At 36.8% G+C, this 144179-nt stretch overlaps 9 protein-coding genes and 1 long non-coding RNA gene across 11 annotated transcripts in view; 6 read left to right on the top strand and 4 right to left on the bottom strand.

Annotated features, from left to right (window-relative positions):
* The window catches only part of LOC141339291 (uncharacterized), a 2203-nt gene extending 323 nt beyond the window's left edge, over positions 1-1880 (bottom strand). Inside the window, exons 1-5 of the mRNA XM_073844913.1 lie at positions 1745-1880; positions 1262-1597; positions 772-1059; positions 580-675; positions 1-394 (exon numbers count right to left, since the gene is read on the bottom strand). The exon at positions 1-394 is cut by the window's left edge and continues 323 nt beyond it. Coding sequence (XP_073701014.1) covers positions 321-394; positions 580-675; positions 772-1059; positions 1262-1597; positions 1745-1793 — 843 coding nt within the window. The 5' untranslated portion in view covers positions 1794-1880 and the 3' untranslated portion in view covers positions 1-320. The remainder of the gene's footprint in view (positions 395-579; positions 676-771; positions 1060-1261; positions 1598-1744) is intronic.
* A 12848-nt stretch (positions 1881-14728) lies between these two features.
* LOC141338031 (CD48 antigen-like) lies at positions 14729-15970 on the bottom strand. Its single transcript, XM_073843603.1, has 4 exons — positions 15655-15970; positions 15129-15428; positions 14938-15042; positions 14729-14829 (listed from the first exon to the last, which is right to left on the bottom strand). The coding sequence occupies exons 1-4, from the start codon at positions 15953-15955 to the stop codon at positions 14729-14731; spliced, it is 807 nt and encodes a 268-aa protein (XP_073699704.1). The 5' UTR covers positions 15956-15970.
* Positions 15971-22917: 6947 nt separating this feature from the next.
* Positions 22918-27572, bottom strand: LOC141339205 (uncharacterized). Its single transcript, XM_073844831.1, has 6 exons — positions 27388-27572; positions 24900-25232; positions 24414-24716; positions 24214-24336; positions 24042-24106; positions 22918-23940 (listed from the first exon to the last, which is right to left on the bottom strand). Exons 1-6 carry the CDS (start codon positions 27437-27439, stop codon positions 23911-23913), a joined length of 906 nt encoding a protein of 301 aa, XP_073700932.1. The 5' UTR covers positions 27440-27572; the 3' UTR covers positions 22918-23910.
* Positions 27573-29025: 1453 nt separating this feature from the next.
* Positions 29026-42064, top strand: LOC141339270 (uncharacterized). Of its 2 annotated transcripts, none has more exons than XM_073844897.1 (3): positions 29026-29074; positions 29555-29730; positions 30426-32325. In XM_073844897.1, exons 2-3 carry the CDS (start codon positions 29676-29678, stop codon positions 31991-31993), a joined length of 1623 nt encoding a protein of 540 aa, XP_073700998.1. In that variant the 5' UTR covers positions 29026-29074; positions 29555-29675; the 3' UTR covers positions 31994-32325. The 2 variants fall into 2 exon arrangements, with proteins under 2 accessions (XP_073700998.1, XP_073700999.1); XM_073844898.1 differs by lacking the exon at positions 29026-29074 and adding an exon at positions 40592-42064 and having other exon boundaries at positions 29106-29730; positions 30426-31833.
* Positions 42065-69415: 27351 nt separating this feature from the next.
* On the bottom strand, positions 69416-70245 carry LOC141339271 (uncharacterized). Its single transcript, XR_012355917.1, has 2 exons — positions 70181-70245; positions 69416-69693 (listed from the first exon to the last, which is right to left on the bottom strand). It is a non-coding gene; the product is annotated as an uncharacterized lncRNA (long non-coding RNA).
* Positions 70246-71049: 804 nt separating this feature from the next.
* Positions 71050-85823, top strand: LOC141338030 (uncharacterized). Its single transcript, XM_073843602.1, has 7 exons — positions 71050-71197; positions 71655-71768; positions 72432-73155; positions 73660-73827; positions 77399-77978; positions 81381-82090; positions 85145-85823. The coding sequence occupies exons 2-7, from the start codon at positions 71714-71716 to the stop codon at positions 85821-85823; spliced, it is 2916 nt and encodes a 971-aa protein (XP_073699703.1). The 5' UTR covers positions 71050-71197; positions 71655-71713.
* Positions 85824-95678: 9855 nt separating this feature from the next.
* Positions 95679-96596, top strand: LOC141338028 (uncharacterized). The gene is made up of 2 exons (XM_073843601.1): positions 95679-95978; positions 96063-96596. The coding sequence occupies exons 1-2, from the start codon at positions 95679-95681 to the stop codon at positions 96594-96596; spliced, it is 834 nt and encodes a 277-aa protein (XP_073699702.1).
* A 12531-nt stretch (positions 96597-109127) lies between these two features.
* Positions 109128-117093, top strand: LOC141338027 (uncharacterized). Its single transcript, XM_073843600.1, has 4 exons — positions 109128-109576; positions 110244-110397; positions 111571-113274; positions 116366-117093. Exons 2-4 carry the CDS (start codon positions 110310-110312, stop codon positions 117091-117093), a joined length of 2520 nt encoding a protein of 839 aa, XP_073699701.1. The 5' UTR covers positions 109128-109576; positions 110244-110309.
* Positions 117094-121718: 4625 nt separating this feature from the next.
* LOC141338765 (uncharacterized) lies at positions 121719-123611 on the top strand. Its single transcript, XM_073844383.1, has 2 exons — positions 121719-121886; positions 122549-123611. Exons 1-2 carry the CDS (start codon positions 121832-121834, stop codon positions 123277-123279), a joined length of 786 nt encoding a protein of 261 aa, XP_073700484.1. The 5' UTR covers positions 121719-121831; the 3' UTR covers positions 123280-123611.
* Positions 123612-127536: 3925 nt separating this feature from the next.
* Positions 127537-133153, top strand: LOC141338026 (uncharacterized). The gene is made up of 5 exons (XM_073843599.1): positions 127537-127642; positions 127827-128582; positions 131303-131871; positions 132124-132319; positions 132969-133153. Exons 1-5 carry the CDS (start codon positions 127588-127590, stop codon positions 133151-133153), a joined length of 1761 nt encoding a protein of 586 aa, XP_073699700.1. The 5' UTR covers positions 127537-127587.
* The last annotated feature ends 11026 nt before the right edge of the window (positions 133154-144179 follow it).

Genomic DNA, 144179 nt, shown 5'->3' with positions numbered 1-144179 from the left:
AATTTAAATTTGTATTTACACATTACACATATTAGGCATCAGGTGACCCTAATACTGGTTTCCGAATAGTATTTGATCACAATGAAGGGAATACAAGTTTAGACAACACATCAGATTGGCATTTCAGGAAGTTATAATGATGATGATCCTGTTGAGCTGGATCAAAACTTTATCTAATCTGGACAGGTACTGTCAGGTATAAAAAGTTAAGCAGAACTCGCACAAGTGCAGTGAAGGTTGTTTCATGTTCCCAATCAAAAATAAAATTGACAATTAAAAACACAAAAAGTTGTGGCTGTGCAACCATACAGACAGTATACTCAGAATGGAACTAGTGGATTTCGGGATCCCTGCATTATGTTACAACACTTGGGTTTACTACTACAACAACCTCCTGCAATAAAACAGAATCAACAAAAGAAAGTAAATAGCTTGACAAATAATACAAACACAGCAGCTACACAAATTCAAAACTGCAGACGGAATATTCTAGATTTTTTGTAGTCGCATCAAACTATTTATATTATATCTATAGAGTCTGCTGTTTTTATAAATAGAATAGTAGTAATTACTTCTTACCCCCTTGTTTTTGTTTCTTATAAATCCAGTAGATAATTATTGCAACTACCAGAAAAACTGGAATCAGTGCTAGAAGATAGTAGGGTGGTGTAGATCCTAAAAGAAAGAAAGAAACATAGCAACTTTGATGCATGACTAAATGTTTCAGGTGTGCAAAAATCAACAGAGCTGTTAACATCTTCAGTCTCATACCTGGACGTATCTCAGTGTTGCTCAGATGTGTAGTCTGGTTGCTGAAGCGACTGTTGAGCACACAGCGATAGGTGTTTTTATCCTGATATTCCACTTCCAGGGGTATAGAGAGACTGGCACTGAAATCAAAAGCACTGATGCTGGATAATAAACGCTTTCCTTTGTACCAGGAGAGACTCACATCACTCACATTCTCCACTGAACACAGCAGCACACATTTAGACGTGAAAGTACCTTCTGATGATATAGAACAGTTTGTGTTTCTTATTATAGGGATGGGCAGGCCAGCTGTAAAATATAAAAGTATTAAAATATAATGTGAATGAAATGTGAGTGCATAACACGCAGGCAGGGTCGCTTAGAAAAGAATAAGAAATAAAACAGAAATTACATAAATTTAACCTAGCTAATTCAAAGCAAGTAAACACACTAAAATAATAATAATAATACACTTACATCATTTATTAGAACACACATCCAGAATACTCACCATAAACAATTACGGTAAATGTAGTCTGTGTCACTCTGCTGGTGGGACCGGAAGTGTCATTGGGATCAACGATATCTAAATTATACTTTCCGGAGTCTGTGGTTCTGATGTTTCTGATGGTCAGGGATCCAGTTGTGAAGTCCACTTTTAGTCTGTCTCGGAATATTTCAGTATTCACATAATTAGGTATAGAATTTACGCTAGAATAAATGTCAGCAATGCGGATGTTTTGTGTTTCAAACATCCATATTATGTGAACATCTCTCTCTATTGTTTTAAGACCGGTGCGTAGAGTAACAGATTCTCCCTCCATCACTGATAGTTCTCTATCATCACCTGAAACACAGGCAAGAAGCTTAGAGACAAACTGTTGCTAACAAACTATAAGTGTTATTTCATACAGTGTGATCTAAAAACATTACAAACTAACTAAAAAAAACTGTGAAACATGAGCATGAAGCATGAACAACATAAATAGTTTACCATGGACGATCCGCAAGAACATACACAGCAGCAGAAATGCGACATCCATATTGTTCGCCTAAACGCCAGGAATAATTCAACTGTACATTGGGTGTACTCTCCTTACATCGGGGCCAACACGGAAATAAAATTAAACAATAAACCGAAAGGAACTATGAAGGGCGAAAAAAGGTTTAGTGAAGCGCTCCCTTTTGCGCGTGTCCGTGCGCGCGTGCGTCTGGGTGACAACAAGTTACCGGTACTACAATTCATCAAATCACACAATCATATGTGTGTATGTTTTTAATAAAGGTTAAATTGCCTGTAAAAGCAGAATTAACATAATTGTGCATATACATTTCTCCACGCTCTGAAGCAGAGACAGTAGGCTATGTGTAAAAATACTGCTGGAAGGTAGGGGGCAGAATAATCATGTCAATGTCAAACATTGTTTTATTGGTCGTTCGCAGCTTACTCATGTTAATTAGAAGAGACTCATTGCAGAACTAATATGAGTAATGTGTAAAAATTCCTTTAATATCCATATAGCCTACTCACGTAATATTAATCTCATAATTCTTCTGCCATCGTGTGCCAAATAAAATAACATGGTTAGCTAATGGGTTTGTGTCACCATTCTAATTTATTTCAGTCGATCTTGTGGAGCAGGAAAAAAGAAAACATGAATCAGAATAATCTCAGCCCTTGTTTAGTGATGGAAAATTCCTATCACTACTTACCTACAACACACAAAGCTAGAAACTATTAGTCAAACTCACAATCATTGTAACTTTAGGTTAAACAACATGGTAAAGTATTAATGCTGTGTATTAGCATGGTTGTGGTTATTTTATGTGTGCTCGCCACTCCAAAGAAGAGAAACAACAGCGATAAATGTGAATTATTAAACTGAGAAACACTGATTTTCAAAGTGTGGTACGCATACCCTCTAGTGGTACGCAGAGGACATACTGAATTAAATAGGGGTGAGCGGGGCAAGTGCACCTGTCTGCAGCCTGCAGATCGAGGCGGGGCTGAATCTGGGGTGGGGCTGCACGTGTCGCCCCGCCCACATGCCTTCTCATTGGTAGTAGGTAAAGTAATGACGTCGACGCAACATCCCTCCCACAACTCATCTCATTGGTTAGTGAAATGGATTGACGTCAAATGCAGTTGGAAACTTTACTTATGAATTATACGTTTTATATAAACGCTGAATCCTTTGCTTATTTATTCAGCTTTCAGATGTGTACAAATCTCAATTAAAACGTACGCTTATGACTGGTTTGTGGTCCAAGGTTACATACATTTACAAGCATGTTATGCAATGTTAACCGGTGGTGTTTATTTACAGCTTTTTTTTTTTTTATTATTGTCTTAATTGTTAAGATACATAAATGTGGAAAATTATCAGCAAGAGTGTCCACTATCCTTATGTTATTAAATTAATTAATAGAAAAGTGTTGTTAAACATCAGAGTTGTTTATAAATACAAACATTTATGACACATGAATGAATTATGACGACACATAAATTAATTTCACTGTTATTTATTTAAGATAATAATGTTCACATTTATTTCTGATTCTCACTCCCGATCTTAGTGACACGCGAAACAGCAGTCTGGGTCCTCTGTGCTCAAATACATTAATTTCTCTAAGAAATTAACCATCTGTTGACCCTTCCCAAAGTATATCTACTAAATTGAAACATATTTTAATTTCTTCTAATTTCGCTATTAATTTACCATATCGGATTACTTCCTTGTTTAGTCAAGCCAGCTAAGGCATTAGTGTACTATTAGTGTACTTTGTTCGTTTTCTCTACATAATCCATTCACAATTGAAGAAAAGTGTTGTTTGTCTATGAGGACCAAACGTCCATGTATACCATTTCAAGAATGACAGATGCCAGTTTAAAAAAATAGAGTAATTCGGCTAAATATGCGCGATTCATTGCTATGATTGACAGTAAAAACTGGACCAAACATCTGACAAGCTGATGGCAAAAAAGAGCTTAAATGATTCAGACTAAATTTAGAGTAACAAAACTACAGCGGGAACAACTATGGTTAAAAGATCAATAGATTTTAGAGTTCAAGATAAAATTTAAAAGATGTTATTAAATTTTATAAAATATTTAATATTTCTATCTATTCACATTGACTTCATTATATAATTATTATACCATAATTGTTTAATGTATTTGTAGTGAACTATATATTAGTATTTAAATAATTTACCCTTATAGGCTGTTTGTGTGTGAGCTTAATGATTTTCTGCACTTCCTATACTATATACTTAAGGACAGTAAATCCAATTTATTATACATAAAATTACTAGTATAATTTATACTAGTAATTTTATAATAAATCGAAAAGCAAGACGTCTTGAAAAATTCAGGGAGTTTAAAAGGCAGCTGCATAATAAATAATCCTGTGCTGCCATCTTTTGGTTATATTGGGTAATTCAATATTACGCTCCAAAGTCAATTGTCTTCTTTCAGTTTCATATTTCCTGCACTCTAACATGAGGTGTGCTTTTTTCATGCCGGCAATATTCACATTGCCCTGTGCCATGTTTACCTATTTTCAGTAATGTTTCATTTAATCCCGTGTGTCCAAACCGAAGCCTTGATATTATTGTCTCTTCTCGCCTATTCCTCCCTGTACACCTTATTTCTCCCACTCTCCTTTGAATCTTATGAAACCATCGTCCTTTCCTATTTTCTTCCCATTGTTGTTGCCATGGTTTCTTTAATTTATTTTTAATAATAATTTTTGTTCCTCTAATAATAACTGTAAAATCAATTTCATTATTTTTAGTAACTTCCTTTCCTATTTTATCTGCTATTTCATTTCCCTTAACTTCATAATGTATTCAACATCATTACTTGCCACCAATGAGATGAGTTGTGGGAATAGGGGTTATGCCCAACAGGCTTCCGTTTTCTGCTAAACAGGTCTCGTTGCTTCCGGTTCACGCGTTTTGCATATCCCTCTTTAAATATGAACACGATTTACTCAAGATTCATTCAAAGTAGACACTAAAAATGATCATAACCAATGTCCATCACATATATGGATTGATATATAAAAGTTTTAAGTTTTTATTCTTTTCACTAACATTTATATATAAATATCAAATGAAACGTCCACAATAAACAGCTGGCTTGTTTAACTGATTACCTTAAAAGTCCGTCGATATCGCCATTATTTATTACGGCTATTAACACGTTCTCCGACAAGCGGAAGCAATGAGACCTGTTTTCCGGGGTTGGTCAGGTGACGTTCGACATATAGCCTATTACGTTATTTCGACATTATTCATTTACCTACAACCAATGAGAAGGCATGTGGGCGGGGCGACACGTGCAGCCCCGCCCCAGATTCAGCCCCGCCTCGATCTGCAGGCTGCAGACAGGGGCTTCTCGAGCGGGGCACAAACTAACGCGGGGTTAATTGTAACACGCGTGGTTTAAATATTTCCACACACTCTAGCATAACCAAATTTATGGTGTTTACTAGTTGCCATAGCAACACTATGCAGAGAAAAAAGAGCGCCAGAATTCAAAAGCCTTTTGAAGATATCGCTGAATATTTATTTTACCATAGTAAAAGTACATTTCTGGCTGAAGTAAACTTTTCATTTCAGTTTTAAATATTCATTTAAAATTAGACAAATCTGCTATTATTTTCATCTCCAATTTGTTATTTATCAGTTTAGATAGTTTATTAATGCTTGACAAACCAGCAGAAGACACTAACCTGTTTTAAACTCCAGTGGCGCAGATGGGGAAAGATGTAACACTGTGTTACAATATTCCCCGCTGTTATTAAACTATGCTATTCTGTGACATTAGCGGTGCAGTTTACACGATTTACTTCTAAGGATTTTGATAAGATACCTCAAGAAACAGGTGAATAAAGGCTGACAATCAATGTTTAATGTTCAGAAGTTATTATTTCAAGTAATGTAAAGCATTTTGGCTCGTTTATGTGTGTCGTGTTCTATGAGAGCTGTGTGTGGAGGAGTGGAGTGTTCTTCTGAATGTCTAAATGTGTTTCATCTATCTGTCCACATTGTTTTGAACTACTGTACAGCTGTGTGTTGCGATCAGGGCCGTTCAAAGCATTGTTGCAATGTGTTCATTTTCAAACTCCAAAATTAGATCATTTTTATTTTTTAAAAAAACGTCATTACTTCATTTGAAAAAGTTAACACATGTATTTTACTGACAAAATATTTTAGTTTGTTGTGTATATTTTTTTCATTCGATCAGATAACATTTTAAGCTGTCATATGGTCGTGTTACAACGTGCCCCTCAGATGTTACAATGTACCCCACCTACGGGGCATGTTGTCACGTTTCACTTCCTTTCTTTTGAGGCAAATAACGAAAAACATACACTGTAAATATGAAACAAAGCGATATATTTGTACTAGACAAGTGTGAAAATAACGTGGATAAAAAATTGTACTCTGAACCCCACGTGGATTTACATAAACCGCGAAATTCAAAAAGTGTTAGGTTGTGCCCCGCTCTCCCCTACAACAAAACACTTAAAAAATGTGCAGGTGCCATTGGGTAGCCGTGGTAAGTTTGAAACTGCTGACATTGACTGTTAGACACAGTAGCTGCTACAGACTGTGCTGGCAGGAAGTGGAGGTGGCTAAATGATGAAAAGTAAAACGAAACTGCTATAGTGGCTTTAATCTGACAAGTTTTAAATAAAAACTGTTATCAAATGTTAAAAGATTTACTTAAAAAATACATTTTGGTATTAATATTGGTCAGTATGGTGATATTTTCATATTTTCTGAGGTGGTACTTGGTGTAAAAAGTTCGAGAACCACTGCACTAGAGAGTAGGAAATTACCGGTTTCCAAATAGTCATTGATCAAATAAAGAGAATACAAGTTCAGACAAGATCAGCTTGGAGTTGCTGGAAGTTCTAATGTTATTAAAATCCTCATGCATCCTCCTCAAGCGTCTGCATGCTGTCACATGTCCTCAGTTGTGAGAAAAATCAAGAAATAAAATAATAGAAAAAAATAAATGCAAAAAAATACAGATGATCTTTCTGATGATGAAGGATAGTTCTTTTTTGACTCTCTTACAATAGGCGTGAACGAGGAATCTGTAAAAAAAAAAAAAAAAAATTTATATATATATATATATATATATATATATAAATATGACCAAGGCAAGCAGAGAAAGCTTAAATTCTGTAAACATAATGGAAATCATGTTCAAAACCCCTCACATTAGGCTATTTCATTTTAGAATACACATCAAAAATACTCACCATAAACAGAGACATTAAATGTCTTTGAGTCTGTTCTTCTAGTTAAAAAGACAACATTTAGATAATAAAGCCCAGAGTCTGTGGTGCTGATATTGCTGATAGTCAGAGATCCAGTTTTACGGTCCAGCTTTAGCCTGTCTCCGAATCTTTCAGAATTAACAAAATAAGAGTTATCATTATTTGTAGGACGAAAGTCAGCACTGCGGGTGTGTTTTGATCCAAATGTCCACTTTATGTGATTTAGTCTGTTTATTGTAGTAACATCAGTGTCTACAGTCGTGGCCAAAAGTTTTGAGAATGACACAAATATTAGTTTTCACAAAGTTTGCTGCTAAATTGCTTTTAGATCTTTGTTTCAGTTGTTTCTGTGATGTACTGAAATATAATTACAAGGACTTCATACGTTTCAAAGGCTTTTATCGACAATTACATGACATTTATGCAAAGAGTCAGTATTTGCAGTGTTGGCCCTTCTTTTTCAGGACCTCTGCAATTCGACTGGGCATGCTCTCAATCAACTTCTGGGCCAAATCCTGACTGATAGCAACCCATTCTTTCATAATCCCTTCTTGGAGTTTGTCAGAATTAGTGGGTTTTTGTTTGTCCACCCGCCTCTTGAGGATTGACCACAAATTCTCAATGGGATTAAGATCTGGGGAGTTTCCAGGCCATGGACCCAAAATTTCAACGTTTTGGTCCCGAGCCACTTAGTTATCACTTTTGCTTTATGGCACGGTGCTCCATCGTGCTGGAAAATGCATTGTTCTTCACCAAACTGTTGTTGGAAGAAGTTGCTGTTGGAGGATGTTTTGGTACCATTCTTTATTCATGGCTGTGTTTTTGGGCAAAATTGTGAGTGAGCCCACTCTCTTGGATGAGAAGCAACCCCACACATGAATGGTATCAGGATGCTTTACTGTTGGCATGACACAGGACTGATGGTAGCGCTCACCTTTTCTTCTCCGGACAAGCATTTTTCCAGAAGCCCCAAACAATTGGAAAGAGGCTTCATTGGAGAATATGACTTTGACCCAGTCCTCAGCAGTCCATTCGCCATACTTTTTGCAGAAGATCAATCTGTCCCTGATGTTCTTTGCCGCCCTTCTTGACACCAGGCCATCTTCCAAAAGTCTTGGCCTCACTGTGCGTGCAGATACGCTCACACCTGCCTGCTGCCATTCCTGAGCAATCTCTGCACTGGTGGCACTCCGATCCCGCAGCTGAATCCTCTTTAGGAGACGATCCTGGCGCTTGCTGAACTTTCTTGGACGCCCTGAAGCCTTCTTAACAAGAATTGAACCTCTTTCCTTGAAGTTCTTGATGATCCTATAAATTGTTGATTTAGGTGCAATCTTAGTAGCCACAATATCCTTGCCTGTGAAGCCATTTTTATGCAACGCAATGATGGCTGCACGCGTTTCTTTGCAGGTCACCATGGTTAACAATGGAAGAACAATGATTTCAAGCATCACCCTCCTTTTAACATGTCAAGTCTGCCATTCTAACCCAATCAGCCTGACATAATGATCTCCAGCCTTGTGCTCGTCAACATTCTCACCTGAGTTAACAAGTCGATTACTGAAATGATCTCAGTAGGTCCTTTAATGACAGCAGTGAAATGCAGTGGAAAGTTTTTTTCGGGATTAAGTTAATTTTCATGGCAAAGGACTATGCAATTCATCTGATCACTCTTCATAACATTCTGGAGTATATGCAAATTGCTATTATAAAAACTTAAGCAGCAACTTTTCCAATTTCCAATATTTATGTAATTCTCAAAACTTTTGGCCATGACTGTAGAGTAACAGAATCTCCCTCCATCAAAGATAGTGACTTCACTACATCTGTATTGACACCAACCACACATGAAACACAGACAGGACTTATCGATTAGCAGAGACAAACTGCTGCTAACTAGCTATCTTACAAACTAAGTGTTTTTTAAATCAACACTGTGGTTTGATTAAAACATTACAAACAAACAAAAAAACTAGAATGAATCATAGGTAATTTAATTTTGTATCAACATCTTAAAAATTCAAATTAAAAAAGATTCTTGTTCATGCACAAAGGCTGAAATCATAATCGTAAATATAATTTACCATCAAACTGGCTTGAGAACAGACGGAGCAGCAGAAAAAAGGGATCCATAATTCTTCAGGAATTTGCTCCAAAGTCTGCAATGATTAAACTCCACTAATCATTGAAACATTCATTTATAAATTACATAAAAAACCTCAGCTCTTAAACAAGTCCAATTTTTATGTGGCCTGCTGATTTTTGTTTATGGTATTATGGTATAGAGACACTTTGATCAGTGTCTCTTGACAATGCTGGAGTATATTATTTCCTCTGTCCCGTTAGCTTTCTGAAAGACAACACAAAATGGCGGTAAGAAACGAGGCTCACAAACGAACCTCTCATTAATGTAAAGACATTCATTTCACCATGACAGTAAATGCAAGTTGTGTGCAGGAATTTCCATTAAGTATTGATCAAAAGTACAAGATGTTAGATTTTAAAACAGACCTTAAAGGATAACTATTGCCAAAATGCAACCTGGGCTGTTTTTTCTACTGTAAACGAGACAAACTTATATCTAAAAGCATAATTACGACAAACGAGCCGTTTTTGAGATTGACCGTGATTTCGTTTTGTGGTCAATGGCCGGTGAATGGGAGTACTAGGGGCATAACTTTGAGCGCATCAAAATTTTTAATCGAAATTTTTACAAAACTAAGAAGGCTCGACACACCATGAAACTTTGCTCGAAGTATCGCCTGTGTCTCTACACATGAACTGGAGCATTGAGAACATTGTGTACACAGAGTTACTAAAAAGAAAGGTTTTGAACAACTCACTTACACTGTTTGGATTTCCGCTCGCGGCCGTCTTGCCAGTCAAGAAGTGTCGATCTCCGAATGCGAGGAGAGTAAAGATGGATAGCTCCTAAAGCACATTTCCATATTAATGCACGGCTAATTCATTGTTTTGTCCCAAGTGAAAAACAATATTAACCTTCTAGTTGTAAAAAATAGCCTCATATAAGCCTAATATTTCGTCCTATGGAGTCCATTCATTCGCATTCACATTCCCAAACAGTCTAAGTGAGTTGTTCAAAACCTTTCTTTTTAGTAAACTCTGTTTACACAAACAATGTTCTCAATTCTCGAGTTCATGTGTAGAGACCCAGGCGGTATTGGCCCGTTGTGCCGAACAAAACCAGCCCGAGTCCGTTGCACGGATCTGGCCCAGAACTTGCGATAGGTCTGGGCCAGATGATTTTTGCTGTCTGGGTCGGTACTAGCTGCTCACCTACAAGAGCTCAACAGTCTCACTTCCCTCACGGATGGAGCTTGTAAAGACGCTAAAAAGCACTTTGTCTGTTGGTGAAGAGCTTGTTGTCGCTCAGCCCAATCTGCCGCCCCCCATCATGGCATCTGTCTCTACCACTACCAGCTGACATATCCGGAAAAATTCGACGGAACGCCGTCTACGTGTAAGGGCTTTTTATTACAATGCTCTATGTTTTTTAACCAGCACACTGCACTTTATCCCACCGATAACAGCCGCATCGCATTTGTTTGCTCATTATTGTCTGGTGGAGCGCTCAACAGACCTTTCTCACAACTTCCGTATTTTGCGCCGGAAATACGTAATTGCTGTGTAAACCTATTTCCGCCCCGGTATGCCGGTAACCAGTTAAACAACGTGAAAAACGCTTAACGTGGCTTAATGTATGTAAAAAAACGACCAGGAAACCCCAAGTTTCTGTCAAACCTTACGTGGAACAAACATTAAGTACTATCAAAAGAACGAGCCCTTATTCCACAGATAAAGTGAATAATATCACGTTAAGCGTTTTCTCCCCCATAGAAGCCCATTATAAGGAAACAGCTTAACGTGGTTTACGTACCTCAGCAGCGACCAGGGAAAGCCAAACTTATGTTAAATTTCACTTATAATAAATACTTGCTGCGGTCAAAAGAACGAGCTCTCATTCAGCATATAAAGTGATCGCCCCCCATAGAAGTCCATTATAACAAACCATGTTAAGCTTTTTCCTTAATGGAGTTCTATAGGGAGAAAAGCGTGATATTATTCACTTTATATGCGCAATAAGAGCTCATTCTTTTGACAGCAGAAAGTGTTTATTATAAGTAAAATTTTAAGCTACGTTAAGCTTTTTTTTGTATAATGGACTTCTATGGGGGGCGATCACTTTATATGCTGAATGAGAGCTCGTTCTTTTGAGAACAGAAAGTGTTTATTATAAGTGAAATTTAACAGAAGTTTGGTCTTCCCTGGTCGCTGTTAAGGTAAGTTAAACCAAGCTGTTTCCTTATAATGGGCTTCTATGGGGGAGAAAATGCGTAACGTGATATTATGCACTTTATCTGTGGAATAAGGGCTCGTTCTTTTGATAGTAGTTAGTGTTTGTTCCAAGTAAGGTATGACAGAAATTTGGGGTTTCCTGGTCGTTTTTTTACATACGTTAAGCCACGTTAAGCGTGTATAAACGCGGATAAACTCTTAGTGGAAAAATGTATATCCTTTATCCAATTTGTTCCTCTTTGTGACGGAGTTTTTGTACATGACTCTTATGAGGTCGGCAAAAAGCTTTCTTTGGCAAACCAGCGAGGGAAGTTGTGTAGACGCTCTCCATTTCAATTTTAAATTACCCGGCTTTCTGCTGTGTTGACATTACACAGGAAGTCTGCATACCCTGCGATTGCGTATTTCCGGTTTCTGTGAAAAAGGTCTATTGGGCCACAGCGGCGTGGCACTGTTTTTCCCTCATTTGCCAACTTTCTGCAGAGCTTCAAGGAGGTCTTCGAACAGTCAGCGGTTGGCAAAGAGGTCGGTGAGAAACTAATTCAATTACATTAGGGCATAAACTCAGCAGCGTTTCTGTTCCGGCGGGACCACCTCAACCTGAGAATGAACCAGATAGATCTGCTTCCCCGGGTCTCATCCTCCCAAGGGTCATGTATTTCCCCTTTCCCAGCCTGAGTCAGAATCTTTGAAGGTTTATATCAAAGAGGAGTTAAAGAAGGGTTTCATTCATCCATCCACATCTCCAGCCTCGGCAGGGTTCTTCTTCGTCAAAAAGAAGGATAGAGGTCTTCGTCCCTGTATTGATTACCGAGGCTTAAATGAGATGACCGTCAAGTTTCGCTGCCCTCTTCCTCTCATTCCTGCAGCACTAGAAACAACTATTCATCGCCAAATTCTTCACCAAACTGGATCTTTGCAGCACCTATAACCTCATTCGAATCAAGGAGGGTGATGAGTGGAAGACGGGCTTCTCGACAACTACTGGCCACTACGAATATCTAGTTAAGCCCTTCAGCCTGGTCAACAGTTCATCCGAGTTCCAAGCCTTCATTAATGACGTCTTCCGGGACATGCTCAACCGCTGGGTCATTGTCTATATTGACAATATTCTCATTTATTCTGACTCCCATCAAGATCACGTCAATCATGTACGGTCAGTCATTCAACATCTAATCCAACACCAGCTGTATGCAAAACTGGAGAAGTGCGACTTCCATCAAACCAAGATCTCATTCCTGGGCTACATCATCAGCTCTGAAGGAGTCGCCATGGATGATACGAAGGTGCGTGCTGTTGTTAACTGGCCTCAACCCACCAATCTCAAGGAGCTTCAATGCTTTCTAGGATTTGCCACCTTCTACCGCCAGTTAATTTCAGTTTCATAACCGCACCCTTTACCTCCATGGTCAAGAAGGGGAGAAATCACCTCACGTGGACACCTTCGGTTATTACCGCCTTCCAAGAACTGAAGAACCGATTCACATCTGTCCCCATTCTGACCCCAACCTGGAGATCATTATAGAAGTGGATGCTTCTAGCACTGGATTTGGTGCTGTCCTCTACCAACGGCAGGGTAATCCTCTCAAAATGTATCCATGTGCCTTCTACTCTCACAAGCTCGGTCCCACAGAACAGAATTACGATGTAGGCAATCGGGAACTGCTAGCCAGGAAGGCCGCCTTTGAGGAGTGATGGCACTGGTTGGAGGGGTGAAACTTCCATTCACTGTAAATATTATTCAAGTCAGAGAAGTATTGTTACACTCCAAAAGGTCTACATATCATTTTTAATATTCAGTTTGAATCAATAGTATTCTCACATATTTTGCTGATTGTTGCTGCTGAAAATGATCAACGTATCTTTATCACCTATTAACTTTAGTTTGTAAATATATTGCTCCCCTTCCTCTTCTATATGACTTTGCAGCTTCCACACGTTTCCAGTGGTTTAGACAGCATAAATTAGCAGATCAAGGTATTCAGTAGTACATTAACCATGCAATCCATGCTGTTGTTTACATCCGAGTGGTTGTTTACACACAGGTGACTAATTTAAATTTAGATTCCGCCTATCGATTCAATCCTTTGTGTGCTTCTTTTTTAAATATATATGTGAGGACCCGACCTAGCGATCTTCCAGAACCTTGCTCGCTAATCTAAGAACTCCAAAGTTTGGCTACACTTGCGATCAGAGGCCGAAAAAGCTAAATAGCCTATAATTTTTGTGATAAACTAAACATGTTGCAAGAAGGTATCACCACCAACATGACCAAAATCACTTTATTTTAACAGATTGTTAAAGATTGCGAACACTATTCAAACACCAACATGATTCTATTCTGTAAAAAGTGAACAGTTGGATCAACTTAAAAAAATAATTCAATTGGTAACACCTAAAAAATTAAGTTGATTGAACTAAGATTATCTAAGTGTGGTCAATCACACTTAAATAATCTTAGTTCAATCAACTTAAATTTTTTAGGTGTTACCAATTGAAGTAATTTTTTTAAGTTGATCCAACTGTTCACTTTTTACAGTGTAAATTACAATTATTTATCTGTTTCATTCATAAACCTCTGATGTGTGGGATCACGTCTTGCGTTTGTGCTGCTGCTGACCTGAAGAGGGCTGAATGAAACAGTTTAACAGTTATTTCAACCACACAAGATAATTATTTCTGCTGCAAACATTTAAATAATAACAGAAGTACTGGGATAAAAGTTTATATATAGTTCGCATATAAACTATTTTTGAAAGTAATTTGACACTTAAAAATAAAGATATATCGATTACGTTGTAATGCCAGTAGGTGGCGAAAGGGGGATTTTAAAATGTCTTGAATCATTGAGGAGATGTTCACAATTGCTGATTCATCTAGAAATGAAACAAGTACATTTTGAGGTAATCATTGAATGATTCATTTAAAAATTACCTGTGATTTTGTTTGGTTGTTTATTTTTTTCTTCAGAATCTTTAGAGAACCAGGGTCTCCATTAAAAAACCCTAACAAACTCAGTTTATTCAGAATCATGCAGCTCAGCTGCAACTTAACGTTTTGCAATAATGACACACAGAATAAATATGTTTGATATTCATTTTTAATCACACTGAAATCAAAACAGGGAATCAGAAAGAATGTGGATCAATAAACAGAATCAAAATCCGAATTGATGAAATTCAAACGATACCCAACCCTACATGTAATTGACCAAATTGTGACGTAAGTGCAAACCCTCTGTTTTTAAATATCAGTTGAAAGCCAGAGTCTGTGGTTGAATTTAAATTCACTCTTTTCCTTTCCTGTACAAAGACTGGTTAGACAAATCCAGACAACATAAAAGCAGCAGTGAGACACTTTGATCAGTGTCTCTTGACAATCCTGGAGTATATTATTTCCTCTGTCCTGTTAGCTTCTGTCTGAACTGTTTCCACTGTATTCACATATGGCTCAGCACCATTTCCTAAATTTTTAGAGTCAGGATAGGGTTAGTTTCTCAATTATTAACATCCATTTAATGCAAAAGTATTAATACTATATTTTTGTTAATAAAATAGAAGACAAGGCTTACTTTTTTGTGCTGCTCTTTTGCATTTCCTGTAGAGAAAGTACATCAAATTCGCGAGTACAACCAGAACTACAGCAGACATAAATGCAGCAAGGACTTGAAATGATTCTAAAATTGAAAGAAAGCAATTAACTTTGGCCCTTTACACCAACAGTGCATTTACAGACCCATTGATGAAACAGAGAAATTCAGACCTGCACATGGCTGACAGAGTTGACTGATGTCCAGATTTTGGGTCTGGTTGCTGATGGGATTGTTGATCACACAATAGTAGGTGCTTTCATCCTGATATTCCACCTCCAGAGGTAGAGAGAGACTGATGCTGAGATCAGAGACACTGATGCTGGACAATAAACTGTTTCCTTTGTACCAGGAGAGAGTCACATGACTCACATTCAACACTGAACACAGCAGTGAACAATTCTGGTTTGTTGGTCTTTCAGATGAAGAACAATGTGAAGATTCTCTGGTGATGACAGCAACAGGAAGACGAGCTAGAAATATTAAATATTATTTAAACAACAATTCATTGTTGAGACATCTGTAAATACAATGTTCTTTCTGCTGATCTCTCATGACAGAAATATTTGAGTGTCAATACAAGCATTGTACAGTGTTGAAATTTAAAAAAATAATAATTTCTGTTTTCATCTTGGACTTTTGGTGGTGAACTCAAAATATAACAAACCATCTGGATTATCATGAGAATCACTTACTCACCATAGACAGTAACATTGAATCTCTTGTATGAAGTTTTTATCTTGTTGAAGATCTGTAGTTTATAAAGTCCAGTGTGTTCAGTTCTGATGTTTCTGATGGTCAGAGATCCAGTTTGACTGTCCATCTGGAGTCTGTATCCAAATTTCACATTACTGTTAAACATATTAATGACCTGATTATAGATTTGCGCTAAACGAATGTCTTCAGGTCCAAACAGCCAAAGTATCAGATCATCTCTTTGTACTTTAACATCATTGTTTAGAGTGACAGAATCTCCCTCCATCACTGACACTGACTTCATTTCATCTGTATCACCACCAAATGCACCTGAAGAAAACAGGTTCAGTCTATAAATAAAAAGCTGTTTAAGATCAAAGAGGAAGTGAGGAAGATCTAAAATCATCTGAAAAGTCAAACAAGACCATAGTACTACCAAATTATGCTTCATAAAAGGATATAAAACACATACCACTCAAGATAAAGACACCCAGACAGAATAAAGTTGATGTGTTAATCATTTTCCATTTATCAAGGGCACTTCAATATTTATAACCTCCAAATTGCGCCAATCAATGATCACCTACTCAGCTTATGGTCAAACGTGACCATAGAAGCATTTAAAGTGTTATAAGTGAAGGACAATCCAGCGATGTGAAGGTGTTTGAACACGCACTCTCTCTTCCTCTTTCTCCTTCCCCCTTAAATTCCTGTTTTGATTTTTCCCCACAGTTTAAATATGTCATAGCTTTCATCTTTAAACCAATCTAGCTGTTCTTTAACTGGTCATAATAAACTCTATAAACCCAACAGACAACTCAGATCACTAGGATCGAGTCAGTAAGAAATATCAAGGGTTCACACAAAAAAAGGGGAATCCGTTTTTAGCTATTATGCCGCCCGCTTCCAGAAGTGATCAGATGTGCTAAAACATTACACTCATCTGTTCAGTTGTGCATTTATTGAATGAGCACTGTGGCTCCGTACAGATCGCAATGTATTTTTATTTTATCTATAATCATTTTTATTCTTACCTGTTTTAATTAATTTTAAATCAATTTTGAATCATTTTAAATGTTTGTTTTTATAGTTGTGTTATGATTATTTTAACTCTAATGTGTTTGAATTACCATTGTGTATGAAATGTGCTATATAAATAAACTTGCCTTGCCTTGCCTATATTTCAGAATGAAAGACGACCAGCTCTTTTTGCTCAATTCTGCAAAACATTCTCACTTTTGTTTCCAGTAAAGCTTAAGGGTTTCACATAAAATGCCTTTCACCCATTTGCTGTGGCCACACAGAAACAACCCCACACATACACAAAGCCAGCCGGCTAATAAAGTATATTTATAGTACATTAACCTTATTATAGCTATTCATAGTATAAACAGTATGTTTAAATTTTACACTTAATAATAAATGCTGATGATGGCGAATGATCCTGAGCATCATTGACAAGCAATTTGTGTTATAAGTAAAGCCACTGCAGTAAAACGTTACACAGAGCACATGCGATCACAATAGTAAAAGTAAAATGATCGCACATTCAAAACGGCAGTTTCAACAAACCGCATATTAAAAGCGGCTAGAGCTCCGTAATAAAATTTATATTTTACTCCATGTGCTATTGAGATGAGCAGCTCTGTGAAACAGCCAATCAGAGCAAAGCTCATCATTAATATTCATGAAGCTTCCAAATAAGCCAATAACAGACCATTTCATACTAGGGACAAATCCTAGGGTTGTAAATGGACCTGTAAAACCATTTCTGGAGATTTTTTGCCCTTTTCTATGCCATACCTTCTGTGTAGATATCAGAGAACAATTTAAAATATTGTATCAATGCATTTTATGGCACCTTTAATTCCTAATTTATGCTCTAAAAATTATATGCTGATTTTGTATTCTGAAAAAGTATGTTGTAACTCATGTAGCCGGTTCTCCTGTTGGCGATTTCAGGCAGGCTCCTCAAAAGACATCGTTGTGGGCCCTCCTTAATTACTATTGCTATGGCTGACAAACAATGCTGTTCTCACACTACACATCATGTTCTCATGCAGTGAAAAATAGATTGCGGAACAAAGAGGAAACTGACGACCCTCCAGCGGACAAGACAGGGCAGGTTACTTCTGGTATGAAACAAGGTCTCAGCTTTAAAATGTTGTAATTTTTTTTAAATAAATTCAAATTATAAACACTGTTTTGTGACTCTTTAATGTGTCGTGACTTGTGACAGATCACTGTATTGCCTTATTAGAATAATTGACATGTGATTCTTTTCTTATTTACTTAAAACATAAAATAATCATAAATTAACATGTAGAATGTATTTTATTTCAACCACGTAAAGACGTCAACACAATTTTTTAAGTTTTAAGTACATCAAAGTTAATCTACTCTCCTGTCTGATTTTTTTGTCTGACAATATGCAGATTCTGCATTATGATTGATCAAGCTGTTTGCGAAGGGTCAATTATGAAGTCTCAAACTTCACATGAAAATCCACTTCACGTGCCAGTAATACAATTTATCATGATAATGAATGTGCAATTATTTTTTTTCATGGGCATTTCAAAATACCATGAATAATTATTTACTACAAATTATTCAGATTTTTAAAAATGCATTTAAAGAATACTTTTCCTATCAACTGTATAAATGTACAACAATGTTGTATGCTGCGTCAAAGAAGCATGCGCACTCTGATGTAAACATGCCCAACACAGATGAGAAGTGCATGATGGAACGAGTGTGAGGGAGAAGCACTGAATAAAAATTCACATCCACTGTCTGACAGCAGATGGTGCTGGAAAAGCAGAAATGCAGCCATTATCCCAATAATCTCCTGACCTGTAGGTGGTGCTGTGCCAAAATGCTGCATGTAGCCTCAGGTCATGGATATGACGACATGTTCTAAGTTTAGTGCATTATAAATATAATAATTTGTAAAAATCTGATGAATCATCTAGGAAAAAGTAGTTTTTTTCAAATATTTGCTAAATCTTGACCAGTGGTGTGCTTTTGACTCAACATGAGCCAATGAATCAGAATAAAAAAAAAAAATGTTTACTTCTAGACCTTTTTAGCATGAACATGAGTGCTGTCACGGATTAGGCAGGAACACACGAACAACGACGTAATAAAAAGACGTATATTTAATAAATCCAACGGAATACAGGTAGACACGGGAACACCAGGGGAAAACATCCATATAACATTAAAGACCGACAAGAGTACTGGGAAAACACACACCTTAAATAGACAAACTAATTACAGACACAGGTGCAGACAATAAGGGAGAAACCAAAAACACTCAGAACTGCAGGGGAAAAATGGGAAAAACCAACAAGAAAGTCCGGGGGTGTGACATTACCTCCCCCTCCCGGAAGGCACGTCCTCGTGCCGACAAACAGAAAAAAGGAAACAGTACAAAGTCTTAGGAGGGGGCTTAGGTGGAGGACGGACTCCCAGGAGGAGGGCACAAGATGGAGTCCAGGGTGGTGACGGAGGGAGGAGCCAAGGAGGTGACAGGAAGGGGCTGGAGCAGGAGAAGCCAGGTGAGACCCAGAACTCAGCCATGATGGAATTCCAAGGTGGAGCCGATGGAGGGAGGAGCCATGGTGGAGGAGAGGCTGACGACTCCATGGGGCCGACCGACGGAGGTGGAGGGAGAGCCCGAGGCAGAGACAGAAAGCCGAAGATCTTGGGTGACACCGCGGATCCGGAGGGCCAAGGCGGAACCCAAGGCTCTGGTGACCAAGGCGGAGATGGAGATCCGGAGGTCCGTGGCGGAGCCGGAGCGACAGAGGGCCGAGGCTGTGCCCGCGGGAGGGAGGAGGTCCACAGAGCCGGTGGGACGGAGCGACGAGGCACAGCCGGAGGAGTAGAGTCCAGAGGCGAAGGTGGGGCGACGACTGACCAGGGCGGAGCCGGAGGGACGATGGAGCCCGGTGGAGCTGGTGGACCGACGGGCGACGGCGGAGACGAGGGAGCAGAGAGCCGGGGTGGAGCCGCAGGGTCGGAGGGCCGAGGCGGAGTCCAGGACTCTGAGGCGTGAGGCGATGGTGAGGGATCCTCCAGCCATGACACCGATGGAGACTAGCAGACCCGCGGCGAACCCACCGCACAGATGGTGGGCTGAGGGTGAGCAAGGGGACCGACAGTAGACAGGGGGAATTCAGGAAGGCTGGACGGAACCAGCGGAGATTCAGGCATAGACAGAAGAGGGAGGGTGGGTGGGAAATCCAGGCAGACAGGTATATCTGTGACAAAGTCTATTAAGTCCCCAGAGTCTTGTTCCAGCTCACCCTCAGTGGTGGTGGGCAGGGCTCTCTACCGCCCCTTCTTGCTCGACGCAGCACTCCACCGTCGCAGATGTGATGGCCGGCTCTCGCACCTGGTCGGATGATATGACCCCATCGACGCTCCACACTGCTGTCGCTCCGGGCTCGGGCTTTCCGTCTACGATGGGCTCATAATCCGCGGTCATGGCTGGCTGGGCTCTGGGTCTGGAGTGGCACTGGCGAGATTCTCCTTGGAACAGGCAGGAAACGAGGGTTTGTTTCTCGCCAGTGTCCACTTCACAAACGCGGTGAAATCCGCTCGAGGGCCGTCCTCAGACGACGGCGCTCTGCAAGACGCGTTGAGACTGGCGTCATAGAACGCACAGAGCGCGTCGTCCGGATAGCTGGTGGTATTAGCTACGAGCTGGAACATCAACGTGTAACCCTCGAGCAGTAAATCCCCCTGCTTCCGCCGGAGGAGGATGAATTCAGGACGGAGGAAGGAATCAATGGTGGAAAACACAACGGAAACAAAAAGACTGAAAAACAGAACGATAAACAAAACGGGGTGGAATACGCAAAAAAAAACTGTTTCGGTCGGTCTTTCTGTCACAGATCAGGCAGGAACACACAAACAACGACATAATAAAAAGACGTATATTTAATAAATCCAACGGAATTCAGGCAGATACAGGAACACCAGGGGAAAACATCCATATAACATCAAAGACCAACAGCAATGAGGTGAAAACACACACACACTAAATACACAGACTGATTACACACACAGGTGCAGACAATGAGGGAGAAACCAAAAACACTCAGAACTGCAGGGGAAAATGGGAGAAACCAACATGAAAGTCCGGGGGTGTGACAATAATGACTCTTCATGTGATTTTTTTTTCGTGATTATTATTATTATTAAAATAATATTGCATTTTCTACTTGCTCTCTTTTGCATTATTAACATGACGGTGTAAATTTATGTAGTATAATGTGCCCAGGGATACACATAATTAAATAATATAATATTAAACAAGAGTTGACTCCAATAAATGGCTCTATTCGTATTGGATCGGGATTACGTTGGTGTACTGACTTAATGCATCAACCGGACTCAAAATTGTTTAATTTATTCTTGGAAAAATGTGCAAAAATGCTGTTATAATTAATCATGGTGTAGTGATCCGAGGGAAATGACTCAAATAAATTGAGAAAATACGCTCAAATATACCGGAGATAGAGAACAGAAACCAGCCGGCGCATATTATTTTGAAGAGTCAGTCGTCTGAGTGGCCATATAAATTACAAACAAGTAAAATGTTGTTTCTTTGTTGATTATATAACAACAACTTAAAAAGAAAACAGAAAAGGTAAGAAGCATCGTTTGAGACAAGGGCATACTAATATAATAGGCGCAGACCTGTAGCGGAACTAACTTTACCCGGCTGCGCTTCATTTTTGTGAAAAAAATCTAATTTTCTTACCATAGACAGTAACACTGAATCTCTTGTATGTAGTTCCTTTGGTGATGATCTGTAGTTTATAAAGTCCAGCGTGTTCAGTTCTAATGTTTCTGATGGTCAGAGACCCAGTCTGACTGTCTATCTGGAGTCTTTTCTCAAATGTTGTATTAGCGGCATCTGTTTAGATCTTCTATCTGTGGATTTGAGCTATACAAGTCTCTTGAGGTCCAAACATCCACAGCATCTGATCATCTCTCTGTACTTTAGAAACATTAGTGTGTAGAATGACAGAATCTCCCTCCATCACTGGTACTGACTTTACTTCATCTGTATATACACCAAACACAACTGGAGAAAACAGACAGTTTCAGTGAGTAAATAAAAACCTATTTCAGATCAAACAGAATGTAAGTGATGAAGATCTTCTAAAACCATATTAACAAGTCAAACAAGACCGTACTTCAAATACATATAGGAAATTTCATAAAACGATATATAACACATACCACTCAAGATCAATAGATGTTGCTGCGTAAATCATTTTCCATTTATCAAAGGCTCATTAATATTTATAACTCCCAAATGACACAATTCAATGATCATCTACTCCACTTAGATGGTCACACATGTCCATTGAAGAATAAATCAGCAAATGTGAAGATGGATTTGAACACACCCTCTCTCTCTCTCTCTCTCTCTCTCTCTCTCTCTTTCTTCCTCCCCCTTAAAATCCTGTTTTTTTCACACTTCAAATATCATAGTTTTTATCATGAAAGCAATCTAGCTGTTCTATAATTGGCCATTACTTTGCATCACAAAACCTATTTAAATGGATATTTGATATTCAGACCTGGTATGTGCATTTTTCAGTGTAGTTCAATTCAAATACTCAAACATTTTTCAGATGAAATTATGTTGATATCGAGGATGCATCAAACGCAAACTTGAAAAAATCAATCTATAGGAAATCCCAAAAGTCATAGCGAAGAGGGTTGAATGTTTATTCAGCTCTGTTACAAATACAAACTGACAATAGATTCCGTTTCCCAAATTGATCTGAAAATGGACAGAATGGTCATTTTTGGTTTTTGATTTCATTTCATTTATTTCTCTTATTAATATTTATAAAATATTTTAATACTTCCCAACACTTAATACTTTATCTCTCAAGTACAGCCTGTGAAACCAACAAGTTTAACCACACTGTCCAAAAAGCACAGAGACAACACTGTCCCATAATATGAGTAAAATAAAAATCTGTATTATCAAACTACACAGCGGTAACAGCGTTCGTCTGGTCAGTCATTTCAGTCAAAACATTACTGTGGCATAAAGACACAGCAAGAGTGTTTTCAGAGAGTGTTTATTTTTCAGCAAATATATAAACAACATGTACAGAAAAATACGAAAGAACATGCCCGAGAGCTAAAAATGTGGCATCCAATAGATATAGATTTGGTCACATTATGAACGATCACTGATATGAATTAACACTTTTGAATTACGGTCCTTCTAATTACTTACAGTGTTATTCAATGCATTTCTCAGGAGTGCCCTCTGGTGTCCATAAACTAATGTCAACATGCAAAAAAAAAAAAAAAAAAAAAAAAACAGTACAAAAACTTTGGCAACAGTTGGTTAAATAATAATAATAATAAAAAAACTTACTTTTTTACATTTTTTTTTTTTTTTACACTTTTTACATTTACTATTTAGAGTTGTTTACATAATATGGTAGGCTAAATACATTACATTTCGCAAAATGTTAGGTAAGCAGCCTAAAAACTTTTAACACGCCACGTTTTCATTGAACACTAGAATTTGTGTAGTGACATTGCCACTCAGGATTGGTCACTTGTTCTTGGCTTGGCTTTAGTTTCTCTCTGACCAAGCACGTTCTTCAAGCAAAGTAAACCGAAATATCGGTTGCGTTTTACTTATACTGTATATAAAAGTTACAAATACAGTGACAGATGCATCTGCAAGCCTATTACCAGCTCTGTTAGCTCTGAAAACAAATCCATAGCAGCTGCTCTAACAAATAATGTTACCTATCAGATTATGCTACCAATACTGTGTTTTTTATACTGTAAGGTTGTGTTTATCGAAATCGTATCGTACCGTATATTGAAATTTCCTGGCTTCTCAGTCATGACCTCGAGCATCAACCATCACCCTACCCTCCTTTTGCCAAACCCCCAGACAACATTGCGTCCATGCCATTGCTGAGCAACAGCAACACGAAATCAAGTCGAGACAACGCTGTTCAGTGGATTGATGTCAGGAAATGCACAGGTTTCCGTGCAATCACAACACTCATATAAGAGACTGGTGCCATGTCAACTTTAGCCTCTTTCACACAGTGATTCATGGCTAAAGCGTCCCGTGATTTGTTCCAAAATTGTTTGATTTGGTTCACCCTTAAGCGAAGAAATGTCAACTGCTGTCAATACTTTGTTAAATGGGGTGAACAACTATGTCTGTGGTGTTGTCTGATCGTTGTCTGATCATTCTTTTGTAGGAACCGAGACACACATCTGGAAGTCGTAAGAGAACATTTGTGAAATAAAGCGTGTAAAGCTTAATTTCTACAAACAGATTAAGCAATTAAGTTTGGAAAATAACAAACATATCTTACCATATCCTGAGCTCCCTGTTTACTAAAATGTATATCAGCATTTTCCATCTTTTCCTCAGTCTGGGCTGTTTGATAATAACACATTTATGAAATAAACTTGATTAGAACAATTACTAGCACATTTGAGCATATTTTTGCATAAAATATTATTTTTATCAGCTGTAATACTTGCCCTTTTCTTTTCCTTGATTGCATTTTAAACGGCGACAGACCATCAGCGCAATTACAACTATGAACGCTAACATCAGAAATGCAGATGTTATTGCCAGTATCACAAGGGCTTGTCTGAGGTGTTCTGGAATGGATAAAACAAAAATATTATATCACTTTGTAGTATTTATCAGGCAAAGAAATGCTACAAAAGGGACAAACCTAAACATGTCAGACAGAGTTCGGTGACCCTGGGGTGTTTAGTCCGGTTAGTGAATGAATAAGCCACAACACAGCTGTAGGAATCATCTAGACACGTGATCTCCAGAGGCAGAGAGAGTCTGATGCTGGGTTCAGACACATTGACGCTGGACAATAAACGGTTTCCTTTGTACCAGGAGAGAGTCACATTTCTCACATTCACCACTGAACACAGCAGGAGACATTTTCGGACTGATGAACATCCAGGTGAGGATGTAGAACAATGTGAATAGTCTCTGATCACTTCGGGAATGGGAAGGGGAGCTGCAAAACATGCAAAATATGTAAAAGTGGTCTATTATTAGTAATTATTGATAGTAACGTTAATAAATACTACTGTTAATTTATTATTTCAGTATGTTATTTCAGCTGTGTATTTCAATCGGATCTTATATCAAAAACATCTGTTCAGACTAGAATTAATTGTGCATTTGTGACATGACTTACCATACAATGTAACAGTAAATCTCTTCATTAAGACTTTTGAACTACTGATCTGCAGCTGGTAAAGACCACTATGCTCAGATCCGATGTTTCCGATGGTCAGAGATCCAGTATTATTGTCCATATGTAGTTTCTCTTTGAATATCCCATCATTAAGGACAAATACAAAGTTTAATTGCTCCTTTTTGATAATTTCTGCTATTTGCACACTTCCAAATGTCCACAGAATCTGATCTTCTGTCTGTACTGTAATGTCGGTGTTTAAAGTGACAGAATCTCCCTCCATCACTGAAACGGTCTTTACTCCATGTGTCTCAACACCAAACAAACCTGAAACTGAAATTTATAATAAATCAGTAAACAAAGCACCTATAGCATTTAACTTAGCTGAAGAAGCACAGCAAATACAGATGTTGTACTGTAATAAACAGGTGGCTGCAGTCTCGTATTGCTTAATATAATTTGAAGATGTGGTTTTGACATAACATTTCTAATTTTATTATTAACAATGTCAGTTAAAAACCTCACAATCATCTGATTATTATAGTATTCAAAACTAGATCAAAGATATATTGTAGGCCTACCATCGCACCATGAAACAGCAAATCTAACAAAGCATATATGTTTTAGTAAAATTACCACTGTCAAGTGTGTTTGGGGGAAAGGGGAAATCCGTTTCATTAAAAAAAAGCATCATTATTTACTAAATAACCAAATTGTTTTACGTTAAGCCAGTCAACCTTTTTTTAAAGACTGTGATATTGGACTAATAATAATAATCATAATTCTTATTCTTAGTAGTATTGTTTAATATACGTTTATAACCATATACTAACTTATAAAATTGGTGTGATGGGTTTTCTAGCGACTACATGCTATTTGATAGGCGCAGGGGCGTGTTTTGTGTTTTGGGGGCCCTTAGCAAGTGGTCCCGGGTGGGCCCTCTAGGTGGATTTTGCAAATGTTTCTGTGGTAGGGGTGAGTATTGTTTACCACTGTTTACCATTGTTTTATCACTACTGATACAATACTGCTTATTGATACCGTTATACTATTTTCTATAAGTTGGTGCAAAAATAATTAATGTAAAAAGATGTTGAACATTTCAAGTTATCTTATTACTGCAGTTTACAAAACCCTCTAAACAAACAGAAAATGGCACATAAAGCACCTTTTTAAAAAAAAAAATGCTCTTCAAAGAGAGAGAGAGGTTTCCTCAGCACACCACAACATGTTTGAACATCATGCATAGGAGCACAACACAATGGAATAGAGAATTATAGCGTTCCTAGCTATTTTTATGCAATAAAATTAACATATTGACTTTTTCAGGAAGGAGGCATGATTGCTCCTAAGTGTCCCTCTTGTAGGGACATTTTCATCTCTATTTTATCTACATGATAAAAAAGGCTTATTGTTAAAATCTAGAAGTATTTATACTGATACTCCCATCAGGATTTTTACAGACTGACTTTCATTTTTGAAACTGGGGTGGATTCCCCTTTTACATGATTCTTGTTGGAGGGAGGTTGAGTTTTTTTTCTTCTCCAATATGTAATTAAATGTTTAATCATGCTGTGTAGGCCTACTTTTGTTTTCACAATAGGCAAATTATGAGCACGTCGTCTCTGGAGAGCGCAGAAGTGCTGAATGGTTTGAATACTGGCCAAACTGGAAAAGAAATGCAAATTATAAACTTTAGTGACGATGCATGTAAACTGTGACAATTCCTGTTTCAACCGTGCAGTGTGCAGCTTCGATGTGGTAATTTAAAGCCATTTGCGCATTTTAATAGGGAAAGACAAAGAGCTTGCGGAGATTCACTCATGCGTTTGTAAAATAACGCCTGACATAAAGTTTTGTAAGTTATTTAATAAAGAAATATGAATTGCACCTCACCTTTGCTGTAGCTGCACTGGTCTAAATAGAAGATAGCCACGCTTCGTACTGATGTCTTTCGCTGTTTATTTGTTTCTCTCGCTCATTTGCCTTAAAATTATTTTACCTGTGCCCGACAGAGATTGAGACGGTGCCGCTGCACATGCCAAACCTCTCACGGCAGGCGCGACTGGTTATGAGAACAGCTTCTAAATCGCAATTAACACATAAGTATATGGAGATAAAACAACACAGGTATCGATAACAGTATTGCTTGTCCTAAAGCTTATCAGTAGTCTGACATTAAACCAATTACAAAAATGTCCGGTTATCGATTCCCATCGAAAGAAATCGCGTTCCGCGGGCCCCCCCCCTGGACCATGGGGCCCCAAACAATTGCGTGGGTTGCGTGGTGCCTAAACACGTTACTGGATGGGCGATCTACTTCCCTATTTTTTTTCCCTTTTAAAAACGAAAGCTGTTTTTAGTGTGGAATGTGGAAGGACTTAATGCCTTTCTAACTTGAAAACTGATTCATAAAGGTAATTTAAATTATTATGTGCATGTTGTCTTTACATTTTAAACGCATTTCATGAAATAAAATTCGACTTACCACTAATCAAACCGCACAGGTTCATCAAAAAGATAAAATCATATAAAATCATATTCCTCGTGAGATGTCCGAATAATCCGTGATAATTAAAGTCTTCATAAGTGAAGCCTTCTTAACTTTAGAATATAGAGCATAAACTTTAGATTTTATGAAAAGAAAAACTGATTGTTTTGGATATGCTTACGCCCAGCTGAAGGAAGAAGGAAGAACTGCTCTTACACTTTTTCTTTTCAACGACGCACTCGTATATGTTGCCATCTGTTGGATTGTTTTGGTTTCATTATTGTTACCGTATTATGTCCGTCCTTCACTTCTTCACTACTCCACTTATTGGGGGTACAGTCTAAATATTTTCTATTTTAATTGTTGCATCAACTATTTTCCAGGATTGTAAAAATGTATGTATGACAAAGCCACAAATTAGGATAGGCTACGCTCTAAGAAAAAAAAAAAAAGGGTAAATATAGGACAGAACATGTTGGGCAAACCTGACCCAGCAGTGGGTTACTTATTTAACCAACACAATGGGTTTAATTTATTCATTCATTTTTACAGTAACAGTCTCAGACCTCACTCATAGCCAGAAAATGCTGTGGCTGATTTTCATCTGCCCATAAATAAATAATGCACAGAACATGTTTGGAGTCATTAACCCCTCGGTTGCTTTTGTATACTCCCTGTTCTGTTCATTTAATGCCAGTTATTGTTTCTGTCAACATTTTCTCAGTATGTCGGACTGAACACAGCGACTAAGGCACACATTTATTTTCTATAAAGGACAAAAGCTAGATTTAGTGTCTGAGGAACATGACCAGAGGTGCATATTTGGCTACAAACTCATGAATTCACATTAATTCAAACTCACGATCACACATGAATTTCTGACTTTTTTTCCATGCGCACTTGTGGACAACAAAAACCCAAATGAACCATGTACTTTTTCAAGCTTTTCTAATGTTGACATACATTTGGAAAGAAAGACGGCATTCAGGGAGCAATGCTGATGGATCATTTTGTATAGCAGTTGTCTACCTTTTTTTCATTAAATCATGATTCATTTTTATGCCTCTTCTTTCACATTTTATGATTTACAGGGTTATTTTACTTTCATTTTAGACCTAATGGAAGACAATGAGTAAAGTGAATATCTGAATGTGTTAGAGGAGAAATTTCATGTAAGAACTAAAGAAGAAAATAAAAGAGCTGCTCACAGACTGAGAGTTTTTATTTAGTTTTTTACTCAAAACTAAACTATTGTAGCCTGTCCATGTTCCTTGCTCATGGCCATGCCAGGAGATTCCAGAATGTTGCTACAGAATATATTGCAATGCATCTGTACGTTTTGATAGCTGGCTTCTTTGCAAAATTAGCATAGTCATTGCTTCATGTAGTTATAGGCTAATATAAAACCACTATCCAAAAAAAAGAAAAGAAAAGAAAGCAGCAATAATTGGATTGTTTAATATTTCTCACTACGTAAACGTAACTGTAATGAAACGCGACTTGAGCAATAAAATGACTCTTCCATTTAAATCTTAATATAAACAACATCCACGTGTTAAATATAGTGTCAATGTCCATTCGGCAATAGGGGGCGGTAATGCACTTATGTGTCTACAATCCGACGTAAAACAAGAAGACGACGTCACCCCTAGTGTTTTCATCCGTGAGCGTTGGGTCTCTTGAGGTAAGACGGTCAATTCGCGAAACTTCATATAATTGTACAATTATAAAACTACAGTTTGTTAAAGCAACATTTTATGGAACATTCTGTATCGTTTTCGTCTGGTTCAACGCTATTTGTGCGTCTTTTCTGGCGTCTGCTGACTGAAATAAGAAGCCCAGCAGACAATGTCTGAGGAACTAATGTAAATACAAGAGCTGTGATTTTGTTTGTGTTTTATGTCCGTGTGTTTGATTATTCGAGCAATAATGGTATTGTTTTTGAGTGCTACTTGATCAAAAGTCAAAGTACGAGCTGTGAGAGGAATTAATGGGAGTCGAACTTGTTTTCAAACAAATTCAGAAATTCTCCGTATTTATTTCTTGCCTGTGGGTTCATGTATTTTTAACATTATCTATTTTGACATGAATAGGCTTTATTCTAACACTCGATTTGATAATGAAAGCATTGATTTGATAAATTATTTATTTTTGATTTTGCCAGTTCAGTGTTCCTACCACACAGTAGTTCACCTACAGTTCACAGCGGTTCACCAATAAATGCTGGAATGTATCCATAAGCCTAAAAGTGAAGAAGATAAATTTTGTGAAAGAAAATTGAAAACATGAGTGATCCAGAGCCCTGCGGAATAAAAGAGGAAGATATTGAACAACAAATAGGTTGGTATTTGTTTTTAATTCTAAAGGTTTTAATACTTAAAGCTGCAATACATTTTTTTTTTTGGTTAAAAATGATCCTAATTCATTGTATCAGACCAAATGTCACTAATAGCATCTAAACTCATGGCTCCAAAAAAAAAGTCTTACTGTTAAAAGTGTGTCTTTAACTATTGATTTCATGGGAAATGACCATTCAAATTATAAAACCTCATTGTAAGCTTACCATTTTACTTGTTTAATGTACAATGTAAATGATTGATTGTTTTTTTCTCTTCATTTAAAAAAAAAAAAAAAAAAAACTTTTCTGCACTGCAGCTTTAAAGCAAATAATATCCAGGTAAGTTTCTATGAATTTGGCACAAAATGGAGCCTAAAACTCAACTGTCTTAACAAATATTACCTGAGCCATTTTATTTAATATTTTATATATGTTTCACGATTTTTGCAGCCTTATATAAAATCTTAAATATTTTACATCCCTGGCTTAAATTATAGTTATTGAAATATATAGTTAATAGTTTTCTATATATATTTCAGTCATTGAAATGAATGCATCAGAATGCTCATATTTCCAATATTGTGCCAGGATTCATGTATTTTTCCTTTCATGTTTCTCTCTTTGCTTATTTCCTTTCATTTATTTATTTTTCATTAAACTTTTCAAAAAGATTGAACTTTGTTTACGTTTATATTAGACCTAATTGAAGTGAACAAGGAGACTGAAGAATTCATTGAAGCGGGGGAGGAACATCAGGTCAAAACTGAAGAAACATCCTGGAGTCCCTCATTGAACAACAACAATATATGTTTTACTTGCCATCAGTGTGGAAAGAGTTTCTCATGCCAGCAAAATCTTGACCTTCACATAAAATTTCATCGTGGAGGGAAGCCATATGCGTGTGATGAGTGCGAGAAGATTTTCACAATAAAAGCAAACCTTGTTGAACACATGAAAATTCACACTGCAGAGAAGCCACACATCTGTGATCAGTGTGGCAAGAGTTACCCACAAAAACGAAACCTTGATGAACATAAGAAAATCCACACTCTGGAAAGGCCGTACAAATGTGATCAATGTGAGAAGAGCTTCCCATATAAAGGAAACCTTGAAGAACATATGAGGGTCCACACAGGAGAGAAGCCTCACAAATGTAATCAGTGTGGGAAGAGTTTTGCACAAAAAGGAAACCTTAATGTACACATGAAAATCCACACTGCAGAGAAACCATACACATGTGATCAGTGTGGGAAGAGATTCACACAAAAAGGAAACCTTAATGAACACTTGGAAATCCACTCAGGAGTAAAGCTGTACACATGTGATCAGTGTTTGAAGAGTTTCACACAAAAAGTGCCTTTTAATGATTACAAGAAAATCAACACTGTAGAGAAGCCGCACACGTGTGATCAATGTGGGAAGAGATTTTCACAAAAAGGAAACCTTAATGAACACATGAAAGTCCACACTGGTGAGAGGCCATTCCCATGTGATCAGTGTGGGAAGAGATTCACACATAAAGGTAACCTTAACGAACACTTGAAAATTCACACTGGGGAGAAGCCATTTGCATGTGATCAGTGCGGGAAGTGTTTCGCACATAAAACAAACCTTAACGAACACTTGACAATTCACACCGGAGAGAAACCGCACACGTGTGCTCAGTGTGGGAAGAGTTACGCACGAAAAGGAGCCCTTAATGATCACATGAAAATCCACACTGGAGAGAAGCTGCACAAATGCGATCAATGTGGAAAGAGTTTCAGAAAATCAGGCGTTTTTAAAGTACATCTGCTTACTCATTCTAGAGAAAGACTATTTAACTGTGACCAATGCGGTAAAAAGTTTTTTAGGGCAGATTTCCTGAAGGATCATCTGAAAGTTCATACTAAGGAGAGGCCTTACGTATGTTCTTTGTGTGGAAAGAGTTTTAGGCAGATGGGTACTTTAAAAATACACCAGAAAAGACACAGCGGTGTGAAGGATCATGTTTGCTCTGAGTGTGGGAAGACTTTTTTTACAGATAGCGCACTGAAAGTGCACCAGACAGTTCACACTACTGAAACGCCTTATAAGTGTTCATACTGTGATAGGAGCTTCAAACGGTCTGAATATCTGAGAATACATGAGAGGATCCACACTGGAGAGAAGCCGTATCACTGCTCACCATGTGGGAAAAGTTTCACTCATTTTTCTTCTTTAACCAGTCATAGAAAGAAATGCATGTCTGAAATTACATCAAGTAGTTCGGGTTCTGACCTGTAAAACTGAACAAACAATTCAATTATTATTAATCATTTTATTGTTTTAATCATTTTATTATCAATTTGCCATTCTATGTTTTTAATATTTTATATTACGTATTACCTTTCTCTCACAGTGCTTGCTATTGTAAGAGATAAGAAGTTTTTAACGCTGCAGGACAATGTTATGAAGCAGTACTTTTCCATTGTTTTTGCTTTGGTATAATAACACTTGTTGGATTTGTATTGGCCAGACTAAATCTGAGTTTTGAGGCACTGGCATTCAGATTAAGTCTGAGCAATGAAACATACACAACTAAGATTATTCAATAAACTCTCGTCTTTGAAGTATCATCACTTCGTCTTCTGCTCTTACCTGTCTTTATCAGTCCAACTTTTAGGTTGATAGAAGACTGTTAAGAGGGTTTTGGTTTTCACAGGTTTTACTGGTTTTGGACACCAGACAAAACAGTACCAGATGTTTTCTGACAGGGATTCCGCATAAAATGTATCTAGTATTTCTAATGTCTATATCTATCTGGTCTAACACCGTTTTGCTTAGAACAGAAAAACATTTATTCTCTTATAATTCAACATTATAGGGAAACATCCTACTGGTTTTTGTAAGAAGAATTGTCATTAGAGCGTATTAGAACCCATAGAACATGTACTTTTAATTTGCAGTAGATATAAAGAAAAAGAAGAAACGTGATGGAAGAAGGAGGGTTGTTTAAAAGATTATAAAAGAGTATAAAAGACACATGCAAAGTGGTGTGAATGGACAAGGTAGGAGAAATATTTGTAATTTCTTAATTAGAACGGGTCTGATGAGGAGAATTTGAGAGAGGGAAATAAACTGGAGAAAAGAAACTGAGGAGCTGGAGTAACGTTGCAGGAGAATAATCCAGAAGATGGCGGTAACGCAACACTTTTGGATGCAAGCCGCCGTTAAACCTCAAAGACGACGAAGAATTGTACTATAGGCTATTATTGTGTGATCAGCAGCAGTGCACCTAGAATTAATGTAATTTGGATGTTCGTTGGTCTTTTGTTGTTCAGAGTGATAGCACATGACCATAAAGTAAGTTTTCTTCGATTTCTTTGTTTCCAACCATGTTATACGTTTGTTCAAAACGATTCGGGTTAAATCGCCTTTTTTATAAGAAAGATGTGCGATGCAATTAAATACAGAGGTAAATGTTTACCTTGTAATAGGTCTATCGTTAACTTTTAATACCGCAGAAGGATTAACCTATTGCCCATAGATGAAGTTATATGGAAATTGCATTGTGAATTGCACCTGGATTTAGTAATATTTCTGCCGAAGTTATTTCGTGTGATCAAACCAATAGTCATTTTTTAGTCTATAACTGCACATCCTCTGCATATTTACAGCTTTAACTGTTATTTAAAGATGGTACTGAATTTGTTAGTGTTCTTGATTAAGAAGTGACCGATTCTTTTGCGAATTTGTACCTATATTCTTATTTGTGTTTACGTTATTCTTAACAAAGATTTCCGTTTGGCGCCATCTTGTGACAAACACTGGACAACCACACAATTAACAATGGAAAATTTTGACATTAATCTATTTTAAATTGTCTTACTAACGTACATAGTTTGAATAGTCACGTGGTACTATATCGTTTCGCGGAAGGATAAAAATGTTAATTTAAAACACATATGCCAATAAAAGGTTTCAAATTCATATTCATGTCCAGTTTTTTTCCTTATGTGGCAAGTAGCCATGTAATAAGCGGGATAATGTACAGGCAGCCTGTAGTTATCGCGAAATAAGCCCCTTCAGTGTGATACAAGATCACACTGTCGGGGCTTATTTCTGCGATAACTACCGGCTGCCTGTACATTATCCCTTACTTAATATTCTATACACTTTGGAAAGAAGCCCCAGTCTCCTCATTCTTTGTGTCCTGAACAACACCTCAGAATTGTATACTGCTTATAGTTAGAGCCAGAGCCTAGCATAAGTCCATTTTCCAAACCATGTTTTTGTATTATACTTAATCACTTTGGTATGCCTACAATTAACAGCTTTGCACCGACGTCACGTTCTGGTCAGCTGTTCAGATGCGCAGCCATTGCGGCGGTGTTCATATTTAAATTCATATATGTAGGCTACTACCGAAGACGTTGTTCTACTAATTTGTTATGTGTAAACCATGCAAGAAAATGTGTGGAAGCTGCTAAATCATATAGAGAAGTACTTCGTAAGCAAGAAAGGGCGTGTATTTCAACAAACTAAAGTTTGACCTTATGGACATATTTTTTTTCATTTCAGTTTTGTTTTTTGTTTTAAGTGTGCCTGTGTTAATGCCAACTGCATAAATCTCGGCTCAGGTGTGTATTTTTATTGAAATTAATATTTCACTCTCATTTCCTTCAAAAAAATCAATTTTACCCTCCGTACAAAAAATACTCACACTCAGGACCTTAAGGACAAAAATGTCCACATTGAAACCCATTAAAACTGCAGTTTTTTAACCCTGGGCCATTTGACTACAAAATGATGCAATATTTGCTAATAGGCATTCATTCTATCGGAAAGGCTTTAAATTGAAAAGTTGGGAATTTCTGTAACGTCTCTTCATCTTGCAAGCAATGAAATGACCAAGCGCTCAAGCACCAATGCGATATTAAAGGAGAACTCCGGTGTGATTTTGACCTGAAGTGTATTGAATCATGATACCGAGTGTGAACGTACCTTGCATATCTCATCTCGGTTTGTGTCCAGCTGTCCGAAATCTGGGGTCAGTTAGCCGATGCTCACAACAGGTTGTCAGTGAGAGTCAACAGGGCATCGGAATAGCCATGTAAATAAATCACTGTTTTACGCCATTTACGAGGCACAAAGTAGCTCCACACTTCATTGGTAGACTTCCAAGGGCCCTGACATTTAAAATGAGACATTGAGAACTCAGAAAAAGCACCGGTAATTTATTTACAAGAAGATTTATACAGACAGTACCTGGGAAAGAAAATCCGGTCGCCGCCATCCTGAACTTAGTCACGATAAGTCGAGTGTCGAGCACCAAGGAATTTATCAGGTTATCAACGTATCAGGTTGTAGTTTCCTTCGTGCTCGACACTCGACTTATCGTGACTACATTTAAGATGGCGGCGACCGGTCTGTTCCTGGTGGAAAATGTCTGTATAAATCTACTTGTAAATAAAATACCGGTGCTTTTTCTGAGTTCTCAATGTCTCGTTTTAAATGTCAGGGCCCTTGGAAGTCTACCGATGAAGTGTGGAGCTACTTTGTGCCTCGTAAATGGCGTAAAACAGTGATTTATTTACATGGCTATTCCGATGCCCTGTTGACTCTCACTGACAACCTGTTGTGAGCATCGGCTAACTGACCCCAGATTTCGGACAGCTGGACACAAACCGAGATGAGATATGCAAGGTACGTTCACACTCGGTATCATGATTCAATACACTTCAGGTCAAAATCACACCGGAGTTCTCCTTTAAGCTCGATATGGCGTAGCTTGTCAGAGATTTACGTCTCTGTTTATCAATTGCCGCTCCAGCGGAACCTGAGCGGAACACACGTGACGGAGATTTACTACTAATCAAAGCACCGGCTTCATTGACTAAATGCGCATCACAATATCGTTCGATATATTGCCCAGCCCTAACTTTAGGGGCCCCCAGAGATCTGATTTTGGTGTGGTAGCCCCCCTACCTCATATTTTGTCATAGGGCCCAAAATTGCGAGCAACGTAGCTTTACACACTTAAATCCAAAATAGTGATGTCAATGTCTAAGCAGAGGGATGTTGTGCAACCCTATGCAATATAGTCCACACATGACAAATGAGGTAATAATCAATATTTCAGAATAATTCACACAAAATTATTTGACTACAAATCTCACCTCATCATTCCTCCCAGTGATTATTTCCAGCATAAACTGAGATGCCCCCAAGCTGGCTTCTTAAAACTGACTAAATATTTAAAAAGAGCCAAAAGAGCCGTTCTTTTGAGCGCCTCTTTGAAAGGAACAGATCGCCAAGATCCGGATCCCCTCAAAGAGCCATAAATCCCATCACTACTTGCTATCTGGGTATATGTGTGTGTGTGTGTGTGTAGCTGGCAGTTACTCAGGGTGGGCCCAAGCGCAAGTGGGTGGGCCCAGGCCCAGTAGGCCCACCCACAACGCCGTGGCTGCCTCAGACCGCTGCTCTGCAGTTCACTCATAGCCAGAAGATGCTGTGGCTGATTCTCATCTGCCCATAAACAAATAATGTACAGAACTGAGAATATATTTTGAGTAGCCCCATTGCTTGCTTTTGTATTTATACTCCCTGTTCTGTTTAATGCCAGTTATTGTTTCTGTCAACACGTTCTCAGTATGTCACAGAACACAGCGACTAAGGCACACATTTATTTTCTATAAAGGACAAAAGCTAGATTTATTGTCTGACGAACATGACCAGAGGTGCATATTTGACTACAAACTTGATCACACATGAATTTCCGACTTTTTTCCACGTGCACTTGTGGACAACGAAAACCCAAATGAACTATGTGCTTTTTAAAGTTTTTCTACTGTTGACATACAACAATGGCATTGAGGGAGCAATGCTGATGGATCCTTTTGTATAGTAGTCTACGTTTTGTCATTACATCATGATTCATTTTTAAGCCTATTCTTTCATATTTTATGATTTACAAGGTTATTTTACTTTCATTTTCGACCTAATGGAAGACAATAAGTAGAGTGAATATCTGAATGTGTTAGAAGAGAAATTTAATGTCAGAATTAAAGTGGAAAATAAAACATCAAATACAACATCCACGTGTTAAATATAGTGTCAATGTCCATTCGGCAATAGGGGGCGGTAATGCACTTATGTGTCTACAATCCGACGTAAAACAAGAAGACGACGTCACCCCTAGTGTTTTCATCCGTGAGCGTTGGGTCTCTTGAGGTAAGACAGTCAGATCGCGAAACTTCATATAATTGCACAATTATAAAACTACAGTTTGTTAAAGCAACATTTTATGGAACATTCTGTATCGTTTTCGTCTGGTTCAACGCTATTTGTGCGTCTTTTCTGGCGTCTGCTGACTGAAATAAACAGCCTAGCAGACAACAATGTCTGAGGAACTAATGTAAATACAAGAGCTGTGATTTAGTTTGTGTTTTTATGTTCGGGTGCTAGATTTTTTCGAATATTTGAGCAATAATGGTATTGTTTTTGAGTGCTATTGGGAGTCGAACTTGTTTTCAAACAAATTTCAGATATTCTCCGTTTTTATTTTTTGCCCATGAGTTAATGGGATCTATTTTTACATAAAGATGCTGAATTCTACCACTCCATTTGATAATTAAAGCGTTGATTTGATAAATGTATTATTATTATTATTGTTGTTGATAAAATTTATTTTTGACTTTGCCAGTTCTCCTGCTCCTACCACACAGCAGTTCATCTACAGTTGACAGCGGTTCACCAATAAACATGAGCGATCCAGAGCCCTGCGGAATAAAAGAGGAAGATATTGAACAACAAATAGGTTGGTGTTTGTTCTTAATTATTAAGATTATAATACATTTTTTTTTTGGTTAAAAATGACCCTAATTCATTGTATCAGAGCAAATGTCACTAATGGCATCAAAACTCATGCCTCCAAAAAACAAAAAAAAAAACCTTATTGTTAAAATTGTGAGCAGGTGATGTCTTTAAATATCAATTTCATGGGAAATGACCATTCAAATTATAAAACATCATTATGAGCTTACCATTTTACTGGTTTAATGTACTGGGTCAATGATTGATTGTTTTTTTCCCCCTCTTCGTTTTAAACAAAAAACCTTTCAGCACTGCAGCTTTAAAGCAAACAATATCCAGATAACTTTCTATGAATTTGGCACAAAATGGAGCCTAAAACTCAATTGTCTTGTGTAGCAGACCCCGTCCGAATGATGGCCGAAACTTTACTGATGTTTGCTGAAGCTTTATTAACGTTCCTTTACAGGGTTTCCGCGGGGTCTTAAAAAGTCTTAAAAAGTCTAAAATTTAAAAATCAACATTTTAGGCCTTAAAAAGTCTTAAATTCGCTGTTCTAGGTCTTAAATAATTTTACACAGGTCTTATTTTTCCGGTGTCCATGTAACGCTACCTCTAATGCTCATTTAAATTCTCTTTTTGTTGTTTCCGTGGTGTTGTAGTTCTTTATTTCACAATTCCAAATATAATTTGCTGTATTTAAACTACAAATGAGACCAGCATGCAATAGCCAATCAGCTTTCTGTTACTGGCGCGAGTCTCTCTCGGATTGTACCGCAGAAGTAAAATGGATTTATCTTTTTAGCTATGGGGAAGTGCAAGTTTAGCGATACTTAGCTTGAAAAAACTGAATATAGGGTTTGGCTAAGGCCAGTTGCTAACAACTAGATTTTTTTCTCCCTCTGTGGAAGTTACTGCGTCTTCAGAATCGCAGTAGCAGAATACAGGTCAAACGACCTTTTTCTGTATATAATGTTATCAATAATAATAAGAAATACAGGTGGAGCTAGCTGACCGCCAGCCTTCGAAATACTTTTAAAATGTTTTTTTTTACTTGCCCGACCGAACAAACCGCCTGATTAAAACTGAAGTGACAAAAACAACTAGCGAAGCATCGAAAGGCAAGAAAGATTCATATTTTAATACATTCAACGTAAACAGAAATTGATAATGGATAGTGTATTTCTGGTCTATTTGTGACATACTTTAAAACAAATGAATGTAACAGCACTCTAAAGAAACACACTGAGGTAAAAATTTCAAATGTATAGTTTATTTATAACATGATATAGTTCAGTAATATACCAAGTGAACTTTTTGCTGAAAATTCTCACAATTAAAAATGTTACATTAATTTTAGCTCGATAAAAAAGTAGTTAGTCAAGTAGTTACTTACATATTAGACAATATGCAACATTAGCAGAAGCATTCTCCTAGCAACGTTCTGCTGTGATTCAGCGTTTTGCTCGAATCAGTTGAAGTAACTCGCTCATGAAGTGACTTACCGCCACCTGCTGGTAATTTAGTGTGTTTAAAAGTATGCCTCCACACCCAACATTTCTAATGTACATATTTATAAATCAATAAATGTATTTAAAACATTAATCTCACTTTTAATTTTGCAGTGTAAATTATGTAATCTCACTGCTAACAGCCATTTAGAATTTTTTGATAAATTCATCAAATAAATTTCAAAGGTAATGCATACATTTCAAAAGTAAAAAAAAAGGCCTTATAAAGGTAAATCAAATATGCAGATTTAAGATGTAAAAGCTAATAGAGCACTGATGAAAATATTGCTTCAGAATTTTTTTTTTTACATCAGATATTTCTAGTGGTACTTTTATGGGGATATTTTGTGTGGAATAGTATCTGCTGATATGAAAAGTTCACTGTATATCGTAGTAATAAATTTAATTTATGACAGCCATGAAATTGTGTTTACTTTTTACATTAAACACATTGAATATTACATGTATGCATGTAATATAATATCTATTTCCATTACAGGTTCGGTCTTAAATTTCATATAAGGTGGTATTAAAAAGGTCTTAAAAAGTCTTAAATTTCACTTGTTCATATCTGCAGAAACCCTGCTTTACTTCAGAAATCACCGTAAGAGCTGAATAAAGCAGTACAAAAATACACATTAACACTCTTAAGACAATTACAGCGATTTCACAAAATACTTATTTTTAACTAACAGTATACAGTTACACAAACCTTATGCCTTTTCGGGGGGTAATGAATAAACCGTCCTTTTTAGTACGAGCTCTCATGAAGCTGTCTTAAGCTGTCATGAAGCGTTTGCTCTTCATACTGTTCTCTCATTACTCCTCGTTAGCCGTGAAAAGCAGATTTCGTTTAAAAATAAAAGTCCCCCATACACAACGTAAATCAAGCGATCCCTAGACAATCTTTAACGTACAAAACATAAAGAAATTTAAGATAACTCTCATTAAAGTCTGTTACATCTTGCCAAATATTACCTGAAACATTTTTTTATTTTATATATGTTTCACAATTTCTGCAGCCTTATATAAAACCTTGAACATTTTACATCCCTGGCTTATATTATAGTTATTGAAATATATAGTTAATAGTTCTCTATATATATTTCAGTCATTGAAATGAATGCATCAGAATGCTCATATTTCTAATATTGTGCCAGGATTCATGTATTTTTCCTTTCATGTTTCTCTCTTTGCTTATTTCCTTTCATTTATTTATTTTTCATTAAACTTTTCAAAAAGATTGAACTTTGTTTATGTTTATATTAGACCTAATTGAAGTGAACAAGGAGACTGAAGAATTCATTGAAGCGGGGGAGGAACATCAGGTCAAAACTGAAGAAACATCCTGGAGTCCCTCATTGAACAACAACAATATTTGTTTTACTTGCCATCAGTGTGGGAAGAGTTTCACACAAAAAGGAAACCTTAATGAACACTTGAAAATCCACTCAGGAGTAAAGCTGTACACATATGATCAGTGTTTGAAGAGTTTCACACAAAAAGTGCCTTTTAATGATCACAAGAAAATCAAAACTGTAGAGAAGCCGCACACGTGTGATCAATGTGGGAAGAGATTCACACAGAAAGGTAACCTTAATGACCACTTGAAAATCCACACTGGTGAGAGGCCATATGCATGTGATCAGTGTGAGAAGTGTTTCGCACGGAAAAGAATCCTTAACAAACACTTGAAAATTCACACCGGAGAGAAACCGCACACGTGTGCTCAGTGTGGGAAGAGTTTTTCACAAAAAGGAAACCTTAACAAACACTTGACAATTCACACTGTAGAGAAGCCGCACACGTGTGCTCAGTGTGGGAAGAGTTTTTCACAAAAAGGAAACCTTAATGAACACATGAAAGTCCACACTGGTGAGAGGCCATATGCATGTGATCAGTGTGGGAAGAGATACACACATAAATGTAACCTTAACCAACACTTGAAAATTCACACTGGGGAGAAGCCATATGCGTGTGATCAGTGCGGGAAGTGTTTCGCACATAAAAGAAACCTAGAAGAACACTTGACGATTCACACCGGAGAGAAACCGCACACGTGTGCTCAGTGTGGGAAGAGTTACGCACGAAAAGTAGCCCTTGATTATCACATGAAAATCCACACTGGAGAGAAGCTGCACAAATGCGATCAATGTGGAAAGAGTTTCAGGAAATCCGGCGTTTTTAAAGTACATCTGCTTACTCATTCTAGAGAAAGACTATTTAACTGTGACCAATGTGGTAAGAAGTTTTTTAGGGCAGATTTCCTGAAGGATCACCTGAAAGTTCATTCTAAGGAGAGGCCTTACATATGTTCTCTGTGTGGAAAGAGTTTTAGGCTGATGGGTACTTTAAAAACACACCAGAAAAGACACAGTGGTGTGAAGAATCATGTTTGCTCTGAGTGTGGGAAGACTTTTTTTACAAATGGTGAACTGAAAGGGCACAAGACAGTTCACACTAGAGAAACACCTTATAAGTGCTCATACTGTGATAAGAGCTTCAAACGGTCTGACCATCTGAGAAAACATGAGAGGATCCACACTGGAGAGAAGCCGTATATCTGCTCACCATGTGGGGAAAGTTTCACTAATTTTTCTTCTTTAACCAGTCATAGGAAGAAATGCATGTCTGAAATTACATCAAGTAGTTCGGGTTCTGACCTGTAAAACTGAACAAACAATTCTATTGCCAATTGATTAATTAAAGATTATTAAAACAATTAATGAACTGACTGTTATTATTAATAATTTTATTTTTTGAATATTTTTATTATCAATTTGCCATTCTATGTTATTAATATTTTATATTACTTATTACCTTTCTCACAATGCTTGCTATTGTAAAGAGATAAGAAGTTTTTAACGCTGCAGGACAATGTTATGAAGCAGTACTTTTCCATTGTTTTTGCTTTGGTATAATAACACTTGTTGGATTTGTATTGGCCAGACTAAATCTGAGTTTTGAGACACTGGCATTCAGATTAAGTCCGAGCAATGAAACATACACAACTAAGATTATTCAATAAACTCTCGTCTTTGAAGTATCATCACTTCGTCTTCTGCTCTTACCTGTCTTTATCAGTCCAACTTTTAGGTTGATAGAAGACTGTTAAGAGGGTTTTGGTTTTCACAGGTTTTACTGGTTTTGGACACCAGACAAAACAGTACCAGATGTTTTCTGACAGGGATTCCGAATAAAATGTATCTAGTATTTCTAATGTTGATATCTATCTGGTCTAACACCGTTTTGCTTAGAACAGAAAAACATTTATTCTCTTATAATTCTACATTATAGGGAAGCATCCTACTGGTTTTTGTAAGAAGAATTGTCAGGTATTAGAATCCATAGAACATGTACTTTTAATTTGCAGTAGATATAAAGAAAAAGAAGAAACGTGATGGAAGGAGGAGGGTTGTATAAAAGAGTATAAAAGACACATGCAAAGTGGTGTGAATGGATAAGGTAGGAGAAATATTTGTAATTTCTTTATTAGAACGGGTCTGATAAGGAGAATTTGAGAGAGGGAAATAAACTGGAGAAAAGAAACTGAGGAGCTGGAGTAACGTTGCAGGAGAATAATCCAGAAGATGGCGGTAATGCAACACTTTTGGATGCAAGCCGCCGTTAAACCTCAAAGACGACGAAGAATTGTACTATAGGCTATTATTGTGTGATCAGCAGCAGTGCACCTAGAATTAACGTAATTTGGATGTTCGTTGGTCTTTTGTTGTTCAGAGTGATAGCACATGACCATAAAGTAAGTTTTCTTCGATTTCTTTGTTTCCAACCATGTTGTACGTTTGTTCAAAACGATTCGGGTTAAATCGCCTTTTTTATAAGAAAGATGTGCGATGCAATTAAATACAGAGGTAAATGTTTACCTTGTAATAGGTCTATCGTTAACTTTTAGCAATAACCTATTGCCCATAGATGAAGTTATATAGGAAATTGCATTGTGAATTGCACCTGGATTTAGTAATATTTCGAGAAGCCCCTGTCTGCAGCCTGCAGATCGAGGCGGGGCTGAATCTGGGGCGGGGCTGCACGTGTCGCCCCGCCCACATGCCTTCTCATTGGTTGTAGGTAAATGAATAATGTCGATATAACGTTACTCCCACAACTCATCTCATTGGTGGCAAAGTAATGACGTTGAATACATTATGAAGTTAAGGGAAATGAAATAGCAGATAAAATAGCAAAGGAAGTTACTAAAAATAATCAAATTGATTTTACAGTTATTATTAGAGGAACAAAAATTATTATTAAAAATAAATTAAAGAAACAATGGCAACAACAATGGGAAGAAAATAGGAAAGGACGATGGTTTCATAAGATAAAGGAAAGGAAGTGAGGTGAGGCCAAGTATGGAGACCCATACTAGGAATTTGTGCTCTGCATTTAACCCATCCAAGTGCACACACACAGTAGTGAACACACACACACCGTGAACACACACCCGGAGCAGTGGGCAGCCATTGCTGCGGCGCCCGGGGAGCAGTTGGGGGATCGGTGCCTTGCTCAAGGTGGTATTGGTATTGTGGTATTGAGGGTGGAGAGAGTGCTGTACATTCACTCCCCCCACCTACAATCCCTGCCGGACCTGGGAATCGAACCTGCAACCTTTGGATTACAAGTCCAACTCTCTAACCATTAGGCCACGGCTGCCCCCGAGATTCAAAGGAGAGTGGGAGAAATAAGGTGTACAGAGAGGAATAGGCGAGAAGAGACAATAATATCAAGGCTTCGGTTTGGACACACGGGATTAAATGAAACATTACTGAAAATAGGTAAACATGGCACAGGGAAATGTGAATATTGCCGGCATGAAGAAAGAGTGGAACACCTCATATTAGAGTGCAGGAAATATGAAACAGAAAGAAGACAATTGACTTTGGAGCGTAATATGGAATTACCCAATATAACCAAAAGATGGAAGCACAGGATTATTTATTATGCAGCTGCCTTTTAAACTCCCTAAATTTTTCAAGACGTCTTGCTTTTCGATTTATTATAAAATTACTAGTATAATAAATTGTAGTACTTTTACCGTCCTTAAGTATATATTATAGGAAGTGCAGAAAATCATTAAGCTCACACACAAACAGCCCATAAGGGTAAATTATTTAAATACTAATATATAGTTCACTACAAATACATTAAATAATTATGGTATAATAATTAAATAATGCACTCAATGTGAATCGATAGGAATATTAAATATTTTATAAAATTTAATAACATCTTTTAAGTTTTATCTTGAACTCTAAAATCTATTGATCTATATTTTAACCATACTTGTTCCCGCTGTAGTTTTGTTACTCTAAATTTAGTCTGAATCATTTAAGCTCTTTTTTGCCATCAGCTTGTCAGATGTTTGGTCCAATTATTACTGTCAATCATAGCAATGAATCGCGCATATTTAGCCGAATTACTCTATTTTTTTAAACTGGCATCTGTCATTCTTGAAACGGTATGCTATACATGGACGTTTGGTCCTCTTAGACAAACAACACTTTTCTTCGATTGTGAATGGATTATGTAGAGAAAACGAACAAAGTACGCTCATATTACGGCACAGTACAGTTGACCAGAAATGCCTTAGCTGGCTTGACTAAAAAAGGAAGTAATCTGATATGGTAAATTAATAGCGAAATTAGAAGAAATTAAAATATGTTTCAATTTAGTAGATATACTTCGGGAAGGGTCAACAGATGGTTATAGGGTGTTATTTCAATTTCTTAGATAAATTAATGTATTTGAGCACAGAGGACCCAGACTGCTGTTTCGCATGTCACTAAGATCGGGAGTGAGAATCAGAAATAACTGTGAACATTATTATCTTAAATAAATAACAGTGAAATTCATTTATGTGTCGTCATAATTCATTCATGTGTCATAAATGTTTGTATTTATAAACAACTCTGATGTTTAACAACACTTTTCTATTTATTAATTTAATAACATAAGGATAGTGGACACTCTTGCTGATAATTTTCCACATTTATGTATCTTATTAACAATTAAGACAATAATAAAAAAAAGCTGTAAATAAACACCAATTCTAAAGCCATGGCAAAAAATATATGGTACAAGTTTGGCCCATACTGTATGTGCTCAGCCATGCCATACCTATGCCAAACGTGACAGATATCAGTCACATTTGGCCCAAACGCTCTTGCTATTAGAGTTGTGGTGTTCACGAACGAACCGATTCTTTTGAACGGCTCATAAACATGAACGATGGGAGCCGAGTCACGGCTGGGGGGGAGCCGTTCTTTTTTTCCTAAGCGTGTTTCACACAGATGCACACAAATTAGCTCCTCCGCGAGACAGAACAGTTATAGGGGGAGCGGCGCACCCAGCGCAATGTAGTAATGGGAAGTTCGGTTCTTTCCGTGAACTGGTTCTTCCGGACAGTTTGTTTCAAAGAACCGGCTCAAAAAACGGTTCACCAGTTCTTTTACGCTATAACGTAATGACGTCATTAACGTAATTACTAGGGATGCACGATATGAAAAATTCTTTTGGCCGATGCCGATAACCAATACATTCATATTTTTATATGATAATTTTGTGCACACAGGAGAATACAAAATCTAAGATAAACTAATGAAATTTATAGTATATATCTGGGTCTAAAAATCATAACAAACAGTCCTGACTCTTCAAATTTTTTTTTTTTTTTTTGTGTAAGGCACCACAATTCTAAATAAAATAAAATGCTTTGACATTTGTCAACCTGGAAAAAATGAGAAGTGCATCATGGAGTAAAGTCAGATGTCCAAATGTCTGTGGTAAAGCTTACAGGCAGTCCATTCTTATTGATCATATTATGAATGTGTGCAGCAGCCAAATCGTACAAGGTGGGGAATAAAACATCAGAATCGAGATAAAAACATCTCAACTCTTCAGAATTCTGCAAGCGCAACGCAGGTCATGTGACATGAACCAACCAATCAGCTTCATCCTTTCCCTTAATAACAGCGGCAGACGCCACTGGAGCTCAAACTACAGAGCGGTTTGGCAAAGACTTTGGGTTTGGAAAGAAAGAGAAGGCGGCGCTTCAGCGTTTTCCACGCGTTTTTAGGCGCGACATGTGAGTGGCCTCTAAAACAGATTAACCACGATGACGACCTCTGAAGTGAGATATAAGATTGTAAAAAAATTTACGGCTTTGTACCTTCTCTCGGAATCCTTGCTAAACATGTGTTGCAAATAGCAGTAGCATTGTCCTCCACTGTTACCGTGAAAAACTTGCAGACCTGCCAAGGCGATGATGACGACACAGATGATGACGTATAAAACGCGACAAAGTCCGAGAGTCACTGCAGTTTACAGCTGCAGTCACTTGCACTCGGAAAGCAGATGAATCTCAGATAAACCAGACTGATTGATTGATTGATTGATTTACCAGCCAGAGTACTTTATCGGATCGGGTTTCATTTATTTATCGGAGCAATAAAAATGACATCATTTTTACCCATATCGGTTGATAATTTATCTGTCAGATAAAAATCGTGCATCCCTAGTAATTACTATTGTCCCGCCCGGGCCAATAAGTAAGGAACTGCTTTGTATTTAATTACATTGCATTTTGTGTCCATTTAAAACTTGAAGGGGCTGATGTCCGATTTGCAAAGTTGAAAACTTCAAATATTTTTTTGTTTCCTGTCAAATTGTTCTTGTGTGATAACATTGCACTTCAGGGGCCCCCAGAGATCTGCTTTTGGTGTGGTAGCCCCCCTACCTCATATTTTGTCATAGGGCCCAAAATTGCGAGCGGCGCCCCTGCAACGTAGCTTTACACACTTAAATCCAAAATACTAATGTCAATGTCTAATCAGAGGGATGTTGTGCAACCCTATGCAATATAGTCCACAAATTTCAGAATAATTCAAACAAAATTATAATTATAAATTATACAAAATTATTACGAGCCAGTCGCGCTTGACCAACTTACAATGATCTATGTAAAGTTTGTGTGTATATATGTATATATATATATATATATATATATATCAGTGGCGGCTACTGGTCTGTCAAATAGGGGAAGTTCATTTTCGGCCTATATCATAAAATTGTCTATTTATTTAAAAGTAAATTCTGCCCTACGTTCCTTTTAAAGAAAATGGTCTGTGACCCTGTCGTACCAACTAGGCGTCTTTTCCAGTGACTTTTCGTGTGCAGTTTCATCCACGACACCTAGCCTACTATATATATGAATGAATGAACGATCTAAAAAAAATATTAAACTCTGTAAAAGTGAAACAAGGAATGTGGTGTATAATTCTGTGAAATGTATGATGAAAATCAAGCAATTTCGCCAAGCAAATATAAAGAAATAGGTTGCAGTTTTTATTTCGACTGAATTTGAGAAATCCACGATGGGACTGAGCGCGAATAGCTTCAGCGATTCCTTATAGTACAAAATCGCTGTCAGTCAAAAGGAGATGCAATCTTTCAACAGACCCTCCAATCATCACGCAGAAGCTCGGAGTCCAGGCCAGCCCACTCCTCATTCACCCCCAGAGACGCTGAGCGTCCGTGGGCGGGACATAATCGCAGCGTTTATCCAATGACCGTCTAGTTTTAAAGCACTGAAAAAAAACGTTCAAAGCAGCCCCATTGAAGTCAATGGACGCTGGGCTTTAATGGGGAAATGCACTGTGACGCTACGGGAATGTATGAGAAGAAAATCAAGTCAGCCGACCTGCTATATCTAACTGATTCTGAACGAACTCGTCTTTGAGATGAACATTTTCTAATGCATTTTTAGTCAATAAAATGTTAATACAACAGTACGTAATTTGACCATTAATTTTGTGACATTATAGGGGAAGCTGAGCTTCCCTTGCAGTCTTAAAGAAATCGCCACTGATATATATATATATATATATATATATATATATATGTATATGTATTTATATCTAAATATGTATTTATATCTAAATTAAATATCATAGACAGGTCCCCTTCACCAATTGACTAGACTGTTTCATACTGCTTACTGTTTACCAAGTAAACCGATACAATTACTGCAAACCCTTTACTTACCCATTTCTATGTATATTGTATTTTTTTTCCTTGTTAAGTTAAAAACTTAATGTAGTGAAATAACCAGATATCGATGTTTGGTAGTGATAGAGTCAGACACAAATGTATTTATTCACAATGTAATTTTTTTATTATTAAAAAATACATGTATAAAGAAATGGTACACATTCATAAAAAAACTTCAAATTTATCACAAAATATGAACACCTAGCAGTAGCAACCATTGTCAAGGACTAAAACTATTGTGAGGTCTCTGTAATTTGTCATGTATTAAGTGAACACTGAACTGAAAATAGTAATAGATCAAAATCAAATAAGCAACAGATCAAAACCACCATCGGCAATTGTGTTAGACTAGATTAAGAGAGAGAATATTTTTGTACTGTATCAAGTGCACACATTTAACATTAACCGTAAATAGTAAGATAAATAAAGTGGAAGTGGTAGTAAAAGAGAATTGTGTGACCCCCGCCCCCAGGTAAGAATGACACCATATAAATACTGTACGAGAAATGTTTATTGAATTTATTATTGAAAAAATAAAAACATCAACAAATGCATAAAAACACTATAGAAACTTTAAGAACGATCAGGAGCTCAAGGTTTCCTAAAGGAGAGACAATTAATGAAAGAAAGAGATAAAGAGGGGACACATAGTTAGTCAGGTCTCAGTGATCTCAGTGGTAAATGGAAACAACATTTGTAGCTTACCTTAGGAAGAAATTCGTTTGTTGTAGGACATGCTCTCTTCTTCCACTATGGCACTCTTATAAACTTCTCGGTTTCTCTCTGCATCACACTGCTATATTTGCAGAAAATATTTATAAAAGAAAATTGTCAGTCATATGGGGCACAAGTTTGCCTATTTAAACATGAAGCTTAGCATAAAGACCAGGTAGCGAGATGATGAAAAAAAAAACTTCATAAAATCACTTTATGCGATTAAACAGTCATCTTATTCAGACCACTTTTTTTCAGACTTTAGTATGTTTAATAATATTTATGTTTAATATATTTAATTTATTATTTAATTTTAACCTAATACAATTTTACAGTTTAAAATTTACAAAAAGAAAGAGTCCTATAAAAGTTCGGGCATTCTGTGTGTTACTACTTGGCAATTAACTTATTGGCAAATATCACAGCCTGTGAAACAATGCAGTTTACAGCTATACAAATAATAAGAGTATTTAAAATGTAACGTAAAAATTTCGCTAAAATTTTAAATAAACACTCAAAACACCCTGACTTGGTACAACAAAATTAATCTTAAGATATTATGGACCATCTGATTTGAATTTCCTAAAATAAACCATATACTTACACATGGCAAAATATAACATTAAATTACTTACTTGGCACAGATGCACTTTTTTCAGATGAGTCACACAATGCATATCTCTGTACAAATTGAAATGTATTGATTTTTAATAGGTAATTACTTACTTATCAGTGTGTTGAACATGGCAAATCCAAGATGCAGAATGAGTTGATCACTTACAACAATCGGATGACAATCTGACAAGAAAAAAGAAAAAGAAATAATGTTTTCATTATTAAAATTAATTATTTTACTTGTATATGACTTTTATTCCCTGTATATGCAAGCCTAATGTTTTTATTTTATTGTAATTCTTTGTTATTAAAAAAAAAGAATTATTATTCTCATAAGGATAGGCTACATTGGCTTGTTAAGTCTTTCTGTCTCTTGCCCGCTCTATCTCACATACAGCGAGAGAGAGAGAGAGCGCGCGCGTTCAATGTGCGTCAGTGTCGCGCGCTCTCTCAAATCTGAGACAACACAACTTAAATCTGATAATGTTATTGTTGTTAATTGTAAAATTAATATATACTTTTTAACTAACGTTACCTTGACCGGCATGAATTTGAGGTTTTCTCAATTCTAGCAGATCTGCGCAAATGACGTCATACAGATAAGGCATTAACGGTCAACGGTGCTGAAGAGCGGGCCATAAAAAATATAGACGGAAAGACTCGTTTATGTGAACAGTAGTTTTAGATATTGTTCATTTAAATAACAGTCCGTTGATTTTACACTTATGCACACAAAAATACTTTACCTGAAGAAAGCTCTTCCGTTGAGCGATGTCCACTCAATCAAAGGGAGTCCTGCTGTGCGCGTGATGTGACGTGAACTGATCTCAGCTTATATAGACGGTTTCAACGGCAACAACATAAACAAACGTTACTGCGCATGAGCGCTTTTGTGGCCCAAACTTAACTTCCGGTAGACATCCAAATAGAATCAATAACAACAGCTAAGTCCTTCTAGAGTAGATTATTTTTTTAATAACAAGCGAAATATGTTGGCTGCGTAAATTAGACTGATTTATTAAAAATGCAAACTCATTACTTCCCAGTAGGAGGTGCTTTAAGCACGAGAAACGAGGTTTCCCCGGTGTCATGGTCTCAGTAGACCATAAATACAATTGCAAATCAAAAAGACATAAAAAGAATGATGTTTAAGTAGTTATTTGTAATACGAAAGCGACACCTACAGGTTAATGCTGGTAGCGGAGGTAATATTACGTTTAGTTTGAGAGATACGCGGCTAGATGGTGGTTTAGCATTCTCCTACTGCTACGAAACTTTGTGTTTACTGTTAAAACTTCTTGTCAGCGAGAGCAATACCCTGTAAGTATCATTTATGTCTGCTAATGTGACGAACGTAACTGTAGTGAGAGATAATTTTCTGTTAAAGTAGTGCGTACTAAAATGACGGCACGTCAATGTCGACTGTTTCGTGATAACGATACGATGTTATGATATACATACCACCACACAAGTTGTATGTGAGTTAAAGGAGCTTTATTTGTATTTTACAGTTTTACAAAAGAGAATAAAGGACAAAGGAATGGATCATCAGGCTGCATTAGTGGTTCTTTATGCCTTTTCTGTTTAGCTGACTGGAAAGCTAGGCAGCGAGTCCTAGCGAGGCCAGAACAGTAAAAAGGGTATCCCTCGCCTGTCAAGACGACAGATCTTTGCTCATAGTAGTCTGCATATAGGTAATCTCCTCCTCCATAAGACATGGAAGTGCAGAAAGAAGCTCAAGTCCACGTCGACGGCTTAACCGTAGTAGAATTGCAAGAACTTGAAGTCAGATCTCAGGTTTCATCTGGCTCCATCCGAGCATCATCTCACACGTCAAGCCACAGCTCAAGAAAGAGCACCATTTTAGCCACAGCAAAGGCGAAAGTACAAGCAGCTCGTACCAGAGCCGCCTATTGTCAAAGGGAAATAGAAATTAAACTGCAAAAGGCTAAATTAGAAGCGGAATTAGAAGCATTGCAAGCCGAAAAAGAAATGGAAGCCGCAATAGCGGAAGCAGCAGCTCTCCAAGCAGAACTGGATGTAGATCAGAACCTCGGAGAACCAGGATCAGAGGTGAATCAAAAATGTTGTACTGCAAAAGACGTTTTAAAACAAGCAGTAAAGCTAGAAAGTGACACAGCTATGCCAAACCAACAAAGCAGTTCTTCACCACAAACACAGCAACAGAGGCAAGCAGAACTGCTTGCAAAGAGATATCATGAATCACCACAAACCGACAGCAAAGCATGGCAGGGAGCAAAAGACAACGCACTGCACAGTCCTCTTTCACCTGCCAGTCCACCTTATCATCATGCACCTGTTAGAGGCAACCACGATTCTGCCACTACAGATCTGGCCAGATTCATCACAAGAAATCAGCTGATTTCCACTGGTTTGACTAAGTTTGATGATAGAGCAGAAAACTACTGGGCATGGAAAGCGTCCTTCTGCAACGCCATCGACAACATCGGCTTAACATTAGCAGAAGAGACAGATCTCCTTATCAAATGGCTTGGCAAAGAGTCATCAGAGCAAGCACGCCGGTTGAAAGCAGCCTATATCAGAGATCCTGAGGGTGGAATCAGAGCGATCTGGCAACGGCTTGAAGAGTGCTACGGCACACCCGAAGCCATTGAGAAGGCATTATTTGCTAGATTAGAGAACTTTCCAAAAATATCTAACAGAGAGCCAGCAAAGCTACGTGAGCTAGCGGACCTTCTCCAAGAACTGTCTGCTGCTAAGCAAGATGGATTTCTTCCAGGACTGGCATATCTAGACACTGCTAGGGGTGTGGCTCCAGTCGTGGACAAACTGCCATATAATCTACAGGAGAAGTGGATGTTTTATGGATCACAAGTTAAGCAAGAGCATGGTGTTCCTTTCCCTCCATTCAGTGTATTCGTAAACTTCATTCACCAACAAGCTAAAGCAAGAAACGATCCCAGTTTCACCATATCTCCCATGACTGCAAAGAAAGACAAGCCAAAAAATCACCCAGGTTATACCAATCAGCCTGTTTCAGTCCACAAAATGCAAGTCGCTGAATCTAATGACACCTCTGAGCCAAAAGTTGACACTGCAGATCCTAGTAGATACTGCCCAATTCATAAAAAGCCCCACCCACTAGGAAAATGCAGAAGCTTCAGAGACAAACTGCTAACAGACCGCAAACAGTATCTTAAAGATAACTCCATTTGCTTTCGATGTTGTGCGTCGACAGCCCACATTGCCAAAAACTGCAACACAGTCATAACATGTGCAGAGTGCAAAAGCGACAAGCACACAGAGGCACTTCATCCTGGCCCATCCCCATGGAAGGCCAAGCCGTATTCACCCACCTCAGACAATGGCAGGGAAAGTGAAGACAGACAGCCATCTCATGAAGCAGTTTCATCAAGCTGCACCGAAGTGTGCGGCTACGGGGTGAGTGCAAGAGCTTGTTCAAAAATCTGTCTAGTTAAAGTCTACCCCCAAGGCCATAGGGAATCTGCAACAAAGGTGTATGCAATCATAGACGAACAAAGCAATAAGTCTCTCGCACGGTCAGACTTTTTTGAGATCTTCAACGACAAGAGCCTTCAATCACCGTACACTTTAAAGACTTGTGCAGGCAGTACGCAGACATTTGGAAGGAGAGCATGTGGCTACATGATTGAGTCACTGGATGAGAAGACGTGCATTCCTCTTCCTGTACTCATTGAATGCAACGAGATTCCAAATAATAGGTCAGAAATTCCAACGCCCAACGCAGCTTTCTATCACCCCCACTTAAAAGGCATAGCTAATGAGATCCCACCCTTAGATCCCAAAGCAGAAATACTACTGTTGCTGGGCAGAGACATTTTGAGAATACACAAAATCCGCAAGCAGATAAATGGACCCAGTAATGCCCCATTTGCACAGAAATTAGATCTGGGTTGGGTGGTGATAGGAGATGTGTGCCTTGGCACAGCACACAGGCCTTTATCAGTCAATGCCTTTAAAACCTACATATTGGAAAATGGTCGTCCTAGCTACCTCCCACCCTGCTGTAGCCACCTGCATGTGAAAGATCCTACACAAAGTTACTCCAGTCTACACTTTCCTCTACCTCAGCGCCCTGCCACACAGACAGCTCCTCCTCTTCGCGGAGATAAGACAAGCCTTTCAGTGTTCGCCTGCACAGACAAAGACCATATGCTTGCTCCATCCATCGAAGATCTTGAGTTCATTAAGATCATGGATAAGGAAGTTTTTAAAGATGACACTCAAAGATGGGTTGCGCCACTTCCGTTTCGGTCTCCCAGGAGACAACTGCCAAATAACAGAGACTATGCGAAGAAAAGACTAAAGTCAGTATGCCATACACTGGAAAAGAAACCGGAAATGAAAGAACATTACATACAGTTCATGCAAAACATGATTGACAGGGAACATGCAGAACGTGCCCCAGTCCTTCAGGAAGGGAAGGAATGCTGGTATTTGCCGTCCTTTGGCATTTACCATCCCAAAAAACCAGACCAGATCCGCATAGTGTTTGATTCTAGTGCACAGCATGAAGGGATCTCACTCAACAGTGTCCTCCTCAAAGGGCCAGATTTAAACAACAACTTGCTGGGCATTCTAATAAGATTCAGAAAGGAGAAGATTGCTGTTACTGCAGACATCCAGCACATGTACTACTGTTTCACTGTCAAAGAAGAGCATAGAGATTACTTAAGGTTTCTATGGTTCTGCGACAATGCTTGGAACTATGGGATTGTGGACTACAGAATGCGTGTCCATGTGTTTGGGAATACACCATCTCCTAACGTGGCATTATATTGCCTCAGGAGAGCAGCAAGAGAAGGAGAAGCTGAATTCGGCTCAGACGTGAGAGCATTCATCGAAAAAGACTTCTATGTTGATGATGCACTGAAGTCTTTTGCAACAGAGTCTGACGCCATCCGTATTCTCAAGAGAGCTCAGGAAATGCTGTCTCATTCCCATATTAGATTGCACAAGATCACATCAAATAGTGCAGCTGTTGTGAAGGAGTTCCCTCCTGGAGACAGAGCAACCAGCATCAAAGATTTTGACTTCTCTACAGGCGATGTTCCCATGCAGCGCAGCTTAGGCATCAGTTGGAACATACTTACTGATACGTTTACCTTTCAAGTCCAAATAGACGACAAGCCTTTTACACGTAGAGGCGTACTCTCTACTGTCAACAGCATTTTCGATCCTCTCGGCTTTCTCTCACCTGTCACAATACAAGGTAGATCGTTACTTAGAGAACTGTCCATGGACAAAAGAGATTGGGACGAACCACTACCTGAAAATCAAAAAGCGGAGTGGATCAAATGGAAAAGTTCTCTCCAATGCCTTCGAGACCTACAGATTCCTCGCTGCTACACTTCTCTCTCTCCATCTGCTGCAGACACTAGAGAGTTGTGCGTGTTTGCAGATGCATCAACCAAGGCCATTGCTGCGGTAGCCTATTTGAAAGTGACTGACATAAATGGCTACACTGAAGTAGGATTTGTTCTCGGCAAATCAAAGTTGGCTCCAGTTAAAGAGACCACCATCCCCAGGCTTGAGCTATGTGCAGCCGTCCTCGCCGTAGAAATAGCTGAGTCTGTCGTAAGTAGTATAGACCTGCACATGAACTCTGTTTCTTTTTTTTTAGACAGCAAAGTCGTGCTAGGCTATATCAACAATGAGCAGAGACGATTCTATGTCTACGTCAGCAATAGGGTTCAACGCATCAGACAAGCAACGGCACCTCGTCAGTGGAAATATGTCCCTTCAGAGCTCAACCCAGCGGACCATGGCTCACGATCAGTGTCTGCTACCTCATTGAAAGACACCACCTGGCTAAGTGGACCTGCCTTCCTTTCTAGTAAGCGCCCCGCTGACCAGCAACAGCAGTTTGACCTCATTGACCCTACAACAGATCCAGAGATTAGGTCACTAGCGTCTGTGCTGTTTACTCAAGTGACCAAGTGCCAGTTAGGGGTCAAACGTTTTGAACGCTATTCAAAGTGGACCACCTCTTTAAGAGCAATTGCACACCTGATTCATATTGCTCAGTGTTTCTCTCAGACCAGCCATGACAACAGCTGCAAAGGATGGCATGTATGTAAAAAAGCAATGACAAGAGAAAACCTGGAAAAAGCAAGAAAACTTCTGATCATGAACATGCAGCAAGAAACATATGCTAGTGAGTTCAATAATATCCAGAAACAAACAAATGTGCCAAAACAAAGCAGCATCAGCAAGCTTCGTCCAGTGATTGACAGAGAAGGATTGCTTCGAGTTGGCGGGCGCATCTCGCAGTCAGGCTTAGAGATAGCCAGAACAAATCCTCTCATCATCCTCCCAGGTCAGCACCACCTTGCAACCCTTCTTGTGCGTCACCTCCACGAACAGGTAAAGCACCAAGGCAGACACTTTACAGAGGGAGCCATAAGGAATGCTGGACTATGGTTAGTCGGAGGAAACAAGTGTGTAAGGAGTGTACTATTCAAGTGTGTCACATGTAGGAAATTACGTGGGAAAATGGAGCATCAGTTAATGTCAGACCTACCTGCTGAGAGGCTACAAGTTGCACCGCCTTTCACGTACATTGGCCTAGATGTCTTTGGCCCATGGGAAGTCAGTTACCGTAAGACTAGAGGTGGCCAAGAGGTGGCCAAGCAAGCAATAAAAGGTGGGCTGTGCTGTTTACATGTCTCAGTGTGCGAGCAGTACACATCGAGGTAATAGAGACTTTAAGCGCTTCCAGCTTTATTAACGCGCTCAGAAGGTTCTTCTCTATCAGAGGGCCAGCTGCGCAAATCCGGTCCGATCGAGGCACAAATTTCACTGGTGCCTCGAAAGAGCTTAACCTAGAACTAGATGCAGACATTCAGAGATATCTTCAAGAGCAACAGTGCACATGGATTTTCAATCCACCACACGCCTCCCACATGGGAGGTGCGTGGGAGCGTCTTATCGGTGTGGCAAGGCGCATACTAGACTCTATGTTGCTACAGCAGCGCTTCGTCTCGTTGACACACGAAGTCCTCGTCACCCTAATGGCAGAGGTTTGTGCCATAATCAACGCAAGGCCTCTTCTGCCTGTTTCAACCGACCCGGAGAACCCACTCATCCTTACTCCGTCAATGCTATTAACACAAAAGACTGGAACTCCATCGTCCCCTCCAGCAGACTTTGGCAGAGCAGAGATCCTTCGGCAGCAGTGGAAGCAAGTCCAGCACCTGGCAGAGATATTCTGGCACAAATGGCAGCGAGAATACCTGAACACTCTGCAAAGCAGGACCAAATGGCCGGACAAAAGGCCCAACTTGAATGAAGGAGACATTATTCTGATGAAAGACGATGCTGTGAAAAGAAATCACTGGCCTATGGCAGTGGTTACAAAGGTACATCCCAGCAAAGACGGTGTTGTGAGAACCGTTGAAGTAAGAGCAATTAAGCAAGGCAGAGCTAAGGTGTATACTAGACCTGTTACTGAACTTATTTTGTTGATTTCTTCTAAACATGATCCTGAATATGTTTAGAGATGTGTTGTTGGTGAATGTGGTATATTGTAAATACCAGACAGGGAGTGTCATGGTCTCAGTAGACCATAAATACAATTGCAAATCAAAAAGACATAAAAAGAATGATGTTTAAGTAGTTATTTGTAATACGAAAGCGACACCTACAGGTTAATGCTGGTAGCGGAGGTAATATTACGTTTAGTTTGAGAGATACGCGGCTAGATGGTGGTTCAGCATTCTCCTACTGCTACGAAACTTTGTGTTTACTGTTAAAACTTCTTGTCAGCGAGAGCAATACCCTGTAAGTATCATTTATGTCTGCTAATGTGACGAACGTAACTGTAGTGAGAGATAATTTTCTGTTAAAGTAGTGCGTACTAAAATGACGGCACGTCAATGTCGACTGTTTCGTGATAACGATACGATGTTATGATATACATACCACCACACAAGTTGTATGTGAGTTAAAGGAGCTTTATTTGTATTTTACAGTTTTACAAAAGAGAATAAAGGACAAAGGAATGGATCATCAGGCTGCATTAGTGGTTCTTTATGCCTTTTCTGTTTAGCTGACTGGAAAGCTAGGCAGCGAGTCCTAGCGAGGCCAGAACACCCGGTAATGGCTATAGACAAAGCAGCTCTTAATTTAAAAACGCTGCCTTATGCAGGATGAAATGTAAATGACATTTTCTAAAGACAGTCTTTCTTCAGAAATACAGTGATATAAAAACACCCACGCCTGGGTTTGATTTTTAAACGTGTATTACGTTTATTCAACGAAGTCTATTAACAGATTAATTAATTAGTCTATTAATTCCAATTTCCAATTGGAAAATCAGTCGGTTTTTATATCGTGGCAGGTCGCCACAAATAAATAAATGTTTGGGAAACACATACCACAGCACAATAACCTGAGACCAACTTCATTACTCATTATTAGCTGCGTTTGTAGCCCGCGACACGAACCAGACAGATAAACAAACACAGACCGGAAGTTAATTTAGGTCCAGGCGCGTGCGCCCGATGAAACCGTCTATAGCCTCTGGTTCTTTCGCGGGCTTCGCACGTGAGGTGTAAAATAGTCAAATTTATATTTATAACAATTTTATTCATTTAATTTTTATCATCTGAGGTGTACATTTAGTTAATTATACCTTGTTATGTTTCCCTGGCCCCCCCAAAAATAAATAAATAAATAAATAAACACACACAGACACAAAACACACAGACATATATATATTAAATATATATATATATATATATATATATATATATAGAGAGAGAGAGAGAGAGAGAGAGAGAGAGAGAGAGAGAAAATGTATGCACAATTATTTTTAAATATAACATATCAGTTATTAATAAAACATCATAACAGTGTCACTCACTTATTTCATAACCAGAAGATATCAGCAGAAGGTCAATTATTGGTTCATACTCGGATTCGGTATAATTGGATTCGTGTTTGGCCATAAAATCACGGTTATAACATGTCAAATAAAATTTTGCAAAAAGTTTTTGCAATTATGCCACATTTTGATTATCAAGCCTGAAAATGCTGTTATAAAGGGGAAACATGTTGAAAGCATTTTATTAGCTCTGTTACAGACAGATATTATTTAAAATAGTCATACAATTGAATAACATTGACAGGGAAAAGATTTGACATCTCAGGCATTTTGTTAAAACATTTTTTTTTTTAGCAATTTTGTAATTAAGTTAAGTATTTATGTGTTAGAATCTGTATTGTGGGGACCAAATATTTACACAAGGAGTAAAACCTGAATTTTTGGGACTTACACTTATGGCCCATAGTCAGGCTGAATGTGTCTAAATGTGCCGTTTCTCAACCAGAATCGGGCCAGATCCGCATATCCAAAGCCTAGCCAAATCCGGCAATCATTGCTGGGCCAGAGCCGGCTCAATCCTGGCGAGCCGCTGCCAGAACACAGCCGAGTGAGCCGGCACTCAGCCGCAATCAGCCCGATTCCGCTGGCTACATGGCATTGAGGGAGCAATGCTGATGGATCATTTTGTATAGCAGTTGTCATTACATCATGATTCATTTTTATGCCACTTCTTTCACATTTTATGATTTACAAGGTTATTTTACTTTCATTTTCGACCTAATGGAAGACAATAAGTAGAGTGAATATCTGAATGTGTTAGAAGAGAAATTTAATGTCAGAATTAAAGTGGAAAATAAAACATCAAAAACAACATCCACGTGTTAAATATAGTGTCAATGTCCATTCGGCAATAGGGGGCGGTAATGCACTTATGTGTCTACAATCCGACGTAAAACAAGAAGACGACGTCACCCCTAGTGTTTTCATCCGCGAGCGTTGGGTCTCTTGAGGTAAGACAGTCAGATCGCGAAACTTCATATAATTGTACAATTATAAAACTACAGTTTGTTAAAGCAACATGTTATGGAACATTCTGTATCGTTTTCGTCTGGTTCAACGCTATTTGTGCGTCTTTTCTGGCGTCTGCTGACTGAAATAAACAGCTTAGCAGACAACAATGTCTGAGGAACTAATGTAAATACAAGAGCTGTGATTTAGTTTGTGTTTTTATGTTCGGGTGTTAGATTTTTTTTCGAATATTTGAGCAATAATGGTGTTGTTTTTTGAGTGCTATTGGGAGTCGAAATTGTTTTCAAACAAATTTAAGATAGGCCTATTCTCCGTTTTTGTTTCTTGCACATGTGTTAATGGGATCTATTTTTACATAAATATGCTTAATTCTACCACTCCATTTGATAATTTAAGTGTTGATTTGATAAATGTATTATTACTGTTGATAAAATTTATTTTTGACTTTGCCAGTTCTGCTGCTCCTACCACACAGCAGTTCACCTACAGTTGACAGCGGTTCACCGATAAACATGAGCGATCCGGAGCCCTGCGGAATAAAAGAGGAAGATATTGAACAACAAATAGGTTGGTGTTTGTTCTTAATTATTAAGATTATAATACATTTTTTTTTTTTTTGGTTAAAAATGACCCTAATTCATTCTATCAGAGCAAATGTCACTAATGGCATCAAAAACTCATGCCTCCAAAAAAAAAAAAAAAACCTAAAAAACCTTATTGTTAAAATTGTGAGCAGGTGATGTCTTTAAATATCAATTTCATGGGAAATGACCATTCAAATTATAAAACATAATTATGAGCTTACCATTTTACTGGTTTAATGTACTGGGCCAATGATTGATTGTCCCCCCCCCTCTTCCTTTCAGCACTGCAGCTTTAAAGCAAACAATATCCAGATAATTTATGAATTTGGCACAAAATGGAGCCTAAAACTCAATTGTCTTGTGTAGCAGACCCCGTCCGAATGATGGCCGAAACTTTACTGATGTTTGCTGAAGCTTTATTAACGTTCCTTTACTTCAGAAATCACCGTAAGAGCTGAATAAAGCAGTACAAAAATACACATTAACACTCTTAAGACAATTACAGCGATTTCACAAAATACTTATTTTTAACTAACAGTATACAGTTACACAAACCTTATGCCTTTTCGGGGGGTGCTGAATAAACTGAATAAACCGTCCTTTTTAGTACGAGCTCTCATGAAGCTGTCTTAAGCTGTCATGAAGCGTTTGCTCTTCATACTGTTCTCTCATTACTCCTCGTTAGCCGTGAAAAGCAGATTTCGTTTCAAAATAAAAGTCCCCCATACACAACGTAAATTAAGCGATCCCTAGACAATCTTTAACATACAAAACATAAAGAAATTTAAGATAACTCTCATTAAAGTCTGTTACATCTTGCCAAATATTACCTGAAACATTTTTTTTTTATATATGTTTCACTATTTCTGCAGCCTTATATAAAACCTTGAACATTTTACATCCCTGGCTTATATTATAGTTATTGAAATATATAGTTAATAGTTCTCTATATATATTTCAGTCATTGAAATGAATGCATCAGAATGCTCATATTTCCAATATTGTGCCAGGATTCATGTATTTATCCTTTCATGTTTCTCTCTTTGCTTATTTCCTTTCATTTATTTATTTTTCATTAAACTTTTCAAAAAGATTGAACTTTGTTTACGTTTATATTAGACCTAATTGAAGTGAACAAGGAGACTGAAGAATTCATTGAAGCGGGGGAGGAACATCAGGTCAAAACTGAAGAAACATCCTGGAGTCCCTCATTGAACAACGACAATATTTGTTTTACTTGCCATCAGTGTGGGAAGAGATTTACACATAAAGGTAACCTTAATGAACACTTGAAAATCCACACTGGTGAGAGGCCATATGCATGTGATCAGTGTGGGAAGTGTTTCGCACAGAAAAGAATCCTTAACAGACACTTGACAATTCACACCGGAGAGAAACTGCACTCGTGTGCTCAGTGTGGGAAGAGTTTTTCACAAAAAGGAACCCTTTACAGACACTTGACAATTCACACCGGAGAGAAACCGCACACGTGTGCTCAGTGTGGGAAGAGTTTTTCACTAAAAGGAAAGCTTTATGAACATATGAAAGTCCACACTGGTGAGAGGCCATTCCGATGTGATCAGTGTGAGAAGTGTTTCGCACAGAAAAAAAACCTTAACAAACACTTGACAATTCACACCGGAGAGAAGCCGCACACGTGTGATCAATGTGGGAAGAGTTTTTCACATAAAGAATACCTTAATGAACACATGAAAGTCCACACTGGTGAGAGGCCATATGCATGTGATCAGTGTGGGAAGAGATTCACACATAAATGTACCCTTAACCAACACTTGAAAATTCACACTGGGGAGAAGCCATATGCGTGTGATCAGTGCGGGAAGTATTTCCGACATAAAAGAAACCTAGAAGAACACTTGACAATTCACACCGGAGAGGAACCGCACACATGTGCTCAGTGTGGGAAGAGCTACGCACGAAAAGTTTCCCTTAATGATCACATGAAAATCCACACTGGAGAGAAGCTGCACAAATGCGATCAATGTGGAAAGAGTTTCAGAAAATCTGGCGTTTTTAAAGTACATCTGCTTACTCATTCTAGAGAAAGACTATTTAACTGCGACCAATGTGGTAAGAAGTTTTTTAGGGCAGATTACCTGAAGGATCATCTGAAAGTTCATACTAAGGAGAGGCCTTACGTATGTTCTCTGTGTGGAAGGAGTTTTAGGCTGATGGGTACTTTAAAAACACACCAGAAAAGACACAGTGGTGTGAAGAATCATGTTTGCTCTGAGTGTGGGAAGACTTTTTTTACAAATGGTGAACTGAAAACGCACAAGACAGTTCACACTAGAGAAACACCTTATAAGTGTTCATACTGTGATAGGAGCTTCAAACGGTCTGAACATCTGAGAAAACATGAGAGGATCCACACTGGAGAGAAGCCGTATATCTGCTCACCATGTGGGGAAAGTTTCACTAATTTTTCTTCTTTAACCAGTCATAGGAAGAAATGCATGTCTGAAATTACATCAAGTAGTTCGGGTTCTGACCTGTAAAACTGAACAAACAATTCTATTGCCAATTGATTAATTAAAGATTATTAAAACAATTAATGAACTGACTGTTATTATTAATAATTTTATTTTTTGAATCTTTTTATTATCAATTTGCCATTCTATGTTATTAATATTTTATATTACTTATTACCTTTCTCACAATGCTTGCTATTGTAAAGAGATAAGAAGTTTTTAACGCTGCAGGATAATGTTATGAAGCAGTACTTTTCCATTGTTTTTGCTTTGGTATAATAACACTTGTTGGATTTGTATTGGCCAGACTAAATCTGAGTTTTGAGACATTGGCATTCAGATTAAGTCTGAGCAATGAAACATACACAACTAAGATTATTCAATAAACTGTCGTCTTTGAAGTATCATCACTTCGTCTTCTGCTCTTACCTGTCTTTCTCAGTCCAACTTTTAGGTTGATAGAAGACTGTTAAGAGGGTTTTGGTTTTCACAGGTTTTACTGGTTTTGGACACCAGACAAAACAGTACCAGATGTTTTCTGACAGGGTTTCCGCATAAAATGTATCTAGTATTTCTAATGTTGATATCTATCTGGTCTAACACCGTTTTGCTTAGAACAGAAAAACATTTATTCTCTTATAATTCTACATTATAGGGAAGCATCCTACTGGTTTTTGTAAGAATAATTGTCAGGTATTAGAATCCATAGAACATGTACTTTTAATTTGCAGTAGATATAAAGAAAAAGAAGAAACGTGATAGAAGAAGGAGGGTTGTATAAAAGAGTATAAAAGACACATGCAAAGTGGTGTGAATGGATAAGGTAGGAGAAATATTTGTAATTTCTTAATTAGAACGGGTCTGATGAGGAGAATTTGAGAGAGGGAAATAAACTGGAGAAAAGAAACTGAGGAGCTGGAGTAACGTTGCAGGAGAATAATCCAGAAGATGGCGGTAATGCAACACTTTTGGATGCAAGCCGCCGTTAAACCTCAAAGACGACGAAGAATTGTACTATAGGCTATTATTGTGTGATCAGCAGCAGTGCACCTAGAATTAACGTAATTTGGATGTTCGTTGGTCTTTTGTTGTTCAGAGTGATAGCACATGACCATAAAGTAAGATTTCTTCGATTTCTTTGTTTCCAACCATGTTGTACGTTTGTTCAAAACGATTCGGGTTAAATCGCCTTTTTTATAAGAAAGATGTGCGATGCAATTAAATACAGATGTAAATGTATACCTTGTAATAGGTCTATCGTTAACTTTTAGGAATAACCTATTGCCCATAGATGAAGTTATATAGGAAATTGCATTGTGAATTGCACCTGGATTTAGTAATATTTCTGCCGAAGTTATTTCGTGTGATCAAACCAATAGTCATTTTTTAGTCTATAACTGCACATCCTCTGCATATTTACAGCTTTAACTGTTATTTAAAGATGATACTGAATTTGGTAGTGTTCTTGATTAAGAAGTGACCGATTCTTTTGTGAATTTGAACCTATATTCTTATTTGTATTTACATTATTCTTAATATTCGATACACTTTGGAAAGAAGCCCCAGTTCCCTCATTCTTTGTGTCCTGAACAACACCTCAGGATTAGACTGCTTATAGTTAGAGCCAGAGCCTAGCATAAGTCCATTTCCAAACCGTGTTTTTGTATTATACTTAATCACTTTGGTATGCCTACAATTAACAGCTTTGCGCCGACGTCACGTTCTGGTCAGCTGTTCAGATGCGCAGACGTTGCGGCTGAATGTGTGGAAGCTTCTAAATCAAGAAAGGGCGTGTATTTCAGTTTAACCTTATGGACTTTTTTTTTTTTCATTTCAGTTTTTTTGTTATAAGTGTGCTTGTGTTAATGCCAACTGAATAAATCTTTGCTCAGGTGTGTATTTTTGTTGAAATTAATATTTCAATCTCATTTCCTTCAAAAAATAATATATATAAAAGAAATACTCGCTTTTTTGTGTTTTCTGCTTATGCATATTATAGTCTATTATAGAGTTAATTGGAAAAATAATGCAACTATAATTGCGTGGGTATGTTGGTGAGGATGTCAGAGTGTGGTTTGCATGTGTTTACTGAAAATCCTATGGGTGTAATTAGTTTAAAATAAATGATATTTTACTGGCAATCAAAAATCCCACTCCATGTATATGAGTCTCACCCTCGGCAGGGTCATAGGGCCATGTGAAACTAGGAATAAGGTCAAAGAAGTTTAATGAGCTTTGAGGATTTTTCTTTTTCACCCAAACACACATCTTATTCCTTGATTGCACTTTTTTATTTGTTATTGTATTTGTACTGAGATGAAAGGTGAGCTTGAATTTGATGTAGAAGTTCAGAAGCCCCTAGACAGATTGTTTTTGTTTTCACCACAAGAAAACGCTGATTGTGTAGTCTGGTAGATTTTATACAAATTTTGAGTGTTGGCACAGCCAAACCTATACATATTTGGTGCTTGAGCGCTTGGTCATTTCATTGCTTGCAAGATGAAGAGACGTTACTCAGCAGAGGAAGCTCTGGAGCTAGTGTTGCCCACTGACACTGAGCATTATGTAAAGAAACCAGTTTTTAAAGCATTACAATTCTAAAAAAGAATGAATGTTTGGTGATTATGAATAGAAGAGATGCTGATAAAAAACAACAGTCAGTGAAAGTAGAAAAAATATTAATATATGACATTTCTGACTTTTTTTTTTTTTTTTTAAATCTGACACTACATAAATATAAATGCATCATAATTAATGTTGTTGTTCATCATTGACACACCCAAGAAGCTAATAAGTAAAGAAAAAAAAAATCTGCTAATCATTTAGTATATGGAAATTAACTACAATTTTTTTTTTTCATAAAAAAAAAACCACCTGTGGTTAAATTTCTGAAAATTAATAAATGTTTGGTATCTATGGATAGAACAGATGCTGGTTAAAAAAACCGACATCAGTGAAAGTGGAAAAAATCGTAATCATTTTTTTTATGGCAGTTTTTTGACATAGACATTTTGCCCATTTTGCACCTTTGTGTAACTTTTTTTGAACGCACAAAGGTTAATACAAGGCTCAAGGCAGCGATAGTTGGTTACTGCTGTACACAAAGCTTCGCCATGTTTAACACTGCTTTATGATGCATTATACAGATGGTAGATTGAAAAGGAAATGATATTGCATGTATCGTGAGCAGTAAGAGTAATCTGCCCTCCTCTTTTTGTCCGTCTTCAGTGTTTCTGGTTTTTGGGTAACAGCCTGGCCAGGCTGGGAAAGTGGGCAAAACCCTTCTAAAACCAGCCTGATGACTATGACCTCCTTTGTCGTGGACTCATGCCCCGATAATTTGTCCATCTATTTCTTATCACAACATGGTTAATTACTTTCGTTTCTTTGTTTTTTTTAGTCGCCAAGCCCATTTGCAAGTTTCATTCAGTTCAATGGCATTGTTTACAATACAAAAAGTCACCCAAATGAAAATTCCTTCCAATTCTAAAGCCATGGCAAAAAATATGTGGTACAAGTTTGGCCCATATGTGCTCAGCCATGCCATACCTATGCCAAACGTGACAGATATCAGCCACATTTGGTCCAAACGTTCTTGCTATTAGAGTTGTGATGTTCACGAACGAACCGATTCCTTTGAACGGCTAATAAACATGAACGATGGGAGCCGAGTCACGGCTGGGGGGGAGCCGTTCTTTCTGTCGTTCTTTTTTTCCTATGCGTTTCACACAGATGCACACAAATTAGCTCCTCTGCGAGACAGAACAGTTATAGGGGGAGCGGCGCACCCAGCGCAATGTAGTAATGGGAAGTTCGGTTCTTTTCCGTAAACTGGTTTTTTCGGATAGTTTGTTTCAAAGAACCGGCTCAAAAAACGGTTCACCAGTTCTTTTACGCTATAACGTAATGACGTCATTAACGTAATTACTAGGGATGCACGATATGAAAAATTCTAACCGATGCCGATAATTAAGTCCTTCTTTTGGCCGATGCCGATAACCAACACATTCATATTTTTATATGATAATTTTGTGCACACAGGAGAATACAAAATCTAAGATAAACCAATGAAATTTATAGTATATATCTGGGTCTAAAAATCATAGCAAACAAAAATTTTTTTTTTTTTTGTGTAAGGCACCACAATTCTAAATAAAATAAAATGCTTTGACATTTGTCAACCTGGAAAAAATGAGAAGTGCATCATGGAGTAAAGTCAGATGTCCAAATGTCTGTGGTAAAGCTTACAGGCAGTCCATTCTTATTGATCATATTATGAATGTGTGCAGCAGCCAAATCGTACAAGGTGGGGAATAAAACATCAGAATCGAGATAAAAACATCTCAACTCTTCAGAATTCTGCAAGCGCAACGCAGGTCATGTGACATGAACCAACCAATCAGCTTCATCCTTTCCCTTAATAACAGCAGCAGACGCCACTGGAGCTCAAACTACAGAGCGGTTTGGCAAAGACTTTGGGTTTGGAAAGAAAGAGAAGGCGGCGCTTCAGCGTTTTCCACGCGTTTTTAGGCGCGACATGTGAGTGGCCTCTAAAACAGATTAACCACGATGACGACCTCTGAAGTGAGATATAAGATTGTAAAAAAATTTACGGCTTTGTACCTTCTCTCGGAATCCTTGCTAAACATGTGTTGCAAATAGCAGTAGCATTGTCCTCCACTGTTACCGTGAAAAACTTGCAGACCTGCCAAGGCGATGATGACGACACAGATGATGACGTATAAAACGCGACAAAGTCCGAGAGTCACTGCAGTTTACAGCTGCAGTCACTTGCACTCGGAAAGCAGATGAATCTCAGATAAACCAGACTGATTGATTGATTGATTTACCAGTCAGAGTACTTTATCGGATCGGGTTTCATTTATTTATCGGAGCAATAAAAATGACGTCATTTTTACCCATATTGGTCGATAATTTATCCGTCCGATAAATATCGTGCATCCCTAGTAATTACTATTGTCCCGCCCGGGCTGATAAGTAAGGAACTGCTTTGTATTTAGTTACATTGCATTTTGTGTCCATTTAAAACTTGAAGGGGCTGATGTCCTATTTGCAAAGTTTACAGTAGTAATAGTGGACTGTATGTAGACATTTCCATTTTATTTATTCTAATTTTAGCTACAGTATATATTTAAAACTTCAAATATTTTTTTGTTTTCTGTCAAAATGTTCTTGTGTGATAACATTGGTGAAGGGTAAAACCTGTTTTGCACAGAAATTCATTGCAGCCGGCTTTGTTTTTGATGTTTATTTGTGAGTAGGTATTGTATGTATAACATAAGTCAACGTTACAGGGGCGCCGCTAAGGGGGGGAAAGTTAGGACAATTCTAAGGGCCCATGCACTTTAGGGGCCCACAGAGATCTGCTTTTGGTGTGGTAGCCCCCTTACCTCATATTTTGTCATAGGGCCCAAAATTGCGAGCGGCACCCCTGCAACGTAGCTTTACACACTTAAATCCAAAATACTGATGTTAATGTCTAAGCAGAGGGATGTTGTGCAACCCTATGCAATATAGTCCACACATGACAAATGAGGTAATAATCAATATTTCAGAATAATTCCAGGATAAACTGAGATGCCCCCAAGCTGGCTTCTTAAAACTGACTAAATATTTAAAAAGAGCCAAAAGAGCCGTTCTTTTGAGCGCCTCTTTGAAAGGAACAGATCTCCAAGATCCGGATCCCCTCAAAGAGCCATAAATCCCATCACTACTTGCTGTCTGGGTATATGTGTGTGTGTGTGTGTGTGTGTGTGTGTGTAGCTGGCAGTTACTCAGGGTGGGCCCAAGCGCAAGTGGGTGGGCCCAGGCCCAGTAGGCCCACCCACAACGCCGCAGCTGCCTCAGACCGCTGCTCTGCAGTTCACTCATAGCCAGAAGATGCAAGTAGGGATAACTGCAGCCTGGAGCAATGGGCGTGCCGAAAGGTGAGGGTGTGGCAAAAGGTATGGGGCGTGCCAAAAGGTTTCTCATTGGTCTCGCCGAAAAGCAAGGGCATGCCAAAAGGTTTTGCGAAAACTGCCTGCATGGCGCGGGTTACTGACGTCATCACCACGGCAAGTTTAGGTTATAGTTTCGCTATTTCCCTTTCCTGACTTAATAAATGATCTCAAAATTGCAACTTCATCTTTGTGTACCCTTACGAGTAATAAGGCTATTAAACTAGCTATTTTTTTTACTGAGTTTAGTGAATAATAATATTTTATAACCCATTTGCAAAGACATGTAAATGTATTTATATTTATTATTTATTTTATCGTTGTGTCTGCCTTATGTACTTGCAGTTGTATATTTTGAAATTTCTATTTTTGGTTAATTTAAAGCCTGTTTGATTTGTACATTAATCAAAAACAAATTGCAACTATATTTAGGATACAAAAGCTTCTTAACAGTCTCACTAGCTGTTCTTGGGTTAAAGTAAATTAAAAGTTGTATTTGTTAACATTAAAGCACTTTGAAGTGAACATATAACAATGAACGGCTGTATTTTTATTAACTAATACTAACAAAGCTTAAAAAATGCTGTAATAAATGTATTGTTCACAGTTAATGCTAGTTAATACATTAATTTAAACAAACAAGAACCTGTTGTAATATATTACCCTGAAAACAATGTTTACAAAACCTAATATTTATAGTAAATATAGTAATCAAAAACAAGTTACAACTATATTTAGGATGCAAAAGCCTTTTAACACAGTCACACTAGCTGTTCTTTGATTAAAGTAAATTAAAAGTTGTTTTTGTTAACATCCTTTCCTCCTTTTCCTTTATTAAAGCACTTTGAAGTGAACATATAACAATGAACGGCTGTATTTTTATTAACTAATACTAACAAAGCTTAAAAAAATGCTGTAATAAATATATTGTTCACAGTTAATGTTCGTTAATACATTAATTTTAACAAACAAAACCTATTGTAGTATGTTACCCTGAAAACAATGTTTTGCTCGATCCAGAAAACTAGTTAATAAAACACCACAGAATTGAAAAATGAGTCAAGTGTTTAGTAACTTTCTGCTAAATGACAATTCATTTAGCAAACAGACACAGCTTTATTCACAATTTTTTTTTGCTTTAAATTCAAGTAAACAAAAACATTTATTCATTTTGTAGCAGCAGTCCATTGAACAGAAGCCAGCAAACTCTTTGTCTGAATAGAATGCTGTGAAGACTCCCTTCTTTCGATTGTCACTGTATCCAAAGGTGTTTTTTTTTAGATGTATCCACAGCAAGAGCACCTTGAGCTCAAACTCCACTCTGTTTTCTTTCCTCACTTCTGGACTGACAGATTTCCTTTCAACAATACCTACACAAGTAAAAAAAAAAAAAAAAAAATCTGAATGAAAGCAATAAACTTTCTATTTATTTTTTTTATCTATATAACATTTAAAATAACAATTAGTAATATTTATAATAAGTAAAAAATGACACATTCAGGCCAGCATATTCAGATGTGCATTAACAGCCAAAATTTTTAACAAAAGAAAGTAAAATGTACACATACAGTATTGGCAATATTGCCATAATAAATAGATTGTACATCTGTGACAAAAAACAATATTTTATTGCTTTTATTCATAATATATATATTTACATTGTTTTTATATTAAACATCATGTTAACCTACTGTACTTGTAGTCTTCAACCTTATAATGATCAACAGCAGAAACGTAAAACTAACAACTAAAAGCTTTGAGATATAACGCAAAGTAATTTGCATTAGAACAAACTATCGTAATATAAATAACTACGTTTTATAAAGCATAGATAAACATATGATGAATTACACTTACCACCGCATTTACCACCGCATTCTTCTCTTGCCTAAAGGAAATTATAACGCTGACTGGCCTTCTTCTTCTTAAAGTTTGTTTGGCGGTTTGCAAACCAACTGAAAAGTGCTTTACTGCCACCAGCTGGACTGGAGTGGAACTGGAACAAAAGTTTAACGCTGATAGGCCAATAGAGTAAATGCGAGACCAATGAGAAACCTTTTGACACGCCCCCTACCTTTTGCCACGCCCCTACCTTTCGGCACGCCCATTGCTCCAGGCTGCAGTTACCCCTGTCTCAGAAGATGCTGTGGCTGATTCTCATCTGCCCATAAACAAATAATGTACAGAACTGAGAATATATTTTGAGTCATTAGCCCCATTGCTTGCTTTTGTATTTATACTCCCTGTTCTGTCCATTTAATGCCAGTTATTGTTTCTGTCAACACGTTCTCAGTATGTCACAGAACACAGCGACTAAGGCACACATTTATTTTCTATAAAGGACAAAAGCTAGATTTATTGTCTGACGAACATGACCAGAGGTGCATATTTGACTACAAACTTGATCACACATGAATTTCTGACTTTTTTCCACGTGCACTTGTGGACAACGAAAACCCAAATGAACTATGTGCTTTTTAAAGTTTTTCTAATGTTGACATACAACAATGGCATTTAGGGAGCAATGCTGATGGATCATTTTGTATAGCAGTCTACGTTTTGTCATTACATCATGATTCATTTTTAAGCCTATTCTTTCATATTTTATGATTTACAAGGTTATTTTACTTTCATTTTCGACCTAATGGAAGACAATAAGTAGAGTGAATATCTGAATGTGTTAGAAGAGAAATTTAATGTCAGAATTAAAGTGGAAAATAAAACATCAAAAACAACATCCACGTGTTAAATATAGTGTCAATGTCCATTCGGCAATAGGGGGCGGTAATGCACTTATGTGTCTACAATCCGACGTAAAACAAGAAGACGACGTCACCCCTAGTGTTTTCATCCGCGAGCGTTGGGTCTCTTGAGGTAAGACAGTCAGATCGCGAAACTTCATATAATTGTACGATTATAAAACTACAGTTTGTTAAAGCAACATGTTATGGAACATTCTGTATCGTTTTCGTCTGGTTCAACGCTATTTGTGCGTCTTTTCTGGCGTCTGCTGACTGAAATAAACAGCCTAGCAGACAACAATGTCTGAGGAACTAATGTAAATACAAGAGCTGTGATTTAGTTTGTGTTTTAATGTTCGGGTGTTAGATTTTTTTCGAATATTTGAGCAATAATGGTATTGTTTTTGAGTGCTATTGGGAGTCGAACTTGTTTTCAAACAAATTTAAGATATTCTCCGTTTTTGTTTCTGTGTTAATGGGATCTATTTTTACATAAATATGCTTAATTCTACCACTCCATTTGATAATTAAAGTGTTGATTTGATAAATGTATTATTACTGTTGATAAAATTTATTTTTGACTTTGCCAGTTCTGCTGCTCCTACCACACAGCAGTTCACCTACAGTTGACAGCGGTTCACCAATAAACATGAGCGATCCAGAGCCCTGCGGAATAAAAGAGGAAGATATTGAACAACAAATAGGTTGGTGTTTGTTCTTAATTATTAAGGTTATAATACATTATTTTTTTTTTTTGGTTAAAAATGACCCTAATTCATTCTATCAGAGCAAATGTCACTAATGGCATCAAAAACTCATGCCTCCAAAAAAAAAAAAAAAACTAAAAAACCTTATTGTTAAAATTGTGAGCAGGTGATGTCTTTAAATATCAATTTCATGGGAAATGACCATTCAAATTATAAAACATCATTATGAGCTTACCATTTTACTGGTTTAATGTACTGGGTCAATGATTGGTTGATTTTTTTTTCCCCCTCTTCCTTTCAGCACTGCAGCTTTAAAGCAAACAATATCCAGATAACTTTCTATGAATTTGGCACAAAATGGAGCCTAAAACTCAATTGTCTTGCCAAATATTACCTGAAACATTTTATTTTATATATGTTTTTGCAGCCTTATATAAAACCTTGAACATTTTACATCCCTGGCTTAAATTATAGTTATTGAAATATATAGTTAATAGTTCTCTATATATATTTCAGTCATTGAAATGAATGCATCAGAATGCTCATATTTCCAATATTGTATTTTTCCTTTCATGTTTCTCTCTTTGCTTATTTCCTTTCATTTATTTATTTTTCATTAAACTTTTCAAAAAGATTGAACTTTGTTTACGTTTATATTAGACCTAATTGAAGTGAACAAGGAGACTGAAGAATTCATTGAAGCGGGGGAGGAACATCAGGTCAAAACTGAAGAAACATCCTGGAGTCCCTCATTGAACAACAACAATATTTGTTTTACTTGCCATCAGTGTGGAAAGAGTTTCACACAAAAAGAAAACCTTAATGAACACTTGAAAATCCACACTGGTGAGAGGCCATATGCATGTGATCAGTGTGGGAAGTGTTTCGCACAGAAAAGAATCCTTAACAGACACTTGACAATTCACACCGGAGAGAAACCGCACTCGTGTGCTCAGTGTGGGAAGAGTTTTTTACAAAAAGGAACCCTTTACAGACACTTGACAATTCACACCGGAGAGAAACCGCACACGTGTGCTCAGTGTGGGAAGAGTTTTTCACTAAAAGGAAAGCTTTATGAACATATGAAAGTCCACACTGGTGAGAGGCCATTCCCATGTGATCAGTGTGGGAAGTGTTTCGCACAGAAAAAAAACCTTAACAAACACTTGACAATTCACACCGGAGAGAAGCCGCACACGTGTGATCAATGTGGGAAGAGTTTTTCACATAAAGAATACCTTAATGAACACATGAAAGTCCACACTGGTGAGAGGCCATATGCATGTGCTCAGTGTGGGAAGAGATTCACACATAAATGTAACCTTAAACAACACTTGAAAATTCACACTGGGGAGAAGCCATTTGCGTGTGATCAGTGCGGGAAGTGTTTTGCACATAAAAGAAACCTAGAAGAACACTTGACAATTCACACCGGAGAGGAACCGCACACGTGTGCTCAGTGTGGGAAGAGTTACGCACGAAAAGTAGCCCTTAATGATCACATGAAAATCCACACTGGAGAGAAGCTGCACAAATGCGATCAATGTGGAAAGAGTTTCAGGAAATCTGGCGTTTTTAAAGTACATCTGCTTACTCATTCTAGAGAAAGACTATTTAACTGTGACCAATGTGGTAAGAAGTTTTTTAGGGCAGATTTCCTGAAGGATCACCTGAAAGTTCATTCTAAGGAGAGGCCTTACGTATGTTCTCTGTGTGGAAGGAGTTTTAGGCTGATGGGTACTTTAAAAACACACCAGAAAAGACACAGTGGTGTGAAGAATCATGTTTGCTCTGAGTGTGGGAAGACTTTTTTTACAAATGGTGAACTGAAAACGCACAAGACAGTTCACACTAGAGCAACACCTTATAAGTGTTCATACTGTGATAGGAGCTTCAAACGGTCTGAACATCTGAGAAAACATGAGAGGATCCACACTGGAGAGAAGCCGTATATCTGCTCACCATGTGGGGAAAGTTTCAATAATTTTTCTTCTTTAACCAGTCATAGGAAGAAATGCATGTCTGAAATTACATCAAGTGGTTCGGGTTCTGACCTGTAAAACTGAACAAACAATTCTATTGCTAATTGATTAATCAAAGATTATTAGAACAATTAATGAACTGACTGTTGTTATTATTAAACATATTATTGTTTGAATCTTTTTATTATCAATTTGCCATTCTATGTTATTAATATTTTATATTACGTATTACCTTTCTCTCACAATGCTTGCTATTGTAAAGAGATAAGAAGTTTTTAACGCTGCAGGATAATGTTATGAAGCAGTACTTTTCCATTGTTTTTGCTTTGGTATAATAACACTTGTTGGATTTGTATTGGCCAGACTAAATCTGAGTTTTGAGACACTGGTATTCAGATTAAGTCCGAGCAATGAAACATACACAACTAAGATTATTCAATAAACTCTCGTCTTTGAAGTATCATCACTTCGTCTTCTGCTCTTACCTGTCTTTCTCAGTCCAACTTTTAGGTTGATAGAAGACTGTTAAGAGGGTTTTGGTTTTCACAGGTTTTACTGGTTTTGGACACCAGACAAAACAATACCAGATGTTTTCTGACAGGGATTCCGCATAAAATGTATCTAGTATTTCTAATGTCGATATCTATCTGGTCTAACACCGTTTTGCTTAGAACAGAAAAACATTTATTCTCTTATAATTCTACATTATAGGGAAGCATCCTACTGGTTTTTGTAAGAAGAATTGTCAGGTATTAGAATCCATAGGACATGTACTTTTAATTTGCAGTAGATATAAAGAAAAAGGAGAAACGTGATGGAAGAAGGAGGGTTGTATAAAAGATTATAAAATGCAAAGTGGTGTGAATGGACAAGGTAGGATAAATATTTGTAATTTCTTAATTAGAACGGGTCTGACAAGGAGAATTTGAGAGAGGGAAATAAACTGGAGAAAAGAAACTGAGGAGCTGGAGTAACGCTGCAGGAGAATAATCCAGAAGATGGCGGTAATGCAACACTTTTGGATGCAAGCCGCCGTTAAACCTCAAAGACGACGAAGAATTGTACTATAGGCTATTATTGTGTGATCAGCAGCAGTGCACCTAGAATTAATGTCATTTGGATGTTCGTTGGTCTTTTGTTGTTCAGAGTGATAGCACATGACCATAAAGTAAGTTTTCTTCGATTTCTTTGCCTCCAACCATGTTGTACGTTTGTTCAAAACGATTCGGGTTTAATCGCTTTTTTATAAACAAGATGTGAGATGCAATTAAATACAGAGGTAAATGTATACCTTGTAATAGGTCTATCGTTAACTTTTAATACCGCTGAAGGATTAACCTATTGCCCATAGATGAAGTTATATGGGAAATTGCATTGTTTGTGAATTGCACCTGGATTTAGTAATATTTCTGCCGAAGTCATTTCGTGTGATCAAACCAATAGTCATTTTTTAGTCTATAACTGCACATCCTCTGCATATATACAGCTTTAAATGTTATTTAAAGATGGTACTGAATTTGTTAGTATTCTTGATTAAGAAGTGACCGATTCTTTTGTGAATTTGAACCTATATTCTTATTTGTGTTTATGTTTTTGTTATTCTTAATTAATATTCCATACACTTTGGAAAGAAGCCCCAGTCTCCTCATTCTTTTTGTCCTGAACAACACCTCAGGATTGTATACTGCTTATAGTTAGAGCCAGAGCCATAAATCCATTTTCCAAACCGTGTTTTTTGTATTATACTGAATCACATTTGGTATGCCTACAATTAACGGCTTTGCACCGTTCTGGTCAGCTGTTCAGATGCGCAACCATTGCGGCTGTATTCATATTTAAATTCATATTTAGGCCTATGTACTACCGAAGACGTTGTTCTACTAATTTGTTATGTGTAATCCATGGAAGAAAATTTGTGGAAGCTGCTAAATCATATAGAGAAGTACTTCGTAAGGAAGAAAGGGCGTGGGATGTTCGGTTCTTTTCTGCGAACCGGTTCTTTCGGACAGTTCGTTTCAAAGAACCGGTTCAAAAAACCGGTTCACCAGTTCTTTTACGCTACAACGTGATGACGTCATTAATGTAATTACTATCGTCCCGCACGGGCCGGGACTTAAGTCAACATTCAAATAAAGTCAGTAGCTAATAACTTACATAATTTTGGTCTTACAAGTTTCTGACAATTAAGTTTTACATCTAAGCACATACAGTATTGATCATATGAGTAAGTTTTACAAGTCTTGATATAATAAATTATAAGATAAATTAATTCTAATCAGAAAGACGATCAGCTTACCATGCACATGCACAATCCATAAAGATTGTTAACATACGTTTCACCAGATCCCCTCATTCAAGTCCTCAGTTAACCGCCCTCATAGCATTAGCACAGAGGCCGTGGTAAAAAAGAACTAGTTCGGTTCAGTTGGAGTTAGTCATAGCAGGAGCTTGTTTATGCACGAGTCACGCATGCGCACAGTATCAGCTCATCGATTCTCAAATCGGACGTGTCTGAAGGAAAATGGTTCTCGTTTAGGGCACTGGTGATCTGAAAGAAACCAGTTCTCGTTCAGTGTACTGGTGATCCGAAAGAAACTGGTTCTCGTTCAGTGTACTGGTGATCCAACAACCGCTGCAACCGCTTCATGACTCAAGAACGACAACCGCTCTTACAACCGCTCTGCTCTGCTCATGTGCATCATCACCTCTCTTTTCACAACTGTCAAACACTGTTTGAGTAACTGAATAACTCGGGAAATTGGTTTATTTCAAATCAGAGGGAGTGTCGGGCACGTTAAAAAGTAAAAACCTTGCTTTAAGTAATTCGTGGATTAGTGCTTACTGGAGACACGAACCGTTTCAAACGATTCGGTTCGATTTGGTGAACTGGTTCGACCGGTTCACTAAGAAGATCCGGTTAAATAGACATCACTAGTGTATTTCTACAAACTAAAGTTAATACAAGGCTCAAGGCAGCGATAGTTGGTTACTGCTGTACACAAAGCTTCGCTACGTTTAACACTGCTTTATAATGCATTATACAGATTGTAGATTGAAAAGAAAATGCCATGTTAAGTTTTCTTTTTCGTTCATGTAAAATTCTACCCCCATTTCATTATTAGGAGGTTTATTTTCAATATTTCACGTATCGTGAGCAGTGAGAGTTATCTGCCTGCTACAGCATTTTCTCCTCTTTTTGTCCGTCTTCAGCGTTTTTGGTTAACATGCTGGGAAAGTGGGCAAAACCCCTCTAAAACCAGCCTGCTGACCAGCTAAGACCTCCTTTGTCGTGGACTGATGACCTGATAATTCTTCCTTCTATTTCTTATCACGACATGGTGAATTACTTTCGTTTCTTCATTTTTTTTTTTTAGTTGCCAAGCCCATATGCAAGTTTAATTCAGTTCAGTGGCATTATTTACATTCAGTGCCGCCGCAATGGCTGACTTCCGGATTGATGATGTAACGTGAAAACCCCCTATAAGTCTTTTTTGTTGGAATATTTTCCAAACTAAACGGAATGGCAACCACTGTGGAGTAGCCCGGTAGTCCATCATGACCCCTTATATAGGGAGAATTAGGCCTATAAAATAGATGCAATTAGATGCATGCAGTGTTGTTTAATAACCACTACTGTGCCAAAAGTTACATATATCTCTTTACTTCTATTTCAGACCTGATGGAAGAGAATGAGGAGAGGGACGGCATGAATGAATCTGAGGAGAAACATCATGTCAAAACTGGAGAAAAATCTTTCACCTGCCCTCAGTGTGAAAAAACGTTCCAAAACAAACAAGGTCTTGGACGTCATATGAGAGTTCACACTGGAGAGAGGCCATTCACATGTGATCAATGTGGGAAGAGTTTCACACGAAAGGAAAACCTTAAGGATCACATGAAAGTCCACACTGGAGAGAAACCACACACATGCAATCAGTGTGGGAAAACTTTTTCACTAAAACACAACCTTAACACACACTTGAAAATCCACATTGGAGAGAAGCCACACACATGTGAGCAGTGCGGGAAGAGCTTTGCAGCAAAACATTTACTCAATGATCACATGAAAATCCACACTGGGGAGAAACCGCACACGTGTGCTCAGTGTGGGAAGAGTTACGCACGAAAAGGAGCCCTTAATGATCACATAAAAATCCACACTGGAGAAAATCTGCACAAGTGTGATCAATGTGGAAAGAGTTTCAGAAAATCAGGCGTTTTAAAAGTACATCTGCTTACTCATTCTAGGGAAAGGCTGTATAGCTGTGATCAATGCGGAAAAACATTTTCTAGGGCAGATTTCCTGAAGGACCACTTGAAAGTTCATACTAAGGAGAGGCCTTATGTATGTTCGTTGTGTGGAAAGAGTTTTAGTCAGATTAGTAATTTAAAAATACACCAGAAAAGACACAGCGGTGTGAAGGATCATCAGTGCTTTGATTGTGGGAAGACTTTTATGACAGATAATGAAGTGAAACAGCACCAGAGAATTCACAGTGAAGAAAAACCTTACAAGTGTTCACACTGTGAAAAGAGATTCAGTCGGTCACAATATCTGAGAATACACAAGAGGATCCACACTGGAGAGAAGCCGTATCACTGCCATTCATGTGGGAAGAGTTTCACTTATTTTACTTCTCTAACTGGTCATAAAAAAAAATGCATGTCTGAAATTACAGAATGTAGTTTGAGTTCGGATCTGTAAGGCTCCATTAAACAATTGTGTTCATAATTGAATAATAAAAGATTATTAGGAAAAATGATTAGGTGATTGTTGATTATTTTAGAACAATATATTTTAATTTAAATCATTTTATAACTATTATTTGGATGCCATTCTATTTTTCTATTTTATATGACTTATTTTTAAGTTATTAACTTTCTCTCACAATGCTTACTATTGTAGGAGATGAGAGAAGTTTTTGATTTTGCATGACAATGTTGTGAAGCAGTACTTTTCCATTGTTTTTGCTTTGGTATAATTGGATTTGTACTGGCCAGACTTCATCTGAGCTTTGAGACATTGGCATTTAGGTAAAGGCTACGTTTACATTAATCCGGATACATTTGAAAACGGAGTTTTCGTTTTAAAACGCTCTCCGTCCACAATAGCATTTCCAAGCGTTTTCCAGAAGTTTCTCAACCACACTGAAACGTAGGAAAACATCAAATTCGCCTTATTGCGCATACGTACAGCCTCCAAATTTTTACAGACGTAATAAGTTTTCACGCAATTCTTCTGGCGGGGTAATTTACGGAAATATCTCATCCACTGACGCGTCAATATCACACTCATTCATATTTTATCTGAAAAGCAGTTGTCGTCATGTTTTGACAGCAACTTTGATTCAATTTTCTGTCATCATTTCAGGACTGTAATTTGAAGAGTGTACAAGGTAAATCTCTTTAGTGTGACAGTGAATAGCACAATTACTGGTGTAAATAGATATCTATTGATACAATATGCGTCAAAAGGCGTTTTCAAATTTGTCCACTTTGGCCGTAGTTTTTAGAAATAATTGTTTTCTGTGACAAAAACGGGGTTTTCGTGTAAATGAGAGGCCAAACCCCAGGGAAATATCTGCGTCTTTCCTTCGTGTAAACAGGGCCAAGATTCAATAAACTCTGGATCTGCATCTGCTCTCATCTACCTTTCTCAGTTTCTCAATTTCTGATGTCTAAAACCAACTGCTCTAAAACTGCTTTGCATAGAACTGAAAACTTTTGTTACAAAATTTTGATAATGTCTTCAAGATGTTTATGATACAGAGCAGTGGTGGCGAACTCCGGTCCTGGAGAGCTGCAGAGTTCAGCTCCAACCCTAATTTAAATTCCCCTGCCAGTATCTTTAGTAATGCTTCAGACCTTGATTAAGTTGTTCCTGTGTGTTTGATTAGGGTGGAAGCAAAACTCTGCAGGGCTGCGGCTCTCCAGGACAGACGTTTGCCACACCTGATATAGAGTGTATGAATTTGAATATGGATAGTTAATTTTGCTTAATGAGATTCAAACATTTGGGGTCAGATTTACTCAATTAGATTTATGTGTGTGATTAACTGACAATGCACACATTTTCAGATTGTGGACCACAAAATCAGTAATAAGTTGCACAGGTATAGCCAAAAATACATTGTATGGGTCAAAATGATTGATTTTTATTTTGTTTCAAAAAATCATTAGGATATTAAGTGAAGATCATGTTCCATGAAGACATTTAGTAAATTCCCCACCATAAATATACCAAAACTTAATTTATGATTGGTAATATGCTTTGCTAAAAACTTAATCTGGACAACTTTTAAGACATTTTTTCAACATTTCAATATTTTTTTTTTTTGCACCCTCAGGATTCAGATAATCAAATAGTTGTATCTTGACCAAATATTGTCCTATCCTAACCTAACAATCCATTCATCAATGGAAAGCTTTTTTTATTCAGAAAATCAATTTCTAAAAACCCATACTGGTTTTGTGGTACAGGGTCACATATTTAGATTCATGTACTTGTAGCAAGCAGAAAAACCTACTATAAAGATGGGTTTTTTTTTCTATTGGTTTTGAGTGATTTTTTTTTTTTAATTGGCACACATTAAGAGAAATAAAGCTATAATAGAGCAGTTTTCTGCTCATTGCCAGTCAATTTCTAGCCCAAACACATACAATAAAGTGAGATCTCTGCTGATGATCCTGTAAGGTTTATTTCGGGAGTGACACTATTAACAGCTGCTGATCTATTGCATTTCAATAGATCAGTATTTTCACATCATTCATTCATGATAATGTCTTCAGATCACCTGAAAACTGCTGCTTAAAGCTCATTTATTTGGTGTGAATAGACTAAAACAAACTACTCCATCACTAACACCACCATAAGATGTATCTTTAACAGTATTTATTTAATTATAGGCTGTGATAAACAACGTTTTATGTAAAAACAAAACTCTAAACACCAGTGATTAAAAACACAGCCATATGATATTGAACTAAATTGGATATATGATATTGATATGTTGCTTATAAATTCTTACATTTGTTTTTAATTTATACTTTTTGTATGTTCATACATCTCTCTATTTGTTCATATGGTAAATAATGGTAAATATAAAATAGGTTCAAATGTTTATATTTGACTCAAACAAAACATAGAATTTGATTTTTTGGTAGAATCGGTAACTTTACATCTTCATAGATGGCTAAACAAAACATAAATGCTTAAATTGTGTGAATTAATTGAAACATCAATTAAGTAACATTTATTTTGGGTTTTGGAAGATGTGCTCCTAACACAGCAATGTACCGTCATTGAATCTCCTCCCACAGCAGTTCACCTTGAGTGAAGCTCCTCCCACAGCAGAGCATCAATAAATGCCGGAATATTTTCATCAGCCTCATCAGTTCATGGAAGAACATTGAGAAAAAGAGTGATCCAGAACCCTGCAGAATGGAACAAGAAGATACTGAAGACCAAAGGAGACACACTGGAGAGAAGAGATACAAATGTGATCAGTGCGAGAATACTTTCACACTGAAATCAAACCTTAGCAGACACAAGAAACTACACGCTGGAGTGAAGCCGCACACATGCGATCAGTGCGGGAGAAGTTTTTCACAAAAACATCACTTCAAGAGTCACATGAGAATTCACACCGGAGAAAAGCCATACACATGTGATCAGTGCGGGAGGAGTTTTGCAGGAAAAGGTGTACTCAGTCAACACATGAAAATCCACACCGGAGAGAAGCCTCATGCATGCGATCAGTGCGGGAAGAGTTTCGCACTAAAAGGAGGCCTCAGGGTACACAAGAAAATTCACACTGGAGAGAAGCCTTACACATGCGATCAGTGCGGGAAGAGTTTTCGACAAAAAGGACAGCTTACGGTACACTCGAAAATCCACACTGGAGAGAAGCCTTACACATGTGATCAGTGCGGGAAGAGTTTTGCACATGCCATCTCTCTTAGATTACATCTGCGTTCTCACTCTGGAGAAAGACCATTTTACTGTGATAAATGTGGAAATGTCTATCTGTCAGCAGTACTCTTGAAGAGCCACCTGAAAGTTCATACAGAGGAGAAGCCTCACAGGTGTTCTTTGTGCGAGAAGAGTTTTAAGGAGCTGAGCGCTCTTAAAGTGCACCTGAAAAGACACAGAGGTGTGAAGGCTCACATGTGCTTTGATTGTGGGAAAACGTTTATAACACTTGCCGAACTGAAGCTGCACCAGAGAATTCACGGTGAAGAAAAACCTTACGAGTGTTCACAATGTGACAAGAGATTCAAATTGTCATCTTATCTGAGATCACATAAGAGGACCCACACTGGAGAAAAACCTTACAAGTGTTCATTCTGTGACTTGAGATTTGGTTGGAAAGGAAATTTGAAAACACATGAGAGGATCCACACTGGAGAAAAGCCTCACATGTGATCAGTGTGGAAAGGGTTTCAGACAAATTAAGGACCAATTCTTCTTTTGGCAGCATCCTGGAAGAACCATGTTAAAGCCTTGTGTGGACTTTTTTTTTGCAGGGAACTTTAAAAGTACGCTAGAGACATTGTGTGAAGGATAATGTTTGTTTGTAAAAACCATAGAAGTGTTCACACTGTGACAAGCAGTTTTAGACCACAGTACTCAAATGTACAGGTGCATCTCAATAAATTAGAATTTCATGGAAAAAAAAGTTCATTTATTTCAGTAATTCAACTCAAATTGTGAAACTTGTGTATTAAATAAATTCAGTGCACACAGACTTAAGTAGTTTAAGTGATTGATCTTTTAATTGTGATGAATTGGCTCACATTTAACAAAAAAACAACAACACTATTTTACTCAACAAATTAATTCATAAGACCAATAAAAACATTTTTAGTGAACAGTATGCTCATTTACTGTGCATCTACTCAGTACTTGGTAGGGGCTCCTTTGGCTTTAATTACTGCCTTAATTTGGTGTGGCATGGAGGAGATCAGTCTGTACCACCGCTGAGCTGTAATGGAAGCCCAGGTTTTTTTGACGGTGGCCTTAAGCTCATGTGCATTCTTTTTTTGTCTTTTGTTTCTCATTTTCCTCTTGACAATTACCCATAGAAAATCTATGGGGTTCAGATCTGGTGCATTTGCTGACCAGTCAAGCACACCAACACCATGGTCATTAAACCAACTTTTGGTGCTTTTGGTAGTGTGGGTAGGTGCCAAATCCTGCTGAAAAAAATAAAAAAATAAAAATGAAATCAGTATCTTTAAAAAGTTGGTCAGCAGAAGGAAGCATGAAGTGCTCTACTATTGCTTTGGTAAACATGTTCAGGCCCCGTTAACACGAAGGGAAAACGCAGATATTTCCCTGCGGTTTGGCCTCTCATTTGGCCTCTAATTTGATCAGCTGATTAACATGTCACCATATTCTAATTTGTGGGTTTTTGTTAAATGTGAATTAAAAGAACCAAAGACTACTTCAGTCTGACTGCATTGAATTTATTTAAAACACAAGTTTCACAATTTGAGTTGAATTACTGAAATAAATGAACTTTTCCACAACATTCTAACTAATTTATTGAGATGTTCCATATGTTTCCAGTTGATATTTGTCAGTTAGGTTAATGTTGCATTGTGATGTGATAATAATCTAACATCTCAAGACTGCATGATTATTACAAAACTTTTGACTGTTTCCTTGATATTGTAAGTGTGATGATTAATATTGTAGAAAGGTAATAGAACTGAATTCACAACACAAATGTACCCTAAAAACATAAACTAAGAAGAATAAACTAAATCTGAATTCAAAATGTTTCACAGACATTAAAAATGCATTTAAAATTGGACTTTTTTTTGTCAATAATTGTAAAAGTTTTGACATGCCCTGTCTTTGCCTTTTTTTCAGTGTCCTATAAACATATTAATGGCTAAAGTCTGATCACACCTATTAAGCACAGACTATGCTAAACTAATTCTTTGTATTTTTGAGAAAACAATGTTTAAGTCAAAGAGTGACAATGGCCATGAATATTTATGTTATTCACACCTTAGAGATAAGGGGCCCTCCCCTAATGGCCCATCAGTGTGCAATGTGACTGAGGCAGGTAAGAGAGAATGTGAGACGATTGAAATAATGGGCCTTTTTGATTTGTAATTTATTTGCAACCCAGTATAATCAAAAAATGAAGGCCAAAGAAACATCTCAGAGAAAAAACAGGAGAGCTTCAGTTGAAAGTCAGCAGGACACCTGTGGTTGCAAGCATCTGGTCACTTAAAAAAATTAAAGAGCATACACATACATCATTTTAATCACATACATTTTGTATATGTACTATACAGTACAAAAACTAATATTATTTTATATTTTTGAGCATATGTTCACAAATAGAGTATTAAAGTAGAATATCAGTAATTTATTACTTTTGAATTGTACAGTTTATAAGGACATTGTGCTTCTTTCTTTTTGGTCCATAAACAAAAACTTGCTGATTAACATCATGTTCTCTTATTTTCACATGCATGAGATGATTCACAAACAGAACAGGAATAAGTAATAACTTTAAAATTATCTTAAATAGATAGATAAACACAAATCATGAATGCTTAAACTGTGTATAACTGATTCAGTAACTAATTTATTTTGGATTTGGATCTGCTTTTCCTACACAACAATTCACCTTTTGTGAAGCTCCTCCCACAGCAGTTCCCTAATAAATGCTGGAATATTCCCAACAGCCTCAGAATTCATGAGAAACAGTGAGAACATGAGTGATCCAGAATCCAGCAGAATGGAACATGAAGATTCTGAAGAACAAAGAGGTTGGTGTTTAATTTTTGATTCTTCATGTATGATGCTGAAGAACATTAAGGTTATAGAACTTTAAATATTTTTTAATTTGATTTAGTGGTTGCAACTTGACAGGCTTAAAATATGTGAAATAAGTAAGGAATATTTGACGACGGACAGTTGAGTTTTTAGAAAATAATACATTTTCTAAAATTAGACCCTACATTACAGAAAATAATGAACTTTATCACAATATGCAAATTTTTTGAGAAGGACCTGTGTTAAAAAAATCACCAAAACAATCATACTTTTTTTTATAGCAAATATAATTTCTCTTTACATTTCTGTCTTTGGATTTACGATTTAAAATGAAACATTTATTTTATAGACCTGACGAAAGACAGCGAGGACAGCGATGATCTGAGTGAGACGGAGCAGAAACATCTCGGCAAAAAAAAGCCAGAAAAGCCCATTTGTCCTCAGTGTGGAAAGAGTTACCTAAATAAAAGCAGTCTTAGCCTTCACATGGTAGTTCATAGTGGAGAGAAGCCATTCACATGTGATCAATGTGGGAGGAGTTTCACTCAAAACAATGCCTTGAAGGACCACATGAGAATCCACACCGGAGAGAGGCCTTTTACATGTGGTCAGTGCGGGAAAAGTTTTGCATACAAAAAAGTTTTAAAAGTTCACTTGAGAGGTCATAGTGGAGTGAAGCCGTACACATGTGATCAATGCGGGAATAGTTTCACACAGAAAAGCAACCTTACTGAACACATGAGGGTCCACACTGGAGAGAAGCCATATGCGTGTGATAAGTGTTGGAAGACTTTTGCACGTCTAAGGAATTTGAAGTTACATCTGAATTCTCATTCTGGAGTAAAACCATTTAACTGTGATCAGTGTGGAAAAAGCTTTCTTAGGGCAAAACAGCTGAAGAGCCACCTGACAGTTCATACAAAGGAGAAGCCTCACATGTGTTCTTTGTGTGGAAAGAGTTTTTCACAGCGACGTGGTTTAAAATTACACCAGAAAAGTCACAGCGATGTAAAGGATCATATGTGCTTTGATTGCGGGAAGACCTTTATTACAGTTGCTGTACTGAAACTGCATCAGAGAATTCACACTGGAGAACAACCTTACAAGTGTTCACACTGCGACAAGAAATTCAGTCATTGTGGATCTTGGAAAAGACACGAGAGGACCCACACTGGAGAGAAACCATATCACTGCTCTTTATGTGGAAAAAGCTTCACTCAATCTCAATCTCTTCACCGTCATAGAAAAAACATATGTCTGAAATCACATTAAGTAGTTCATGTTCAGGATCTGGACTTCAAATGCGATGCTGTGCCCAGAGCCGATCCTCTCTACATGCAAAATATGCTGTGCAGAGGCACATTTTTAGTTTCATTTTAAAGTGGGTCAGCAGTTAATGTGGTGCACTGTCTCCCTTTCTTTGCTAAGAATCAGTCAAATCTTGTAACTTGTGGCTGTATAGCTGTGATCAATGCAGAAAAACATTTTCTAGGGCAGATTTCCTGAAGGACCACTTGAAAGTTCATACTAAGGAGAGGCCTTCTGTATGTACTTTTTGTGGAAAGAGTTTTAGTCAGATTAGTAATTTAAAAATACACCAGAAAAGACACAGCGGTGTGAAGGATCATCAGTGCTTTGATTGTGGGAAGACTTTTATGACAGATTATAAAGTGAAACCCGAGTGAACCAGAGATTTCACAGTGAAGAAAAACCTTACAAGTGTCGACACTGTGAAAAGAGATTCAGTCGGTCACAATATCTGTGAATACACAAGAGGATCCACACTGGAGTGAAGCCATATCACTGCCATTCATGTGGGAAGAGTTTCACTTATTTTGCTTCTTAATGTCTGAAATTACAGAAAGTAGTTTGAGTTCTGATCTGTAAGGCTCCATTAAACAATTATGTTCATAATTAAATAATAAAAGATTATTAGAACAATTTATTTAGTGATTGTTGATTATTTTAGAATTATGTATTTTAATTTTAATAATGTATTCCTATTATTAAGATTCTGTGTTTTTATATTTTATATTACTTATTTTTTTTAAGTTATTACCTTTCTCTCAATTCTTGCTATTGTAAGAGATGAGAGAGGTTTTTAAAGTTGCAATGTTGTAGAGCAGCACTTTTTCATAGTTTTAGTTTTGGAGTAATTGGATTTGTACTGGCCAGATGAAGTCTGAGCACTGAAACAAACACAACTAAAGCCAAGTTCAGACTGCACGATTTTCAAAGCAATCGCGTCACAGATGTTTTCACGCTGCATGACTATCTGGGGTTGCATTCTGTCACTGATGTGTTCACAATGCACGATGGGTCGGCGACAGGGGGTTTCACACTGCATGACTTTACAATAGAAAGCATTGCCGACAACTTTGTCCCGGTCCGCAAACTACGTCTCACAACCAAACACACGCAAGACGTGACATGGAAACAACGCGAGGTCAGGCGTGCAAGTTCTCACATGAGACTGGTATTATTAAAAAAGAAAATGGTAGCCCGAAAGAAGCTTGTCATACAAATAGCATGTGCACTCATTTGCAGCGAAAAGAAAAGAAGATGAAGCTATTCTTGTTGATACTGTGGTCTATACCTTCATAACTCCTCCCCCAACTTCCCGCTGGCCTGGATGTTGCTCTCTCATTGGCTGTAGGTAATGGCCGACGTTATTTTCAGATCACCTTTCACACGGCATGATTTTGAATCGTCGACAGGTCCAGATAATTAGCATGCCAAATATCTCACGGGTGTCGGCGACACGTCGGCGATTCTCTCAGACCGCGTCTTTGATAGTTCACACTGTGTGATTGTCACAACAGTCGGCGAGTCAAAATCGGGGCTAAAATCATGCAGTCTGAACTAGGCTTAAAATTATTCAATAAACTCTTGATCTGCATCTGCTCTTATCTCAGTTTCTCAAAACCAACTGTTCTAAAGCTTCTTTGCTTAGAACTGAAACAGAAAATGAGAACACTACATGTTAACTAGGTGTTCATGTATGTTTTATTATGAGAATTTGCCTATTTGATGAGGATATTTTCATCTAGAAGATGCTTTCAGAGCTTTAGCTCATCTGCAGTACGTCTCTAAAACTTGTCCTGTCAAATGTTACAAAATTTTGATAACGTGTTCAAGATGTTTACGAAATAGAGTGTATAAATTGTTTGAGTCCATAATGACCAGCGCAATCTATCAAGAGCAACGCAAATTACCGCCTGCTTTAAGACATACTTTTTTGGGGGGCGTTAAACAATGCCGCAAATACCAGTAATTTGACAAGCGCAAATGCTAGTAAATCACGTTGGGTGACTGATTGTTATACTCTTGTCTGAAGGGGAAACTACTACAAATGCATATTCAATAAGGTCAGGCGCAATAACTGTGTCCATGCCTGACAGCACTATTTTAACGCCAAAAGCCGGTTTGCGTGTGCAAATATTTTGATTTTTTTGCACCCTCAGATTCCAGATATGAAAATAGTATGTTAACCAAATATTGTCCTGGAACAATCCATACATCAATGGAAAGCGTATTTATTCAGCAAACCAATTCCAAAAACCCATATGACTGGTTTTGTGGTCCAGGGTCACATATTTAGATTCATATACTTGTAGCAAGCCGAAAAGATTTTTTTTCTATTGGTTTTGAGTGATTTTTTTTAAGAAAAATAGTACTATAATAGATAAACAATGTTTTATGCAAAAACAAAAGTCGAAACACCAGTGATCAAAAACACACCAAAATGATTAACTAAACTGGAGCAATATGTTGCTCATAAATTCATACATTTATTATTATTTTTTGGTTATTTATACTTTTTTATCTTAGAGATTTTAAAATTCTATTTGTGTTTGTACATCTCTCTCTTTCTCTCTCTCTCTCTCTCTCTCTCTCTCTCTCTCTCTCTCTGTTCATATGGCAAATAAAGATAAATATGAAATCGATTCAAATGTTTAAATATTTGTTTGGGAGAAACTAAATCAGTACCCTTACATTTACCTTTACATCTTCATAGATGGCTAAACAAAACACAAATGCTGAAATTGTGTGAATTAAAGCAACACTAAAGAGTTTTATTTATTTATTTATTTATTTTTTACCTTAAATAATGTTTAATAATGTTTCCGAACTCGTACAGTGGTTCATCAACTCATAACAGGGTGAAACGGCACTTTTGTATTCGCTTTGCGACCCTCTATCGGCCATAACAGCACTGTGTAAGTTTGGGTCGTCAGGTAGCGGTTTTGTAGTTCAAATGAGACTACAAATGCGACTTGCTTTACGGCTAAAATAAATAGCAAACAATGTCATTATTATGTTTTATTTCGTTTTCATACTTTCATAAAGTCATGCAAAATACTCTACCTTATCACTGGACATCGTTATTTCCAAAGCCGGTCCTGGATAGCCTCCAAACAAATAACATGCATGTGACGCGACGGTAGGCTAAATTATTTAGGACAGCGCTAATTGACAATTCCACTTCCAACCTGTAGAGGGAGCGAAGTTCTTTAGTGTTGCTTTAATGAAAACATAAGTTCAGTAACATATTTGTTTTGGATTTTGGAAGATGTGCTCCTAACACACAGCAATGTACTGTACCGTCATTGAAGAACCATTTTGGTTCCACAAAGAACCATTCAGTCAAAGGTTCTTTAAAGAACCATCTCTTTCTTTCCTTTTAATAATCTGAAGAAACTTTTTCACCACAGAGAACCGTTTGTGAAACAGAAAGGTTCTTCAGATGTTAAAGGTTCTTTATTGAACCATTTAGACAAAAAAGAGTATTTTTTTTTAAAAGAACCTTCCATCAGAAAACAGACCATCAATTTCACATTGGAGTTTATCTCTGGGAGGACCAAAGGGTTCACATTTTTTTCACATTTTTGCAAATCTTTCATTCACAGAATGGACATCATTGTTAAATTTTTATGATCACCTAAAACTATTGTAAATGTTTATTTTTTACATGTAATCTAATTTCATTTATTATTATCTTTAAAAGAAGCAAATGATGTGTGTTATATAAGTTCAATAAACCTAAATAAATGTTGAATACATGTTTAAAATGTATGATGATTTGTTTTGCTGTGGTAACATGTTTGTTCCTATATGTCTTATATAATGATATATGTATTAACATCTCTATGGGGTCTGAGGGGCTTTGGGGCCCCTGACATTTGTTTTTTTCCAGTACCTTAAAACATATTAGTGGTTAGCGTGTGATTATACTGTATTCAGCACAAATTGAGTTACAATAATACATGAGCAGCATGATCGCACATGTTTGTGTTTTGAGAAAACAAAAATACTTGTTTAACATGTATGATAAATGGATTGCTTTGCTTTAGTGGCGTGTTTGTTACTTAACAAAAAATAAAAAAAATAAGAAAGAAAACATGTTTTTGTTTTATTTTTTTACTTGAGTCTCTTTTTAGCTTGAAATGTTTATAGGACTTATTAGATCACAAATTTGTATAATGATTTGGATATAACGCTGATATAACAATGTAAATGTGATTTATCATGGTATGTCTTGAGTCCCATATTATTTAATGAAAAAATGTAAGATGTTTTGTGTGATGATTGAATTTTTTGAGTGATGGGTAGGTGTTCAGTTTTTACAGTAAAAAAAAAAAAAAAAAAAAAAAACACACCTTTAAAAAATAGAGAAAATTTACAGTGATGGGTAGGTTTAGGGGGTGATACAGTATCAAACTGTATCCTTATTGTTTGGTCTGTTAAAATACATTGTTCCCTTTACTTATATTGACGTCGCTGGCTCCCCATTACAATATTTATTTTTACCTAAAAACTAGTGTAAATGTTTTGCTTTGTTTCATATCATGTGTGATTACATAATTTATATTCAGAAATTATATTCATACTTTGGCATGGTCCATTTTATTGAGACCATTTGAGAAAATTACAAATAACATTACTTAATCTTATCTTATTTTTTTTTAAATTTGTTTTGTAAGATGTAAAGTTCTCTGTCATGAGTATAATTATCTGTATATATAATAGGAGTCTGCATAATGTCCGCATTTAGATAGCTAGGTAAACGTGTGTGTGTGTGTGTGTGTGTGTGTGTGTGTGTGTACGCAAAGCAAAGTCGTTTTTGCATCTGTAAACTGTGTCTGCACTGTAGCAAAAACACTGTGAAATAAAACAGACATAAAACAGATTCAAATAGACGCGTAAATATAATAATAGCTATTTATAATTTATTTTTAGAGGCGCTTTTCCAACTTAAACTATATTGAAATTTTGTAAACTTTTCATTCAAATACTGTTAATCCTTGCGTAAGGAAAAACGTTTTGAATTCTCACAAAAATGTTAGGGGCTATTTATCTCAGCATAGCTGGATGCTTGAAACTGGATACCCAAGCATGTGGTCCGTGGGTGGGGGCTGTCCCTGGAGTTTTAAATCATGCATAAAAGCTCAAAAAACATCTGACAACTAATTTGCGGATTTATCACCTAGAAATTATATTATAATATAGTACCATTACACGAATGTCAAGTCAAGTCACCTTTATTTATATAGCGCTTTTAACAATACAGATTGTGTCAAAGCAACTGCACAGTATTTAAACAGAACAATAGTGTGTAAGTAACGCATTATTGTAGATAATCAATTTTCAGTTAAAGGCAGTTCATCAATGAATTCAGTGATATCATCGTCAGTTCAGTTCAAATAGTATACTATATCGCTGGAAAGTGAATGTCTAGATACATCGTAATATTGATGAATAACCAGTAGAAATTCTGGGGAAGCACCAAATGGTCAAGTCGTAGGAACAACATGAGATCGAATTCAGGGTATGGTGGGAGCTGTGCGTCTCTCTCTCTCTCTCTCTCTCTCACACACACACACACACACACACACACACACACGTTGGGTTTACATGTTTTATGAAGACATTCCATAGGCATAATGGTTTCCATACTGTACAAACCGTACTTTCTATCACCCTACACCTACCCTACACCTAAACCTAGCCCTCACAGGAGATTGTGCTCACTTTTACTTCCTCAAAAAAACTAATTGTGCATGATTTATAAGCCAGTTTCCTCATGGGGACCTGAGAAATGTCCCCACAAGGTCAAAATTTACTGGTATTACTATCCTTGTGGGGACATTTGGTCCCCACAACGTGATAAATACCAGGGACACACACACACACACACACACACACACACACACACACAGAGAGAAAGAGAGGCGCGCGCAGAGAATGAGACAGTTCATTTTTAAACGTTTTTAAAGTTTTATCTTTTTTTTTTTTTGCAAACCTTAAAACAACAACAATCATTCTTGGACAAAGAGGAAAATGTAGAGGGAAAAACAATTTCTTTATTGATTGTGTTTTCTTTATTCTGATGTTTCTCGGGGTCAACCATGCGAACGTGTGCTCTCACACGGTTTGAAGAGTTCATGAGAGCGAGAGCGCGGAGGATTAGTGAAGAGATCGTATTATTGATGAATCACCCATCAATTCACTGGGAAAGCGCCAGATGTTCACATAGTATGACAATCCACAGATTTCTTAAAACAGATGTATACTGTAAGAACAAGGTTAGAACTATTCCCCCTGTGAAAATGACAGGAGCGGTCGTGGGGGCTGTGAGACACAGACGCACGCTCAAATAGTTATTTTTTTATATAATTTGAAGCTCCCCTATTTAACCGGGGTTCATGAACGCAACCTGATGCCCCACCCCACAACGGATGCGGGACCAGACCGTAAAATCTCTGAAACATTCTTCAGAGCTTCATTCCTCACCTGTTGTCCGGACGGTCACGCACATATGCCATATTTTCTCTACCCTGATGATACCCGCCACCGGATGGTCACGCAAAATTGGGGCTCTTTTGCCTGAATTACTGCAGCAATGCGGCGTGGCATGGAGTAGATCCCAGGTTGCTCTGATAGTGGCCTTCAGCTTATCTGCATTGTTGGGTCTTCCTCTTCACAATACCCCATAGATTTTCTATGGGGTTAAGGTCAGGCAAGTTTTCTGGCCAATTAAGAACAGGGACACCATGGTCCTTAAACCTTTGAGCGGTATGGTCCCACATGTGGGATTCTAATTTCTCTGCCCCTGGGAGTACGGTCCCACATATGGGATTTAGAGCGTTTGGTGATGTCATGCAACTGACAAATTCAAACTGCGCTTTGGCGCGCTGGCTGGCGCTGAGCCAGAGATGGACGATCTCTGCGCTTGTCATATAATCACAACTATGCAGTGTTTTTAACCACATAACGCTTATTTAAGGTTTCAGACATTTAAATTGAAACATACATACTAGTAAAACAAGACATTTAGAGTTTGTAAAATACACACAGATGTCTATGGAAGCAACAAATAGCAATCTATTTAAATATAATTTGCCGATGTGTTTTATTCATATCACATACACAGTCTAAGTAACTAAAAAGTTCACTCTATTCCTCTTCCAGTTCACCAGCCACCTACTTGCATGTATTTCGGGAGAAACAGATGAATTTTCGTGCTGTAAATACAGCTGACAGGACTCTCTGAACTACAGCGTGAACAAACATGGCCGCGCCCATCTCACATTATAGATCAAGATCCAGATCATATACATAGGGTTTTAAATGACGAAACACACTAATTCACACATATTTGTGAATCGCAATATCAGATAGTTCATGGCATGGTAAACAAGTGTGTGTGAGTATTCTGAATAAAAAAGGAAAAACTAAATAAAAGTAATCCATCTGTCATACAGTGTTATTGTGTCTGTGTGGTGTCACGTGACAAGCTCGGCATGTCGCCATGGAAACAATAAGGGCGGACGTTCAAAAAACAACTCACTTTGGGGGGTCCACTAGAACAGTGTTTCTCAACTCCAGTCCTCGGGACCCACTGCTCTGCACATTTTGTATGTCTTCCTCATTTAAGGCACCTGATTTTGATCATCAGCTCATTAGTAGAAAGATTCATGAACTGAACTGAGTGTGTCAGACTCAGAAACATACAAAATGTGCAGAGCAGTGGGTCCCGAGGACTGGAGTTGAGAAACACTGCACTAGAATATTTTAAACTCACCACTGAAAGGGTTAAACCAGGTACTGGTAGCTTTGGCACTGTGTGCAGGTGCCAAGTGCTGTTGGAAAATGAAATCTGCATCTCCATAAAAAGTGCTCTAAAACATCCTGGTATACAGCTGCGTTGACCTTGGACCTCAGAAAACACCAGCAGATGACATGGCACCCCAAACCATCACTGACTGTGGAAACTTTACACTGGACCTCAAGCAACGTGGATTCTGTGCCTCTCCTCTCTTCCTCCAGACTTTGGGTCCCTCATTTCAAAAGGAAATGCAAAATTTACTTTAATCAGAGAACATAACTTTGGGCCACTCAGCAGCAGTCCAGTCCTTTTTGTCTTTAGGGATCCAAGGGAGACGCTTCTGATGTTGTCTGTTTTTCAAGAGTGGTTTGACACAAGGAATGTCTTCCCCATGATTGTGTAGCCTACAGAACTAGACTGAGCGACCATTTAAAGGCCTTTTTGCAGGTGTTTTGAGTTAAATAGCTGATTTGAGTGTGGCACCGGGTGTCTTCAATACTGAACCTCTTCACAATATTATAATTTTCTGAGATACTGATTTTGGGGTTTTCATTATTTTTCAGTTATAATCATCCAAATTTAAAGAAATAAACACTTTAAATATATCAGTCTGTGTGGAATGAATGTATATATTATACAAGTGTCACTTCTTGAATAAAATTAGTTAAATAAATCAACTTTTGAAGATATTCTAATTATATGACAAGCACCTGAGACTACAAGCCAGCTAAAGCCAACAAATTGAGCTTATTTGCAGTATTTTACAACTACTTTCCCGCTGGCGAGAAGCCCCTCCCATGACGCAAATTCTTTCAATAAAGTGAGATTTGCACTGATTAGCTGGTTTAGAAGTGTCACTGTATTAACACTAAATGCCATATTGCACGTCAATAGTTCTCATTCATTATACTGATGTCTTTAGATGACCTGTAAACTGAGTTAAAGCTTTACTGCTTTTACTGCTGTCAAGAGACTGCTGTCACCTTTTGTGACGCTCCTTCCACAATCCACAACAACTCACCAGTGAAGCTCCTCCCACAGCAGTTCCCTAACAAATGGTGGAATTTTCCCATCAGCCTCAGAATTCATGAGAAACCTTGAGAACATGAGTGATCCAGAATCCAGCAGAATGGAACATGAAGATTCTGAAGAACAAAGAGGTTGGTGTTTATTCTCGACTCCTCATGTATGATGCTGAAGAACATTAACATTATAGAACTTTAAACATTTAGATTTAGTGGTTTTAATTAGAAAAGTCTTAAAAGCTGTGAAATTACATGATATACATAATATTCCTAATTTATGAACGGAGTACAAACTGGACCCTGAAACTGAATTTTTGAGCAAAAAAATCAGTGAAGGAAACAAACATTTATATTCAATGTGAACATTACACTGTAAAAAAGTTTTCACCAGTTTCAACTTAAAAACTTAAGTTTAGCAGCTGCCTTAAAATGTTAAGTTAAATCAACTTAAGTCATTTAAACTCACAAGTTAAATCAACTAATTTTTATTGTAATAAGTTAAAATGACTTGTAATTTTAAGCTGATTTAACTAAAAAACTCAAGGCAGCTGCTAAACTTAAGCTTTTAAGTTGAACCTGGTGAAAACTTTTTACAGTTTAGGAGGTCAGGCTAAATATCACAAGCTCTTTATTTTATAACTGTTTCAAAATGGTTTCAACCAAGTTGGTACAATTTTGAACACATGGCAAAACATTTTAGAACTAAGAAGATTTTTCAGACAATATTGTCATGAAGGTTTCAAAACCACTGCAAATCTTTGATTTTGAATCAGATGTTGTATTTTAATATGCATATGCATTTAATTGGAAAATTGGATTCAATACTATTTACACTTTTTTCTCTTCCTTATTTTTAAGGGTTCAGTTGTGGTTAGAAGATCAAATATCCGAATCATCAAAACAGTCATCATTTTCTATAGCAAATTAAATTTCTCTTTATATTTCTGTCTTTGAATTTATGATTTAAATTGAAACATTTATTTTATAGACCTGATGGAAGACAGCGAGGACAGCGATGATCTGAGTGAGACGGAGCAGAAACATCTCAGCAAAAAAAACCCAGAAAAGCCCATTTGTCCTCAGTGTGGAAAGAGTTACCTAAATAAAAGCAGTCTTAAGATTCACATGGTAGTTCATAGTAGAGAGAAGCCATTCACATGTGATCAATGTGGGAGGAGTTTCACTCAAAACAATGCCTTGAAGGACCACATGAGAATCCACACCGGAGAGAGGCCTTTTACATGTGGTCAGTGCGGGAAAAGTTTTGCATACAAAAAAGTTTTAAAAGTTCACATGAGAGGTCATAGTGGAGTGAAGCCGTACACATGTGATCAATGCGGGAATAGTTTCACACAGAAAAGAAACCTTACTGAACACATGAGGGTCCACACTGGAGAGAAGCCATATGCGTGTGATAAGTGTTGGAAGACTTTTGCACGTCTAAGGAATTTGAAGTTACATCTGAATTCTCATTCTGGAGTAAAACCATTTAACTGTGATCAGTGTGGAAAAAGCTTTCTTAGGGCAAAACAGCTGAAGAGCCACCTGACAGTTCATACAAAGGAGAAGCCTCACATGTGTTCTCTGTGTGGAAAGAGTTTTTCACTGCGACGTGGTTTAACAACACACCAGAAAAGTCACAGCGGCGTGAAGGACCGTATGTGTTTTACTTGCGGGAAGACCTTTATTAGAAATGCTCAACTGAGACAGCACCAGAGAATTCACACTGGAGAACAACCTTACAAGTGTTCACACTGCGACAAGAAATTCAGGCAGTATGGATCTTGGAAAAGACATGAGAGGACCCACACTGGAGAGAAGCCATATCACTGCTCTTCATGTGGAAAAAGTTTCACTCAATCTCAGTCTCTTCACCGTCATAGAAAAAACATATGTCTGAAATCACATTAAGTAGTTTATGTTCAGGATCTGGACTTCAAATGCGATGCTGTGCCCAGAGCCGATCCTCTCTACATGCAAAATATGCTGTGCAGAGGCACCCTTGCTCTCAAAGATGATGCATTTTTAGTTTTGTTCTAAAGTGGGTCAGCAGTTAATGTGGTGCACTGTCTGTCTCCCTTTCTTTGTAAAAAATCTGTCAAATCTTGTAACGTGAATGTCAAAGAAGAGACACTCCTCTTCCTCCACCAACAGAGTTTTGCGTAGTGCCCTCAGAAATCCAGGATCGGCACCAGCTGTTTCCTCGTCAAACTTGACACAATATTTCGAGCAATAAAAGCTCTATTCAGTAAAATCTTCTAGTCTTAACCAGCCACAAGCAACAAGACAAAGAAACATCAAAAGTTGTCAAAGCGAAAAAAGTTCATCTTCAAAACCAACAGTTTTAACTATAAGACTGAGATTAATTCAAATGTTGTGTTTCTCCCAGAAGAACAATCTATATCTATATCATTAAATCATTTTGAATTATGGTGTTAATTAAAACATTGTGCTTGTTAGATTCTACCAAACACCTTTTATTGAGTTGTGATTGGAGGAAGAAATAATGTGCTCTTGTGTTCATTTCAAGGTATACAGACTGAGTAGCTCCTACAGTTATTGCAAATTGGTCAGAAGTTAATTAATAAAGCATGGATTAAAACTTATCTTCTTGTATTGTCTATTATTCTACCAGTGCAGACAGACACTGCGCTGTCAGAGATCTGCAAATATGAGACACCACAATTCAAGTCATCAAAAAGCTCAGATACTGATCAACAGAATATCAATCAGAGCATTTCCTAAAATCTTCCACTGAACTCTTCTTCAAAGCTTAAAGGAAGACATAAAAAGTTGTTTTCGCAAAGAAAAATTACTCTTGTCAAATTCTTTTAAAATTAGTGATACTTCTATGAATTGAAACATATGTACAGCTATATCAAAAACATGCTGTAGCTATTTTACATAAGGGTCCTCTATGTTCATTTAGAGCTTTTTAACTGTTTCCCACCATTCACAGAGGTTTTTTTTTGTCATATATATATATATATATATATATATATAGACACACAAACATACACTTTGTATACTTTACAGTATAAATATGTAACAATAAATATTGCACGTGCTGGAGATCAGAGGCTCGCAGATATAAGCAAACACAGATTTATGATTCCAGTGCTTTTCACACTATGCCTAAGCATGGCTTCACATTTTAGCTATGAAGTTGGATTTATTTGATCATTGTATATGATGGTCTTCATAGTTTGCGTGCTTTTTTACCTGTAGGAGGAGAACCAACATTGACACCCAGCGGTTTATTGCCAATTTCTGCACATACAAAATTTTCTCTAATAAGGTAGGCTCATTTCTTTATTGGGATGGATGTAGTTATAAGAAAGTCCATATTTCTCAGATTGTGAAAAATAATGCTAATATAGAGCAGATTTATTGCACATATTCTGATTTATATCAGATTAGCACAAACACAGAGTGAGATTAGTAAAGTGGGATCTCTGCTGATGAGTTGGTTTAGAAGTGTCACTATAACAATCTAAAATGCTTCTATATTGCATGTCAATAGTTCCTGTTTTCACCTCATTCAGTTATGCTGATGTCTTTAGATCACCTGTTAACAGCCAGTTAAAGCTAATTTTATTGGTGTCAACATTGAGGCCAACTATGTGCTCACCACTTTTCATACCTAGAAGATATAACTCTTTTAAAAGCTTTTATTTCTTTATTGTCTGTGAGAAACCATGTTTTATATAAAAGCAACAACTGTTGTATTATCCATATGATTTATATTTGCATTCTTGTCATTGTGGTATTTATGTATATTTTTCTTTTCTTTTGTTCATGCGGCTGGTAAAAGAATACAAATTGAATGCAGTTTAGATGATTCACAAACAAAACAGAAATAAGTAATAACTTAATGTTACATTTTTTAAAGTGGATAGAAAAGCACAAAGCACAAATGCTGTGCAAAAACGGTGTATAAATGATTCTGTAACTAGTTTATTTTGGATTTTGGCAGATCTACCTTTCCTACACAGAAATCCACTTTTTGTGAAGCTCCTCCCACAACAATTCTCTAATAAATGGTGGAATATTCCCACCAGCCTTAGAATTAATCAGAAACCGTGAGAACATGAGTGATCCAGAATCCAGCAGAATGGAACATGAAGATACTGAAGAACAAAGAGGTTGGTGTTTATTCTTGATTCTACATTTATGATGCTGATCAATTTTAAGGTTAAAGATCTTATAACAGTTTTCAAGTAGATTTAGTGGTTGTTATTAGAAAAATTAAGCTGTGAAATAACATTATATAAATAATATACAAAACACATGGTATTTTGAACGCATGGCAACATTTTACAACTCTGACATTGAATGGTAGAGATTGGATATTTTTTAAACGATGCTTCATGAAGTTTCAAAACCATTGCAAATCTTTGGTTTTGAATCAGATGTCTGAGCGTGTATTAAAATTATATCTGTATTTGAATACATATGATATTTTTGTATTACTGCATACTGTTTTATAATGATCTTCAATACACTGAGATAGTATCTGCCACTAAGTAAAAAATTAGATCGAATACTATTTACACTTTTGTTTCTTCCTCATTTTTAAGGGTTCATTTGCGGTTAGAAGATCAATCATAATTTTCCATAACAAATGTCATTTAACTTTACTTGTCTTTTAATTTATGATTTAAAATGAACCATTTATTTTCAGACATGATAGAAGAGAGCGAGGAGAGCGATGATCTGAGTGAAACGGAGCGGAAAGATCATCCCAAAAAGCCAAAAAAGCCCATTTGTCCTCAGTGTGGAAAGAGTTACCAAAATAAACACAGTCTTAAGCTTCACATGGTAGTTCATAGTGGAGAGAAGCCATTCACATGTGATCAATGTGGGAGGAGTTTCACTCAAAACAATGCCTTGAAGGACCACATGAGAATCCACACCGGAGAGAGGCCTTTTACTTGTGGTCAGTGTGGGAAAAGTTTTGCATACAAAAAAGTTTTAAAAGTTCACTTGAGAGGTCATAGTGGAGTGAAGCCGTACACATGTGATCAATGCGGGAATAGTTTCACACAGAAAAGCAACCTTACTGAACACATGAGGGTCCACACTGGAGAGAAGCCATATGCGTGTGATAAGTGTTGGAAGACTTTTGCATGTCTAAGGAATTTGAAGTCACATCTGAATTCTCATTCTGGAGTAAAACCATTTAACTGTGATCAGTGTGGAAAAAGCTTTCTTAGGGCAGAACACCTGAAGAACCATGTGAGAGTTCATACAAAGGAGAAGCCTCACATGTGCTCTTCATGTGGAAAAAGCTTCACTCAATCTCAGTCTCTTCACCGTCATACAAAAAACATATGTCTGAAATCACATTAAGTAGTTTATGTTCAGGACCTGCACTTCAAGTGCAATGCTGCATCCTCATGAAACATGACTTGAGACTAGATTACCTCAAATATTGAGTTTCTTCCAAAACGACAAAAAACTTTTTTTTTTTCTTTCTTATATATCATTTTGATGTATGGTATAAATTATATCATTGATTGTATCAACCTTCACCTTTTATTTTGTTCTGATTCCATGGAGTTCCTAAAGGGACATGGTATGAGATAGGAAGAAAAAGTGTGCTCTTGTTTTGTATAGACAGACTGAGTAGCTCCTACAGTTATTGCAAATTGGTCATAAACTAATTAATAAAGCAAGAATTAAAACTTATCTTCTTGTACTGTATATTATTTACACAGACATGTCCTTTTTGTGAGGTAAGTACCACTTAGCGCTGTCTTAGTGCGGTCAGAAATCTGCAAACACAAGACACCACCATTCAAGTCATCAAAAGCTAGTATAGGCTGATACTGGTCAATAGCCTATTAGTCAGAGCATTCCTAAAATCCATCACTAAACTCTTCATCAAAGTTTTGAGGAAGACATAAATAGTTCTTTTCACAAAGAAAGCTTACTTTTGACAAATCTTTTTAAAATTATGATTCACTAACATGAATATAAACCGGATGTATTTTTACATAAGGGTCCTCCAAGTTAATGTAGGGCTTTTGAACTATTTTCCCAGACTTGACAGAGTATTTCTGTCATTTATGACACAAGGCTATTTTCAGCAATCCATGTTTTTATTTTGTGGGGGTGCTATCTTATTCTGAAAGTTACAGAATCTCAAAACATAAGCAAAAAGAGTAAGAAACAAGTGATAGAATCATTTCATACACGTGTTGTAGTCAAAAACAATTTTCTCAGCCTTTTGAGAAAAAATAAATGCATGAAGTAGAATTATTTTGTTATTGTCTGTTCAAATATTTATACCATTTTTTTTTAATAACCAAAAATGCTGCTGCTATCTGGCAACTTTTTAAAGCACTGGTGGGGAATGAGTTAACTTAAAGCCTACAGTATATATGAATTATATATGACTTGAAACTGCTGGAGAAACTGCTATACTTTATGTTAATAATGCTTTCACCTAGTTCATTATGCTGATGTCTTCAAATCAATGGCCACTTAAAGTTCTGGTGCCAGCTGTGCAAATAACCATACTTATAACAATAAGTTGAAAAGTCTTTATTATGCATTTCATTTCTGCAATGATTGGTTTCGGAAGACTTCTATTTTGACAGGGTTATAATAACTCCAGTGCTGCTAAGTGCGTTTTTTTTTTCAGCCGAATTGGACTACTGTTGACTTTACGTACTGTCGCAGCGGGTAGTTTTTAATGTCCGCGGGTTGAAACGACCACAATAATGTAATATTTATTCCCTGAAACATTTATATCACCAGAGGAACCTTACCACAAAATGTGTATTTTACCCCCTGGAACGCAATTTTTATTGGGGAACCACCCTCAAAACACAATTGGGCTAGTTATGAGTAGCAATTGGGCAATTGGTTTTGTTGTTAAAAATGTGGCAACCCTTGCACACTCTCTCTGGTCCATGTTTGGTTACAGTCTGTGGTCCTCCACTTTAATTGACGATTTGCGCTTTAAAGTCCCATTCTCAATCAAATAATTCGCGATCCGATTGGAGAATTTGGTTTACTGAGTTTCAAAAGGCTTATTTGATACTTTGCTCACTTTCTCTATATACGGGTGCATCTCAGTAAATTAGAATGCTGTGTAAAATATATTTATTTTAGTAATTTAACTCAAATTGTGAAATGTGTTTATTAAATAAATTCAATGCACACTGACTGAAGTAGTTTAAGTCTTTGGTTCTTTTAATTGTTTAACAAATTGTATTTAACAAAAACCCACCAATTCGCTATCTCAACAAATTAGAATATGGTGAGACTTGTCCAGAAGACAATTATTAACGCTTTAACAAGAAGCACTTCATGCTTCCTTCTGCTGACCAGCTTTTTAAATATGCTGATTTCATTCTCCTGCAGGATTTGGCACCTACCCACACTGCCCAAAGCACCAAAAGTTGGTTTAATGACCATGGTGTTGGTGTGCTTAACTGGCCAGAAAACTCACCAGCAGTACCGCCGCTCCCTATACGCAGAGTACGCAGTCTGCGTAGGGCACCAACTCCCAGGGGGGCCCCATCCCAGCTGCTCAAAAAAAAAAATCGTTTTTATATATTATAATAATAAATTAATATTAATAATATACATATACAAATAAACAAAAATATAAAAATATAAACGTATATTGCATTTTACGGTGAGCGCAGAGTAGGCTAGTAAGCACACGTGATGAAGTGCAGCATCTGCGCCGCGACGGCCGCGACGCGCCCTCACCTCTGTTTACGGCTGCCTATTTGGCCAAAAATGATGATAATAATTAATGAACAATATGCCTGGTCCTGGAAAGAGACATCAACAGTCCGGCGCCGAGAAACGAAAGAAAAAAAAAGCCCAAGATTAAGCCCGTGCATCACTTTCAGGTGCGTTCATAATCCTGTGAAACTTTTTTTTTTTTAATGTGTTTTAATGTCGGTAATAATTTCACGACTAAAGCATCTTTCTTAATATGAATACAAGCAGATCTAAGTAAAAACAGTGACTTAAAATGCATTATATTAAAACGCAGAGGCAATGATTATTGATTAATAATGACCATATGGTGTCATTAAATAACAATGTTAAAATACATAATCTAATACAAAATTAACAGTTTACATTACAATTTTAATAGAAATGCCTGAAAAGGGCACCAAATGCAGTTGTTACACTTACATGATGATCAAATTCCTTGTTTAATATTGACCAAACGTTTAAAATATCCACAAAATCTTTCTTATTTCCTCAACAAAAATATGTGGACATCATAACCCTTGTCTGCTTTATTGTCAAAGTCTGCTTTATTGTAAATTTTGAACTTTGGAAAGCTCCAGCAGATGACAGTGTTGATTTTATTTCAGTTTATTATTGTTTATTTTATTAAGATTTCACATTTTAAAACATTTTATTTAAAGTGTAATTTTAGTTGTTGTTTTTTTTCTGTAGAGATACAATTGTAATTTATAAATGATACAATTTATTTGTGTAATTACTTTTATTTGAATAAAGTTATATTTTGGCCCCTATAGTAGGTGTTTTTATATTATTTTATTTTATTTTTACTTCTGTAATATTTGGGGGAGGGGGCACAAAAGTAAAATTTTGCTTAGGGCACCCATTTGGCCAGCAGCGGCCCTGCTCACCAGACCTGAACCCCATACATTTTATATGGGGAATTGTCAAAAGGAAAATGAGTAACAAGGTACCAAAAAATGCAGATGAGCTGAAGGCCACTGAAAAATGAAACCTGGGCTACTATACCACCTTAGCAGTGCCACAGACTGATCACCTTCATGCCACGCCGAATTGAGGCAGTAATTAAAGCAAAAGGAGCCCCTAAGTATTGAGTACATATACAGTAAATAAACATACTTTCCAGAAGGCCAACAGTTCGCTAAAAATGTTTTAATTGGTCTTATAAAGTATTCTAATTTGTTAAGTTTTTTTTTAATGTGAGCCAGATCATCACAATTAAAAGAACCAAAGACTTTAACTACTTCAGTCTGTGTGCAATTAATTTATTTAATACACAAGTTTCGCAATTTGAGTCGAATTCTAATTTATTAAGATGCTCCTAATTTATTTGTTTGAATTGAAATGATTTCAATTAATAGGCCTAAGTTACAATGATTTTATTAAATTGTTATCATGTTAGACAGTTTCTGTCGTACTAAAAACATTTCATGACGTGACTGATATTCGTGTTCATTGTTTGAACAGTTTTCCACGTGTGAGTGCCTTTAAATTACATCAAAAAAGACACATCGGCGTGAAAGATTATGTGCTTTGAATGTAGAAAGACCATTATTGCAGCTGATAAACTAAATGTGCACCAGATAATCCACAGTGCAGAAATGCGGCACCAGCAATCTAAGATAACTAGAGACGTCTTATTTTCTGCCTAGTATCAAAAAAGAGGCCGTTTTGGAGACAACAGAAAGGAGTCCTCTTTGTTTTATTTTAGTTTCTTTTCCATTTGAGAGTGTTACTTTCTAAGTTAAATTTGTTTATGATTGATAGCTGAACGATTTAAACATTGATTCTGTTGAAATTCATGCGAATTCAAATATAAATACTCTTTGATATTCTCTTAATGGTCCACTTAGTAGTTTCTGTTTCCATTTCATTCATTATGCTGATGTCTTTAAATCACCTGTAAACTGCCACTTATCGTTCGTTCACTGGTGTCAACAGACTGAGACAGACTATGCCAACTCAACAGCAGAGAACAAAAACTCAGCTAAATATGTATGTTTATTTTTTAATTATTCCTATTTTTTATTCCTAACTTTGTTTGAATGTATTTTACTATGTTTTTTTAATTATATATTTTTCTATATACACTTGTTTTTCAGTCATGAAAATATAAAATAAAGCTTTACTTTTTTTACATCTTTTGTTATTGGATGCTTTGTTAAAGTACTGCAGTTGAAACATTTACAGGAATGCTGATTAAACAAGAACGTGTCCTGTTTTTTTGTTTTTGTTTTTTTACTAAAAAAAGAGACTATCATACATTATTACTATTTATATCAGTACATGTTAATCTTGCAAGAAAAAAAGCAATTATGATAAATAACAATTGTCCTCAAAATCTAACAATACAGTTTTATTATGTCTCCCCTGTTGTTTCCCAGCTTTCCATCCATTTTCCGCTCCACACTCGAATCCAGTAGGTGGCGGGAATGCACTATTTCAACCCAGACTATTTAGGTTGTTTTGTTAACCGTGGTTAAAAAAAAACAGAACACGTCTTAAATCGACAATATGCAGCAACTTTTCTTAAGTGAGATGAGTTAAATTGGCCATGCCTCTTGCGCTTTAGTTATTTTACGTTAATATAGATTTTCAGTGTTACTGGCAGATTTCATATTGAATATTGAGTACGTGGGACCTTATAAATACATCATTAAAGGTAAATGTAAATCTATATTATAAATAAGTAAGTCTGATACAGGAAAATATACAGCTCGTCATATTTTAAAGTTTTACGGTCATAGTCACTTTAGGTTTATCGATCTGATTCATTTATTGTGTAGTTATTGGAAACTCGAACTATAGATTGATAAAGACATAATACTGCTTTACAGTAGTTATTTATTTAGTGGTTAATGAAACGTTCTCCAAAGCAAAAAAGTAACGAAAAGTTTTTACTTAAGATGAATGTCATTTGTATTTGTTTTGATGCATTATTGACGTTTTATTCGTCTCAGATTGTGAACAATAGTTTTATAAAACACTTTTATGCTCTTTTAGTATCAAATATTGTAACACGAATAATCAGTTTCTACCTTAAACATTTAAATTAACTCTTCTGACAATCCTCTAAAGCTAGTTTCTGTATTAACAACTGCTAAAAAGGTTCTTTATTTCATATCAGTAGTTCTTTTTTCCACCTCATTCGTTATGCTGATGTCTCTCGGATCACATGTAAACTGCCACTGAAAGCTCATTTTATTCATGTGTCATTGATTTCATAGATTAAAGCATAAGTACAAAAACGGATTTGTTTTACCTGATTTTGGCAGATCTGTTCCTATCACACAGCAATTTACATTCAGCGAAAGCCCCTCCTATTAAGGCTGGAATATTCCCAGCAGTCTACAAGTTAAAAAGACAGTTTTTGAGAGAACATTGAGAACCCTGCAGAATGAAACAAGAAGATATTGATGAACAAAGAGGTTGGTGTTTATCATTGGTTATTCATTAATGATGCTGAAGAACATAAAACTAAGGACAGTGCATAAGTGGTAATAGTGAATGCATGTTTTGGTTAAACTATTTTAAGAGCTGTGGAATAACATTAAAGCAGCAAATAATATATGGGACACTCTTTATGAACTGGATACAAAATTAAGCCTAAAACTCAAGTCACCTTTAATTCTAGCACTTTATATTACACAGATTGCTTCAAAGCAGCTACAAAACAGTAACATTTTAAAATTCTGCAAGTCAATGGTATCATTATAAAGCTAATGTCAGTGCAGTGTTCATTTAGTTCAATATCTGTAAAGTTCATTAATTATGCAAAAAATGGGGTTTAGCCATAAAACAGCTCTACAAAAGACAATTGGCCACCAAACCAACCGCCACTAAACTGCAAAAAAGGCTTTACTTTTATCTTCTTCCCTTTCACATCTCTTACTTTTATTTTTGTATGATTTACTGAAAATCAAACCTTTCTTACTTTCATTTTAGACCTAATGGAAGAGAGTGAAGAACTGAGTGAAGATGAGGAGAAACATCATGTTGTTAAAACTGGAGAAAAATCTTTGAGTTCCTCACAGACTGAAAGTAATTTATTGAAAAGAAGAGCCAAAGCATCTTCTACATGCCTTCAGTGTGGGAAGAGTTTCATATACAAACAAAGTTTTAAAGATCACATGAAAATCCACACCGGAGAGAAGCCATACACATGTGATCAGTGTGGGATGAGTTTCAGAAAAGCAGACACCTTCAAATTACACCTGCTTTATCATTCTGGAAAAAGAGCATTTACCTGTGATCAGTGCGGGAAGAGTTTTGCACGAAAAGGACACCTCAAGGGACACATGAAAGTCCACACAGGAGACAAGCCGTATCACTGCTCTCAGTGTGGGAAAAGTTTCGCTTGGTTAAATTCTCTACTCAGTCATACAAAAAAAAAAAAAAAAAAAAAATGTAAAATCTGATGAAGTAGTTCATCTTCAGATCCACCCTTTTCAAGTGCAATGCTCACATTAATCTTAATTAGTCATATAATTTGACAACATGTTGTTTATAATTATGAAATGCAGTTGCAGATTGTGAATACTTTTTGGTATTGAAGCTTGTAAACATCCAATAAAATTATATTTCCCTTCACTGACTGAGATTGAAAGAATGTATGTCTGCCTGAACCATAAATAGTTTTACCCTTCATATCCAGTATTATATAAAACCCCCAAAATAGTAAAGTAAAAAATACAAATATTTTAAAGATGTTATGGAAGTAACTTCATTTAAACAGTAAACATTCAGTGAAAGTTTGGCTTTATGAACACGACATTAAACACGACATAAATAAATGTTTAAATTATACATAAATGCATACAAAAACGCCATTTTGAGTAATAGCTAACCACTTCTGTCAATTAGATTATTAGTCCATATGTTTTGTTTTTAAAGGGCATAACGAATAAAAATAAATCTATCGAAAGTCAAATTACTTTCAGTGTTTAATCTTGTATAATCTTCGTTTGTTTCACCCTCACCCCAACTCCTCCTACCTCGGTTTAGACTAGAAGATCTCGCTACTGGGCATACGCACATCAATCTAACGTTATTTTTATCACACTGTAGAGAAAAAAAGTCAGGCCTCTAAATTCCTAGCTGAGCATGTGGATGCCCTCAAATCTGACTCTGGGTTTGAGGCGACCATCAGCAAGTTTGACAGTAACTTCAGCACTGCTGCATTGCTGGATCTGTTGGATAAGCTCAGCATTTATAGCACCAATGACTGTGAACACAGCATGATCAACATCATCTACAGGATGGACTTCAATGAGAGATTGGAGAAAATGGCCATTGAGAGGAGCCAGAAAACTGCTGCATAGCATCATCCATTATGAAATTCAATTTTGTGTGGCATCACGACAACCCTACCTAGTACGTTTCCCTCCTTGTTTTCAATGTTTGCAATATCTGTACAAAGGAGACGTCAGTCAGGTGGTGGAAGATGACGTCTTTGGAGAAGACTGTTGATTTTACACTCGAAAATTAATGTATTACTTAGAAATTAAAGATTACCTCGGAATGCATCGCTAGACAACACCAACGCTTATGAACAATAATACTGATAAATGCTAACCACTAATTAATTCTATTTTTAGTAAAATGACCTGTATTTTTTTAATATGCCATATGCATGACAGTCAATGTGAATACATCTCAATTCTCAGTCAAGTAATGAATTAATTCTATATTTTATTAACTGACAACAAGAAACATTAATAAATTCGTAAAAGAATTAATAAAAGTAACATTGATGTTAAATAAATACAAGTCAAAGACACATAAAACAAAGCTTTATTCAAGGTAATTGTTCTGACAATCATGTGTGTTCACAGCCCTTAAATAACAACTGCCATCAACACAGCTGTGCCAATTCTGCAGCTTTATTCTGATGAAGCAGCTGACCAGCGCGTCCACCTTCACCTGTCTCTGCCGTCCTTCACGTCCCTGTAACATCCAGAAAAGTTTCAAGTCACCTCTGTGATTCATGTGCTTAATATTGCATTCACACTCGCATCCAACACAAATGCTCCTGAATTTATCAACAATATGAATGGACAAATAAAGATCAGTTATGTGTAGTTACTATATGTACATGCGTTTACATTCCATTCATATAAAGTAAACAGTGTTTACAACAGTGAATTCCACTGTAACAGCACACATCACTCAGATGTCTATTACGGGCTCATCTGCAATTCTTTGGGAACTTTTTCCTGTCACATATTAAATAGACATTAAACAATCATCTTTAAGATGTATATGGTTTATGTACATTCACTTTGGAGATATACGTGTGTTTACTGGATCTCCCCTGTTTGCTATACATATAAAACATGTTTTTACAGGACAATCATAAATATACTATACTGTTACACCTTAAATGAGTTAACAGTTTGCTCTACGGCTACGCGATTGTAACACAAGGAACAGTGTAACGTTACTCACATTCGGTTGTGGCTAGAGGGTATACAGCTCAGACCGGAAACTAACAATGAAATTAATTGTTCTACCTATTAGATTGTGTTTTATTAACGTCTACACCTACCCCAACCCTAAACTTAGCCCTTACTATAATACAAAAAAAGTATTATTGTTGTACAGTGTGACAAAAATAACGTTAGACTGATGTGCGCATGCCCAGTAGCCTTAGCTGTATCCCTTCTAGACTTTACCCTCACATTCGGACACACCCTCGTTGCTGTTCTCCATCACGTTCGATGATGACGTATTGATCTCCCGTGGGCTTCTGGGATTGAAAAGTAGAAAAGTATCCCTCGATCTGTACATCGAAATCTGGGCGGGACGCAGTAGGCATCCGGGGATCTCTCGCTTACTCTTTTGTGGTTACTCTTCTCACGTACCCATTTCGCCTACTATATAGTAGGTAAGTAGGCATATTCGAACGACACTTAGGTATATGTACACCTGAATCTCGTGAGAAATAGTGGTTCATCCAGGTAAATCTCGCCTACTCTTTTGTGGATTTTGAGATTTCATGCATACTTTTTCTTCGCCTACTGCTTTTTGCCTACTAAATAGTATGGAAGTATGCGATTTCGAATGCAGCCTTTGTTTATTATTATCGCCTCACGTTGATGACGTCACCGCTAGCGCCATCACACAGCGTTGAGTCTTTCTGAGGTGAGGTATGTAGTTCACGGTGTTTCGTTTATTTATACGAACAAAGCTTTTTAAAGTAACATTCTACGACGTTGTTTCCGTATTGTTTTTATCTGGTGCAGATCTGGCGCTATTTGTGCGTCTTTTCTAGCGTCTGCTTACAGAAATAAACATTTAGCCTATCAGACAACTATGTAAGGAACTAATACGAAATACATTAAGATCTGTGATTTTGTGTGTTTTTGTATGCTCATGTGTGGAGTGGTATTGTTACTAAATGCCACTTGATCAAAAGTCAAAGTATGATCTGTGAGAGTAATGATTATTCATCACACAGGACCTTTTAAAGCCATCACAAGAGGTACATAAATCCCTCTGTGTAGATATAGCTTTGAATTTGTAAAATACTGTTTGGTCATGCTCGTTCATAAAAAAAAAAGAACAGTTTCTGTATCTACAAACGTTTATTTTCCCATTTTTAATGACTGTATGTAATGACTGTAGTTGTAACTGAACTAAATGTATGTTTAAATATGCATGCTGTATGACAGTTATCTGTGTTTAATAAAACGGTCATGATAAGGCTAAATAAGAGGTAGTGTCACAATTACCTGCTGCAATTAACAGCAAGTTTAAAGTATGTGAATTAATGAAAGCATCAATTTAACAACTGATTTATGTTTCTTTTGGCAGTTCTGCTGCTCCTACCACACAGCTTTCACCTTTAATGAAGCTCCTCCCACAGCGATTCACCAGTAAATGCGCAAGAGTTGGCGAAAGAATACTGAAAACATGATTGATCCAGAACCCTGCAGAATAAAAGAGGAAGATACTGAAGAACCAATAGGTTGGTGTTTATTCTTAATTCTCAAAAGAGCTGTGAAATAATCAGTTAAAAGGGGCTTTTGCATCGCATAGATATAAGAATGTAGTGTAGGGTAATTTACAGTCATACCTCTTTAAGAGACTAATCTGCTTAATGAAGACCAGGAGTCAAAGTTCAAGTTCAGTTGGTTAACAGAGTTTACTGAAGACAAAGAAACTGACCAATGACAAAAGGAAATGAGGAAATGAAATTATCAATGGTAATGAACTCATGTTTGATTGGAAAATGTATAACCATAGCAACTAATGACCGAAGGGGAAGAGAAAACCAGTAACTAAAAGTCCATGAAAATGAAAGTAAGCACAGAGTGAATGGTTCTGAGATGCTGAAAACACCAGATCACAAGCTGATCAGTCAAATTAAACATGGTGTGTTTCTACGGTGCGTATTGGCAGAGCTCAGGTAGACAATATTATTGGATCTTGCAAATTTTTTAATTGATTATTAATAAGATTTTTTTTTACATATCGCCCAGCCCTAGAACGCACTTCATTTTTGGGAAACACAGTGCAGGCAGGCTATATACTCACTTAAATGAATCAGAGTTTTTTTTTTTTTTTTTTAAATTAAGGACACAAAGCCATATTGCTTATTTGATTTTAGTTTGACAGATACTTTCCCAAAGGAATGGTGCAAAACAATGTTAGAGAACTTTAATATTATTAGGAAAAGACACACAATATTTTTGGTTCATTTTGCAACTGTGAGGTCAAAAATTAGACTGTGATTGATCGTTGATTTTTGTAAAATTTTAAACAAAAATGTCTTCTCCAGCTTTGAATTAAAAACAAATAATATTGGGGTAGCTTTCCATGAAATAGGTTCAAAATGGAGCCCAAGTGTCAATTTTCTGTTGGTTTTCAATAAATCTGAGGAGGTTTGAGAAACATTCATAATGATTGCAAGCTTCATGCATTTTTAGCATATATTTATCTGTAACATTTTATAACTCTGACATATAAAATGTTCTTAATCAAACATATTCAATAGTTAATTAGTACAAACATTTTTATTTGTGCCTGTATTGCATAAAAAGTAATTGGATGATTAATGTACCACTGATTAATGTTCACTTTTTTGATGAAAATCAGACTTTTGAACCCTTTGAACTTTTTTTTTTGGCTTTCATTTTAGGCCTGTTAGAAGTGAAAAAGGAGATTGAAGAGCTAACTGAAGTGGAAGAGAAACATCATGTCAAAACTGAAGAAAGTGACAAAATATGTTTTACTTGCCCTCAGTGTGGAAAGAGTTTCTCATGCAAGCAAAATCTTGATATTCACATACATTTTCATCTTGGAGGGATGCGATACACATATGATCAGTGGGATAAGATTTTCACAATGAAAACGAACCTTAATGAACACATGAAAATTCACACTGCAGAGAAGCCACACATCTGTGATCAGTGTGGGAAGAGTTTCCCACAGAAGCAATCCTTTGATGAACATAAGAAACTCCACACTCTGAAGAAGCCATACACATGTGGTCAATGTGGGAAGAGTTTCCCATATAAAGGAAACCTTGAAGAACATATGAGGATCCACACGGGAGAGAAGCCGTACAAATGTGATCAGTGTGGGAAGAGCTTTGCACAAAGAGGAAACCTTAACGTACACATGAAAATCCACAATAGGGCGAAACCGCAGACATTTAATCAACGTGGGAGTTGTTTCACACAAAACGCACCCCTTAATGATCACATGAAAACCCACACTTGTGATCAATGTGGGAAGAGTTATGCACGAAAAGGAGCTCTTAATGATCACATGAGGATCCACACTGGAGAAAAGCCATACAAGTGTGATCAATGTGAGAAGAGTTTTAGAAAATCAAGCGTGTTTAAAGTACATCTGCTTACCCATTCTAGAGAAAGGATATATAAATGTGACCAATGCAATAAGACATTCTTTAGGGCAGATTTCCTAAAGGACCATTTGAAACGTCATGCAAAGGTGAAGCCTTTTGTATGTTATTTGTGTGGACAGAGTTTTAGTCAGAGGGGTGCATTAAAATTACACCAGAAAAGACACAGCGGTGTGAAGGATCATGTTTGTTCTGAGTGTGGGAAGACTTTTTTTACACATGGTGACCTGAAAGCGCACCTGACAGTTCACACTAGAGAAACACCTTATAAGTGTTCACACTGTGACAAGAGCTTCAAGCGGTCTCAGTATCTGAAAATACATGAGATGATCCACACTGGAGCGAAGCCATATGCATGTGATCAATGTGGGAAAACATTTTTGCATAAAGGAAATCTTAACGTACACATTAAAATCCACACTGGAAAGAGTTTTGCACAAAAAACACCACTTAATGATCGCATGACAATCCACACTGGAGAAAAGCCGCACACATGTGGTCAATGTGGGAAGAGTTTTAGAAAAGCAAGTGTTTTTAAAGTACATGTGTGTACTCATTCTAGAGAAAGACTGTATAACTGTGACCAGTGTAGTAAAAAATATTTTAGGGCAGATTCCCTGAAGGATCACCTGAAAGTTCATTCAAAGGAGAAGCCTCATGTGTGTTCTTTGTGTGGAAAGCGTTTTAGTAGCATGGACACATTAAAATCACACCAGAAAAGACACAACGGTGTGAAGGATCATGTTTGCTCTGAGTGTGGTAAGGCTTTTTTTACAGATGGTGAACTGAAAGTGCACCGGGCAGTTCACACTAGAGAAACACCTTATAAGTGTTCACTCTGTGACAAGAGCTTCAAGCGGGCAATATATCTAAAAATACATGAGAGGATCCACACTGGAGAGAAGCCGTATCACTGCCATTCATGTGGGAAGAGATTCACTCAATTAGCTTCTCTACTCTTTCATAAAAGAAGATGCAAGTCATAAATTACAGAAAGTTCAAGTTCTAATCTTCCAGGTGTGGTTATCAAAGAATATAAAAAAAATAAGTTTTTGATCATTGCTTATTTCTGAATCTAGGTTTTGATCAATTATTCAGATTTAGCAGTTAAGTTGAGTATATCCATTCTAATTAGTTTTTGAGAATGTCTTTTTAAATAAACGTCAAATACACTGAATTGACTTTCAGGTGTTCTGTCCTCCTTGATATGATTTGATTTGATACGGGATGCATAATTTTACCTTTCAATATGGGATAATCACATATTTTAAAGGAAGGGTGGCGACCCTATCTATAGTTCACCTCCAGAGTCTTTGGGTCCTAGTCGTTCATTCATCATGTGACAGCCAACTCTTTTTTTTTTTTTTTTAAACCACATTGAATGTTATAGAAAAAGAAACGTAATAGAAATTCACAAGTTTATCAAATGTAAGACATTTGAGACCAGGACTGTGTATCCAATATGGCTGTCACATCATGTTACAAAAGAATGCCTATGGGACTATTATGGGATGAACAAACGACTCTGACCCAAAGACTCAGAGTCTGGAGGTGCTTCCTGTACAGAACCTTTAGGATGTTGCACATATATTAATGGTCTGTTTTCATGCTGGTTTGGATGAGCCCCTGTATTCTATGATACAGAAGGCAACTGCACCCTGGAGTAAAACATCCCTGTTTGCTCTTCTGCTAAGAAGATCCATGCTCACCGTGGACCCCAAGCCCAAATTTCTGGCACATTGAAAGTTTGACATAATACTCAACATTATTAATCTACAGGGAATGGTAAGGGGAATTGGTGGTTTTACAGAGGATATGGTTTTTGTAACCATATCCCAATTCAAGCCCTGTACCATACAACTCGCTTTGCAGTATGCAATATGTATCCACCTTTATTTTTCCTGTAGGAATTATGAACAAAATGGTTTGTAGTGCAAACAATTTTACCGTTTACTGCACTTTGATATCATTTTTGTTAATTCCCTGCAGTGGCTTTTGAATTGGAAGTCTAACACATTACTAGAAGCTTAATTCAGCATTGAAAAATTAGGGGGATACTGTGAATAGAATAGAAATGTTCTGTATGTATGGACTTTCTGGATTACCAGCTACATTTACTGAAATCTTATGTATGCAGGAGGACACACTGCATTTCCCATATCGCAATGATGTTTCATCTTCAAATGTGTTAGTGAACTGGAGGTGGGACAATAAATTCACACAATGGTTACAGGTCTTTTAATTGGAATCAAACTAGTTAATTTACATGTTACCACAGTAAGCATTTTTTTTTTGGCTTTGGAGAATTTAATCTACTCAACTGATTTTAAGTAAAAAAAAAAAACAACAACACTGAATCAACTTGACTTTATGCCAACAAACTAAGCACACAATAAAGAAAAAGTGAAACAATATATATCAGATACATACCTCACTTGTACAGTTTCCCGAACTAAACATTTGAGCACAGGACTTACTTTCCATCCTAATACAACATTCTAAAACAACACACTTTTTGTAATATAATACAAAACGCATGATTTAAATGACATTATAAAGTGAAAGTGAAAATGACATGAAAATCGTCATTCTTTTTGAAGGAGGTTTGGGAGGGGGGTCTTTCAGTTCATCTGATTCGCACACTTGAAACTGCTGGACTTTAATGAACTTTTATGAACTTTGATCACAGTGACAACTTTGGATGCTGTTTCTTTGTCCTGAACGATATGGAAAAAATAGCTGCAAGATGTCTGTTAAAAGATCTTTTGATCCGGCAAAGCATCTGTACAAACATTTGGCAGACATCTTTAGGATGCCTATTTTACATTCTAATTAATAAACATTATAAAGACATCTAACATCTAACATGTCACATCTAACGTCTATGTGACATCTGATAGGAAAGTCCAATAGAAATATTGCAGATAGGCAAACAAAGGTTTGTTTCAGTATGACAGCTGCTGTAAAAGCCTCTTTACTACTTGTCAATAGTTTCTGTTTTAACCTCATTTCATTATGCTGATGTCTTCAGATCATATGTAAACCGCCACCTAATGCTCATTTCATTGGCATCAACGGTCAAAATGCCCAGCTTATATGTTAAGAAGAATTTGTAAAGTCTGCATTATGCATTTCATTTTTTTTTTGCACTGAATTGTTTGGGAAGACTTTTATTTTGACAGGGTTGTAACGAGTACCGATATAATTTTATAAATTGCTTCACCTGCGTGAATGCTAAGCGTGCACGCGCTGTATCCTGGAAACCTAGTTATGAGGTAAATGATTTTAACGCTTTTCATCTTATAACTGTATGATGTGTTTTAGTTTTTTTATTGCTTTATAATGGTTTCCCTTTATGTGAGTGTTTCTGCATTCTTTACACACTCTTGGGGTTTTTATTCTTAGTTTTTGTTTTTGGTCATTTTAATTCTAACTGTGGTCTACTTGTTCATATTAGTTTTTGCCTATACGAAAGATAAACATAGAAATTAGTAAAAAAAAAAAAAAACAAACAAACAAACAGATCAACTCGCAGATAGAAACTGAAATACAAGAGTATGTTTTTAAAAACTGGTAACATTGATCGAACATAAATCAAAAATGTTTAAATGTTAATTTTATATATAATTTACGATTTTGGCAGGTCTGCTCCTACCACATAGCAATTCATCCTGTCAGTTTACAAGTGAAGGAGTTTTTGAAAGAACAGTTGGAACATGAGTGATCCAGAACCCAGCAGAATAAAATGCGAAGTTACTGAAAAACAAAGAGGTTGGTGTTTCTTCTCTATTCTCTATGATCTAAAATATGCTGGTTTTTTTTAAAGAGGGAAATTGTGTCATAACAGGGTTCAGTTAACAACGCCATTGCAAATAAATTGTAAAAATCAATGAAAACGGTCTAACCAAATTGAGTCAAATTTAAGACACTATGTTTTAATGGTAACATTACATAATTTTATAGTTGATCAAACAGTAAATAGTTCTAACTACAAAAACAAGGGTTTCTGTATTTTAAAATAATTGGAGTTTTTTTAATAATTGTATTCTTTTTACTTTCATTTTAGACCTGGTGAAAGAGAATAAGGAGAGTGACCAACTGAGTGAAGCAGAGGAGAAACATCATGTCAAAAGTGGAGAAAGTAGTTTTTTACTGAAACGAAGAGCCAAAAAATCTTTCATCTGCTCTCAGTGTGGGACGAGTTTCTCATGCAAACAAAGTCTTAAATGTCACATGAGAGTTCATAGTGGAGAGAAGCCGCACATATGCGATCAATGTGGGAGGAGTTTTGCACGTAAAGAAAACCTTACTACTCACATGAAAATCCATACTGGAGAGAAACCGCACACATGCGATCAGTGCGGGAGGAGTTTCGCGCAATTAAGAAATTTTAAATTACATCTGCGTTCTCATTCTGGAGAAAAACCATACAACTGTGATCAGTGTGGTAAAAAGTTTTCCTATGCAGATTCCCTGAAGAGCCACCTAAAAGTTCACACAAAGGAAAAGCCTTATGTGTGTTCTTTGTGTGGAAAGAGTTTCCCTCGTATGAGTGCTTTTAGACTACACCAGAAAAGACACAGTGGTGTGAAAGACCATATGTGCTTTGATTGTGGGAAAACCTTTATTGCGTCTGATAAACTGAAGCGGCACCAGTTAATTCACAGTGGCGAAAAAAATTACAAGTGTTCGCAATGTGACAAGGGATTCTCTCGGCCAGAATATCTGAAAAAACACAAGATGATCCACAACAGAGAAAAGCCACACAGTGTGGGAAGTGTTTCACATATGTAGGTGCTCTTATAGGAAGTGCAACTTTCTAAATGCCAGAGACTGTCTTTAATATTAACGGCATTCTAAGACCACTTTAGTTTCATTCCAGTTAAGTTAAAGCCGGTTCAATTGAGCACTGGATGATTCAAACATTTGTTCTGTTTAGATTCCTGTGAATTCAGATGTTATATTCTGAGCTTCCCTTTAACTGTAACCAGTGATGCAGTAAAAATTATTTTGAACACATTCCACTTAGTTTTTGTTTTTACTTAATTCATTATGCTGATGTCTTCAGATCACCTGTAAACTGCCAATTAAAGCTCATTTCATTGGTATCTACAGATTGAGGCAAAATACATTATCAAATGTTTTAAATGACAAACCATGTTTCACGTAAAACAACCAAAAACTTAACTAAATGAAGTTGCATAATATTACAAAAAAATTGGATTTTGGATTTAATTATTTTTTTTATGGTATTTTTAAAAGTATATCACATCCAAAGTTTTGTTATGAAACTAGATGGCACAGTTTGATAGCTCTAACTCAACCTGATGTAGTTTCAACATTATGGTTCATTCTGCTGGTTTCTGGATCAATCATGTTCTCACTGTTCTTTCATGAACTTTATATTCTTAAATTGTAGACAGATGGGAATATTCCAGAATTTATGTTACTGAAATTCCTTGGGAACCATTGTGTGGGGAGGAGCTTACTGAATTTGTTAAAGTGCCCCTATTATGCCATTTTAAAGGTAGTTAATATTGTTGTAATAGTCTCTTAAAACAGGTTTACATGTATGCAAGTTCAAAAAACACTTTAGTTTTCTCCAAAATTAGATTTGTTTTTACCCCGTTTCTAAATGATTCGTAAACGACTCGTTTGAAGCAGTTCGAAGAATCAGTCTCTCTAAACCCCTCCTTTCAGTGAGCCCTCATTGCTGTGATTGGTCAGATGGTGCAGTCCTTTTGGATTGGTCTACCGCTTCAGCGCAAAACGAAACGCCCATTGGCATAACTGAATGACAGCTGCGGAGACCTGTTAATGCATAGAAAAGATAGCCTCGATTTTACCCTATCAATTCGAGCCGGAGTCTGACGATGAAACTGTTGAAGTGTCACATCGACAAGAAACTGTTTTGCAAGCACGACCGGAGCAGGACGTTTCTCAGTGGGTGTATGTTAACTGTGGAAAGTGCTTGCAATTTTCTTTTGTAAGCGAACCGGACACATCTCTACGTTGTGAACTTCAACATTGTACAATCCATAACACTGCGTTAAGCCATCGTTTATCATTATCATTACTTAAACTAATAAGGCAGACAGACAGTCAAGCTGCATCAATCACAAGACTTTTTAGACTACATTGCACTCACAGCTGAACAACAGAACTACGGAAACGCAAGTTAGCTGGTTACCAAGACATGTGCGGGGTTGTTACACACCATAACGTACACAAAGACGTATTTTGAACGATCGCTAGAAAATACAATTATTAATCATACTTACAGGTAGAAGTTCAGAGGAGCAAGCCGGTCCAAATAAACTGGGCACTGATCCATTTTTTAAAACCAAGCGTTTGGTGAATCTCGCGTTGTAACGTTACTCCCCAAGATTGGAAAAGCAGTCATCAGTAAAATGACGCGAACACAACACAAGATTGGCATTGGACTGCTGAGGTGTTGAAAAAATTAATGTTAACCACTCATTCTTGATAGTTTCATCTTTCGGAAGGGCATGTAAAACAAATTCACTCTCACAGGCTGTCACAGCGCAGGGCGTCTTCTTGACATGATGTAATCCACGTGAAAATGGTAGGCCTACTGTTTGTGGGCGGGCAAGTTGTTCGCGAAATTGAATGTGGGCGGACATTACGCAAATGTGTAGCTCGTGACGTGTGGCCGTTACAGAAAAAAGATTCGAATTGCTGACGACTCGTTTAGGCGAATGTGAGCCGACTCTTTTTTTTGTTAGACAAAAACTTTATTTATAGTGCACTGTCGGCGTCACAACTTTGCAGATAGTTTATGTTCACATACAGCTACATGACACACTACATGAAATATCATATTTGAAAAGGCATAATAGGGGCACTTTAAGACAAAACTTTTTTTTAAATACGTTGACATTTTATACATTTAATCATAATCTTTATATGTGCTGAATTAACATCTGGAGAAATATGGAAAAACCTGAATAAATTGGTGTTTAGACTTCATTCTCTACAAATTTGAAATGAGGAAGAAATGCTCTATTTAAAGGAGGAAAAGACATTAAGTTAACAATGATAATGCAAATAAATTGTTAAAGGGGTCCTATTATGCTTTTTCACTTTTTGAATTTTAGTCAGTGTGTGGTATGTTTGGGCATTAAAAAGATCTACAAAGTTACAAATCTCAAAGAGATATTTTCTTTTTTTAAATCCCTTTTCAGGAGCAATAACAAATGGCTCGTTTGTACTACACATCATTGTTTTTCGGATGTGATGGTGTCACAAAGCTTATTAGAATATGTGAAATAAATCCCACTTATGGAAATTCAAATGGTTGGGGGGTGGGGATTAGCCTAACTTTAGGCGATGCAGCACAGGAGAGCCGTTTCTGGGACGCTTCAACGTGCAATGGACGGTTGATATAAATAAGCATTGACCATAGTGTCCGAGTTCTGCTCCTGTGGTCGTGTTGGAGTGTGCGCCGCAGACATGCAGTATAGAGGGATGTGTGGTAAGCTATTTATTCATCATACAGTTGTTGAATCACACAAGAGAATCCACACTGGCGAGAAGCTGTTTCATTGCCCTTCTTGTGGGAAAAGTTTCACTTGTTTTCAGTCTCTGCTCAGTCCTATAAAAAAATTAAATAAAAAATTGGTCTGAAATCATCTAAAGACTCAGCTCTTTCAAGTACAATGCTGAATATTATGAATAAAAAAAAAAATACCTCAGTTGTCCTCAGTGTGAACAGGTGGATCTCAAAATCATACAGTCATTGTTCGAAAGAGTTCAAATATACAGAAATGCGGCAAAATCAAAGAATTTGAAGGAAGGAAGGAAGGAAGGAAGGAAAGGACGTGATGTGACGTGAGGCCAAGTATGGTGACCCATACTCGGAATTTGTGCTCTTCATTTAACCCATCCAAGTGCACACTCACAGTAGTGAACACACACCCGGAGCAGTGGGAAGCCATAGCTCAAGGGTTTTACCTCAGTCATGGTAATGAGGGTGGAAAGATTTCTGACGAACAGCGGGCAGTTCAACTGCTCAGAACAAATAAGAGACTCATGGCCAACTATCACTAAACAAAACAAACGAAAAAAAAAAAAAAAAAAACCCCAAAAAACAGCTGTGGATCATTCAGGTAAGAAAATAGTAGGCCTATTAAGAATCAAGGGGGTGTAAACTTCTTATACATTATTTTTTAACAACTAGTATTTTCTCTTTTTGAAATCTCTCTCTTTTATGTGAAATATCTTCAGTACCAAATAAACAATAACATGCATTTTGTATGATTCGTCTTATTTTGGTAAAATTATTAACATTTTGCAGATTCTGAAAGGGAAAACTACAAATTTAAAAAACAAAAAACAGTCATAAGTCTAGATAGTTTAAACAGTTAAAACAGATAAAACATTAACATGTCACACACAAAAACACCAAAATAATGGTAAATATATGTAAAAAGATGTGCAAATGCAAATAAATATCAGGGTACAGCGACAAAAAGCTTAAGAGTCATTTAGCCTACCACAAATTACTCTATTACTTTTTCATCACTGCTTATCATACAGCACAGTCATACCGGTTAGTAACGTTATTTTTTAAAAACCTCTTCTTGTCTAAATTAATAATAATAATAGTAATAATAATAATAATAACAACAACAGCATTTAATATAGTATTGACGGTAGACCTGTTTGGTAGGGTGATTACGGTAGTTTCCAGTCCTTTTATGAATGGCATAGCATTAGCTAAGACTAGAGTGATGGCGGAATGCAAGCTGAATAGGTAACGTCAGGTGGGTGGCTGTGATTTCTTTCTTTGAAGTTAATACAAGTTTTATTGGTTATGTTGGCTGTAACACTTTTGAAATGCGCGATATTTTGTAACCGTGTGTTTTGTGCAAACGGCAATGATTGTTTGTGCCAGAGGAGAACTGTCGTAGCTGGTGCTAGGTCTGTGATATATTTGAAGTGAATGTTTGTTATATTGTGCTTAGTTAGATGTGTCGGTGTTTTAAAAATGATTTTGAATGAATATAGCACAATAATGATGGCGTTTTGAAATAAGACAAGCTGTTTACAGTCATTAAATATACTGCTACGTTACATTGAGCATAAGGAGCCACTAATCCATTACAGGTTAAACATGTGAGTCTATAGTTAAATGTGAATGAAGTTTGACATTGGAAACGTTAAAATATCATATTGTCTGCTCTTAATTATCATGGCAACATGTAACAAATTTTTTATTACTATGAATTTAGTCACTATTTAAGTTCATTAAAGTTGAATTCCATGCCTCTATGACTAAAGTAATGCGTTTACTACAAATATATAAAAAAAATCCAGTATACATTTTGATATAGATGAACGTTAATGCAGAAAAATGTGTGAAAACGTAAATGATTTGCTTTTAATTTTGGCAGATCTGCTCCTCCTACCACACAGCACAATTCTCCTTCACTGAAACTCCTCCCACAGCAGATCAGCAATACATTCTGGAATATTTTCTCATCTGCGTTTAAAGAGTTTAAGAGAGAACATGAGTGATCCAGAATCCAGCAGAATAAAACATGAAGATACCGAAGAGCAAAGAGGTTGGTGTTTATTCTTGACATTTATTCTTGATTAGAACAGCAGATCATCACAGTAGTGTTGTAGTGTAAAAACAAAATTAGGAGCTGTGAAATAACATTGTTAAAGTAAAAATAATACACAATACACTTTCCATCAACTGAATACAAAATGTAACCTGATGCTTGAGTTTCTTTTTGTTAAAAAGTGTTCATAACAATAATTAACATCAGGAACTCACTGAATAAATACTGAGTAGTTTATTTATTTATATTTTATTTATATTTGTGGTTCACAATTTTTTCAACCATGTTACTAAACGTTTTAACATCTTACACCTCAGGACTCAACTGTGATTTTATGAATTCCTAGAAATACACATAAAATATCAGATTTAGTCAAACTATCAAATGAATTACCTTGGCTAGAATGGGTGACAGGCCTGCAAATGTTGCATATGTTAACCAAACTCATTTATAGTTACAACAAAACTTTTTTTTATTTATTGTTATTGTAAGATATTTAATGAAGTTATTTTCATGCTAACTGCACGCTGAAGTTTATGGACACACTCAGTACTACACAAATATTTGTATGCAATTGTCTACTTCTTATTACATCAGGGTTTACTCTCTTTGACTATTTTTTTTATTTACTAAAAATAGTCTTTTTACTTTCATTTCAGACTTGATGAAAGAGAATGAGGAGACTGAAGGCCTGAGTGAAGCAGAGGAGAATCATCATCATGTTAAATCTTTGAGTCACTCACAGACTGAGAACATTTTTTCCCTGAAAAGAAGTTCCAAAAAATCTTTCACCTGCCTTCAGTGTGGGAAGAGCTTCAGGCATAAAAGAAACCTTAATGAACACGTGAAAATTCACACTGGAGTGAAACCACACTCATGTGATGAATGTGGAAGGAGTTTCATAAATAGAGGAAATCTTAATGAACACCTGAAAATCCACAGTGGAGAAAAGCCACACACATGTGATCAATGTGGGAAGAGTTTCAGAAATAAAAGAAACCTTAATGAACACATGAAAATCCACACTGGAGAGAAACCACACACATGTGATCAATGTGGAAAGAGATTTAGACATACGGGACACCTTAATGATCACATGAAAATCCACACTGGGGAAAAGCCACACATCTGTGACCAGTGCGGGAAAAGTTTTGGACATTTAAGTTCTTTTAAATCACATCTGAATTCTCATTCTGGAGTAAGACAATATACATGCGATTATTGTGGTAAAAACTTTTTGTGGGCAAATTCTCTGAAGGACCACCTGAATCTTCACTTAAAGGAGAAGCCTCATGTGTGCTCTTTCTGTGGAAAGAGTTTTAGTCAGCTGAGTTATCTAAGAAAACACCAGCAAAAACACAGCATTGTGAAGGATCAAAATGTGCTTTGATTGTGGGAAGACCTTTATTACAACTGCCTGAAGCAGCACCGGAGAATTCACACTGTGACAAGACAGTAATTTGCTCAGGAAACCTGAAATCACATGAGAGGATTCACACTGGTGAGAAGCAGGATCGCTGCCATCCATGAGGGAAAAAAATGAACTTGTTTTAATGCTCTGCCCAGTCATTAAATAAAGAAAAAACAGCTCTTTCAAGTGAAATGTTGCATCTTCACCAAACGTGTTCCAATCAGTTTGATTTATGAATTTAATAATTGTGCATATATTACAACAATCATGTTGTATTATGAATAAAAATATGTTACTCATTTTATAAACTTCTTTTATTGTCCAGTTTTATTTAGTGCTCATAATTTCATACTTTTAAATATATTGCAAGACAAGAAGTATCTGATTGGTTTTGGGACTTTCCATGTTTACTTTTACCTTTAGCGCAACCCAATATCGCATAATGATCCAAAATTGGATGTGCACCATTAATTCTGTTGTCTGTGACCTTATTAAGTCAGAATAGTTACTATAAAACTCCACACAGCAGTGGCCAACTATACTGCCTTCATCTCACAACCTCTGTAAGCTTTACACAACCAGAAAGAGAGAGTAGCTATAAATGTTCTTATTGTTGTGAACAGGAGCATTATCGCCACCTACTGTACAACTTTCATTTTGCAAAAGTTAAAAAAGACAAAAAGTAAAAACATTCCAACAATGACTGATTGCAGAACAGCAGAACCATACGTCACAGCAGTCACACGGCAGCAGCAGGCTCAGCCGGTTGTGGGCGGAGTCTCCTGCTGCGGCCCAATCAGGTCCCAATTCGCAAACTATGCGTTTTAAATAGTATTCGCAAATAGAATTAGTATGTCCCAAATCGTATTATGTTTAAAAAGTATTCCAAAGATTTCCGGGTGGTCTACTACTTAACTTCAGAATACGACATACGGATCAATGCACCCACAACACGTTACGCGGTGAAGGAAGATTCGATTAGAACTACAAACACGCATAAAAAGTGTTTAAAAAAACTACAAACATGGCGGATATGCGCGATCAACGGACGGGTGGAGAAAGGGGTTTGAGTTATAAATAATCAATGTGTTACCTGATAAAAAAAAAATATATATATATATATATTTAATGTTATCCGCGTTATATTTCATGTGCAGCAACATAATGAACTTTTAGAACTGCAGAAACAAATGATGAGAGTCTGCTGGCCAAAGAGTCCTTCGTGTTTCACTTTGAATTTAAGGATGATATTGATATGGACATTTTCCTTAAAGAGTGTGTGAACAAAACATGCCTCAGGATTAACTGCATAGGTTTAACCTAATTTAGTTAGGTGAGTAATGTGTGGTTATTATTGTTGTCAAATGTGTGCCTTCTGTGCTATAACATTTGTTTGATTTTGTAATATTTTTTTTGAAAATCCAGTTAATGATGCGTATAGTGTATAGTACATGGTATTATGTACTATGAAAAACTGGTTAATCCTGAAATTATTAAGTAAAAAATATAGTTTAACTATATAAAAACGTTCTATTGCTCAGGTTTTGTTTTGTTTTTTGTTTAAGCTTTGCACTCAGTTTATACTGTTTATCTTTTAAGACAACAAAAATGTTACACACACGTATATATAATTTAAATAGGCGCGATTAAATACATATATAATTTAAACAGGCGCGAATACACACATATATATTTATAAATATGTATTTACATTTTTTTTCAATTAAAAACTAACTTTAAATTAAATACTGACATAACATTAACAGCTTTGAAACACTTCACAAAGATAAGAAGTGCAATTTCTGGTGTTTATCATTAATAAATTATTTGTATTATTATTATTATTATTTTTTAAATAACATACAACACGTTATAAAGAAACAACATTAAAAATAAGAAAAGGAAAAGAAAAAATATAAGTTGATAATTATTTTCACACACTTTCGATCTGAGTTGGAGACTCCGCCCACTACCGGCTGAGCCTGCTGCCGCGGCGCTGCTGCCGTGTGACTGCTGTGACGTATGGTTCTGCTGTTCTGCAATCGGCCCTATCTCAAACATTCAGACATTCTGAAAAAACAACAACAAAAGTTTAACATTTAGGCCTAATAAAAATTGATCATATTTGATTTGCTTGAAAAAATTAGAATCCAAAAAAATCAGTTATTTCATAACTTAACATGTCCTTATCATCAATAAAAAAAGCGTTTATGTAATAACCGTCAGAAACGGCTCGTTTTAGATGAGGAGAAGGACTGCAGGACTGACTGCAGCTGCATCACAAACGGTGAGTAAATGATTTCATAATGTTTGGTTTGGAAATTAGCATTTTATTTTCTTTATGTTTTCAAAACATGCAATAGCGAGGGAGCATGGATACTGTTTTCAATGCAATGATATTAGCCAATCATAACAATGGCAGATTACTGACTGAAGTCACACCCCTTAAAATGGCTTGTTTCTCAGAGAGGTTTAATGAGGGTTAAAAATAATATTTTTAAAACATATGTTTTTTTTTGTTCAAAATAAATAAAATAACTTATATACTTAAAATTAACATTATGAGTAAACATCAAGGAACATAAAAAATTAAAACATCTATGTCATTACCCCTTTAATGTATAAAAACATGGTATCCAATGGTTATTGCCTCACGGTCTGTACATTCACAGTGCAGTGTATCTTATATAAAGGTAGGGGGCAGAATAGCTTTCAATCAGAGTTGGTTAGTTTACTGTAGGATGGAATACTGATCATGATGCCAGTGTTGAATTAGTTGAATTAAAATACAATTAAGATAATTTAGTTTAATTAAAATATATTTAAATTTTTATGTTGTGTCAAACGCTGCCCTACAAATAGGCTTATAGTAAAATGCTTAAAGCAACCTGTGTCCACACTCAAATTTATTTATTGAACAAGTTCAACATACAGGTTTTTGTGCCAAATCACCACAGCAACAGTACTGATGAACGGGTTCAAAATCTCAGCAGAAAGTTCTACAGGGCCACGTAAAAAAACACTGAAGATGTAAATACTGATACAGTATATTATACGCTGTTATACATATGAATGTGTTCTTTCCCAAGTCAGTCACAAGTCTAGACAAGATGGTGCTTGGTTTTGGTTTTGTTGCCAGCTCTGTTGTGAAAAGATGGATCAGCTCTTTTTCTCAAGTCTCGGCAGGAGAATTAACTAGAGGAAAATAAATTGCCGGTGCCGCAAGGAATTTATTGAATGTTTCCGACAAAATGTAGCTCTGTGTCTTGATATCTTTCTACAATGGCCTCATTAGAAGGTCTAGAAAATAGAGAAACAATTTTAAAAGAATATAATTAAGATGATGTCAAGTAAGTAGATTTTTACCAGGGTTTTAAAACGAAATTAAAATAAATTAATCAATTTATCAATCGATTGATTCACTCCGAGAAGAGTGGATATTTTTAACGTTTCTGTTCATGCGTTCCTCCGTAGTATTATTGCCGTTCCAAAACAGTTTTGAGTGGAACATATACCGGTTAATAACGTTTTTTTTTTTACTATAGTAATATGATTATTATTAATAATAATCACCACTATAGTATTTAGACCTGTTTGGTAGGGTGAGTACGGTAGTTTCTAGCCTCACGTCCTTTATGAATGGAATTATGGTATAGCTTTTGAGTTATGGCGGCGCTGAATAGATAACACCAAATGGGTAGCTGCGATTTCTTTCTTTGAGGTAAATTGTTGTCTATAACCCTTTTGAAATGCGTGATATTTTGTAATCACGTGTGTTCGTGCAGACGGCAATGCTGTTTGTGCCAGACAAGAACTGTTGTCGTAGCTGGTGCAGGAATGTGATTGAAGTGCATGTTTGTTGTATATTGTACTGTATTATTCGATTTATTGGTGTTTTAAACATGATTTTGAATGATTATAGCACAATAATGAGGGTGTTTTAAAATAAGACAAGCTGTTTGCAGTGCTTAAATATACACTTGAAGACCCCTACGTTATATTATGAGGAGACACTAATACAAAAATGTGAATTTATAGATAAATGTGAATTAAATTTGACATTGGAAACATTAAAATATCACTTTGACATGCTCTTTTAAATATCACGGCAACATGAAACTATTTATTTTCTTACTATGAATTTAGTTACTAGAAAGTTGAATTATATTTAGGTTCATATGGATTCAGGTTCAGGCTAAAATGCTTCTATATTGCATGTCAATAGGTTCAGTTTTTTCCCATCAGCCTACAAGTGAAGAAGAAAGACTTAAAAAAAACAGTGAGAACATGAGTGACCCAGAACCCTGCAGAATAAAACAAGAAGAGACTGAAGAACAAATAGGTTGGTGTTTATTCTTGATTATATTACTGCTGAAGAACAGCAGATAAATAAAGTAAAAAATAAATTACAGGACCTTGTAATTTATCAACCCTCTGATAATAGGGTTGATGAATGCTCTTAATATTGCTCTCTTTGCAATTATTTATGATTTACTGAAAATTAAAGCTTTTTACTTTAATTTTAGACTTGATGAAAGAGGAGGAGGAGACTGAAGACCTGAGTGAAGCAGAGGAGAAACATCATGGTGTCAAATCTTTGAGTCCCTCACAGACGGAGAAATCTTTAACTTGCCCTCAGTGTGGGAAGAGATTCACACGTAAAGGAAACCTTACTGAACACATGCATATTCACACTGGAGAGAAACCGCACACGTGTGATCAGTGTGGGATGAGTTTCAGACATAAACGAAACCTTAATGGTCACAAGAAAATCCACACCGGAGAAAAGCTGCACACTTGTGTTCAGTGCGGGAAGAGTTTTGCACGTGCTAGGTCTTATAAAACACATGTGCTCTCTCATTCTGGAGAAAGGCCATATAACTGTGATCAGTGCGGTAAAAACTTTTCTAGGGCAGATTGCCTGAAGAACCACCTAAACGTTCACACAAGGGAGAAACTGTGCATGTGCACTTTGTGTGGAAAGAGTTTTAGTCAGCCGAGTGTTTTAGAATTACACCAGAAAAGACACAGCGGTGTCAAGGATCATTTGTGCTTTTATTGTGGGAAGACCTTTGTTACAGCTGTTGAATTGAAACAGCACCAGAGAACTCACACCGGAGAAAAACCTTACGAGTGTTCACACTGTGGCAAGAGATTCAATCACTCTGGATCCCTGAAATCACACGAGAGGATCCACTCTGGCGAGAAGCCGTATCACTGCCATCCATGTGGGAAAAGTTTCACTCATTGTAATTCTCTGCTGTGTCATAAAAAAACTAAATGTCTAAAATAAAGTTTGAATTTATGTAAAGATCCAGGTCTTACAACTGTAATGCTGCATCTTCACCAAACGTGACCCAGTCATTTTGCTTTATGGATTTAGTAATCATTGGGCTTCATTATTATTGTTTGTATTATATACAGCAATTATGTTGCATTATAAAGAAAAAGATGGAAAAAAAGAGTCTTGTTTTTATTGTTTCATATATCTGGCATTTATTTAAAATTTGTGCTTAGAACATCTAGTTACTACTAGTTCTGCACTACTCATGACATTTAAATGAGGATGACATAAACCTCAAGAAATCATGAAGCTCTTCTTCTTTTGAGATGCTTTGGCTATGTTGTAATTCATTAAATAATAATAAAAAAATGTGACCATTGATATTACCAGAGCAATTTGCGTAAATAGAAAACTCGGCTGATATTGCATGGACAATGCAAGAACACAATAATAACAATAATAAAACTTTTTTCACCTTATTAATTGTTCTGATGTTTTCAGATCATCTTTAATCTGCCACTTGATGTTCATTTCAATGGTTTCAACAGACTGAGGCAAACTAAACTATTATTATTCATTTCTGTAATTTAGCATAAACTGCTAACCCATGTTTCATGTAAAACAACAAAAAAACCATCGAACAAAAACTCAGCTAAAAGTTAAAAATCGTTATTTTGCATACAAATCTCTACACTTATTTCTGTATATTCCTATTATTATCATCCTCACATATTTTTAACCAAAGTGAAATACCCTTGCTTTAAAGAAAAATACGTCGCCCCCCATATTAGAATGTGCCCCTTTTAATTCTGTCTGAACAACAAAAAAAAAAAAACTTTTTTTTAAAACCATGATTTACAGAAGACACCCACTAAAATCTACTGTTGTTTCTTTAACATAACATAATATTTTAATATTGAATATTCTACACACAACATTAAACACAGCTTCCCAGAGAACCCTCGAGCCTTTTTTCTGGCTGTATTGGCACCCGCAGCGTGAACTCTGAAGCGGCCGACAGCAACGTCTTTGTTCGCGGCATTTACAAACCTTAATAACCGTGTCTCTCTGGGCGATTCGTTGTGAAGTAGAGTCAAAGGCGGGAGCGGGGCGGAGCGCTGATGGTGGGAAGTGGCGTAGATTCCGGAAGTGATTCAGAAATGGAGGTTGAGAAACTGTGAAATGAAAGCAAAGTTGTGGACGAATCTTAGGAACGGACAAAAATAGGGAAATCACCAGGCAAGGAGGAAAGAGCAATATAAGGTAAAGCATTTTCAGACTTAAAGAAACACATAAAGAAACCACAGGGACGATTTAAAGTCTTAAAACATTGTGATGTTTTAGATAGTAGGCAACAAAAATGGCAATGGGAATAAAATCAGGGCAAGGTGTAAACCCTAAGTGGAGGATAAAGTCTAATATGTCAGAATGGATGAAGGAATTTCATATGCTGAGGCTCTGAAGAAAGTAAAACAGACAAAGGTTACAGAAACTATTAGAAAGTTCTACTGTATTTAGGTTCATATGAACATTTTGCTGCTGCATAGTAATTATAGATTTTATTTGTAGTTTTAATGTGATGTTTTATTCATCTCGGATTGTGAGAATAATCTATTACAGCAGTTTTATAGTCTTTCAGCATTAAAGTTAGCGTCAACAGACTAAACCAAACTACATGATCACCACTTTTGATTTCTACAATTAATTTTTCATAGTTTATGACAAATCATGTTTTATGTAAAAACAACTGCAAACTAAATCAAAGTTATCAAAGATTTATCTAAATGTGTTAGTTGTTGCTTACAAATCTGTAAATATGTGTATTTCTTTCTATGTTTCTTTGCCCATTCAATTATTTGTCAGTTAAAAATAAATGTATAAAATGTTAAAAAATAAATTGATTCACTGACAAAACAGGAAAAACATCAAACACGAATTTCTTTTAAACACAAATTCAGTAACTTTACATTTTGATATAGATAAACATAAAACATTAATGCATAAACGGGTGAAAACATGAATAATTTTAATAAACTTCACTGAAGCTCCTCTCACAGCAGATCAACAATAAATGCTGGAATATTTTCCCATCAGCCTACAAGTGAAGAAGGAGGAGTTTAGGAAACAACATTGAGAACATGAGTGATCCAGAACCCTGCAAAATAAAACATGAAGATACTGAATTACAAATAGGTTGGTGTTTATTCTTGATTCTATATTATTAATGCTGAAGAACGGCAGTTCTAATTGTGTTGCAGTGTTTTAAAAAACAATAGGAGCTGTGAAATAAGTTAAAGTAAAAAAAGACACTTTGCATGAACTGATTACAAAATGGAAATTTTATATATATTTATTTTATATATCTGGTTTACAATTTTTGCAACTATGTTACTAAACTTTTAAACATCTTACACCCCAGGACAAATATTTTGCAATCACACAACTGTGGTTTTATTAATTTCTAGGAAAGAACATAAAATGTGAGAATTAAACAAAATGTATCAAAAATATAAACTTTGCTAGAATGGATAACAGGCCTGCAAATTTAGTGTAAATTGTTGAGTTGATGAATGCATTCAATACTATACAAATGTTTGTATGCAGTTGACTACTCTTTTTTTATTACATCAGGGTTCACTTTTATGTCATTTGCCTTCATATTTCTTTCTTTGATTATAATTTACTGAAAATTAAAGCTTTTTTTTATTTTCATTCTAGACTTGATGAAAGTGAGTAAGACTGAAGATCTGAGTGAAACAGAGGAGAAACATCTTGATGTCAAATCTTTGAGTCACTCACGGACTGAGAACATTTTTTCCCTGAAAAGAATATCCGAAAAATCGTTCACCTGCCTTCAGTGTGGGAAGAGCTTCAGACATAAAGGACACCTTAATGAACACTTGAATATTCACAGTGGAGAGAAGCCACACACATGTGACCAGTGTGGAAAGAGTTTCGTAATCAAAGAACACCTTAATAGACACATGAAAATTCACTCTGGAGAAAAGCCGCACACATGTGATCAGTGTGAAATGAGTTTTATATATAAAGGACACCTTAATAAACACATGAAAATTCACTCTGGAGAAAAGCCGCACACATGTGATCAGTGTGGGACGAGATTCCTACACAAACATGGCCTTAAAATGCACATGAAAATTCACACTGGAGAGAAACCACACACATGTGATCAATGTGGGAAGAGTTTCACACAGAAAGCACACCTTAATACACACATAAAAATTCACACTGGAGAAAAGCCACACACATGTGATCAATGCGGAAAGGCTTTTGCAAATGTAAGGTGTTTTAAATCCCATGTGCATTCTCATTCTGGAGAAAGACCATATAACTGTGATCAATGTGGTAAAAACTTTTCTTGGGAAAAATGCCTGAAGGAGCACCTGAAAGTTCATTCAATAGAGGGGCCTCAGTTGTGTACTTTGTGTGGAAAGAGTTTTCCTCAGTTGAGTCATTTAAAAAAACACCAGAAAATACACAATGGTGTCAAGAATCAGTTATGCCTTTATTGTGGGAAGACCTTTATTACAAGTTCTCAACTGAAACGGCACCAGAGGATCCACACTGGAGAAAAACCTTACAAGTGTTCACACTGTGAGAAGAGATTCAATCAGTCAGGAGCCATGAGAGTACACGAGAGGATCCACACTGGCGAGCTGCTGTATCGCTGCCCTTCATGTGGGGAAAGTTTCACCTATTTTAAATCTTTGCTCAGTCATAAAAAAAATAAATGTCTAAAATCATGAAATCATGTCTAAATTCATCTAAAGATCCAGCTCTTTCAACTGCAATGCTGCACCCAATCATTTTATTTTATCAGTTTAATAATCATTGTGCTTTTTTTCCCCATTGTTGTGCTTCTAGTTACTTCACCACTTATGACAAATCTAGTGGATGTCACAAACTATCATGTAGATTTTCAACTGAAGCTTATTTGCTTCTCTTTTTCTTTTGAGATGCTTTGGCTATCTTGTGATTCAATAAAGAGAGAAATCAAAAATTGTATATCATACAGTGCATTCAGAAAGCATTTAGACCCCCCTTCACTTTTTTCAGTTTTGTTATGTTGCAGCCTGATACTACAATGGTTTCAATTAATTTTCCCCCCTCATTAATCTACACTCCTTAACTCAGATAGTGAATTCACAAAGTGAAAATAGAATTTGAAAAATGTCTGTAAGTTTATTAGAAAAAAAAAAAACCCACCTAAATATCACATTTACGTAAGTATTCAGACCCTTTGCAAAACACTTGAAATTTAGCTCATGTGTTTCTACACATTGATTGGAGTCCACCTGTAGCAAATTAAACTGTTTGGCCATGATTTGGAAAGGCACACACCTCTCTATAAAAATCCTCACAGCTGACAATGCATATCAGAACGAAAACCAAGCCATGATGTCAAAGGAACTGCCTGCAGAAATCATAGACAGGACTGTATCGAGGCACAGATCTGGGGAAGGCTGGACTGAAGGTTCCCAAGAGCACAGTGGCTTCCATAATTCTCAGGAAGAAGCTTGGCACAACCAGGACTCCTCCAAGAGCTGATCGCCAGGTCAAACTGAGCTATTGATGGAGAAGTGCCTTGACTAGACTGGTGACCAAGAATCTGATGTCACTCTAGTGAAGCTCCATGGTCCTTGGTCGACCTCTAGTCTCTGCTGACATTCACAGCTGTAGAGGTCATCTCTAGGTGTTGATTCACCATCTGGGCTGGGTAGAGACTGGATCCGGGGGACTGCAGTGACCATCTGATCTTGATACAGACTGGATCTGGCGGCTATGGTGACCTCGGAATAAGAACAAAACAGAATAATAGCGTAGATGCCATTCTTCTTACGATGCAACAAGTACATCAGGTGTTTTGGGAAGTGTTCCCGGTTCCGGTTGACCTAATTAATGCAGCATAACAATCCTTTAATGAATTTGGATTATAGAAATTTGTTAATGTGCTAAGTGTAGGCCAGGTTAAAGAGATGTGTAATCTAGATTTAAACAGACTGAGTGTGTTTACCTCCCGAAGAGTGTTAGGTAGATTGTTCCAGAGTTTAGGAGCTAAATAAGAAAATTATCTGTCGCCCGCAGTTGATTTTGATATTTTAGGTATTATCAAATTGCCAGAGATTTGAGAATGCAGTGGACGTGAGGGACTATAATGCGATAGGAGCTCGCTCAGGTACTGAGGAGCTAAACCATTATAAGAGCTTTATAAGTGATTAGCAAGATTTTAAAATCTATACAATGTTTAATAGGGAACCAATGCAGTGCTGACAGAACCGGGCTAATATGGTCATACTTTCTGGTTCTAGTAAGAACTCGAGCTGCTGCATTTTGGACTAGCTGGAGTGTTTTTTTTTTTATTATTAAACGTGCAGAACAACCACCCAATAAAGCATTACAATAATCTTTCCTTGAGGTCATGAATGCATGAATTAACGTTTCTGCATTTGACGTCGAGAGCATAGGTCGTAATTTCAATATATTTTTGAGATGAAAAAAAAAATGCATTTTTGCAAATGCTAGAAATGTGGCTTTTGAATGAAAGAGTGCTATCGAATAGCACACCAAGGTTCCTATCTGATGACAAAGAATTGACAGAGCAGCTATTGAGTATTAGACGGTGATCTAGGTTATTTCATGCGAAGGTTTTAGGTCCAATAATTAACATCTCTGTTTTTTTCTTCAGAATTTAGCAGTAAAAAAGTTACTCGTCATCCAGTTTTATGTCAACTATGCATTCCATAGTGAGCACCTGAAAGTTCATTCAATAGCCCCTCTATTGAATGAACTTTCAGGTGCTCACTATGGAATGCATAGTTGACATAAAACTGGATGACGAGTAACTTTTTTACTGCTAAATTCTGAAAAACAAAAAACAAAACAGAGATGTTAATTATTGGACCTAAAACCTTTGCATGAAATAACCTAGTTGTGTACTTTCTGTGGAAAGAGTTTTCGTGAGTTGAGTCATTTAAAAAAACACCAGAAAATACACAGTGGTGTCAACTATGCATTCCGTTAGTTTTTCAAATTGGTATGTTTCGTCGAGCCATGAAGAAATATAGAGCTGAGTATCATCAGCATAACAGTGAAAGCTAACACCATGTTTTCTGATGATATCTCCCAAAGGTTACATATAAAGTGTAAAAAGTAATGGCCCTAGTACTGAGCCTTGAGGTACTCCATACTGCACTTGTGATTGATATACCTCGTCATTCACTGTCACGTATTGATGGTGGTCAGATAAGTACGATTTGAACCATACCAATGCACCTCCACTAATGCCAACATAATTTTCAAGTCAAAAGAATGTTGTGGTCAATAGTATCAAATGCAGCACTAAGATCCAGCAGCACTAATAGAGAGATACAACCCCGATCAGATAATAAGAGCAGGTCATTTGTAACTCCAATAAAAGCAGTCTTGAGGACATCACGCAAGTTACTGTGCTACGTACTAGACCTTCTTATTGTAAGCTCAGGGCCGGTCCGTCCTACAGGCGAAGCAGTTTTCTGCCTGGGGCGCCAGGTGTGCGTAGGGCGCCGCCAGTGGCCCTTACAAAAAAAAACAAACAAAAAAAAAAACATGTGGGCGCTCAGGTGCCCCCCTCCTTTTCTACACAATGAACAAATAAGCAAGAATAAATACACTTTTTATTTACAATATTTCATCTGGCCTGGCTGATGCACTTGAACAGAGACACGATGCTGCTGCTTACTTCAGTGGGGGGATATGTCTCTGCACAACTGGCAGCCCCAGGCCCGCAGCCCAATCAAGACGTGCGCCGTCGATGTAATGTAAACACAAATACATGGTTGTGTATGGGCGCACATCACACCAGGCAGACAGGTGTAAAAATGAAAAGACACAAGCCCTCAGGTGCGCAGGGCAGAAAACGGAGGAAAGAGGAGGAGGAAAGGAAAGCCCAATTAAGAGGTAAGCTATGTCAACAAAGCGCTGTTTTGCGTTTCTGTGTTATTTTAAGCTGATTGGCGCTAACGCTAGCGTTAGCTAAGTAATAAAAATAAAGGCAAAGCTAGCTAGATAATGCAATGTTATGATGAGCTATTGCTAGATTCATACAGATTGAGATGAATGCTCAACCCTCACGTTTGGGCTTAGTAGTTTTATTACCAAAAACTAGGTTACTACTATACACCTAACTGCCTTGAGTCTCAAAATGAGTAGCAGGCTGCACCATTATATCAGTGATGATGTGGTTTATAGCATGTTCAAGCAAATGTTTATTTTATTATTTTATCATTATACATTTTATTTTATCATCCTTGTTTAAAGGAGTAAAACTGACTCGGACTGGCTGACTTTGTTGTTAATTTTGTTAAAATATGCGAGCCATAAAAAAAAAAAAAACAACAACATCTTTTTGTTCTGTAATTTGTGGAGGGGGGGCACCCAAATGCCAATCCTGCTGGGGCACCAAAATGTGTAGGACCGGCCCTGTGTAAGCTTATCAAAGAACTTAATAAAATATGAAAATGGATATTCCCAAATATTTAATATAGGCTACTGCATGCAACATACATGGATTTTTTTTATTAATGGTCCAGGTTAAACCACCTGGGAGCTTTGGTTCACCTTGAATCCACTGGCCAACCCAAATAGCTTCACTTTTGGCCCAATTTACTTTAGCTGCTGATATCTCTCTAAAATCTTTAAAAATTTTTACCAAGGTATCAATGTCTTTTTGATCTTTGATTAGAACCACTACATCATCAGCATAAGCTGACAGAGAAACAGTTTTACCAGAAAAAGGTAAACAAAGACCGTTTATTTTTTCTCGAACCTTGTGTAAAAAAGGTTCAATGGCTACAGAGTACAACATACCAGCAATGGACATCCTTGTCTCACACCTCTTTTCAATTTAAAAGGAGCACTTAAGCCACCGTTAACCTTTACAACACTTTCAATGCCATTGTATAAAATTTTAATTTTATCCACAAAATCCTTTATAAAACCAAAAGCTTCCAAAGTATCAAAGAGATATTGGTGTTCTACCCTATCAAAAGCCTTCTCTTGATCTAAAGAGATTAGGCCTACATTAAACTCTTTTAATTTTGCAAGGTCAAAGATATCACAAATAAAAGATATGTTGTCGAAAATGGACCTCTCAGGAATGCAGTATGTTTGATCAGACTCTATCACTTTCTCTAGAACTCCTGCAAGTCTATTGGCCATGGCTTTGGAAAATATCTTATAATTACTACATAATACTGACACTGGTCTCCAACATTTTATATCTGTGAGATCTCCTTTTTTTGGTAAAAGGGTCAAAACAGCTCTCCGACAGCTTAACGGCAAAAAGCCTTTTTCACAACTGTCATTTAAAACCTCAAGTAAATCTTCCCCCAACATGAACCAAAAAAATTAAAAAAACTCAACAGGAGGACCATCTATACCTGGGGCCTTCCCAGTTTGCATACACTGAAGTGCTTTTTCCAGTTCTTCTAAACACAAAGCACTACCTAAATCTTGATTAGATTCAAGAGACACTTGAGGTAAGTCTTCTAAAAAAAAGTACTAATATTTTGATTTGTTCTAATTTCACTTTGATACAAAACTTTATAAAAGTCAACAATTCTTTTACGAATTTCATTTGTATCAGTCAACATTGTTCCTGACTCAGACCTCAATGAATGAAAAAGTCTTTTTTGACCATTTTTCTTCTCAAGGCCAAAAAAGAATTTAGAAGGAACATCCATTTGATCCACACATTGAAAACGTTGAAAACATTTCCATAATCCCACCACTGTTGTAATGAGCTAAAAGTTGACTTGGTATTTCTAAAATCCTTCCAGAAAAACTCAAAACTCACTTTAAAATCCTTGTCACTCAAAAGAGCAATATTAAAGTGCCAATATGCACTCCTTGGTTTTACAAAGCTCAAGAACAAAAAATATTGAACCACAGTGGTCAGAAAATGAAACTGGAATAATACTACAACTTCTATAAATATTTGTCTGATGATTAAAACAATACAACCTATCCAGCCTTGCTAACGACACCACCTTATCTCTGATATGAGTCCATGTATATTGTTTACTATTCCCATGAAATACCCTCCAAGTGTCACTAAGCTCGTGGGTTTTAATAAGTTGTATCAACCTTTTACGTGACAACATATGCGGTTCTAAATGGTTTCTATCAATATTTTGTTCAGTACAATTAAAATCCCCACCAAGTATTAAATAATCATCACTATTACATTTTTGCAAAGCTAAACATAAAGTATCTAAAAAAAACTATTCTATCTTTTACTGCAGTTGGAGCGTATACACATATAAATACAAAAACCTCATTTTCGAAAGCAGCTCTAATCTTTAAAATCCTTCCTTTTAGAATCTCATCCACTTCGTATGTAACTGGGGTGAAATTTTTAGAAAAAAAAAAAACAGCAACTCCTGCGCTGAGTGAATTATTATGGCTCAAAAATAAGAGTCCATCCCACTCCATAGCCCAAAGAGCTGCATTTTCATCGTCACTATGTGTCTCTTGTAATAATGCAACATCAAAACTCCTTTGCTTAAAAAATTCAAAAATCTCTGCACGTTTTTTGCAATCCCTTGCACCATTGACATTCAGGGATGCTATATTAATGTTATTCATTTTTAAGAAATTGAACAACAGAAAAACACCCCATAAAAACATCATAGCATGGAACGGAGAGATCAAAATTTTAAGCATTTTCATTGTTGCCTAACTCTACAGTAAGTCTTCTCACAATCTTCTTCAGCCGATACACCTCTCTATCAGTAAAACAACCTTCACTTATTAAAAAACGTGACCTATCTACCAGCAACTGGGTATCAGGGAAAAAACTTTCCACCTTTACATTCCTCCTGTTTTTTGTAATCCCCAAAAAGTGTTTGATGTTTTGCACATCATAACCAGTAAACTGATAATCAGACTGAGAGAGCACACTACCAGAGTCAGATGAACACTCATCACTTTCTCCCTCCTCTTCATCCTCCTTTGTCTCAACTTTTTTCGCCACTTTCACAAAAGAGTCAACTTTCGTCTTCTTCCGTTTTAATGGTGCCTTAAACGACTGTGAATCATCTATTCCTGTACAACTTTCATCAGGAACCTCTAAAGGTTTTACACCACCTTCAACACTACTGCCTTGCATTTCACTTTCTACAGATGCAGCCCAATCTCCCACTTTTCCCTGAGAAGTAAAAGGGGTATCCTTCATTATCTCTACAGCCGTCTCCACAGTTAACCTCCCTTCACCCTCCTCGGTGACTCTCGGCTGAATGTCTCAATGTAGGATTTTCCCTGTGATTTCGATTTGGGTTTTCCCTACAACGACGTACTGTAACGTGACAGAAGATCGGACCAAAAAACAGTTACCCCCGTGTTCACCCTTCATTTTTATTTCTTGTTTTCATTCAGTTATTTTATTTCTGTTGTGTCATGGACCCCTTCTCCCATCCTGAATTCCTCCTCCTGCTGCTGGAGCAGGGGGAGAGATCTCTCGAGGACCATACAAGACACTTCCTCAAGGTAGCTAACTCAGTGTTGTAGTGGTGCCTGGAGAAGTGGGTATACGCTTCATTTAATCCCTTTAAATATTCTCCTAAACATTTACTGCCTAATGGTTTGGCAGATGATGTACCTTTGGATAATATAACAAAAAAGCTAATAATGACCATCTGTGTAATCACAATGTTTTTTTCCAAAGTAAAAGTTTCACGCAAGTTTGCTGCTTTCTAACAGGACAGTGTGTCGTGCTTTTATTTAAAATCGGATTCCAAATTGTCTCCTGCCTCACTCTTGATGTGACATGCAATGATAGCATTAAAAACGTTGCCAGAAGTATTCATGCAGTAGTCAAACAAAGCTGAAGCCGGCTGTGACTGCAGCACTGAAAGGGATAGTTCACCCAAAAATTAAAATTTCGTGACAATTTCGTTTTGTGACAATGGTTTTGTCTTGTGGCAAAGTCTCCTGGTTCAATTTTGTCCAGTTTCAAAGAAACAAGAGTATCAACGCATTTCACTAGCTGGCGTAAACATTTTAAAAGCATTTTTTCTCAGTTTTAGTCTTGGCATAGTTCCTGCACTTTGCCTTTGGAGGGAAGTATACATGCGACAGATCGTTTACGGCATTTGCGTACATTACGCCAGAGCGCACACACATGTAACACGCCTGATGCTAAACTCGTGCTCAGGATGGATGGACGTGGTTGTGTATCAAAGGTAAAAAAATGATATAAATACTGTTCAGTTTCTCTCAAAAACCGAACATTTTGTGTCTTAGGACATCAATGTATCGTCACGAGCCGAAGGGTGTAATTTGGATTTGTCTGTGCATGTTTTTATTTACTTTTAAAGGTTTGGTGCCCATCCACGTTCATTATTTGGCTGGCAGACTGCACCGGTTTTCGTTAAAAATCTTTGTTTGTGTTATTCTGAACAAACAACCTACATCTTGGATGCCCTGGGGGTAAGCAGATAAACATCAAATTTTCATTTTTGGGTGAACTATCCCTTGAACATTAAAATAAATACCATTCTCCTCCATCGCACAACAAGCAAACAGGGCACTAATTTATTTAATAACATACAAAACAATACCATGCAAGATGGAGTGAAATGAAAACATACATTTTAACTGAAAAAAAAAAAAAAACTACCTCAAAAATCTGACAATAATCATTAACTTTGGCTGCTCCTAAATGAAATGTAAATGAAAATGTAATGAAACATGTGTAAGAGGAAAACATTGGTGGGGTAAACTGCAAGAACTCATGGCACTGACCTACAGTATAGCAATAAATAAAAAGTCTGTTGGATCTGAAATTCATGTCATAACAATTAAATAATCTGTGTGATCTGCTTCAGCGTCATCCTGCAAGAAAACAAAATCACAATCAAAAATAAAATCAAGTAGGTTTAAACACACAAAGTTGTATACTGAATTACAAAAGCAAAAGACAGAACAATATAAAACAACAGTTCTATTTTCCAAGCACATGCTCAGACACATACACTATAGCCAACAGTAATGCATAGATTCTGAGGATGTTTACATATGGAAATAAGTCAAACATCACACAGTAATACAATATATCTCACCCTCCTCTGAAACTGTTGTGTTCTCTGGTATATCAAACCTGCAACTACAGCTATGAACACCAGCAGCAGCGCTAGAATAACTACTATTGACATCATGGGACGTGAACTCTTGTCCAGTGCTGTAATACACAGAGAAAACAGTCATTAGGGTAATCTGAATACAATACAGTTGAAAATAATTGTGATGGAATATCCCATTGAACATATTACATTTCACCTAAGCAGGTATTTAAGTAAAGTACTTGGATATTTAGATGTTTAAGTCTTCAATTTACAGCTTACAACATGTCTGACATTCTGCAGTATTTTAGTATCATTAAAGAAATTATTTGATAAACAGAGTTTTTTAAACTTTGTTACAGTATTTCTTTTTGAAACAGGATGTTGGGTGGGACAAAAGGCGTGACATTTTTTAAACCATCAATAGGCTTTTATTTAATCAAACCACATGTCACATCTTGATATATAGGCTAAACAAACATTTTTACACGATAATATCTGTTATCAATGAACTGTCAATATGTAAAATAAAATTACAGATGAGAGAACACATAAAGATTACCCTAAAGCCTATGGACTATATTTTAAAACAATTTTGATTAATGTAACACAATTAGAGGAAAAGAGATAATATGATACCTGGACATGGCTGACAGAGTTCACTAATGTTGCTATATTTAGTCCGGTTGGTGAATGAATAAGCAACAACACAGCTGTAGGTGTTTTTATCCTGATTTTCCACCACCAGAGGTAGAGAGAGACTGATGCTGAGATCAGACACACTGATGCTGGACAATAAACTGTTTCCTTTGTACCAGGAGAGACTCACATGACTCACATTCACCACTGAACACACCAGTGAACATTTAGACACTGATAAAAATTCAGATGATGATGAAGAAGAACAGTTTGAAGAGTCTCTGGTGATGACAGGAATGGGTAGAGGAGCTGGAAAACAAATGAACTAACAAATTACTACAAACAGTACAGATTTATGAATATTGTCTGATGTATAGATTTCGAAACAATCTCACAACATTATATTAGAGGTGCAAAAACAATTATGACAAGATGTTAATTTATTAAAATTAGTTAATTTAATTACTTTGTTAAACTGTTTTCTTTTGAAACAGGATGTTGGCTGGGACTAAAGGCATGTCACCTTTTAAACCATCAATAGGCTTTAATTTAATCAAGACAAACTCCACTTTTTGATTGGCTAAACAAATATTTTTACATGATCATATCTGTTAGCAATGAACTGTCAATATGTAAGACAGCATTACATATGAGAAAACACATATAGATGACCTTAAAGCCTATAGACTAAATATTATTAAACAATTTTGATTCATTTAAAACAATTAGAGGAAAAGACATCATATGATACCTGGACATGGCTGACAGAGTTCACTGATGTTGCTATATTTAGTCTGGTGGATGAATGAATAAGCAACAACACAGCTGTAGGTGTTTTTATCCTGATATTCCACCTCCAGAGGTAGAGAGAGGCTGATGCTGAGATCAGACACACTGGTGCTGGACAATAAACTGTTTCCTTTGTACCAGGAGAGACTCACATGACTCACATTCACCACTGAACACAGCAGTGAACATTTAGACACTGATGAAAATTCAGATGATGATGAAGAAGAACAGTTTGAAAAGTCTCTGGTGATGACAGGAATGGGTAGAGGAGCTGGAAAACAAATGAATAAACAAATTACTACAAACAGTACAGATTTATGAATATCGTCTGATGTATAGGTTTCTAAACAATCTCACAACATTAGTCAACATTAAATATCAGAGGTGGAAAAACAACGTGAGGTTCAATTATGAAAAACTTTAATTTATGAATTTATTAATCCACGCTCGGTTTAAGACAAATTAATGTATAACCAGCATGAAAGTGTTTAAGTAGAAAACTGCATACCATAGACCTTAACATTAAAACACTTGAATGTTTCTATGTCTCCATGCCTGATTATGATAAATGTATATCTTCCAGTGTCATTTGTGCTGATGTTCCTGATGTTGAGAGTTCCAGTCTGGCTATTCAGCTGCAATCTGTCTCTGAATCTCTCATGATCACATTCAATCATTTCCGTTTCATTGTACCGAACTACACATAGAAGATCTCCTTCACCATACTCCCACTTTATCAGATCATCACTATGTATTTCAGTAGCATTGGGGTAAAATGTCACAGAATCTCCCTCGATCATTAAACCATTCTTTACAACTCTTACATCTGTAAAACACAATTATCCAGTTTGAAAATTATTATCATCCTGTTAGCATTATTAAGTCATAATTTCAAAGGGTTTGCCTATATAAATTCTACTCACAGGATCTGGAAAAGAACTGTCGTCGAGTGTGAGTGGCCGCATATGTGTCACTGAAGCTCCAGATAATGTGTGATCTGCTCTGCTCATCCTTAAACCCCTTATAACTGTCAGAGGTAGAGATGATCCTTTCATATACCTCAGGGGTGTGAATGTTTGGAGATCCAAACAGCCACAAAACATGATCGACTCGCTGTGTTTCAGAAATATCATTGTGAAGAATGATGAAATCTCTCTCAGTCGCTTCTGTCATCATTTCATCCCTTGCAATATCATTCACATCTGGTAAAAGTTGAATTAAAGCAATAGATATGGTCATGAAAAATGTTAATGCATCTGAATTTTTTTAATTTTTTAATTTATTTATTTTTTTTTACCAAATTTTAGGTGATAATCTATTAAATATTTAAATAGACAAATCTCTGTTTAATCACTCTTTTGATCACCAGGAGTTTTTCAAACGTTTCGCTGTGCATATACACTGATATGACAATGTTTTTTGTTAAATTAAATGGTAAAATGCTCGTAAATGCTCAGCTCTGGAGATTTAGTTGATGTGCTCAAAGTTCTCATAGTGAGACGACTGTGTCTTTGATTTACACAGAAACGTATTTAAATAGTCTTTTGCAGTTTAATATTCACTCCATATCAGAATTTGATTAAGTGAAGCCTACCAACCTTCTTTTGATTTATAAATCCAAAACCTGCCTGAGAATCCCTAAAACATTACGCGTCTTACAGTAAATTCCAGTTTGACAGGATTTCGCGATTCCGTCGGCGTTTAGCGCATCGCTGAAATGAAATCATGACGCACTAAATTTATTTCGGAACCCCCTGACTGGGTCACGAACCCCACTTTGAGAATCCCTGGATAAGATATAGAGTAGAGTTTAAAAAATGCATTACTCACCATCCATGCACAGATTAAAACAGAACAAAGCAAGAAAAAAATTCAATTGCTTAAATAATTTGAACAGATGACGAGTTAACGCGCTTCCATCGGCTGTTCTGCTGTTTCTCATTGTAAAGATCATACCAGCAAACTAATTGGAGAAAACTGTGCATTTATTTCATGTAAGTGTCATAACCTATATCACCTAAGCCGACTGCAAGACAATCCCAAATGAA

Source organism: Garra rufa, chromosome 7 (assembly GCF_049309525.1).
Source record: "Garra rufa chromosome 7, GarRuf1.0, whole genome shotgun sequence".
Classification (NCBI taxonomy): Eukaryota; Metazoa; Chordata; class Actinopteri; order Cypriniformes; family Cyprinidae; genus Garra; species Garra rufa.
Note: the sequence above shows the minus strand (reverse complement) of the source record. Positions and strands in the feature narration are given on the sequence as shown.

Bases quoted from the DNA above. Each gene is read 5' to 3' on its own strand.
- LOC141338031 (XM_073843603.1), bottom strand. From the start codon at position 15,955: ATGAAGTCAGTGTCAGTGATGGAGGGAGATTCTGTCACTCTAAACAAT. The intron at 15,429-15,654 runs GTGAGTAAGTGA...TAATATTTCTAG, and splicing joins ATTCAATGTTACTGTCTATG to CTCGTCTTCCTGTTGCTGTC. The intron at 14,830-14,937 runs GTAAGCCTTGTC...CTAAAAATTTAG, and splicing joins CAAAAGAGCAGCACAAAAAA to GAAATGGTGCTGAGCCATAT.
- LOC141339205 (XM_073844831.1), bottom strand. From the start codon at position 27,439: ATGATTTTATATGATTTTATCTTTTTGATGAACCTGTGCGGTTTGATT. The intron at 24,717-24,899 runs GTAAGTCATGTC...CATGTTTTGCAG, and splicing joins ATTTACTGTTACATTGTATG to CTCCCCTTCCCATTCCCGAA. The intron at 23,941-24,041 runs GTAAGATATGTT...TACGACTTCCAG, and splicing joins AACAGGGAGCTCAGGATATG to ATGTGTGTCTCGGTTCCTAC.
- LOC141339270 (XM_073844898.1), top strand. From the start codon at position 29,676: ATGAGTGATCCAGAGCCCTGCGGAATAAAAGAGGAAGATATTGAACAA. The intron at 29,731-30,425 runs GTTGGTATTTGT...CGTTTATATTAG, and splicing joins AGATATTGAACAACAAATAG to ACCTAATTGAAGTGAACAAG. The intron at 31,834-40,591 runs GTCTGAATATCT...ATGTGGGAAGAG, and splicing joins TGTGATAGGAGCTTCAAACG to ATTCACACAGAAAGGTAACC.
- LOC141338030 (XM_073843602.1), top strand. From the start codon at position 71,714: ATGAGCGATCCAGAGCCCTGCGGAATAAAAGAGGAAGATATTGAACAA. The intron at 73,156-73,659 runs GTGTTTTGCACA...ATACTGTGATAG, and splicing joins GCGTGTGATCAGTGCGGGAA to GAGCTTCAAACGGTCTGAAC. The intron at 77,979-81,380 runs GTACATCTGCTT...CATCACTTCAAG, and splicing joins GAAAATCAGGCGTTTTAAAA to AGTCACATGAGAATTCACAC.
- LOC141338028 (XM_073843601.1), top strand. From the start codon at position 95,679: ATGGAAGACAGCGAGGACAGCGATGATCTGAGTGAGACGGAGCAGAAA. The intron at 95,979-96,062 runs ATGAGAGGTCAT...CTTACTGAACAC, and splicing joins AAAAAGTTTTAAAAGTTCAC to ATGAGGGTCCACACTGGAGA.
- LOC141338027 (XM_073843600.1), top strand. From the start codon at position 110,310: ATGCGCAAGAGTTGGCGAAAGAATACTGAAAACATGATTGATCCAGAA. The intron at 110,398-111,570 runs GTTGGTGTTTAT...CTTTCATTTTAG, and splicing joins AGATACTGAAGAACCAATAG to GCCTGTTAGAAGTGAAAAAG. The intron at 113,275-116,365 runs GCAAGTCATAAA...CTTTCATTTTAG, and splicing joins ACTCTTTCATAAAAGAAGAT to ACCTGGTGAAAGAGAATAAG.
- LOC141338765 (XM_073844383.1), top strand. From the start codon at position 121,832: ATGAGTGATCCAGAATCCAGCAGAATAAAACATGAAGATACCGAAGAG. The intron at 121,887-122,548 runs GTTGGTGTTTAT...CTTTCATTTCAG, and splicing joins AGATACCGAAGAGCAAAGAG to ACTTGATGAAAGAGAATGAG.
- LOC141338026 (XM_073843599.1), top strand. From the start codon at position 127,588: ATGAGTGACCCAGAACCCTGCAGAATAAAACAAGAAGAGACTGAAGAA. The intron at 127,643-127,826 runs GTTGGTGTTTAT...CTTTAATTTTAG, and splicing joins AGAGACTGAAGAACAAATAG to ACTTGATGAAAGAGGAGGAG. The intron at 131,872-132,123 runs GCTTTTGCAAAT...TATTGTGGGAAG, and splicing joins CATGTGATCAATGCGGAAAG to ACCTTTATTACAAGTTCTCA.